The sequence below is a fragment of the Acomys russatus genome, chromosome 9 (genome assembly GCF_903995435.1).
Source record: "Acomys russatus chromosome 9, mAcoRus1.1, whole genome shotgun sequence".
In the NCBI taxonomy this organism is placed as follows: Eukaryota; Metazoa; Chordata; class Mammalia; order Rodentia; family Muridae; genus Acomys; species Acomys russatus.
The window spans coordinates 36,984,034-37,125,939 of NC_067145.1; the positions used below are offsets into that span (position 1 = coordinate 36,984,034).

General features: G+C 41.9%; 1 protein-coding gene, 1 non-coding gene and 1 pseudogene across 2 annotated transcripts; 2 read left to right on the plus strand and 1 right to left on the minus strand.

Moving 5' to 3' along the window:
• Positions 1 to 8,312: 8,312 nt before the first annotated feature.
• Positions 8,313 to 113,206, minus strand: Ccny (cyclin Y). Its single transcript, XM_051151148.1, has 10 exons — positions 112,936 to 113,206; positions 62,937 to 63,011; positions 52,824 to 52,858; positions 40,147 to 40,247; positions 35,227 to 35,262; positions 29,439 to 29,496; positions 29,226 to 29,345; positions 21,138 to 21,304; positions 12,139 to 12,301; positions 8,313 to 8,562 (listed from the first exon to the last, which is right to left on the minus strand). The coding sequence occupies exons 1-10, from the start codon at positions 113,087 to 113,089 to the stop codon at positions 8,446 to 8,448; spliced, it is 1,026 nt and encodes a 341-aa protein (XP_051007105.1). The 5' UTR covers positions 113,090 to 113,206; the 3' UTR covers positions 8,313 to 8,445.
• Positions 71,553 to 71,662, plus strand: LOC127194089 (small nucleolar RNA SNORA44). Its single transcript, XR_007831224.1, has one exon. It is a non-coding gene; the product is annotated as a small nucleolar RNA SNORA44 (small nucleolar RNA).
• On the plus strand, positions 99,493 to 100,037 carry LOC127193554 (mitochondrial import receptor subunit TOM20 homolog; annotated as a pseudogene).
• Positions 113,207 to 141,906: the final 28,700 nt, after the last annotated feature.

Sequence of the window (141,906 nt, forward strand, 5' to 3'; positions counted from 1 at the left end):
GGCAAACACAACATAAAGGAGAAAAGGTTTTATTTTGGCTCATATCTTCCATCATGCTGAGACATTGCAGAAGGGGCCTGAATCACATCATGTCTGCAGTCAAGAAGCGGAGAATGATTGCTCATGTTCACATCTTTTCTTCTTCATACAGCACAGGCAATGACGTCACCCGTAGAGGGTAAAGGGTAGGTCTTACCAATTCAACCAATCCAATCAAGATAATCACCCACAGGCAGCCTTAGAGACTCATTTTCCAAGTGATTATAGACCTCAAGTTGGCACTTGGGATTCACTATCACATCTATGTTGTCACAAATAATTTTCTAAAGGTTAGATAGGATTCATGTGTGCGTATGTGTAAACTTCCGTGGTGCTGGAGATCAAGCAGTGTCCTATGCATACCAGGCACACTATGACCTACTGCACAGTCACCATGCTTTAAGTATTTATCAATGGTGACATCTAGATATATACTGGCTATTATAGACAGTGCTATAGAGAACATATAAGGATTTCTTTGACATTATTGGTTCCCATTTCTTTAGCTATATACTCAGAAGAGGAATTGAGTTATATAATCTGTTGTGTTCTGAGGAACTTGTCCAGTTTCCCACAGTGGCTTTATCAATTTGTATTCCAACGAAAACGATGTTAAGGGTCTCATTTTCTCCACATTCTTACCAACACTTGTTTATCTTTGTAACTGTGACAGGACTGTGAGGTAGCATCTCATACCATAGTGCTTTAATTTCCTTGGTTTTATTTATGTATATAAATATATATAATCTCCAAATCCACCTGTTGGCTATTTGGGTATCTTGTGTGATGCCTCTGGCTTTACTTTACTCAACTACTTTGGCTGTGGCTCCAATTCTCTAGCTCTGTGAAGTGTGTATCACAATATATACTTTGTTCACCATAGAGGTATAGCTGGTGTGAGCCCTGTACAACAGGGAATGCATAGATGAAGACTCCACCTTATGTATCCCAGTGACATGAAGACCATAAACAAAAGAGCAAGGGAAACAGCTGCATATGGCCTGAAGGAGAACCAACTTCCTTTCTACAGGGTTGCTAAGTGGCATGAAATGATGTGTTCATGAAAGTGAGAAAACATGTGAGATGTGTTCAAACAAGTCAGAAATTAACAGCTCAAAGTCAAATCCTAAACATGGACAGCCTGGTGGACTGATAGCACAACGGTCAAAAAGGGAGTGGAGGAAAGGCATTTTGAACCACCATACCTTTCTATTCAGAAGCATGTTAGTAATGTCTCTTATCTTCAAGTCTTTTTGATGGCACTCATTTAACTTACTTAGGAATTATGTACATGCAAACATACAAGAGCTGTCATAACAAGCTTCTTCATATTGGGTGGTTCTTAATTTATGTTCATTGTGCTTAGAGGTGATGTCTCATGTAAAGACACCAGCATGACTGTTGTTCTCTCTTCCCCTTGTCACACATGACCAACTCTTTCAGAGCTGCAGGGGAAAGTCTGTCCATTCCTTCAAAGTTTCTGGTAGCATAGTGATACTGGAGTTCCTTGGTTTGTGGATTCAACACTTACTCTTCATTTCCACCTCCTTAAAAGGGCTGGTTGCTAGGTTTAGGGTTAAGCTTGATTCAGGATGGCTTCATTTCAACTATATCCACAAAGATCCCATTTCTTTAAAAAAAAAAAAAAAAAAAAAAAAAAAAAAAAGGTCAAATTTGTAGGTTTTGGCTTGGTGTAAAAGTGGAGCGGACTGTTCAGTTCCTTATTCATGTTTTCTGTTTTTGGTTTTTTTCTCACCAGTGAGGGTGAAAGACCATGTAAGAGAGGGATCACCAAGCTGTTGCCAAGTCTTCTAGGCTTTACCGTATCACTCACTCATCAGGGTTTGAACTTACATGTCCTCATCCATTCCAACAGCTGCTAGGTTTACTATGCGAGGCACACCATAAATACTTTATTTTTGTTCTAGGATTATGCTATAATTTTGAATGGCAACTTTTCTCCATCATGTTCAGCCACTGACTAGTGCTAGTGAATTATAAACTTGTCAAGTTTTGTATTGGGATCTTTCAACTGCCACCTTACTGAAAGTGTATTATGCCTTTCTGGTTGTTTCTCTTAGATTTTCTTGGTGGCAGCCACATGAATTCCGAGGTTCTCAAATTATGGTGATATATGATACTCAACAAAAGGCTGCAGAATGAAGATTATCTGTAGGAAGAAACAATGTCCAGGCAGCGGTTTACATGCATGTTACCAAGACAAGTCCAGATATTCTTTTCATGCCTACAGCAAGGAAATGGATCCACTTTCATTACTATCCCATTTGAACTGTTGATTAGCATCCACATATTAGTTCTGAAGGTGGAATGAAGGTTCAGTCACATTCTGCAGCAACGTGATAAAGGGTCAATTCTTCCCAGAAGTTATACTAACAACTTATCTCACAAACTGGCTAGTTGTTTGTTGCCAATGTTAACATAAACGAAGAGGGAAAGCTCCTCTCACTGTTGGCTTCTGCATACAAAGGCAGCAACTGTGCTTCTGATTGGTTAATCTCTGAGCACCAGAACCACACTTGGCAACGGGGTCTGGTGGAAAGAGCAAAACACTTCATAGTAACCCTCTTCCCCACATCTCTCCCACAAATACTTAAACTCAAAAGCTGTGACTTCCATCCCATTTTCTGCTCCTTACTACCACACCATCCAATTTCAGGACATACCTCAACGTGTACAGTTTGTTAATGAGCCCCCTAGCAAAGACCGTATCTGTGTACGTTGCACTGAGCCCAATACTATCAGTGTCTAGCACCATACATGGTCAAGACACAGTTGCTGCATGTAATATACAAGGATCATCTAAAAACCCACATTAAAATTAATTTATTAAGCAAATACACATTTTCTGGGTAATACTCTAAAATAGAAATGTTTCAGGCTTCGCCGTCTGGAGGAGATTACCATGCAGGCTCAAAACTACAAGTGACTGGACACATTGCTGCTTCCCTATTGCCCGTCTTCAATCTGAATTTTGTTGTTGCTGTGTTCTCCTTCCTTTCTCAAACATTAATTGGATAAGAACTTCTGTTATGACTCTCCAGAGGATCCTGAAAATCTCAGAAGTGGAAAGAATTTTAGGATTATCCAGAATAAAGACAAAGAAACCCAGAATTCTTGTTACTTGCCAGGATATGTATGTCACTTATCCACTGATATGAGGTCACTGAGGCCTCCCATACAGTATCCCACACTTAAGTTACCACTTAACCATGTTACTCCCAAATGTATCCCCAATTTTTAGGTACCCCCTAGACTGAAGGATTATTATTATTATTATTATTATTATTATTATTATTATTATTATTATTATTATTATTATTATTATTATTATTAATTCACATTTCATCCAGATTGTTATCTCTTCACTCTTACCTTCCTGTCTCCTTGGCCCCCCCCCACTTCTGATCCATTCCCCTTCCCTAGACCTCTGACAGGTGGGGTCCTCCTGCCCTACTGTCTGACCACAAATTTTACATAGACTCCAGTAGCTGATGCTCAGGCAGATGTGGGAAGCTTGGAGGGAGGGGCATGCCATGAGAAGGCAAAATACTTTTGTGCAAGATCAGGCTTCCACAATGAGTCTAGGCTTGCAAGCCTAGGAAGTAGCATTCTTTCTAGAACAGCTACACTCGGGGGTAAAGTCAAACATCCACCTCATTGTTCTGATATTTCCTAGTATCTACCAACCCAGACAAGAACACAATGGCTAGACCCAGTGGAATTCTACTTGAGGACAAGGTCAACAGTGACTACAACAGGATAGAATATAGATGACTGGAACAATCACAGCCTTTATGTGAAAACTGAATCAACCAATGGCCACCCTCTCTTGGAGTGGGCCTTGCAAAAACTGATTAACTCACCAGAGAGCGCAGGTGGGCTTATGCTTTTTAAAAATGCGTTCACATTTCCTAGCATGCCACAAGAAAACAGTTCATGTGTTCACCAACTAGCAAGAGCCTCTGACAGCCACCTTCACTGAAAGAATGGAGGGGAAGGCAGTTTGTCCAAGTACAGACTTGGACTAGAACTTCAAGTTCCATTATAACACAGGTCAACACCAACATCAACAAAATGTTACATATACGCTCAAGTCGTGGTTAACATTTTTGTCAAAACTGCATTTATTCTGAGATGACATTCTTTGATTGCACATTTGAATCTATTTATATAAACAAAAGCTCTCAAAGGGAATAAAGTCCCCTGCCCCCAAACAAATCACAAAAGGATACATGATGGTTTATTGGAACCTATAAAACTCAAATGCCATCAAGTCAGACATGTCAAAGGCGGCTCTTAATATAAACAGGTTCTTAGAGAACTCTCTGCAAAGCTTTTGGAACAACAAACCCTGCCATGGGCAGAGACCACCCTGCAGCAGTGCACACACAAAGCAGCTTCCAGGAACCCTTACACCATCAGTAAAAGTAATCATTTTTGGATTACTAGGATACGTTTCTAGTAAAAAGTTGCACCAGAGGACCTGTGGCCTTAACATGTACCAACTCAGTAGGAAGCTCTAACCAAGAGCCCAGCAGTATGGCTGGGACAAGTCATCAGCACTGGGGACACATGTTCCTCACTGACTCCGTTACCTGTAATGTAGCTGCCCGTAGCTTGCTTCTGGGAGGGCATTACTAGGGCTGCTCCATGCTCTGCATGCAGCGAGAGTGAGCGGTTATTTCCACAGGGGGCCTGGAGCTTCCCTTCTGTTCATGGAGGGGAGGCTTCAAGCCCTATGCTAAGCACTCCTCGCCCACCCCCCATAGCGCCGGCTACACTTCCTATTCTCCCCACTGTCAACAAGTATAGGCACTGTCTGTGGCTGGCTTTTCAGAAAACAATCCATGTTTCTAAGAACTACCCAGCTAAAGTCTTGAGATACTTGCTCCAGCAAAAGCCAGGAGATAGTGGTTTATAAGACAAAAACAGTATTTAAGGACAGCATGTGCTCTACCTGATTCTGCTGGGTAACTTATCTCCTCACCTGGTTGAAGTCCCAAGAGCATCTCACAACTTCTCAATCACTGGAGACACACACACTTTCTCCCACTGCTCTTAGAATTAGTTTACCCACCACCTATAAAACCTGCTCACTTTTATTTTTTTTAGGAAGTATCTTACTATATAGCCCAAGGCAGCCTCAAAATCATGATCCTCCTGCCTCAGCCATGTCCATTAGGATTACAGGCTGGTGCTACCACTATGAAAAAAATGTCCAATTTTATATCAACTAACTAAAAAAAAAAAAAAAACAGCAGGAAGGCAGACACTATTGGTTCTATGTACATATATATTTATTTAACTTATTAAATATCTACAGTGAACTAACAATATATAATTAAAAACTCAAAGCTTAAAATGTGGCTCCAGGTCACAGTCCCCAAAGCAGCAGGAATATGAAAAATCATGACTCATCAAATTATGCCTTGAAGCTCAGCTAAACAGCAAAATCCCTTGTACCAAGGGAAACAGCAAGCTGGAGACGGTCCAGGCAAAGACCATCAAGAAGGAGCACAGAAGAGCTAGCCCGCAGCTGCTCTCATCTGAGCATTAAGGCATGAGAGCACCTCTAAGACCTTCTGGATCTCATTACTTTTTACCTTCATTTAAACTTAACTACTTTCCTCTCCCAGTTGAAAAAGTTTAAAAAAAAAAATTATTCTCCAACATATTGTATTTGCTGCTTAAATCAAGTCTAAAGTCAAGAAACTGGCTTTCTGCATCATTTATCATTGACAACAAGCTCTGCTTTAAGGGCTACACCGAGAGAGCATTCCTTGTACAGCATCCAGTGTTATCTGTTGGACACCAAACTACTTTGCAAAGTTACAGTTATCATGATTTCTCACCACATACTATTAAGATTTGTTTTGTTTTGTTTTCTCCTTTTTCTTTTGGCAAACTTAGAACAAGCTAGAGAACAAAAAGTAAGTCTTCATTATTGTATAGGAAAATGCAATGATCCTCTACCCACATGCCTAGTAATTCAGACTGAAAGGTACAACTGAAATTATTAGTGCAAGAAACACACCAATCAATACACATTAACACTCACTGATGAGTAGGGAAAGGTTTCTTATTTAGAGGTAGAGTCCAGTGCACAAAGCTTGAATACAACAGTCAACAGTCTGAATAAAAGTGAGCCAGGCTGTATGGAGTCACTGCTGATGCCAGATACCAGACTGTGCGTACATACATACAACAAATAGACTGTACAATCTTTTAAAGCAGTTTAATAAACTCCACAAAATAGTTATCAGGTGCATTGAATTATTTACACAAGTCAATTTCCAAATCTCGCATTCAAATAAAAGGAATAAAAATAAGATTTCTGCTCTTAAGTCAGCAGCTCCTTCCTGAAATGGGTAGGTAAAATAAGGTATTTTACATGAGAGGAAGGAATCTATCTAAGAGGTATTCTTATTTGGCTAAGAAAATAGGTCCCTTTTAGAGTTATAGAGATGAGAGAATACAAAATGATACTTTCTAGATTTTTAGACCTCTGTTTAAAGTTATTGAAGAGAGAAGCTGATCCAGGTTCCCACTCAGAGCAAATCATCAAAGGTGTGATGGGAGGGTAGTTAATTTCTCACTTCCTGCACTTGGAAGATGAGGCCAGGATTTGCTCCTATTTCTGACTGAAAATACGACTGCACAAGACACACATCATTGAATCCTGACTAACACTTCTGGCTCCATGCTCTAGGGAATTTGACATTTTGTTCCTTCCATTTCCAAAGTGTGCTACATGGAGAGGGGTCTGTTGGGATCAGGCATACGATTTTAGGGTATTCAAAACTAACATACATTTCTAAACTTTTCCAAGCTCACCATTTAGTGTAACAAACCAAATGCTATCTCGCAAACTATGAAAAACTCACAAACCTCTGTCACTGCAACCTAAGAAGATGGCAGAAGCAAAGCACTTGTGTGTGTTTCAGATTCTTAGACTCATGTCAGATGTTTCTCTTTGAAAGGATCTTTAATCCTTTTATTTCACTCAATAAAAGATTCTAATCTAGCCCCAAGGCAAATCAGAAACAGTCAGAAAACATAAAAGGTGGTGGTAATAAAGGAAGCATGAACCTTCACAGTTTGTGTAGCTTCTCCAAGCACCCACAATGAAAATGCAAGTTGAGTTTGTTTGTTTGTTTGTTTTTTATTCAATCACTCTGTGAAAAATACCTCAGTAAATAGTAACATTTTTCCCTTTAGTGATCTCCCCACTGGAATACCCACCCACCCACTCCCCGTTTTCTAAATTTTAGATTTTTAAAAAAATTGTATACAAATAGACTAAATTTGATTTAAAGTAAACATATAAAAGTCAAGAAGAATATTGCTTGCAACAATGGACATGGAAGTAGAAGAATGACCAGGCAGGGAGCACATAGACACGGCTCCTTACAATGAGGTCAGGAAAACCTGGCTCCCAGATGCTTCTCTATCCAAGATGCCTGTGCTGAGAACCTTTGCTTTCAGCCACAAAATCTGAGTTTTATAATTACACCTTCATGTTAGCAGAAAAAGAGAACCTGGGAGGGAGAAGAGGTGGTAAAAACAAAAGCCAGGAACAACCAATTGCAAGAAAACTGAAAGGCACAAGCACCCATGTAATCTAGATAGAATGTTCCTGGAGGGAGGCAGGAGAGGGATACTTTTGGTTCAGCACAACAGTCAAGTTAATCTTGCTACCGCTGAAAGAGAATCATATAAAACAGGTGTGTAGAAACACAACAAGCACATCTTACTTTTGAGGAAGAAAGCTCAGAAGACAGCTAGAGAAAATGGTGCAGAGATACAATCAGTACTATTTATTTGGATGTCTGTGCCATGGTGGGTACAAACTATATTCTCTGCTCTATGGGATCAAAATTAAACCAGAATAAAAGTGAACAAACACCCCCCTCCCCGATCCCAAAAGAGCAGCAGGAAGGAATGCAGGAAACCTTACAGAGCATACTGATTTCAAAGGCGCAGTGTGCACTCCTGACTTGGATGTGCATTCAACTCTGCCACCTACCATGTGGCTCTGTCTAGTATCTATAACCAGACAGGAACCAGAAACAGGCAAGCTACCAAGTACTCTCTGCCTCAAAACAACTTCCCTTTCCTTCATTTCCTCCTCCCAGATAAGAGTCTGTTTCCTCCATGAAAGAAATGCTGTTCATGACGGCCGGGAAGGCTTGACACTGGATTTCCAGAACACTGATCTCACGTCCCTTAAAGCCTTTGTGTGCACAGAGGCGGGAGTGAAGGCAGCCTTGAGGGGGCTATATGTTAAAAACAGAAGGAAAGGAGAAAAACAAACCACCCAAGTTCATCTTTTCTCAAACAAAAGGAGAAACTGCAGGAGGGCATGGCCTCAGGAGGGTGCCCCACTTAGGAGATGATGGCCGGGGACCACCGTGGCAGAATCAGGTTGTCAGCACTTGCCGAACGCTTCCTCATGGGTTTTCTCAGGTCCTTGTACTTGTCCTCACAGAGACGAGAAATGGCCTGAGGGAGAAAGACAGCTGAAGGTCAGGGCACACATCAGGTCCCATGGGGACTCCCTTAGCCAGGGCCTCTGCAAGGCTGACGCCTCTGCTGGTTCAACAGGCCTTGCTGCCCAGCACAACTGTAACCCTGTTTGGCATGGAGTGGGGTTAGTGGGTGGGTGTCCTCATGATCATGGAAGCAGAAAAGAAGGAACACCCAAGACTACTGTGAGAGACATCAACGATGAGGATTGTAATGGTGAGAGACAGTCATAGTAAGGATGGCAGCAAATAAGGTATCCAGGGTAAAGTGACATGGTGGGTGGTCTTGAGACTAGACTGAGGGGTTTTGAGGGACAGAGAGGGCACATGGGACTAGGATGGAAAGTCAGTCTATAGCAGCACAAACCAATAATTTTAAGAGAACATGTTAAAATTCAAAATTGCATTTTAGGAAAATAACTCCAAGTAGCAGCAGAGAGACAGACTGGAGAAGAGAAACAACACAGGCATCCACGTTGAAGGCAAGCAGTCACCTGAGTGAGCAGAGAGAATACCAGGCTAAGCAGTCTCGCCTGAAGCATAATGCACACAGTACACATGGACACAGTAAAACACAAGTCAGATTCTTGAGGGGCATCTGAGCTCTTGGATCAAGTTCTTTTACTTAAATTTCCTAAGATTAGTAATTGCTATTTCTCATAAATAGTGTGTGTCTAAATTCATCATAGCAACAGATAGATAGCAGGATTCTCTCTTAACCAGATTGTATGTCGTGACAACAGCTTTCTCTGACATGTAGACAGAGTAAAAATACTGAGCCCAACTGAGAGTCATTTTCAAAAGACACCTGCCCAGCCTAAGAGTACTCTGCATGAGGCACAAATCTGAACAGGCGAGAGGACACTGAAACCTCCCTGCGTTCTGTTTTAATCCCAGTGCTCAGTACCCTACCCAGCCTCTTTCCTTGTTTGCTTTACTAAGGTCTCTTCTTAAGATAAATGGACTGTGGGGGGTGTGGTGGCACACACTGTTAATCCCAGCACGTGAGAGGCAGAGGCAGTAAGATTTCTGTGAGTTTGAAGACAACTTGCTCTCCATTATAGGTCCAGTGAGTTCAGTCAGGGTTGTATAGAAAGATCTTGTCTAAGAGAGAGAGACAGAGAAAAGAGATACACACATTGAGAGAGAGAGAGAGAGGAGAGAGAACACTACAGCAAAACAAACAAAACAGACTCTTTTACTTGTTTGCTCTCTTAACTGTAATTTTTAAGAGCTCTCAAGAAAAACTTAGAACCTTTGTGCCCAAATTGACAAGTTCAAGTACAATGAGCAGGAATAAGGAAGATATTCTATTACTAGAGAGAGAGAAAATCTCAATGAGGAGCTGTCTCTTGCTGCTCTCTGTCCACTTTCCCCTTGGGGTAGCCAGGCCTGCTGTACACCAAGCTGTACAAGAGGGAGTGACACTTAAGCAGGCAAGGGTGAGTGCAATGTAGAGTCTCGGCTAGCAGTGGGCACAACCACACTCAGGAACAGCTTTTGAGAACTGGTTTGGATTACTGGGGCAAGGGGGGAATTTATGCCTCTGGGGCAGGCTTTTGTGGCTGTGCACCACTGGCAGGGCAGGGACATTAGAAGGTGCTTTACCTGCATGCTCAAGAGGCTGTAGGGTGGGGGGTGGGGATGACACATTATAAGGTCAAACAAGGAATGAAGCCAGATTACTGTCAAGGTAATACATTCTTGTTAGGGTTGATGGTGGGGAAGGCACCTTGATGGTGCAGGTTGGAGGCAGCCAACCTTAAGGTATCACAATTCGAAGTTCCTTTGAGTCTTCCTTCATAACCCTGGGCCACTGCAGTCCCACAGTTGAGAGCAAAGTGGCTTTGTGGGCATGTCTATAGGGGACTGCCCTGATTGTCTTAATTGACGTAGGAAGATCTGTCCACTCTGGGTAGCCCATCCCTTGGTTTGGGTCCTTGACAGAGTAAGCTAGTTAAACACTAAGTGTGTACACCTTTATTCTCCCTCTGTTCGCAGATGTGATGTTTCTAGCTGCTCCGACTTCCATTGAAATAATGAACTAGAATGTTAGCCCTAACCCATTTCTCCTTCATGCTGTTATCAGGATATTGTATAACAGTATCAGCAAGAAAACTACAACAACCGTGTTCAAGAGAACAAATGTGAAGAAATTCAATCTAAATAAAACTTCCATAGAAGCTTCAAACAACAACAATAACACAAACCTCTTTCCACTTCTAGCTTGATTTTATTCAACTGCTGGTATTGTCAGATCACCATGCCATAGAGGGAGACAAACAGTGGAGCAGACACCACAAGTTTTAAAAAGGACTCTCCCATCTTCCACTGTGGTTTACGGCTCTGTTGCTGGTTTGTTGTTGTTGCTGTTGCTGTTGCTGGTGGTGGTGGTGGTGTGTGTGTGTGTGTGTGTGTGTGAGAGAGAGAGAGAGAGAGAGAGAGAGAGAGAGAGAGAGAGAGAGAGAGAGAGAGAGAGAGAGAGAGAGAGAGAACGAACTTGGCATAAGCTAGAATCATTAGGGAAGACAAAAACCTCAATTGAGAAAATGCCTCCATCAGACTGGACTATGGACAGTGCCACTCATAACAAAGCACAGTGAGCAAGCCACAAGAGCAAATTATTAAGTAGCACTCCTCCTTAGCCTTTGTGTCAGTGCCTGCCTTGCCTTCCCTCTCAACGATGGACTATGGCGGAGAACTATAATTCTTTCCTCCTCAAGAGTTATTAGCTGTTTTATCATAGCAGAGAAACCAAACCACAACAGGTCCTTTGGCTGGGATCACATTGCCTCGTGGCTGAAGGTCCTGAGGGAATGAACAGGGTCAGCATGCAATAGCACAGTGGTGCTACACAAGTGTTCCTTGCCACTCGCCTTTTCTGCCACCCATTATACCAGATGTGAAGAGTTGGTGGAAAGACATTTGCTGTGATAAATAGTCACATGTTACTAACAACAGCCTTCAATCCAGACCATACCAGTGAGGCAGGGCTTAGTTCCAACTACAAAAGAATCATTTAGGAAAAATAACACAATAATAATAGTGTTTCTGGACCGTCAATGGCTAAAGCCACTTGGCAACTTCCCCCCACTCTCTTTTTGGTTTAAATGCCCAGTGGGAAATACTTATTTTTGTGGGCTTAATCATAAAAACAAAACAAAGCAAAACAATAAACACAAGAATGTTTTTTTTTTAAATCTTTTATTTTAAAATAGAATTGATAGATATTGAGTAAAAGCTGCTTTATGGTTGTTAAAAAATGAAATATATGGGCTGGAGAGATAGCTCAGTCATTGAAGGGTAGGCTCACAACCAAAACTATAAAAAATGAAATGTATACATGTGTGCGTGCGCACACGCGTGCACACAGACACACACACTCCCCCCCCCCTCCCCCACTCCCTTCTCTCTCAGCTAATGAACTGGCCAGTAATCCATCTAGGGTCCTGTCCTTACTTCACAACACACACTGGGCAATAGTGAAAAGTGTGGGGAAGGGAGATGTAATGGGACAATGAATGTACCCCAGTGGGCTGTGAATCCACCTTACCTCAAGCTTGTGGGCGCGCTCCCTGCTTAGAGGCTCCAGGGGAAAGCTCAGGTTGTTTGCTTCTGCCAAAGAACGAAGATCAAAGTAATACTTGGCATACACACTGGAAGGAACATTGATGTTGAACTGTAGCAATTCAAGGAACTGTCGCTCCAGCTCATTCCTGCAAAACAACAGCAGCAGCTACACTTAGCAGCCTATGAGTAGGCATGACTACCAAACCACTGAAGACCAGAATCAGGAATCTGATTAACTGCCTGGCTGAATACCAGCTATGCAATATTACCACTAAACAGATATTAAAATGTGAATCCACATGAGCTGGAGCCCAGAAAGATGAAGTCTGACTGAAATGATGAACAGGAGCTGCTTTAGGGAGATTCATGTCTCTTAGGCCCAACGCAGGTAATACCTGTCCCTCACCAGTGATGAATTCATCAGGAGCTGTAAGGAACAAGCCAGAGTCTCAGGAAACACCGAGAGGTATGCTGCCCTAAGGAGCTGAAGTCTACACTTCCTCAATAGGAGAAAAGGGCAGTGTTTAGAGATTTCCTATATGAAACGACAATTCCAGCTCTAGCCCTCAAAGAAATACCAGAAGCCTGGACATTTCGCTGGGAGTAGTGGAACATGCTAAAGACGCTGACAGACTACTCCTACCCCAGCCTTAGATTAGCTTATCTGTAGACTAGTCCCATGTACGGTTGGCTGCTGGATGGGTCTCCACAATGAGAGGAGAGGTGTCTACGTCCATACAGACGTAGGGACAGCAACAGCTAGAGTTAAATTTCAAATTTCAATACTGAAAACATCTTTCCAAAATGGTATACTTTGTTACCATCTCAAAGTAGATGGAAGACAGGGGTTAAGATCTGGGTTCTAGCTATTAGGCAGCAAGCCCCCGCACGCACGCAGGCACATACACACACACACACACACACACACACACAAATACAGATGGACCAACTAAACAAACCAAGTAGCCTGGAGGTACCAGGGACAACCAGGTAGGACCCCACCAAGTCCTTACCCTCCAAGTCTCCTTAAAGCACACCCAACACTGGTAAACTGCACCCTGTCCTCTGCACTCCATTTTTCTGGCCCACAGCTCTGCCTGCTTCCAAGAGGCCTGCTGTCACCAGGCACACCAGGTTAAGTAAGTTCCCCTACCTCAATCCCCTGCATTCCAAGTACCCTCAAAACACACTTCACAGCCGTAAACTGCACCTTATCCCCTGGACTCTTGTTTTTGGACCCACAACTCTGCCTGTTTTCACAGAGGCCATGCTGGCACCAGGGACCAAAGGTCATGCTGAAAGTAGGAACCCCAGAGAAAAGGTTAGCAACCCAAACTACAAAGGCCACTCAGGCCACAAAAACCTCAGGGGGAGACACCCTAATGGACCTGAAGACTCAAGAGTCACCAGAACTCCAGACCACTTGGGCCAGAAAACAGAGAAGACATAGAAACCAAATAAAAAAATAAATTAAAAAAAAAAAAAAACCTACCCATCCAACAAAGATAAACTCAGAAAGCAGCATCTAAGCCTAGAATAACCACAAAATCTAGATGGCTAAAGGCCAGCTTAAGAACAGAATCAACAATAGCCAGGGTAATATGACACCACCAGGGCCAAGCTATCCTACTACAGCTGAAAGACAAGAAAATGACTTTAAATCCAATTTTATGAAGATGATAAAGGCCTTTAAGGGGAAAATTAATAAGTCCCTTAAAGAAATATAGGGAAATATAATAATATGGATGAAGGAAATAAATAAAACTGTTTAAGACTTGAAAATGAAAATGGAAGCAATCAAAACACACACACACACACACACAAATGTTGAATCTAAAAAGTTTCTGGGACTTCAACAACAAAAACAATGGAAAGCCTACAATGGAAAATGAGTAATTCTCTACTCAATGACCACTGGGTCAGGGAAGAAATAAAGAAATTAAATACTGTCTAGAATTAAATGAAAATGAAGGCACAACATACCCAAACTTACAGGACACAATGAAAAAATGAGTAAGAGGGAAGCTCATAGTACTAAGTGCCTTCATAAAGAAATTGGAGAGATCTCATACTAAAAATTTAGAAGTACAACTGAAAGTTCTAGAACCAAAAGAAACAAACACATTTAATAGGAGTAGAAGGCAGAAAATAATAAAAACAGGAGAAATCAATAAATTAAAAACCAAAAAGAAAAATACAAAGAATCAAGGAAACTAAGAGTTGGTTCTTTGAGAAAAATCAATCAAATATACAAACCCTTAGCCAAACTAACTAAAGAGCAGAGAGACAATATCCAAATCAACAAAATCAAAAATGAAAAGGGAAGCATAAAAACAAACACTGAGAAAATCCAAAGATTCATTGGGTCTTACTTCAAAATGCTATACTCCACAAAATTGGAAAATCTAAGCAAGATGGATGACTTTCTTGACAGATTCCAAAAACCAAAGTTAAATCAAGGTAAAAATTTTAAATAGTTCTATAAAACCTAAGGAAATGGAAAAAAATAATTAAAAGTCTCACAACCAAAAAAAGCCTAAGGTCAGATGGTTTTAGTGCAGACTTCTACGAGACTTTCAAAGAAGAGCTAATACTAATACTCCTAAAACTTCCACAACACAGAAACAGAAGGAACATTGCCAAACTTATTCTGAGGCCATAGACACCGTGATACCTGAACCACACAAAGAGTCAACAAAGAGTTTCAGACCAATTTCCTTTATGAACATTGATACAAAAACACTCAATTAAATACTTGCAAACTGAATCCAAGAAAGCATCAAAACATCTACCATGATCAAGTAAGCGTCATCTCAGGGATGCAGGGATGATTCAATATACAAAAATCCATCAAAATCTACCATATAAACAAACTGGGAAAAAAAAAAAACAAAAACAAAAAACCCAAACCCAAAAACCTACATGATCATCTCATTAGATGCTGAAAAGGTCTTTGACAAAATCCAACACTCCTTCATGTTAAAAGCACACACCTAAACATAAAAAAGGCAACATACAGTAAGTCAATAGCCAACATCAAATTAAATGAGGAGAGACTTAAAGCAATTCCAATAAAATCAGGGACAAGACAAGGCTGCCCAATATCTCCATATCTACTATTCAATACGGTACTTGAAGTTCTAGCTAGAGCAATAGGACCACTAAAGAAGATCAAGGGAATACAAACTGGAAAGGATGACGTCAGACTGTATGACAGTATACCAAAATAATTCCAAATTCTACCAGAGAACTTCTACAGCTGATAAACACCTTCAGACACAGTTCAAGTCTCTGAAGAAAGATACTCAAGAATATAATCAAAGATGGAAATATCTCTCATGCTCACAGATGGGTGGATTAACATAGTAAAAATGGCTATCTCACCAAAAGCAATCTCAAGATTCAATGCAATTCCCATCAAAATGCCAACACAATTATTTACAGACCTTGAAAGAGTAACTTCATATGGCAACATAAAAAACTCAGAATAGTTAAAACACTCCTGTACAAGGTGTCACCATCACTGACTTCAAGCTGTACTATAGAGCAATAGTAATAAAAAACACAATGTACTGGGATAAAAACATGCAGGTTGACAAAATGGAATTGAATCGAAGACACAGAAATAAACCCACACACCAACAGATTCTTGATTTTTGACAAAGAGGCCAAAACCATACAATGGCAAAAAGAAAGCATCTTTAACAAATGGTGCCGGTATAAATGGATGTCTGCATGTATAAGAATGCAAATAGATCCACATTTATCATTCTGCACAAAACTCAACGTCCAACAGAATCAAAGACTTCATCATAAAACCAGATATACTAAACCTAATGGAAGAGAAAATGGGACATAGTCTTGAATGCACTGGCATAGGAGACAACTTCCTGAACAGAACACCAATAGCTCAGGCGTTAAGATCAACATTTAATAATGGACCTCTTGAATTTGAAAGGCTTCTTTAAGGCAGAGGACACTGTCAATAGGACAAAATGCCAGCCTACAGAATAGAAAAAGATCTTTACCAATCCTTATCTGACAGAAAGCCAATATCCAAAATATGTAAAGAACTCAAGAAACTAGACCTCACCAAACCAAATAACCCAATTAAGAAATGGGGTATAGAGCTAAAGAGAGAATTATCAACAGAAGAATCTTTAATGGCACTTAAAGAAATGCTCAATATCCTTAGTCATCAGGGAAATGCAAAGCAAAACAACTCTCAGATTCTATCTTAGACTCATTAGAATGGCTAAGATAAAAACCTCAAGTGACAATATGTGCTGGTGAGGATGTGGAGCAAAGGGAATACTCCTCCATTGCTAGTGGGAGTGCAAGCTTGTCCATCCATTTTGGAAATCAATCTAGAGGTTTCTTAGAAAATTGGGAATAGTTCTACCTCAAGACCCAGCTAACCACTCCTGGGCATATACCCAAAAGATGCTCCACCATACTACAAGGACACTTGCCCAACTATGTTCATAGCAGCTTTTTTCATAATAGCCAGAAACAGGAAACAACCTAGATACCATTCAACTAATGAATAGATAAACTGCAGTAAATTTACACAATGGAATACTACTCAGCTATTAAGAACAATGGTATCATGCAATTTGCAGGCAAATGGATGAAACTAGAAAAGATCATCTTGAGTAAGATAACTGAGACCCAGAAAGATACGTATCACTTGTAAGTGGATACTAGCCATGAAGCACAGGATAACCCTGCTAAAATCCACAAATCCAAAGACACCAAGTAACAAGGAGGGTGCAAGGGAGGATTCTTGAATCTCACTCAGAAGCAGAAATGAAACAGACTTTGGAGGTGGATGAAGAAAGGGAACTGGGTGAGAGAGGAGGTGGGAAAGGGAACAGAGTTGGGGGAGGAAGTACAAATACACTAAGAGGGGGTTGCTGGGGGGCTGAGAATCCTATCAGAGGGGCCTCTCCTATGGCTAGGCAGGACTTCCAGTGGAGGCAAGGAGACACTAACCCACCCATAAAACCTTTAACCTCAAATTTTCCTGCCTACAAGATGTGCAGGGATAAAGATGGAACAGAGATGGAGTGAATGGCCAACCAATGATTAGCTGAACTTGAGACTCCTCCCTTGGGAGGAGGCACCGTGATGCTATTAATGATATTTTGCTATGTTTACAGAGAAGAGTCTGTCTTCTGAGAGGCTTCATCCAGCAGGCGATGGAATCAGATGCAGAGACCAACAGCCAAACACAAGGCGGAACTCTGGAAATCTAATAGAAGCATGAGAGAAAGACTGAGGGAGATGGAGGGGTCAAGGACACCACAAGAAGACCTATAGAGGCAACTAAGCTGGGCCAGTGGAGGCTCATAGAGACTGAATCACCAACCAAAGACCATGCATGGGCTGGACCTAGGGCCCCTACACATATGCAACATGTGTAGCTCAGTCTTCATATGCCTCCCCTAACAACTTGAGCTGAGACCATCTCTGACTCAGTTGCCTGTCTCTGGATCCCTTTCCTCTAGCTGGGCTGCCTTGTCTGGCATCAGTGGGAGGCCTGTGGCCAGTTCTGCTAGAACTTGATGGGCCAGGGCCAGTTGGTATCCATTGGAGTAAGGGTTGCCTCCCCTTCTCTGAGGACAAAGGGACGAAGAGATGGTCTGTGTGAGGGGGCACTGGGAGGAGGGAGGGTGGCTGTGATTGGAATGTAAACTGAATAAATAAATTAATTAATGGGAAAAAATAGACACCATAATGCTTAGCCAGCATAAGGCAAACAACTTAAGTTCACTAAATAGCCTGTCTTCTTGTCCAAGAATGTACTTTACAAAAGTCTGTTCTAGACTCATCTTTTTCAATTTTCCTTATAATATGCCCAGAGAAACAAGAGTCGCAACCAAAACAAGTTTGAAGAATGTGGAAAAGATGGCCCTATATTCTTTTATTTGTTTTTTTTTTTAACAGCTTTTTTTCTATTTTTTTATTTTCCTAAATGCAAGGTGGTGTTGGTAGCAAGTAAAATGATTAACTTCAACAACCACTGTTTTGTTAATTTCTCTGCCTAATGCCTTAAAACTTAAAAGCAGTGTTTGAGTTTGCTCAGCTAGCCACAAACTCATGAACAACCCATCTATCTCAAGTTCCAGAACACTAGGAATACAGAAATGTACCATCATAGGGGCGGAGACTAGCTCTCAAAATAATGAAGAGAGACTTTTTTCTTACAACAAGCCCATTCTTCACCAGGAAGGCAATCTGTACCCATAAGCTGCTGCCTCACATTCACTTGAGATTATTTTTACTAAATCTCACTTAAATAAAGCATAGTTACTTGAAGTTAAAAAATCTAAATAACACTAACAACTCCATTTGGAGCACTGGAATTATAGCTGTACACTGTGTTGTCCTGTTTTTACTTGGGTTCTAAGGATTCTAAGTCAGGTCATAGACACTTTGCCCACTGAGCTATGTTATGCATATTTTTGCCACAAGCTGAACAACAAAACCAGACACTAGACACCTACAGAGGGAACTATATCCTCAGTTGGCATGTGATACACAGAAAAAAAGCTTGGCTTCTGGTTATTGACGATTTCTCAGAATACATAAAAAAATGGCCCTTACTGGACTACTATAAACCAAAGCAAAGCATACAAACTGGATAACAGCCCTTTCTGGGACTACACACCCTATTAGGGTGAAGGAGAAGAATTCTGTCTCCAGAGATCTGTCCTGTAGAATCCGTAAAGTCTGGCAATCTTACTTTGTTTCGTCCCACGCCTGTGCCTTTTAGTTGAAACTGGTAACATGGCTGACTGAACCAAATTCACCTCTTTAGCACATTGTCCATTCACACTGCCGTGCTCACTCTAGAGCAGTGGCTACCTTTTACAATATGAAAAGCTAAGATTAGAAGAATGTAGGGGTTCCGGATGTTCACTTTCATTCTTTGCTAGTAATCCCCCTTTTCAGCTTACCTCCTCTACTGTCATATTTAACTCTGACAACGTAGTGAGAATCAAGCACACCTTGATTTGGTGGTGTTTAACTTCTGGAGTTCTTTATATATTTTGGATATTAGCCCTGTGTCGAATGTAGGGTTGGTGATGATCTTCTTGCAGTGTGTAGATTGGCATTTTGTGGTGCTGACAGTGTCATCTGCCTTACAGAAGCTTTTCAGTTTCATGAGGTCTCATTTATTAGCTGTTGATCCTACAGCCTGAGCTATTGGTGTTCTGTTTAATTTTCTAGTGTCTTGACTTCATCTCAAAGGGAGCAATAATAGTACTCATAGATAACAAGACATCAAATGACATGCAAAAGCTGTTTCTTTGGGTGTAGAAGGTGTTAAGTAAAAGAGCTTGGATATTACTACTGTTGTCGCCATCATATAGTCCGAGCAACTTTTCACACCATGGCTATTTTAATCTTCATATATCTGGGATTCTAAAGCATGGGTTGTCTTTACTCCCTCATCTTTTTTTCTTTCTTTCTTTCTTTCTTTCTTTCTTTCTTTCTTTCTTTTTAAACGTAGGGAGGGAGTGAATTAAGAAATGAGTATTCTAGACTTCTTCATAGCCTGGAGACTAATATACATCAATCTTCCCCACTGTCAGTCATTTTTTGTTAATAGATATTATCTCCTTTCCTTTTGTAAGCATCTGTTTTATAAATTATAACTGTATTCAGAAGCTATTCTCACTTTAGCAGCTGTTTTCTTTTAAGCTGATATAACCACACAGAGAATTCATTCACCAATACTTCACCAAGTCCCCAGTTACTATCCATCCACACAAACAGGAGGGGTCAAGTAGATGACATTTCTTGGCATGCCATGGAGGACAGAAGGGTATCAGAGAGCTAATAAAATTAGAATAATCCCTAATAAAAAGCATGGGCTAGAGTTCCACTAAATACTTGTTTCCCAAGAGTCAGAATGATGTTTTAGAAGCTTCTCCCGCCCTGAAATATGGTGAAGAACTTTGTTTCTCTTGTGAAATCATTCTAATAAAAACTTCCTGTTTTTCTTACTGTCCTGAAGCAGCAGACACAGAAAGAGCTTAAAAAAGCAGCAGCAGAGCCCTGAGTACACAAGGCTACACAGGGCGTGGAGAGGTTATCATAGCATAAAGTACCACTGAAGCAGGAGGCAGCAGCGGAGAGACTGATGAGGAGCTGAGACCAGCATGCCAAAATACCCACAGCTTGGCCAATTTCCCACAACTGCATGAACTACTGGGCACAAGAATGTGACTGGTATAGAGCTAGTAACCTGCTGTCAGAGACTTCCTCAAGGTTAACTGAAGAGCTAAGGCAAGCAAAGAGCACCAGAACTGACAACAAGCCACCAAAGACTCCAGGTGGCTAAGAGAGTTGAGTGCTTCTGTGACTCAGCCTTCCCTTCTCACTTCCCCTGAGACCTGCATGTAGGTCATCAGGTAGTAGTTCTCATACAATCTGAGGTCTGGTCCAGGTGGGAAATAAATCATACCACCAGGTGGACAGCTCTGGTCAAGTGGAGACTCCTCCACTGGGCTTGAAGAGAGGATGGCAGAATAGTGCTGGTATACATCAAGCTCCAGAATAAAGAGCTGATTTTCAGTATCTGGATTTGACAAATACGGGAAATCATGGTGTGTATTCTCTGAAGCAAAGTGGGAACATTTTAATTTATTTAGCTCCTGAGCTTCTGTGTTAGGCTTATTGCCCACAGAGGGCCATGGGCTTTATTACTGATCTGATGTGACAGAGTCCAAATATAAACCCCTCAAAGGAATTATTTACTTCTAAAAGAGTCTCAGCAAATATTTTCACAAAACCAGAAAGCACTGCCAGTACCTGTTCTCAATCACAGCAATGAGAAATATGGTTCACTACATTTCCACAGGCAGCTTACAACATTCAGCCAAATTCATTCATTCTCTCCAGTACAGACCACCCCAAAGAGGCATGGGCTCCCTCTCGCTCAATCCTGAAAGAAGTGATGCTAACACTTACATGTCCTCCACTGTGATGTCTTTCAGGATCTGGCAGTAATCCACATTCCACACAGCCTGGTCATCCCACACCTTAGAGGCCAGCAGGATTGCCCCGAGAACAATGCGCTTCCAGTTGGCTGGACAGATGTCAATTTCTGCATATGTCAAGAGCCTTTCAAGGTACACCTGAGGAGACATGAGAAAGCCAGTGCTAATGCCTTCAGTTGTCTCTTCTACCTAAGTAAACTGAGCATAAAGTCCACCTCCACAGTCTTTCAGCAGGGTTACCCGGATGCATTAATTTCTTTATAGGCTATAATCAGTAAAGAAAAAAAGTCTTGAAAATATTGTCATTTACGAGAGCAGGGGGAAAAAAGGTACACTAACTATATATAAGGAAATTTGTTAAAAACTTAAAAATACATAAGCTTAAGATATTATTTTTAACCTTTCCCCCCTTTTATTGCAAACAGATTTTCTCCTAACACACTATATTCTGACTAGCTTTCCCTCCCTTTCCTCCTCCCTCCCAACCTGATCCACTCTGTCTCTTATTAGGAAAAAAAAGAAAAACAAAACAAAACAAAAAACCAAGCTTCTAAGGGATAAGAAAATAAAATATAGTAAACCAAAACAAAAACTAACACAGAGGAAAAAACAAATGGAAAGAAAAGAGTTCCAGAGAAGGCACAAGAAACAGAGAACCACTCATTCGCACATTCAAGAATCCAATAAAAACACTAATCGAGAAGCCATAACTGCATCAGAACACACTTATTTTTAAAACGCTAAAAGGCCCAGTGAGTTTTACTAGAATGAGGCTGGAGGTCACAACTGCAGTAGTGAAAATGCAGCTGATATTGTAAAGACTGCACCTGGCATAAATCCCAAAAGCCAAGGATCAAAATACATTGTGACACAAAGAATGTAAATGCCATAAACCCAGTCATTTAAAAAAAAAAAAATCTATATTCTACACTTGCTCTTAGCCAGTGTCTAAGAAGCCACTGACCTACCGAGTCATTTTCTTTTTAAAAACTGCTGTTGTGTGTATGATGGGTGAGGACATGTGTCACACGGCCGTAAGTGGAAGTCAAGACGGTTTTATGTAATCAGCTCACTTCTTTTACTCTTTTTGTAGGCTACGGGGATAGAACTCAGGTCTCCAGACTTGTACAGCAAGTGCCTCTACTTCTTGAGTTATCTTTCTGGCCGCTACAGAGGGGTTTGTTTTTAAAGATGGGGCCTTACTAGTAGCTCACTGAGGTCCTCCTGACTCCCACTCCCCTAAGTGTAGTTTTCAAGAACTAACCTTCACTGTAATTGTAATCCACATGTGGCTGTTGATATTGCTATTCCTGTGGTAGAAGACACATCACACAGCATTACCCTAATTCCATCATTTCTAATAGATTCTACAGCACTAGGTATGCTCAACATTCTGTGACCATCTTCACCATCAACATGTAGCATTTTCACTGTCCCAAAATGAAACTCTATATTCCTTAAGGGACCCTTCTCTCCAGCCCCTGCAGTTCCTCCCAAGTCCTCCTTCTGTGAACCCAGTAAGCATTATATATTTACACCACTGCATTATGTAATATTGCTCTTCTTGGGCCTGGCTTATTTCGTGCAGCACTGTCTTTGTTTCATCAATCTGTAGCACAATCAGAATTTCCTTTCTTTTCAAGGATGAAAAATACCTTATTGCTCTATTCTGCTTACGGCCAATCTACCAGTAGCCACTTAAGCAGCTTCCTCTGTTGGCTACTGTGAATAGGGCTATCAACACTGCTAAGTCATGTTTTGATCCTTTTGAGTGTAGTTAAGTGGAACTGCCGAACCCTACAGTTATTCTGTTTAACTGATAGAGGAGACACGACACGTCAGTCATACTCCGCTGGGACTCCAATTGTTCTACTCTTGCTCAGCTTTTGTCTATTTTATGAGTTTACAGTAAGAATGGTCATCCTGATGGGTATGAGGTGGTACCTCACTGTGATTCCTATTTGATAAAATGACTTTAAAGTGTTTAAATAAACTTTCAGCTAGATTTTGAAAATGAAACTCAAAAAATACAGATTTTTCTTAAATCAACAGAATCCAGTTTAAGACAAACATAAAACAAACAAACAAACAGGAAGCCTGTGCTTAGGTGGTCATGGGTTGGAAAGATGGCTCAGAGAACCAAATACCCACATCAGGTGGTTTATAACTCCTTCTAACTCTTACCTCCAGGGGTTCCAATGCCTTTGGCTTTTACACACACACACACACACACACACACACACACACACACACACACACACACACACACACACACACACACATCCTAAGTTAGCTGCCTTTTAGCTTCCCAAGCTAAATTAGACTATTTCAAACTTCTCTTAATCATAAAGCTATTTTTGCAGTTTTTATAATATTCATTTATAAAATGGAACTCCCTATGAGAATAATTTAACTCAGATATTACAATACTCTTAAGAACTTGCTGTATAAAAAGATGAAATCTGCATTTATATATGTGTGTACATATATATTATGTAGAGTAACATATATGTGTGTGTGTGTGTGTGTGTGTGTGTGTATATATCTATCTTGCATACGGTATTTGTATAATCTTAAATATTTACAAAATGTAAAAAAGCCACATGTAGAAAAGAAAATGTTTAACACATGAAGTACAGATTATATTGTTTATATGGCAAGTCTCCTAAGTAGGATAGAGAATTTCTTAAAGGAAAACCCACACCAGATATGACACTGGGGCCCTTGGGAGAGGCTCCATCTTGGCAAGTCCTCAAGAATCAGGACAGTAGCATGGGCTGGCAGGTGTACTAGATGAAATGAAAGGGTAGGATGTCAGGCAGCACCTGACATAGACTGAATTGACACCAGACCACAGAAACCGGATAGTTGAATGAGGGAATTTACCCACCCATCAGTGTCTAGGTAGAGATCCCAGTGGAGGCACTATGCTAATCCTGGGCCTCCAAGTGGCAGCACTGACTGATAAAGACCAGAGAGGGGCTTGGGCAGTACCACTGACTAGAAGTAGCAACTGGAAGAAAAATTATGAATCAGGTTGAACAGAGAAGCAGTTTTAAGGGGGGGGGAGGTACCATCTAGATATAGTCCAGATACTGGCCCCACGTTGGGCACCAGATGTTGGCTCTGTTTCTTAACAATTAAACTTTATTATACAACCCAACTAGCTTACACAAGAACGAAAAAAGGTTAAAGGGACAAAAGTGTGAACCTTCCAGTATCCATTTCACGGGACGGGTCCTTAGGTGTCTCTCTGGCCCACGTGCTGGTCCAGCCTGTTCGCTGCTCCACACGTGCTCAAGCCCGGGCTGAACCTGTTGCTCTCTCCTCCCCACCTGCCTGAGTCACGTGGGAAGGGCGGTCTCCTTCTCCCATAGAGGGTCAATTAGAAAAACAATAGCCCAAGTGGGCTAAGTACCCAAGAAGAGAAGGGGATTTCCGTCTCTCATAGAGACCACCAAAAATTAAAGTCAACAGCTCAGTGTAAATGACAGGAAAGCGGTTAAAAGTGTAGGCTGAGGAGGAAGTGAGGGTAGAAAAGGGAAAAGGAGAAACTTCCTTCTGGAAGGAAAAGCTTGGCTGCTTGAGGAAATCACAAATCAGTGAGGCAGGGTGCCTGGACCAGCTCCTCCAATAGCATCTCCTGCCGGAGCCAGATACAAGATTGTTCTACTCCAAAGTGTTGAGAAATCGAGGGCTCGCCTCTCACTGAAACAAGCTTTGCAAGGTATGTACAGAGTAAGACAGAGCAACAGCTGCCCTGGTTCCAAAGACTGCTGCTCTATTTTCATTGATTCACTAATAAATACTAATTTTTAAGATCTTGTAGATGTAGATTCTAAAAGATACTGTCTGATACCATGTGTTGTGCAGGATGGACCAGGACACACACTGAATATAAAGGAAAAACTGTTAAGAAAACAAACTAGTATCTTTCTGTTTGTTCGAGACAGGGTTTCACTGTATAGTCCATAATGCCCTGGAATATACCACACAACGCAGGCCAAACTTGTGACCCTCACGTTTGCACTTCCTCAGTTCTGGAGTACAGGCACAGTGGTGTGCCACCACCCTCAGCAAGAACTAACATTTCAGATTGCAAAGATTCAGTTAATTGAGTTAAGAGACCCCAGACTTATTGAAGAGATAAAAATTTGGACATATCTCAGTATAACTTAAGTCTTTTCATTCTCTTTTCCTACAACAAATCCTAAATTCCTAATGACAGAGTGGTACTCCCAAAATGTCTGGCTTTTTTTGTGTTTGTGTGGTATGGTTTGGTTCGGTTTTTCAAGACAGGGTTTCTCTATGTAGCCCTACCTGTCACTTTGTAGACCAGGCTGGCCTCAAACTCACATGCCTCGGCCTCCCTGAGTGCTGGGATTACAGGTGTGCGCCACCATACCTGGAAAAATGTCTGTTTTTTAATATATTCTTTATCCTACATGACACATCCATGGACGGCATCCACTTAAAACTGTGAGCACCATCAGTGCCACAGCAATAATCCATGGACTTTAAGTGCAAAGAGACGGAGCAGGAAGCTAGTGGGGAAATTACCACATGCATGATGGCACTGAGGAAAGAACTGACGTAGAGAGGAAGCTGAAGCCGTGTGGTGTTGAGGGACAGCTCAAAGTGGCAAAGAACACATTCTTTTGCATTACCTTAAGAATCAAAGGCCAAGCACTCGGGAGGCAGAGGCAGGCGGATCGCTGTGAGTTCAAAGCCAGCCTGGTCTACAAAGTGAGTCCAGGATGGCCAAGGCTACACAGAGAAACCCTGTCTTGAAAAACCAAAAAAAAAAAAAAAAAAAAAAAAAAAAGAATCAAAGGCCATCTAGGGAAATCCGGAGGCAGGGCACAGACTGCTCTATGAAAATCTGTGTCTAACTCTGAGGGTTTGTCACAAGGATGAGAGCCTGCTGTTAACTGTACAAATGAAAGTTACTCAAGAGCTCAGTAACAACCTCTGGATAGCTCAGTTTTAAACCGCATTTATCATACTGGAGCATTAGCAGTGAGGTAATGCTTTAGACCATGATTTTTTTTTTTTTTTTTTTTTGTATAAAATAAATAAATGGGCAGGGCCAGGCTGACTTTCAGCTGGGCATACTAGGGAACTTCAGGTTGTATTTTCCCAAATCTTGACAACAGACTCTTCCCATTCTCTATAGGATAAGTCATTTGAAACTATAATGAAAGCAGAAAGCAACAACCTCCCACATCTCAGTAACAACTTCTGTACACATGAGCTGGGCACACCTCTGCAATGAAATAATTTCTATTGGCACAGACAGAAAAGTGGCTATGAAATTGTATTTTGAACTAAAATTACCTTAGTTGATGGACACTTATAGCACACTAGGTGTTGCCTGTTAAAAGAGCCAATATGATTTATCATATGCTATTGATATCCTCTTGAGGGCTTCCTGAAGGAAGGAGATATTGAAGCATGTTACATGGGAGGAAAGCAGCTGTTATCCCACAGGAGATAATTACAGTGAACACTTCTTACTGGCAGGTGATTCAGCAGAAGTTGACAGTAATACCATATTTTTTGGGGAGTTCCTATTGGTGTATTCTAATTCTATGCTAAATAACATCTAACTGATTTTCGTCATGTTATTTCTAGGCATCAGTGTACTAACAGGACACTGTTCAATTAAAATTTCACATTATATTCACATGAAAGACTGTCCTAAGGAATCTCTAGACAGCACAGGTTAGTGCCAATTGTAAATTTACAGAGTACTCGGTTGACTGCAGACAAAAAAAAAAAAAAAAAAAGATGTTCTCAAAGGCATTTGGGGGTAGGAGATTAAAGGCTAACTCACCAAAGGACATACATAAACAGGACTCCAACAATGATGAAATTATTCCAATCTGAATTTTTAAATTTTTATCAGGTCAGGGGTATGGCCTGAATCCAAACAATACACAATTTGTTTGTTTTTTCGAGACAGGGTTTTTCTGTGTAGCCTTGGCTGTCCTGGACTCGCTTTGTAGATCCGCCTGCCTCTGCCTCCCGAGTGCTGGGATTAAAGGCATGCACCACCACGCCCAACTTGGGTATTAATCTGTAGTCTTACAGCTATTTGATTTAGCCAATCAGAGATGACTCCAATATGACCTAGGGAAGAGTCTAAAATCAAGCCAGCAAACGGAGTTGACAGCTTCATTCCATTCCCAATTATATTTTTATTTCAGATGCTATCATGTGTCCTTTAGGGCATGAACATGATCATGCAAATACTGAGCACTCAACAATGCTCTACAGATTCTAACCTGTGGCCAATGAATTATTTTAAGGGAATAATTGTAGCTTCCTGTTTTAAATTTTCTGTAATTTTTCCATTTGGATTTTTAGTACTTGATGCCACAGAATTGTTCAACAGACATCCAGAGTGGCAGTAAGTCTTAGATTCAATCCTCATCACTGTAGCATTGTGTCTTCCCATCTCTCTCTTTTGCCCTTCCTTCCTAGGACTTCTGTGTTGCCTACACTAGCCTTGAACTCCAGGGCACAAGTGATTCGCCTGCCTCTGCCTCCCAAGTACCTGGAACTTTAGGTGCATGCCACCATATCGAGATAAATTTGTTTTTTAACGTTCATGGTACTTTATTATAATACAAAGTCCTTGAAGGTTTCCTACAGTAAAAATAGAAACTGGCTTTATTTGCCTTGGTGCTTCTACTAAAAACTGAGTGAGAAAGCACTCCTGTTAGTGAATTTGATTCCATCTGTGCTTTCAACACCAGAAAACCCCTCCCTACATTTCTGTGTAGCCAAGCATGACAGGGTGCAAGCCTGCGCACGCGCACACACACACACACACATCCCTACCTTAGTATCTGTAATCAGAGCAACACTATCTTTTGCTTTTTAAGAGTAGGTCTTTACAACCCTGGAGAAGGTCCCAATTTACTGTATATTGTGGTGTATAAAGTAAAGAGTGAACACAAACAGGCCTAAGGTTTGTCCTTAGAAGGGGACTGCGTCTACGACTAGCCGACAGTTGGCCTGGGTGAACTCAGAGCAGGCAGAGAACAGAAGGAGAAAGATAAAGAGGACTGAGATGATCAATTCACAACATTGGTATTTTTATGTCATAAACAGAAATGTCACAGTGAAACCCACTAATCTGTGTTATAACTGTTTACATTAATAACTCAAACTTTTCTTACAGCATACATTTTACCATTAATCTCATCAATGAGATTTTTCAGCCCTTCCAGAACCTATCAACCCTGCTGCACATTTTCCATTTTGTAAGACAAACTCTTGCTAGGAAACAGAATGTATATACTCCCCAGTTTGATGTTAGGCCCTATGGTCATTCTGGATCAGTAAGGATTACCTGAACAGGTCTCACGCTGTGGGCAGAAAGAAGGCAGTAAGGAACCATGAACCGACACACACGAGCAAATGGCTTACTACTGAGTCAGCCCAGGCCCTAAAGCCACAAAAGCTCATTGTGGAGAGAGCAGAACAGCCTTCTGTGGGTTTTCTGTTAGACAACAATCTCCCCAGAACTAGGGAGCAAGTCTGTTCTCCAGGAATGTGTGGTCACAGGCAAAGCTCACTTCTCATGTGAGTGACATGCAGTGTAAAGATCAGAGATAATGAGGTTACACTCTTAAAACTTCACAAACAACACAGATCTAGGCAGTTCATTAAGTTTTAAACTGGATGTCCTAAGACACTTATACAAAACAAATCAGAAGATAGTCACAGTCACACTTCCTGTATCTAGGTCATGGATGTACATACTTTATTGACATTTCACATGGCTTGGATGTATTTGTCAGTAAGATTGTAGTGGGAACAAATGGAACCCAGACTCTGGTCAAGGATGTTCTTGGTCCATGCTACCCTGCATTAGGCCTGCTGGATGCACCTGCATTGAAAGCTGCAGCACTCAGAGCACTCACTGGCTGTGAGTGGGACTTCACACATGACTCCACACTCTCTTGAGACTTTCATCCTCTACTCTCACAGAAACCCCCACAACGTTCCCCAGGGTTACCTAATAAAAGTCTCTGCTGCTCAAACTCACCAGGGTGACAATGGCACATTCAGCTGTCAACTGAGCAGCACTGAACAGTGTCCGAACAAACCGGTAAATCTGTTTCTGCTCTGGGTTATGTTTGTCATAATCTGGTGGCACTTCGGATTTCTAGGAAAAAAATAAGTTTTCAGATGACTACCACCTGACAGGAGCAAGTGACAGCTAACTAAAGCATCCCATGGAACACAAGGTGGTCATTACCGAAAGAGGGTGGAGGTTTTCATCAAAAATATCTAGGAGCATCCTTCCATCTGGGTCCCTGGTGAGGAAAGCAGTGGAAATGAAAGGTTAACTTTCTTCAGAATAAACGCTACACAAAAATGAAACAAACACATTTCAATTCAATTGTAGTTTACGAGACCGAAACTGCTAAATGTAGACACTGCTGGCTGTTTGTCAATAATAAGGCATTTTCCCTCAGGTACAGTATTTAATCATTTTTTGTTGAAGAGTCCACAAAGATTAATAACTCTAGGTGAATTAAGCAAAAATGTAGATTTTAAGTTTCTAACATTCTCATTACTTTATATGTTAACTACTTACAGAGTAATAGGTTTCATCTTGACATCATCACGCGGGCTTCTCTTCCACACTTCCCTTCCCCATGTCTCCTCTCCAACTCTGGCTGCTTGTCTTCCTACCTGAGCCAGTTCTTTATCGTTATTTTCCACTTTTCCTCTCATGCTTTTTAAATGAACCAAACCTAAAATGATCTAATGTTAACAACTTTTGTTTCTGATGTTTGGTAACCATACATTTGGTGACTGACAGGAAGCAGTCTGGAGGAAAGGGGACATGCAGCAGGCCATGGGGATCAGCCTTAAATTGTCACAATACACACTGACAATTCTAGCAACAAAAGCAGTGATTCTGAGACATTCTAGCAGCACTCACCTGAACTGAGTCATGTGACTGCACTTCAGCGTTTGTCCTACACACACACTACGCTCACTGTAACCTACCACGCCAAACTATCCCAAGGAAACTGCCCGAAAATCCCAAGCTGGGACTTGAGACCCCTGGATGTTATGAACTGCATGTTTTACTGTACAAAGGTATCTGGCCTTATAGAAGCAAAATGGTTTTATTATGAAAAATAAAGTAACTTTAGTAGTTTTCTCCTGTCATTTCTCACCACAGAAGCATCAAAACTAACATTTCTAAACTATATTGTTAGAATATTTGATCTTTAAAAAGGCAGCTGAGTTGCTGACTTCGGTTTTGTAAACTATCACTCAGTAAATTCTGTATGAGAAAGAACAGAATTTCCAGCAACTTCTAAAATGGCCCTAAACATACTTCTGCCATTTTGTATTAGTTATGTATAAGAAGCAGCATTAAAAATTATAAGTATCAAATATTTAGCTAAGACTTCTTTATGTAAAAATAAACAAGCACATACATCTCATCAGTATGCAAATTTGTTTTTCTTTTTAATAAATAGTAAAATTACACTTTACACTGTAGTAACTTCTGATATTAGCGTATGTTAGGTCTGTCTAATTTATAAACCAATACAGAAGTCTCATGAATGGAACAATGTTTAGAAGCACTGGGTCATACAGTAGGCAAGGCTGCCAGCCACGGGTTTAGCAAATAGGGATGTGGCCTCTGGTCCACACTGCACCTTAGACTGATGACATCAGTTCTATAGTACTTTGGGCTGCTAGCCTCAGGATAATACAATGCTTTCGGCTATTGGTGTGTAGTCCACACAGCATGTTGGGCTGTTTTCTGATCTTACAGTGCCTTGAGCTCTTGGTCTAAACAGTGTCTTAGGCTACTGGCCTGTGGTCCGCATAACACTTTGGATTACAATTGGCACGTTGTCTATATAGAAGCTTGAGCTGATGGCTTCAGGTGTATAGGACTTTGAGCTACTGGTTTCTGGTGTACAAAGTGCTTTGAGATGTTGGCTTTTCATCTGTATGGTGCTGACCTCTAGTCCACACAGACCCTTGAGCTGGAAACTTCTAGTCTTTTCAAAACTACAGGATACAGGTACTATGGTCTGCACATCATTTTGGGCTTTATGACTCTTACCTACACAGTGCTTTGAGATGTTAGACTCTGGTCTATTTGATGCTCTGGGCTGCTGGCCTCTACAGAGAGCATCTCACCTCATCAGTGACAGATCTACTTACATTCAACTGCTTAATGTAATTTGAACTTTGTCCACAAATTTAATTTAAAAGCCACAATTGTAAACAAATCCTACTTTGTTTTTTTACTGAAGTGATAAAACACTAAAAATGCTTTCAAGAGAAAAGGGTCCTTTGGCTTGCATGTACTGATCACTGAAAGAAGTTGAGGCAAAAATTCAAGGAACCTGGAGGCACAAGCTGAAGTAGAGACCATGGACGAATGCTGCTACTGGCTTGCTCCTAATGGCTTGCCTAATTTGACCTTTTTTTTTTTTTTTTTTAAATATAACCTATGACTACCTGCCCAGGGGTAGAAATGCCCACAGCCAGATGGGCTCTCCGAAATCAACCCTCAGTCAAGAAAATGCCCTCACAGACCTGCCAACAGGCTAATAATCTGATGGAGACATTTTCTCAGTTGAGATCCTGTCTTAGCAGATGACTCTAGTTATGTTAAAAGTTTACAAAACTGTCAAAGAAACAAACAACCCTAAAGTGATTTTCAGGTAATACAACATAATTTCTAGTTTGTGTTTAAGGTTTAGTCTTAGCTTGAGAACAGTAAGAACAAGCTTACTGACTTACACCTAAATAAAACTATCATATTAAACATTCCAATTTCTGCTTTATAAATTTAGCATCTCTGTAAAACAGGCCAGTGTCCATTTGAGCATGGGTCATAGGAACTGATCAAAAAATTCAGAGCATCTCTACCTGTGCCCTATGACTGTTCACAAAAGCCGATCAGCAAGGATATAGGCAAAGCCAGGCTGGGGGATGCTGGTGGTGGGCTCAGTCCTACCGTGGAACGTGAAAGCAGAAAGTTCCTCCTGTGTGCTCCTGGCTGCACTGCCTCTGACCATGTCCCTAGCTACTAAGAGTAGTCAGCAGATTCCTTCACCTTCCCTACAGCAAGACCCTCAAAAGCCTAACAAGCAATACACTTCCTCAGACTACCAAGAGTGCTGTTCAATTTTTCCTCATGAATGGGAACCCTTAAAAACCATATAGTATGCCAGAGAAACATTTACCACAGTAATGTAGGAAAATAGATTAAGAATATAAATGAAAAAAGGTGGGGAATGTAGCTCAGCTGGTAGCTTCTGCCTAATAAGAATGAAGTCTGAGGTTTGAGCCACAGCATGGCATAAGGCAGGTGTGGTGGTATAGCCCTGTAATCTACGTATCTGAGGATGGCCATAAGTTCAAGACCATCCTTGATTACACAGTAAGCTTGAGGCGAGCCTGAGATACCTAAGATCCAACACAAAAAAAAAGAGGCAGAGAACAGAAAATAAGGAAGGAAAAGATTAAGAACTTAAGCCAAGGTGACTGAGAACATTTAATGAATTCTCTTAAAATCGGACTGTTTCCTTCTCCATCATACCTCACTTTGTATCTCATGAGAACAGTACTCCATCTATCCAGTTGGCAGCTGCATGGCTAGTGCTAACTGGCTGTCTACAGTCTCTGACAAAGCCTTCAGACAAGATGCTTGCTCTGCACCGGCAGAGAGGTGCAGGCTTCCACCTCCAGACTAATCAGATTAAGCCTATCGTTTTTCCACTTCCACTTAGCTTTGTTTGGTTTATCAAGATTCATCTACAAGAGCAGAGGGATTAAAACATATGGGTAGTGGGCTGGATTTAACTCAAAATTTCCCAATTGATTAGTTGTACAGTCTTAAGGCATTACTGAATCTCTCTGTGGTATAGCACCCACAGACTAGTGCTTAGTCGTTAGGAAGTGGCACTCCTTGATAGGAATTAGGAAGTGTGGCCTTGTTGGAGGAAATGTGTTACTAGGAGTGGTCTACAGGCTTCAAATGCTCAACCCAGACCCAAAAACTCTTTATCTTCCTGCTGCTGCCAATCCTGATGTAGAACTCTCAATCTCCAGCACCTTGTCTGCCTGTGTGCCACCATACTTCCTGCAATGATGACAATGGACTAAACCTTTGAATGTAAGTAAGCCCCAATTAAATGCTTTCTTTTTAAAGAGCTGTTGTGGTCATGGCATCTTTTCACAGCAACAGATCACTGACTAAGAGAGTCTCTGTGCCTCAATTTCCTAATCTGTAAAATGTAGATGATAAATTAACACTTCTCAAATCTGTTATTAAAACTAAAAGTTCATGCAAAGACTGACAAGGGAAGCCTGAGCAAGTACTTAATAAAGCTGTCTGTTAACATTTATAACTAAACTGACTTTGGGGTGTACTTCGCTGGCAGAGGGCAGGCTCAATATCCATGGAACTCTTAGCCCAATTCTTGGCACCAAAACAAGAACCAAGAAATCTCTTAAAGAAGCTAGTAAAAAGTTGGCTTAAAAGCACATCCGTGCCTCACTATTGGTCTTACATGTAACTTTGGCTTTAGTGTTTTCAAATTTTGAACTTATACGACAGAAATGACAGGAAAAATCTGCACTACTGATGTTATCCTTGCTTAGGTGCAAAAGGTGTTCTACTTACAGTTCTTACACCTAAAACTCTTAGAAGCCACAATGCACAACAATCACAGTTATGGCACAGGAACAGTCCACTCCAGTGAACACCTTCCAGGTGCTTGCTGCTCCTAAGAAGCTGCCTGGCATTGCATGGCCTCACAACTCTCTCCTCATATATGAACAGCCTGAGTTGTTACAGCGGCCAATGGTGGAGAGCTGGCTTGCTGTTTGGAGGCCCTTCCTGTTCCCAGACTAGTTTTGTAAGTAGTATTATGTCTATAAACACACCACATTAATCACTGAAATATGCTGGTGCCTATAAGACCTTTGCACCTATGAAAATTAAGATGGTGTTTTGGAAAAGCCCAATAAAAGGAAATCATTGAAATGAAGTTTGGTACATATTGTAGTCAAAACCTGAAAGATTCTATATTCAGTGCTCTTAGGGATGGCTCGGAAGTGCTCACTAGTAGGGAAAACATGTTTGAAAACGATGAAATACTGATATGGCTTAATGCCCCAGAACTGAATCAGAAGTCTTGGTGCTCAACTGAATTAGCAAATAAATGAGTTATTAATCTTCTTTCAAAATTTATTTTTATTACTTTTCATTATGTGTCTGGCAAGTCTTTACATGTATATGTGCAAATAAGTACAGGCACGTCTGCAGAGGTCAAAGGCATCAGGTGTACTTGGAGCTGGAGTTAGGAGGTTGTGAGCTGTCTAATGTGATTATTGGGAACCAAACTCAGGTCCTCTGCAAGAGCAGTGCACACTCTTAACTACTCAATTTTCTCTCAAGCCCATTTCTTCCTCTTCTTAAAACTGTGTGTTACCTGTGTGAGAGTATGCCCAGATGTGGAGGTGCCCCACAGGGGCCAGAAGAGAGAGCATTGTATCCCTTCGAGCTGAAATTATAGGTATTTTTGAGCTGCACAATATAGGTGCTAGGAGCCAAACTCTGGTCTGAACAGCAAGAACTCATTTCTTTAACTTATCTCTACAGATCCCCCTTAAATACTTAAGGTAGATTTTTAAATCCAGTTTTACCCGACTTCAAATTAACAGAACCATTACAAGATGTACTTTAATCAGGAAGAGCTCCTACTAAGTTCTGTTTTGCATGTCAAAATTTCCAACTGAACTCAAACTAAATGTAACATTTTATAAAACACACGATGCTTAGTTAAGTCACACAGAAAATAAGCAGCAAAGAGCAATGAGGCTTTTCAAGAAGTCTGCTCCATGTGGTGTGCCTGGTCCAGATGTAGCGCAGCTCTCGCCTGGCACTCCGCTGCACTGACCTTTGCAAGGTCTATGGAAACGTGAGTTAAGAGTATAAAGCCAAAAGTTACAGCACAGAAAGAGCACAACAAGACAATGTGGTGTCCACATACCTGTTTTTGATGTGATAATATATCGCAAGAGCTACGCTGTAAAATAAAACACAGGAATTCAACGTTCTGTAGCACACTCAGCAGTTCATGTACTAGGCATTATCAGGAAGAGAGCACTAATCTCAATTAAATGCCCCACTTCATCCAGAGTGCTGATCAGATTATACTCCGCAGTAAGTCACTCTGGGAATCACTCCCAGGAATGTTAAGATTATTTTTGCAAACAATAGAGTAACAGGGGACTTACAGCTTTTCTCTCAGATTTTAAGCTGCTCCACTTTTAAAATGCAGGTACTACATAAAAGTGCTACAAATTAAGCATATTTAGGAATCTCTAATTCATGTCGTACTTTATTAGTAAATTACTAGTCACCCCCACCCCAAAACTATCAGAAAGAATAACGAGTAGCACAAACAGTGACTGCTGTTCCTCTCACACATCGTTTTGGCAAGCTGTGCCGCACAGCCACCCACTTCCCAAAATGATGCTGTGACTTACCAGAAGCACTATTTAAAAGCTGTCTAAACTTTTAAAATATCTGAATACAATGAACATTCATTCTCAATTTTCTTTTCTAATGTAAAATATAATACATTCACCACAGAAATTTTTTAAAACTTAGAAAGCATAAAGAATAATCTGAGTTGAGATGTAGTTCAGCGGCAGAGTGCTTGCCTCCCTGTGTTTGATTCCCAGTACTAGGGGGAAAACATTAAAATAAAATTATCTTTTAGCCAAGAACGGTGAGTAACAGTTATAATCCTATCACTCTGTGAGCAGGAGAATGGAGAGCTTGAGGGAAGGTACATAAAAAGAATATGTCACAGAACAATCAATCTCTTTGACCCCAGATACCTACCATCCGTTTGAAATATAGTTATTATTTCTACTTACACGTGTGTGAACAGAGGGGGTAGCATCCTATGCTTAGATAGCCATGTTATTGCTTTTTTTAACCTTAGGAAATATTCCTAATAAATATGATTTGAAAAGTTGCTAGCTATATTTCATAATTTAATTGTTGAAGAGTTACTCAATCAGTCTGTGACTTAATATTTAAATTATATGTAATATTCAGTAATTAATTTACACCATAATAAACAGTCTCACAAATATCTGTGCAATCTATGGTTATATTATTTCTATAGGAAAGCACACAACAATGGAATTAGTTGGTAGTTTGTGGCTCCCAACACAACAGCAAGTATCTCTGCAGGAGAATGAACACTGTGCTCCCTACCAGTGTCCTTTCACTTCAGATTCACTGACACTCACCTTGAAACTTTGATTAAAAACCTTTTCCTTCTGAAAAGAAAATGGCATAGCTTTGATCATGATCAAGCTGACCTTTAAAAAAAATTTTTTAATTGTCTTTATACTCTTTTTATCTTACTTTAAAATGTAGAAAAATGCCTTCAAATTATTTTCTTTGCCTTTAAAAACAATCAATGGCAGGATGGCAATGTGTTCTGGATCACAGAAAACAGAAACAGCTCTTCAGGAAACCACCAGAGGTAAAGATGATAGGAGGAGTAACAACAGAAACCAAAACCAGCTCTGAGACCAGCAAGAAGCTTGGCTGTGTACTGGATTCACTATGACTGAACCAGAACAGACTCTGGCACAGGCTCCTATTATGCCTCTTCGCAGACCCAGTGAATTACATGAGGGGTGAGGATCAGGACCAAGGGGTAAAACAGGGCCTTCCTCCTAAAATCTCTAAGGCAACAGAGCTGATGAGGGGGTCCTATGACTAAAGTAAAATGGCTTCAGAGCTCAGGTAATAGTAATGTTTTCAGAGTATCTTCCCATATATTCACAGAGCCTGTATTCTAAATGAGTTATTTCAGATTTGGACTGTAGATCAGGGTATCTAACCTGTACAAGATTTGTGTCCTTTTCCTCTACTGTATCATCTTTACAGAAAAAGGAAATACTGCTTATTTATCAGATTTGTGCCCGTTTCCTCCAGTATATCGTCTTTATAGAAAGGGGAAATACTGCTTATTCATCAAGTAGTTACAATGTGATAACATTCACCACATAAGGGTTTAGCGGAATCTAGCTAAAAGCTTGGACACTATGCTTCTCATGAGGGCACGTGGAACTAAAGACACAGGTCAAATAAAACAGATTTGTAACAGCAGCCACCATACCTGCCTTCTTAGCCAGAGCTGTTATGAGCAGAGCAGATGGCAATCCAACAGTCAATCAAAAAACATCTGTCCTAAGGGACCAGGAACAGTGGGGTACATGGACTCCCTAGGTTCCCCCTATTCCTCTTGAGCCACCACTTTTCCCTGTTCTAGGATGTAGTGCAGGGAGCTGGCTGTGGAAACTGGGGACTCTAGCTCTACCAGATTTGGCATTAAAAGCTAAGATAGGGATATTCCAAGTTTTCAAAGTAAGAACTGTATTCACTGGAAGCACCAGGTCACCTTTCACTCTTCCAACTGTCATATGCACCCTAATTCTCTATCTAGTTGATTCCCCAGCAGGGTTCATCTTTCTACTTCTCCCACTGTTGGTCTCATCCCCTAAACCTCTAGTCATCCTGTCTCTGGCACAATTTGTAAACCCTCTTGTCAACTTGAACAAGCCCCAATTTACAGAGGTATTGTCACTCCAAAATAGCTTATGAATCAGTGCTTTAGAACTCAAGTGTACTCTCTCATAGAAACAGCAGCTGCTTTAGAAAATACACATTCTGCCACAGATATTCAGAAATGTCTCCAACAGAACTCAGCTAATCTTAATGGTCTATCAATTTAATGACACTGATGAGGTAAGAGGGTCTTGGGCTTATGGAGATGGAGAATCAGAATAGGGAATAGGATGCTCCTTCCTGGCAGGTGAGGGTAAGGGTTAGAGCAGTGGTGGGTGGGGCTGGCGCCTGCTGCTTTGTCTGCCTACCCTCTTTGCTTCCCCTCTCCCCTCTGAGTGCCTCTCTTACAGTGCAGAATGACTGGCTGAAGAAATCATCAGGCCAACTACGTACTGCCTCTAGTTTTTTAGTACTTTGTACTAGGTCATATAAACAAGTGTGAGATGCTGGTTCCTGCAGAGGATTCTAACAGTTCAACTAGTTCCCAGCATCCATTTCAAATAAGGATAATAACCTCCAAGAAGTGGCTTCAAGGTTCAGTTTTATAAGCCCAGACAGATGCATCCAGAATGTACGTTTCACAACACAAAGCCTCCAGGTGCCTCCCAGGGGTGCTTTATGTGAGCCCACAACCATAACCAAGTATCTGCACCTCTCAGCCATGCCACCTGGTTTTTCCATCAGGTTCCTAGTATCATAACCAGTGGTTATATTAAGTCACCTAAGGGCTGAAGGGGGAGAACCTGGTCAGGTCTCTCTGTGAACTTGAAGAACTCCTGCGACCTTGGACATACTCCACCCTTCTCTCTCATCTCTACCCTGCTACTGGGAAGAAGATCAAGGTTTCAATGGAAGCTGGTAACTTTCACTCCAGGCTCTTCAGAGTTTGAGCAGCTGTCAAGGACCATAGGACACAAAGATCTTCAGGCCTTTTCACTTGGCTCCACAAGCACTACGTACTTGTAAAAGCTTCCGTACTGTCCATCTCCTAGCAGCAAGCTCCATCCTAAGAAGTGAATGGGTTAGGTGAGGTCACTCAGATAATTTCACTACGTGTATATGTGATGTACCTCTTCCCAGTTTCCCCATGCTGGGGCAATAAGGAAAAAGAACCTTGTGTGATAAAGCATATATACCTAAGTGGCCTCCGTTTGCCCCTTACAGGATGGGGACATTGACTGACCATGCAAGCTAGTTAGCATCCTCAATGCCTGAACTGAGGGAGTGATTATTACATATAATCCTAAACGGTACCTCCAAATCAGAAAACTTGGTCCATGAAAAAGGAACATTTCATAGGGAGCAATTTTAGTATTTCAGGCACTAATATGGGTTGTTATTAGATGTATACTTTCTAAAGCAAGCAGATATAAAATGTCCCAGATTTTCAGTCAAGATGTTGAATCCAGGCTGTAATATAAAAGTTCTCTGAGAGCCCTGCTAGAGGTGGCTGCTGTCACTGTGCTAAAGAGGACAGGAGAGTACAGAGAAAACCAGTGTTTTCTTTCTCTTTACATGAGAAAAGTGACCCTTAAGACTCCCTCTACTTCCCTCCTATCTCATTTACAAGTCAAAATACCATTGGCACTGTGCAGGGATGGCTTCAGTCAAAGCTCAAAGGGCAAAATTGTACACCACACATACAAATCAATGGACATATTTTAGGTCATCAATATTTAAAATAAAGTAAAATGCCAGTCTCTCTACTTAAGTAGAAACATGCACAAATACCCTGAATAGCTCACATCTTTGCTACCTCAGCCACTTTTAAAAGAGGAATCCTCAAGTGTCAGTGGCCTCCATTTTATTACTCCCCCAGGTCCTCTAAACAGCTTGGGGTGAAGTAAGAAGTCTGCATGCCCTGAAGCCTAGAGAGATGGCTCAGAGGTTAGATGCACAGCCCACTCTTCTAGAGGACCCAAAGTGCAATTCCAATCACCCCCATGGCAGTTCATTACACTCTATAACTCTAGTCCCAGGGGGCCCGGGGACCCTCTTCTGGCCTCCAAGGGCACTGTATTTACATGGTGCACAAACATACGCAAATACCCAAATATATAAATACCCAAATATATAAAACAAAAATAAATTAAAAAGATATCTTGCCAGACATAATGGCCAATGTTTTTAATTCCAGAACTTACGGGCAGAGAAAGGAAGATCTATGTGAGTTTGAGGCCAGCCTGGTCTACAGAGGGCGTTCCAGGACAGCTAAGTCCAGAGAGATGCTGTCACCAAACATTACCACAAAACAAACAAACAACCCCAAACAATCCCCAAAACTCAAAAACACAGAGGACATCTGCACACCCACCATTTGATGGTGTACTTGAGGTTTGGCTGACTGACTGTGCTGTCATCTAAGAAGATGGTGGAGCAGGAGCTATACTTCCTTGATGTCTGGCCTGGAGGATGCTAGAAAACAAGATGACAACAGTTATACAAGACATAGATTCTGCCAAGCATTATGTGCCAGCTCATTTTGTTAACCTGACATAAACTGGAGTCACTTGGAGAGTAGGAACCTCAGTTGAGGAAGTGCCCCCGCCAGACTGACCAGTAGGAATGTGTTTGGGCATTTTCTTGGTTGGTGATTGATGTTGGGAGGGTGCACCAAATTGTGGGCAGTGCTTGCTACCCTTGGGCTGGTGGTCTTGGGTGCTATAAGAAAGCACACTCAACAAGGCAAGAGAAGCAAGTCTGTAAGCAGCATTCCTCCATGGCCTCTGGTTCCTGCCCACCAGGAGGGACTATGATTAAGACATTTAGGCTGAAATAAACCCTTTCCTCCCCAAGCTACTTTTGGTCATGGTGTTTTATCGCAGTAACAGAAACTCAAACTAGGACTCAACACTGCTCCTGCATCTGAGATCAGACAACAAAGAAACCATATCATAGCAAGAGCTTGCCCATACTGCTAACAGAGCAGAGGACTGGACCACATTGAGAGGTGTCTTTTTCTTCCATGCTAAGTCACCAGCACTTCTAGTCCTCACTTTCTTTATGGGGACCACAGAAAACCTGAAGCATGCAGTGTACATTTGGTGAACACACGGAGAAGATGGCATCTTAGTCTTACACAGTAAATCAAGTTGAGAATCCACTGTACCCATTTCTCTGTTCAGTCCAGATCAATTAATAACCTCTTGGCTAACATGTTTAAACTCATAAATGGAAGTGTTCCTCTTTTAGACACATTGCACCCTGAAACAGGAGACTGTGGTTTTTTAGTGACTGCACAAGTTTTAGTTCTGTGGAGAACTTGAGCAAGCAAGCAGCTTCTGGACAGGTGACACAAACTTTACAACGATGACAGCTAACTGAGTACTAAAGAAAAATTGTTCAGATGTTTGGGAACTGGGGTTAGTAGATTTCCATCTGAATAATTCTGGGTTAGTAAGAAAAGAAAAAAAGAAAATGAAACCATGTAAACAAGATTCCTTATTGCCTGACACTATTTTGACAGGCAAGTACCACTTTCAGCAGCCTAAACCAAATCCCTTAATCCATCACAGAATCATCTGCCTGACTTGTCTACTTTCAGCAAAACCCCTGGGCTACAAAGTACCTGAACTAAGGCCCAGATGTCTGCTCAGCATGATCACATCTGCTTCCTAGATGTAGGTTCCTAAACAGTAAACTATTAAAAATCGTCAGCTTCCTGAGAAATACATAAAAAATGCTAAAGGCACAGATTTCTCAATGAGAACACTTACAACTTAGTATTTTAGGTGTCTGATTCCTTAAAATAGTACTAGAAGGCACCACTAGTTGCAGTACTACGGAGCATTTTTGCAAGCAGCTGCAAAGTTCAGTTTAGGATTCCAACATTATGTTTACCATGGCATTTCAGGTTGATCGGATAATCAACATCCTCCTTACGGCATCTTGGGATGATACTAAAAGCAATTGTCTTATACTAATAACATTGAAATCATATATTAAGAAATATGAAAAATGGAGAAAAGCCATCCTTATGACATTTCATGCTGTGGGTACAATCTACTGCCCCCACTGCATCAATAGAGTCTGACATAAACTCAGCAATCTATTACCATGATAATCAATGTTTTAGAGACAAGTTATAATGGCAGCAATTCAGACAAAGGACAGAGAGAACAGTATTTTACTTCTAAATCTTGTGGGGTTTCAACTATTTCCTCAGATAAATTCCTTGAAGACAAGGCATGATGCATGAACTGCGAAAGCCTGGAGATGAGGGTAGTGTGCGACACTGCCGCAATGAACACAGCCTGAAAGCCCCCCCCCCCCGCCCCGCGCACCCCTTTCCTCTATCAAGTCTGTGGGCAGACCAAGGAGGGGGATCAAAGGGCAGCTTAAGTCTTTCACAAAAGTATCAGTCCTGGCCTGGGGTGGCCCAGCTTAGGGCTGAAATACCTTCTTCTAAGGTGCCAACCCCATGCCGAAAGCCGTAATTTCTATGACTAGTCCCCCTCCACCTTCAAATTCCAGCTTTTGACCAGATATGAATTTTTCAGTGTCTCATCACTGTAGGTGCCTCAAGCCACTGGTTGAAATTCTCAGAGTGCTAGCTGTCTTTGACCTAAAACCTCATACCATTAAGATGCGGAAAGCAGAAACCTACTAGGAGAGCCTGTGCCAGGGACTGTGTACTGAGCTGTGCCTTTAAGATCACAGCAGGAGGGAAGAAATACCATGGGCCAACATCAAACCACAGTGCCAAAACATAGCCAGCTTTAACTTCCCAATGCCTATCATGGCACCAAAGCACTAGTTGTGTTTACAAGAGTCACAGAACACTCACTTGGGTTCACCAACATTTTAAATGTTATTCAGTATGTTAGATAGTTTTCCACTTCAGCCATGTTTTATTATTGCCCTATGACTCTGAAAACAAAACAGTACATATGCGTGACACAGACTCTCCCTGCAAGGTTCCAATCTGCTGATAAAAAGATGGCAGTAAGAGGCACAACAGACACAAGAATGACAAGCACAGCAAGATATATTCAAGGGTGCAAGAGTGGCAATTCTATCTCGAGGGTAGCCAACAGCAGGCACCTATTTGTACTCATAGCCCATTCAAAAGAAGGGAACTCATCCCGGGCACTATAACCTAACCAACTGCCCACAGTTGGTGAGGCACTGAGCACTAAACCAGTGTAATTTCCAACTCTAGTCTACATATTTATCCTTATATCCACAGATAAGTGTAGCTCTTGCTGATCATCAAAGAAACTTCTTTTCATAGCAGATAGGGCATAACAGAAATCTGGTCAAAACTCTGATATGCAGTGCCCATCTCCAGCTGATCCATCTGCAACATAATCCCTACACCTAAGGCTCAGGAGACATCATGGAAGATGTTCTAGGGAGCAAGACTGTACAAGCCAGAGGACCAAGACATCCGCTGAGGAACAGTGCTTTCTATATAAGACACAGAGTTGCACGCATGAAATCTCAGAAATATGGCCACTTAAACAAGACTTGAAAAATGATGTAACCAGCTGATATCGTAAGGCATAAAAGGAGAAATCTCACAAGTTTCTGCTACACACAATTGATGGATGCTCAGTGAGGGAGTCAATCTTTTCCAGGAATGAGTTCCATGATAGGTTACCTAATCTCAAGTGGCCATCCCTAAACACACACACAAATGAGCAACACTAAACAGATTCAGCAGGTTGCATTTATATGTAAGTGTGTGTGTGTTTCTGTGTCTTTCTCCCTCTTTCCCTATGTCTGTTGGGGGAGGGGAAAAAGGAGAAAGAAAAGAAGAGAAGAAAGAGAAGGAAAAAACGGAGAAAAGGGAGGAGGAGGAGTCACGAAGCTGAGAAGAGCAGCGGAAGGGGAACAAGGGAACTGATGTAAATACAGGAGCATGCAGGGTAGTCTCAGGAAACAGTGACAATACTAGAGGGACACAGAAATTTGCCACACGAGTCTGAGTCGCCCCAGATAGCTGTCCGCCTGCTAAGTTTCTCTATGTTTTCTTAGCTGAATTTACTTACCCATAGAACAGTGGGACTAGCAGAGCTGACCTCATAATGTCACTATGAAGCATGCTTGAGTTAGTCTGTAAGTGCTCGGCGAGAGCTGACACATGGAAGCCTCTGCTCCTGTGCATAGTTCTGTATTTTTAACAATGCCAGGAATGCCTTCAATGTGGGATGTCTACAACAATCTAGATAACAAAAGAAAATGCCCAACATAGTGCTTTACTTGAAAAGAGGCTTAATGTACAGATTGCTGAGAATTCTAGTGACAGGTGAGTCAGTAACAGAGAAGACAACCTCAAGCTAGCGGTGATTCTGCTTAGAAGAGGAGCCCAGGGTGAATCATTTCCAATGCAGCAAGAGCACTTTTCTTTCTGAAACAGATCAATCTTCCTACACAATGCCCATAGTACAAAATAATTTACTATTCACATTAAGATATACTAATATATAAAACCAGTTGGCCTGCATGCTGAAAAAAAACTAAATACTGTTATTACCTTGCATTTTAGATACTGAGGTTATCTGCTTAGTAATCCCAACACTGACGACTGTCAGATACAAGACACAAGTGTGCCTACACAAGCATGCATACAACAAGTAAATGTCTATGGGCTGGCCTCACTGCACCCTCCACGGTGACCCCAATCTTCATTCTACGTAGCTCACTACTCACATTTCTCAGGGGGAAGACATCAGGCAGAACCTGCTTACCCGGAGTTCACCTATCCAAACTGCACACATGTACCCTTGAAGGCATTTTCTTTCTCCCTGTGATAAGCCAACTGTGTGAGGGTAACACAGATCTTATGGAAAAGTCTATGACATCCTGAAGGCAAGGACAACATGTTCAGCAAACTGGTACAGGGAAGGTACTAGCAGACCCAAGGAGGTATAGGTACTAAGTTGAGATGCTCAAGTTCTGGGGGAGGAATGGCAGGGACCAGTGTAGAAAAGAGTACATTCTGCTTACACAGCCTATCACTGGAAGAAGTCAGAACAGGAACTTGAGCAGGGCTGGAATATGGAGGCAGGAGTTGATACAGAGGCCTTGGAGGAGTGCTGCTTACTGGCTTGCTTTTCATGGCTTGCTCAGCCTACTTTCTTATAGAAGCTAGGACCACCAGTCCAGGAATGGCACCATCCAGAATGGGCTGGGCCATCTCCATCAATCACTCATGGGAGACTCAGCCCATGGGAGAGAGCCAACTCCTGTCACTACTAATGATACTCTGCTATGACTACAGACAGACGCCTAGCATAACTGTCTTCTGAGAGGCTTCACCCAATCCCTAATGGAAACAGATACATAGTCCCACAGCCAAAGAATAGGCCTAGTTTCAGGAGTTTTGTGGAAGAGTGAGAAGAAGGATAAAGCGAGCTGGAAGGGTCAAAGACATCACAAGAAGACCTAGAGTCAACTGGCCATTCCATGCTTGGAATGGGCCTAGACCCCCTACACATATGTAGCACATATGCAGCGTGGTCAACATGTGGGAGTAGGGGCTGTCTCTGACTCTTGCCTGCCAATGGATGCCTTTACCCTAGCTGGGCTGCCTTATCAGGCCCCAGTGGGAGAGGATGCACTTACTCCTGTTTCAACTTCAAGTGCCAGGGTGGGTTGACACCCCTTGAGGGCTTCCCCTTCTCTGAGAAGAAGGAAAGGGGGAAATGGGAGGAGGAGGGCATAAGGGTAGGACTTGGAGGAGAAGAGGGAGGGGGCTGGGATCAGACTGTAAAGTGAATGAATGGATGGATGGGTGGATGGAAAAAAATAAGAAAAAAAGAAACAAAATACAACTGGATTTTATGGCGCCATTTTCTCAATTGAGGTTCTTTCCTTTCAGATGACTCTGGCCTATGTCAAGTTTACATCAAAGTAACCAGCACAAAGGAAGAGGTGGGACAGGAAACTTATCATTTTGTTGCGGAGGGGGTTAAGAGGAAAAAAGGGAGGAAGGGGGGAAGAGGAGAAGGAGGGAAGGGGGGAAGGGGGAAAGGGCGAAAGAAGGAAGAAGAAAGGGGAGGCGGAGGAAGGAAGGAAGAACAAGAGGAGGAGGAGGAGGAGGAGGAGGAGGAGGAGGAGGAGGAGGAGGAGGAGGAGGAGGAAAACAACAACAACCCTGCAGGACAAAGACATTCAATACAGTGAGAGTGAAGGGTATCATGGCTGTGTGGTATAAACTTTCTTCCCTATCAGTCTCTACCTGGAAATCCCTCCTTAGGCAACCTGAGGCACCTAAGAGCCAAAGATGAAGGAAGGAACATAGAACCTGAGTTGTCACTGTATAGCAGGTGACAAAGAGGCCAGTGTGAAGAGCAGATGGCCATCCTGTGCCTTCAACAAACTCTGACCATGCAGCACGTCAGATGTACAAAAGTTAAGGGCAGTACTACTCTCCCTCCCTACCCCAGGCCCTGAGCAGTGAGAAAAAGGTATAGGGCCCGATGCTCAGGAACTACCTTCCAACTCCATACAGAAGGCTGGGGCTTCAGTCACAGCACCTCTCACTGATGACAGTCATGGGTCTTTCCATTTTCTAGTACTTTAAATTTCTTTCATCAGTGTTTTACAATTTTCACTGTAGATATTGATTCAAATTTTTTGAACCATGAAAGGAATATAGGAAGGCTCTAGATTTTTAAACAGTAATTTTGTATACTACTATCCTGCTGAAAATGTTCATCTGCTTTAAGAATTTTCTGATTGCCTTTGAGGTCTCTTGTGTATAGATTTCTATCTATTTGCAAATAGGGGCATTCTTACTTTGCTTATTTCTATTCTGTTCATTTCCTTCTGTCTCAGTGCTATAGCTAAGACCTCAAGGACTATACTAAACAAAATACCTGGAGACAGTGGACAAGTGAACACCTTTTATCTTGATCCTGACTTTAGTGGATATACTTTGTTTTCCCCCTTTTAGCATAATGTTAGTCCTAGATTTGTGTATATGATTTTTAAAGTCACATTGAAATGTTTTTCTAGCCTTGTCCCTTTAGGCTTTTATCATGAAGGATGTTAAGTTAAGTTTTATAAAACCACCACCAAACAAACAAACAAAAAAAACCCTTTCTCCATCTATTGAGATGACCATGTATTATTTCTTGAGCACATTTATGTGATGTATTAATTTATTGATTTGTTTTATGTTGAACCATACCTGAATCTCTGGAATGAACCCAACTTGATCATGGTGTATGATTTTATGTGTTTGTGAATTCAGTTTTCAAGTATTTTATTGAGAATTCTTGCATGCATATATCCATCAAGCAGACTGTATAGTAATTTCTTGTGTCACTATCTGTGGTAAGGTAATTCTGAGTTGCAGATAGCTCTCCTTTCTTTTTTACTGTATAACTCTCCTATCAACTTCAAACTACTTCTAAGTAAGATAATTTCCTTCATCTTAGTGGATTCTAAAATCTTTACCTAACTGAAATTTTGCTGAGCCTTTTCTAGCGTTCTCCGAGAACACCGTATTGACAGCAGCGCTCTCCCTGTCTGACAGATTTCTCTTCCAATAAAAACAATTCTCTTAGGAGCAAAGTTCAGGATTACAGAAACATCACATTCCAAACCATCCTACTTCCTCCTTTACTTCCTTAAGATACAGATTGAAACTAGCAAAGATCCCATTTTATAAGGAATTCTTTTTTGTTCACTCTCAGCTCACAAGAAACAATCAATTCGGAACTGTATTACATAAAGAAAAACAAGTCACTGAAGACAGTGTTCCTAAAATGAGATAAACATAGTATATGGCCACTTGGGAATCCTGGTCTTGATAATTATATAACAAAGTCCTTTGAATTATACCCAAATACTATAAAAGATATCATCACTTGTTAATACAGGACTTGGAAAAATAAACCACACTTACCTCACCTCCCATGAGCAGTACTAGCCTGTCTGTATGCGCTGCAATCAGTTCGCAGATCACCTTCCCTACATTGCTTCCCATGAGTAAAATAGGACAGCCATGATGGCTCATTCAACAAGACAAGAAGACTAAGACTTCAAAACATTTCAAGAGTGCCAGAAGCTTCAAAGTTCTTTTGGCTTTAAGTCCAATAATAAGACTCTTGCTTAACTGACATACAAATTTCTACTTGTATTATTTTCTGAACTTTTCAGAACAGTCACCTATCTTAATGTCAAAGCATATCCTCTGAATTTCTTGCAGACATGACACTACAGAATACACCTTGCTCAGCTTCCTAGTTTCAGAACACATTTGCAGTGAACAGAGCCCGAGGAAGGTTGATCACCCACTACTCATCCTGTCTTGGAATGCCTTCTTTTCCAACGTCCCCAAACTTCAATAAATGCCTCAGAATGACTCACAGTATATGTGCTATTTCTAAGAGGCAGGAGGATGTAATAGAAAAATGAAGAAAATGAAGCTTTCCCTGTATTTTGGGAAGATTCCTAAATGCAATTATCTATAGTGTAATTTATAATCAGAGATTTTTCACATTTTAGAACATGTACTGAAGTATCTGACTTTCAAGAAAAGCAAAAGCAAATCCAAAACTTCAGCAAGATTATTAAAAAAAAAAAAAGACAAATCTTATATAAAGACCATTACACAAGGCTTTAAAATTGCTCATAACCTATCACATTTTTCTCTGTTCATTCTAATTATATCTAAAACAGGGGTGCTGATTAGAATATTAATTTTTCTAAGTTACTTGGTTTAGTTGCTATTAGGACTCCCAAGACTATTTTATTCCTATGTAATAAATCTTTAGAAGTAGGAACAATTTAATCCCTTAAACCCGTCTTGTTCCTTCTCCAGCCTACTTCTCACAGGAAGACACCCCAGGTCTGGGCTTCTCTCAATCTCCTGTGTGTGCAGCTGGGAGCCACAGGAACATATCCACATGGAGGGAGGCGCCACTTTCCCTGCCGTGAGATGTTCAAGATTGAGCTAACTGAAGTGGAAAGACACACTTTAAATGTGGGTGGTGCTGATTCATGGGATAGAGCCCCAGGCTACATTTAAAACACACACACACACACACACACACACACACACACACACACACGCACAGTGAGCTTACAATCCTTCATTCTTGTCTGCGTCCTAACTATAACTATAACCAGCTGGTTCAAACCTTGCCCATTTCTTTTTACAGGATCACAGAGAGCCATTGCTTTTATGTTTCTGGAATAAAATATCCTCTTTGCAGACTGCCTGAGCAATATACACTACACAGGTTCTTCAGAAGCTCAAAAGAGAAATCAAACAAAAGGAAAAAGTTATATTTAAAAAAAACAAAGGATACGAAATGTTCTAAAATTTAAGATCAAAGTTGGGCATGGTGGCGCATGCCATAATCCCAGCACTTGGGAGGCAGAGGCAGGCAGATCGCTATGAGCTGAAGGCCAGCCTGCTTGCTCTACAAAGCAAGTACAGGACAGCCAGGGTTACACAGAGAAACCCTGTCTCAAAAAACCAAAACACAAATTTAAGATCAATTTGAAATATTTTCTTAGGATCCATTTTCAGAACTGAATCCTACAGACTACACAGTCCTGTGGAAACATAACGTTAAGTCTAACTTCAAGTGAATCCCTCTGAGAAGCACAGGAGAAGTTCCAGTCCTGGCTCTACGGTTTCATTTATTTCTTTATGCCTTGGTTTTCTCATTAATATAAGGGTTGAGAATGGAGACTAACCAAGTCAGGTTATGGTCAGAGTATGGTCCAATTGTTAGTGTTTCTTCCCCTACTCTTCTTTTTTCGGGGTGTGTGTGTGTGCGCGCGCGTGCGCGTGTGTGTGTTCGCGCGCATGTGCACAAGCACGCGATGTTCCTGAAGAGGACAGAAGAGGGTGTCAGATCCCCTGGAGCTATAAGAGGTGGTAAGTCTCCCTACATAGGTGCTGGGAACTGAACTCAGGTTTCCTGAAAGCAAGTACTCCCAACTGTGGAGCCATTTCTCTAGCCCTTCTACTTTTCTAACTTTTGAGTGACAAGCTATGAAACTCACAATTGTTGTTCTGATCTAATCCAGGCTGCACATGCTTCCATTTTGACTCTACCTTATGAACAACACTGGCTTTTTCTAGCAGAGGCAGAACCCATGTGCTCATCTGCAGACAAGTCTGTGAATAATGTGCAACATTACACATTCCAGGGTCATCTGTTACAAAGAAACTTAGCACGCAGCTGTCTTTATTCAGGAACAGGTACATGTGAGAGATCAACATCTGTCTGATTTCATTGTAGGACACCTGGGCAAATCACACAGGAAGCATGAGTACACGGCCCAGCACCCATCTCCACATGCTGGCCCGGGCTACTGATTCAGTAGGAGACATATGCCAGGACGGCACAGGATGCAGGTAAGGTCACAGTGGAGAGTAAAACCAATACGGAGATTGGAGCTGTGAGATCACACCTGTCCCATTACCAATTATGAAAAGTAGCCTGGATATTCAAACCCCTTCTTTCCTCACATGCCCTCAAATTGGATTATGGGTCTGGTTGCAATTTCAGCTATTCCTTTATGAGCTCTTTAGCTTATTAGGTGTTAAGGTGGGGAAAGCAGCCAAGAACTCACCACAAGTGGGGAACTAGAAAAGGGAACTCAGCTTTAATCACTTACCCTTCTATATTCAGGAAGACACCTGACTCCTACCACACAAAAGGCATAGCCATTTTCATCATTGCTTCTCAGGCTACCCACTGTGATTCAGAAGATGCTTTTACAAACTCTATGCTAGAAAGCCAGGGAAGTGCTACCTGGGAAGACTTAAATGGACTCTACTGTTTTGACTCTCCCATTTCCAGAGCATCTCAAATTTTATTGTCTACTCTTCTAGATTTCCCTTGTTTTAAATATGTTGGGGTTTGCTGAAAGGGAGGTTGATGTAAAGTTCCAAGAGTGAAATTATAGTGTGTTCAGAGTGTGTTGGAAATTACTATTATTTTCCCTACAATGGATGCAAAACTGTAAAATTCGGTTTTCAACAAAAGACCCTTCTCCTAAAACATAGCTCCTTATTTCTTTCTTTTAAAAAATTTAAGGTAACTTTAACCAAGTAAAAGAATGATTGCTATGCCTTTCTACCTCAGCTTTGTTTTATGCTTGATTAATGTTGTTATCTGTGCTATAATTCATATGGGTGGTACCATTTCTGATGTGTAAAACTGTCTGTCTCCTAACTATCATACAAAGATATGTAAATAAACAATTTTGGCTGTTAAAAAATAAAACAAACAGCAACAACAATAACAAATCTTAGAAGGCTATGTGGGTGCTTTAGAAATCTGACAAAGGGCTGATGAGGGGGCTCAGGGATACAGGTCCTCTATACAGGCAGCTCTTATGACCCTAATTTCATCCCTATATCCCACAAGGTAGCTGGAGAACTGACTCTGGAGAATTGTCCTCTGACACACACATATATTCTCATTCTCTCTCTCTCTCTCTCTCTCTCTCTCTCTCTCTCTCTCTCTCTCTCTCTCTCTCTCTCTCACACACACACACACACACACACACACACACACACACGCACGCACGCGCTGGCATATAATGTCCCTTTACATAATACAAGCAAAACAAGGTTTTTTTTTAAAACCCATAGGAACTCGAGAGCATCAGATGTCTAGACAGTGATATACACATAGGAAATGTCATTGCTGCCAAGGAGTCACCAGTTTCTTATAACCCAGCATCCATCTTCTGATGGCCTAAGGAGTCTTTACTATAGATTTATCATTAAGTACATCAGGGTCTACACGTTCTAAAACACAGTATAAGAATCCTGAGCCAAGCCTTTGTAGGGCCAAATTTGTCACTGCAGTTTTCAGTGTGTGAGTTTATAGCACACTTACTTTGCAGTTTACCTAACTATATCATTCTTTACCTTGTAGAAGCAGTTTTCTTTCTCAAAGAACAAGGCACATGTTTAGAACTGGAAGGGGTGAAGGCAAGCTGGAGAAGGTAAGTGTACCTGTTAACTATCATATGCAGCCACAACTGGAGATACACTCATCAGAATGGCCAAGGCACTAGAGGAAAGTTTTGAAAAGGCTTTTTAAAAAAAAAAAAAAAAAAAAGCCAGACTCTTGGTTAAGAGCTGCGAGCTGCATGGAAGAGATGAGGGATGGAAGGACTGGGGGTGGGGTGGGGGAGCTGTTGTCAGAAGCCCCACAAAGAGACCATCAAGCCCAGCAGATCTGAACCCAGGGGACCTACAGAAACTGATGCCGCAACCAAGGACATTGCAAGCAGAGAACCTAGACCCTCTATTCAGATGTAGCCAATGGACAGCTCATTCTCCATGTGGGGAAGGGGGGAAGGTGAGGAGAACAGGGGACCACCCCTGACATGAACTCTGGTGCCCGTGATTTGATTGCTGCCCCTTGGCGGAAAGGCCCTGTGGGAACACAGAGGAAGGGATGCAGGCTACCCAGATGAGACCTGATAGGGAATAGGGCAGAAGAAGGAGGGAGGGTAGGAAGAGGGTTGAAGAGGGAGGGAGAGTGGGAAACAGGAAGATAAGAGTGGGGGAATTACAATCAAGATATAATATAAGTTATAATAAAAAAATTACATTGAAGGGCCAAGTTTAGTCTCCCCACACATACAAACTGTTTTTGAGTATACACACAAAAAATGTGAGGACATGTCCAACAAACAATCATTGTGTAGAAGAGAGAGGAGGCAGACAGCTGCTCTTGAAAAATAATTACATTTATTCAAAAAACATACAGAAAATCAGGAATTTGGGAGTGAGCAGAAATGAACATTCAAGGTTAAAAGCCTTTGCTTTTGTCTGTGGTGGAACTGTGGTCTTGCCCACAGACATGTCCCCTTCCACAGCAGTCCTAGACGATCTGGGGACACAGCAGTCGGGGTGAATCCCAGGTAACGCCTGGCAAATCAGCATTTCATCACCCCTCATATTCTAAGTACCACACGGCACTGAGGGGATCCTCACCTGACACACTACATAGGGCGCCATCATTATGGAAAGCATGAGGAGGCAATTTCACTTACATGGTTAATGAAGAGACTCTTGCGCTTTTCTCTCACTGTAAAAACAAAAGATAGGGCAAAAATGTTATAAGCTTACAATGTCAATCCCCTGCAGGTTGACTCTTTGCCACAGTCCTATCCTACCAACCAAGTTTCCCAGTTACTCAGTTACAAACTGAAATGTAAAGAAGCTACACAAATGCAGATCTAAGCTTGATTTACACAGCTAAATATTACCATAATATTTGAAGTCAACTGAAGAGTGAGAGATTTTCATTACCTGAATGAAGTACTGGTAAATCTCAGGAAAATTATATGCATACAATAGTTTAAGGTAATTAAAAGAATTGTTTACTTCTAGCAGGCATAGATACTTATAGATCCATATTATATGAATAAATTATCAGTAGCCACATGATATCCTTAATAGCAGGCCAAGCAATGTGGAACAAAAGTGCTCTGCAGTGGAAGATACTTGCTTCCCTTGCAGGTACTGTGAACAGGCCTGAGCTTCTGTTCAAGGGAGCACTCGCTGCTTCCACCCTCGGGGACGCAGGTGAGCACCCCCATACTGAATGATGCTTTGTCCAACCTTGCTGCCTACGTACGTCTGGAACAACCTGCATGGCTTTAGCCTCAGCTTTTGTCAGAACAGGTACCCTTCAGCCTCAGAACCCAGCAAGGTGCCATAGAACACAGAAAAACTTGTGATAAACTACTGTCACTAAATTTTGTGTTGTCCTTGCTAAAGAATAGCTCTTATGAGCACACACTAGTCCATCAACACACCAAATAGTTCCTTGTAGGGGATATGAAGGACAGGCTTCTGCAAGAAGGCACTTACTCAATGAAGTACAAATTCAGCTTGTCACTTAAGCAAGCATTTCTCCTGTAATCTGTACTCACAAAGTCCTCTAACTAGTAAGTTGGAGGGTGTTGGGAGTTTTCTATACTTGCAGTTCTAGAGTCATAAGAAAACACTCACTTTCCCCTAGAAATCTATCCTAGGTGCCTCGAACACAGCTGAGCCAGAGCCCTTGCCCTGCAAGCAAAGAGACCCCATTCTTAAACACTTGTAAATGAAAACTTTAAAGAAAGAAACTGAAGATACCAGAAGACAGAACAACCTCCAATTTTCATGGATTGGTAGAGTTCAATATTATGAAAATGGCCACCCTACTAAACGCAATTTATATATACAATACATTCCCCAGCAAAATTCCAATGCAGGGGATCAGGCATGGGTAGTGTATGCCTTTAATCATAGCACTCCAGAGTCAGAAGCAGGTAGATCTCTTAATTAGAGGCAGGCAGAGGTATACTGTGAAACTCTGCCTTAGAACAAGCAAACAAACATACCCATCGAACGCATTTTTCACATAAATTGAAACAGCAACGTTAAAATTAATATGGAAACACAAAGGTCTCAAAATTGGCAAAAGAATACTGAACAGCGAAAACACTGCTGGAAGTGTTACCATCTCAGATTTCATACAGAGCTATAGTAATAAAACCAGCATGGTACTGGCATAAAAACATAAATAATGATCCATTGAACAGAACTGGAGACCTACACATAAGCCCACACTTACATAGCTACCTGATTTTTGATAAGCAGGCCAAAACTATACACTGGAGAAAAGACGGCATCTTCAACAAATAGTGATGGTCAAAATATTTAGCTTCCTGTAGACTGTAACTTGGTCCACATTCCACACCTTGCACAGAACTCAACTTCAAATAGATCAAGGACCTGAACATAAGATCTGGTACACGATGGGGGCTGGAGAGAAGGCTCAGAGGTTAAGAGCATTAGCCGCTCTTTCAAAGGTCCTGAGTTCAATTCCCAGCAACCACATGGTGGCTCTCAACCATCTATAAGGAGATCTGCTGTCCTCTTCTAGCCTGCAGGTGTATACATAATAATAATAATTAAAAAAAAAAAAAAAGACTTAATACCCTGAATCTGTAAAAGGAGAAAGTAGGAAATATACTTCAACTTACAGGACTAGAAAAAACATTCTAAACAGTACTCTGGTGATGCCAGATGCAAGACCATCAACTGATAGATAAAACCTCATAAAACTGAAAAGCTTTGGTCCACAAAGTAAACTATAACTCAAGAGAATAGGCAAGTTTACAGAACAGGAAAAGATAGCAGCTATACATCTAAGGTTAATTTCTACAATATACAGAGAACTCAAAAAACTAAATGTCCAGAAAGGAATCCAATTAAAAAGTGGGGCATGGAACTGATCAGAATTCTCAAAAGATAAAATATAAAAGCCCGAGAAACATTTTATAAAATGTTCCAATACCTGTAGCCATCAAGAAAGTGCAAATTAAAATTTATTTGAAGGTCAAGCACCTTACCTTATCCTGATCAGAATGGCCAAGCCCAGAAGAACAAGTGACAGCAGGTGTTGGTCTAGATATGGGATAGGAATAGTCACTGCTGGTGGGAGAGCAGACTAGTACAGCAACTGTGGAAACCAGTGCAGAGGGTCCTCAAAAAGCTAAAGATAGATTACCACATGACCCAAAGGACTATATTCTACTACATAGATACCATCACCAATGTTCAATGTAGCTCTATTCATAGTAGCCACAAAATAGAAACAATCCAGATGTCCATCACCCAAAAAAGTGTTGTATTTTTACAAGGGAGTATCATTCAGCTATTAAGAAAAAGAAATTACAAAATTTGTAGGTAAACAGATGGATCTGGAATCATCTGACAGAGGTAACCCAGACCCAGAAAGATGAACACTGCATATTCTGTGTAATATGTAGTATCTAGTTTTGACTTTTTACATATGTGTATTTAAAGAGTCATAGAGATGGAGGATGTTTTAAGAGAGGGGTGCCGGGTGTGGTGGTGCACACCTTTAATCCCAGCACTTGAGAGGCAGAGGCAGGCGGATCGCTGTGAGTTTGAGGCCAGCCTGGTCGACAAAGTGAGTCCAGGACAGCCAAGGCCTCACAGAGAAACCATGTCTGGAAAAACTAAAAAATATGCGTAATACAAAGAGGAAATAGAAAATAATGGGGCAAGAAGGATTAAATGGGGTAGGAGTGGATAGTAGGGTAGAAGACTCTTGAAGTTACATGGAAACCTATTATTGTAGAAGCTTTCTAAAATAAATATAGACATAAAAGAATGTAAGTGGAATCACACAATAACAAGGGATGGGGGAGATGACGCCTCAACACCACAGGAACGGGTGTCTCTTTGAGAGCTGCTTGTCAGTGGGGTCTTTGGGGTCTAAACATTACAGGCTACTGTCAATGGGTGCTCATGGTTACCCACCAGATATGGATGGTAAGACCCCATCTGTGGCTAGGAACAGAAGCACGTTCCTAACCACAATGTCACAGAATGACTTTCTGGGAAAAAAAAATCCAGTATGGCTCTGTTATTCTAAAGTGCCAGGGTCTACAAGATGGCTCAGTAGGAAAAGGTGCTTGCCCTCAAGCTTGATGGCCTGAATTCCAACCCCCACACTAATATGGCAGAAGGAGAAAACCAACTGCTGCTACATTGTCCTCCAGCCTCCATGCGCATGCCAAGGTACACATGGGCTCTTGTACCTGCCCTGTTCCCTTCTTGTAATAACATAATTTCTGCTAACTTCTTCATGGGTAGTCATGGAAATGTGGTTTCTTCTTTCCGTTTATTCTGAGAGACCTTTTGATGCCAAGTGCTAGGCACTATTCAACCACAGAGTATTGGACCTATAGAGGTCTCAGACACCACTCAGTCCAGAAATTTTCTTTGGAAATCTAAAAGCAGCCCAGAGTGATGTGAGGTGATTAGTGGGAGAAGTGAGGGCACCACGCTGAGATGGGGATGATTTACAGCAGCAGCACCAGCAACCGTGACTGTAGAACCCAGGTAAAACTGAGTTCCACTGTAGCAGAATGATGGCACGGCTGTGGTAGCAAGAGCTAAGCTACTCTACAAGGAGCTATACTTGACATATTAGTTACTCCACATGAAGAACTGGTGGCCACTGAGTGGAAACCTTGGACTATGCACAGAATTACAGTATGTTGTTGAGAGAGGAAGAACTGAGTGTGGGGAACACATAGTTAATGTAGATTATAAAAATGTGGCAGAGGCAGGTAGATCTGTCTACATAGTATGTCGTAGGATACCCAGGGCTACATACTGAGTCCCTGTTTCAAACAAACAAACAAACAAACAAACAAAAACAAGCCAAGAGTGATGGTGCACACTTTTAATCCCAGTACTCTATCACAGGAGTTGAGGCCAACCTGGTTTACAAAGCAAGTTTCAGGATAGGCAAGGTAATCTCCAAAACAAAAGCCAGAACAGAACAAAAACATGTTGGGTCAAATAGAAAGTTTTGTTTCCCTGAGGATGGCATAAATCAGGCTTTAAATAACCTAATTAAAGTTTTTGTGTACCAGTCATAGAATAAATTGAGAGTATCACACAAGGTACAGGGTCAATCTTTAACTTACTGCAAAATACAACTAGTATTACCAGGAGTGGTGCTGCGAATGCTTTTAATCTCAGCACTTGGGGGAGGAGGGACAGAGGTAGGTAGATCCTTGTAAATTCAATGCCAGCTTTCTCTACATAGAGACATAGGACAGTGTGCCTGCCTTAGTTGGGAGTGCATACCAAACTTCCTCCTTGTCAAAACCTGACCAAAGGTCAAGAACACAATGTGTACTGCAGGAGGCTGTCAGCGCACACTTCCCATTCCCAGCCCTGGGCAAGGCATCCTGGTGAGGTCATTTCCACCAGCCTGCAGGAAGGGAACCTGAACTGTAAGCAGACAGCTCTTTGTTTCTAAACCTAGACTCTGAGAATTGGAACATTCTGTACGTTCAACCAGAAGTACCAACTAGCAAGGAGACAGCAGGGACAAGGAGGACAGCTTCACAGATGTGCACAGTCAGTCAGAGGAGAAAACTGCAAGACAGAACATGAGGGCAGCAGGGTACAGCACTTGTTTCTACAGAATGCCTAGGGCCAGATGATTTCTTCAGAAACATAGAAATGTCAACGAGCTGTAACCAGAAACTACTTCTCATTATAAAAGACATATTTATGTTGAAATTTTGGAAAAGGTAGAGCACTATGAGGAAGAAAGTTAAATATAGTAAAATAAAAATTACAGTTTCTGAAATACACAAAGAAAAAACATACCACAGCAATCCCAACATAATATTTTGGTCTCTTTTCTGTGAGCATTTACAGATATGTATTCTTTTGAAAATGAGTATTTTTCTCCATTAATGCAAATATACAGGCATAACCATACCAATAGAAACATGTCAATTTTTGTACAAGTATCAGCATTTTCACTTTTTAAAATGTCTTTCCTACTTGATTCTATTTTTAGGTAATTTTCGCCACTATTTTAATTTTTCAAACAGGGTGTCATTATGCAGACCAGGCTGACCTTGACTCACAATTCTCCTGCATCAGCAGCTCCTTGAGTTCAGGGATAACAGGCATGTATCACCATGCCCAGCCTCTCTACTGCTTTCATAAGTTCACAGGTTCACTTGTACCACAGGGGAATGCCCAGGATTTCATACATATACTCAAACAACTGAGCTAATCAAGTCACTAGAACACCATTCTGCACATGGTAGAGTTAAGGCTTTATCTTGATGCCTCAAGGGAGAGTCAAGGTGTTGGTTGTGTACATTACTGCAAAACACTGCTGATATTTTACTGCTTTGCTTCCAAGATGTTCAGAAGTAACTCTTAAATGCATGGTCCAAGACCAATTTATCTGTAGTAAGAAAACCTGAAGTAGAAAGATGAGCAAGAGAAAGAATCACCTTCCGCTCTCAGCTGAAGTCCATCCACTCCTCTCAGATTCTGTGTTCTCGTGTAGCGGCTGCCTCCCACAGGCTGAGAACCACTGCCCTAAAGAATGGCTGTGTCACTTTGTAATAAAGCTAGAGAAGGAGGGAGAAAGCGAATTGCTATGTGACGTCGCCTCACAGTGATGTGGCCTCTGAGGGTGAACCCAGACTGCTGCCTTCAGCCTTTAATTCCTCTTTCTTTATAAGCTTTCTATATTTGGTAGCAGCATACTTAGAGCAAACTGAGGAAAACAATATGTCTTCTTAAGCAACAGGTAACAGACGATAAATAGGCATGGCTTTTGGCTCAGTGGACATACTTTTAATCTTAGTACTGAGACTGAGGCAGGAAGACAGCTGAGTTGCATGCAGGCCAGGATGGGATATAAAACCAGACCTTGGCTCAAACACCCAAACCAAAAAGTTCGCGCTGAATAATAATGAAATCCATATGTGAAATAAAATCATTCATCATACAAAGACAAAGAGTGTGATCTCCTGACATATAGGATTTCAAAGGGCTATTCATGGAAATAGAACATAAAACAGGAATTACAGGCCTCGGAACCTAGGAGTTAGAACAGAGAGCAGCCAATTTTAAGTACAAAGTCACAGTTGGCTAGGAATTCTAGTCTGGTATTCTGTTATACAGAAGGGTGAATATGGTAAATAATTTTGTACTGCAAATTAAAAAGAGCCAAAAAGAAGGATTGGCAGTGTTCATGGGACAAAAGAAAAAAGAACAAGTGAGATGTCTGGCACCTACATCTCCTAAGCTGACCAGTACACGGCATAGAAGCAAATAAGCTGCTCCCTAAAAGAACATATTATTGGACACCAACAAAATGTTTTAAAGTTTTAATTAAAGAGGAAAGCTAAATAAAGCCAGGCATTTGCCTATAATTCCAGCTACTTAAGGGGCTTATAGGGAGATTCACCTGAGCCCAATATTTAGAGACCAGCCTGAACAATATGACAAAGATCTCTTCTTTAAAAAAACAAAGAAAAGAATGTGGCATGAGAAATATAACCTAAATGCATTGAGTGAGAGAGAGAGAGAGAGAGAGAGAGAGAGAGAGAGAGAGAGAGAGAGGGAGGGAGGGAGGGAGAGGGAGAGAGAGAGTAATTGCTCAGGAATACATTAATTGAAAAAATTGTAACACAGTAACTTAGGGCTGGAAGGGAGTAAAGGTCTTCAGCTCAGGTGTTCAGAGAGCTAAAATGGCTGTAGAGTAATGGTAGGACTGAGGGTTGAGGAGAGGCAGCCATTCTGTTGGGGTTTTGTTGTTTTCTGAGTTCCAAAGTTGCTTCTTTTTTTAACCACTTTACATCCCAATTGTAGCCCCCTCCTTTGTGTCCTCCTGAACCCGCCCTCCCTCCCTTTTCTCCTCTGCCCCCCTTCCTCTAGTCCTTCCCTATCCTCTGACCCCAACCTATCAAGTCTCATCTGGAGACTGCCTGTTCCCTCTTCCTCTGTGGCCTGGCAAGGATATTCCCTCCCCCCCACGCCCCACATGATCAATGAGTGGGACACAGGGTCCATGTCAGAAGCAGCCCCTAATTATGGGGCTCACATGGAGACTGAGCTGCCTATCGACTACATCTGAGCAGGGTGTCTAGGTCCTCTCTATCCCTTGGTTGGTGCATCAGTCTCTATAGGTCCCCCTGAGCCCAGATGTGTTGGCTCTGTCAGTCTTCATGTGGATCTCCTGTGCCCTTCAGGTCCTCTATCCCCCAACTCTTCCATAAGACTCTACATTCTGCCCTAAACTTTGGCTGTTGAGTCTCAGCATCTGTTTCAATCCCCTGCAGGGTGGAGTCTTTCAGAGGACCTCTATGGTAGGCTTCTGTCCTGTTCCCTCTCTTCCAGTCGCCCTTCTGAATGAGAAGTAAGCATCCTTTATAGGGTCTTCCTTGTTATTTAGCTTCTTTAGGTCTGTAGATTGTGGTTATCCTATACTAAATGGCTAATACCCACTTATAAGTGAGTATATACCATGTGTGTCTTTCTGGGTCTGTGTTACCTCACTCAGGATGATTTTTTCTAGTTCTATCCATTGAGGTAGCCTTGTTGAATACAGGTTACATAATCTGTCAGCCCTGTGCATTGGCTCTAATCCAGTGGTTCTCAACCTTCCTAATGCTGCAGAGTTCCTCATGTTGTGGTAATCCCCAACCATAAAATTATGTCATTGCTACTTCATAACTGTAATTTTGCTATTATTATAAATTATAATGTAATTATCTGATATGTGACACACACACATCCAAAAGGGGTCGTGACCCACAGGTTGAGAATCCCTGCTCTAGATGTATGAGGAGAACCAGGATGCAACAAAGCCCTCTGTCAGGATCATACACTCTGAGTCACTGAGAAATCCTGTCCAAGGAAGCAGTCCAAGGGAATGGGATGTGGAATTAAGAGGGGACAGATGAACAGAGACTCTGCAACCTGGCAGCATGTGAGGCAACTGTCCTAACTGGCCATTCATGAATACAAGAGCAATAGTAGCCTTAAATTTTCTACACTAAGTTGCTCAAAGTTAGTTCATAAAATAAGCAGGTGATTCTCAAAAATAAGTTATTAAAGTTGCCAAGATTATTATGTGTGTTTAAAAAAACCTACTTTTTAAAATCAGTGATAAATTGACTGTTCATTAGACAGACAGTAAGCGCCTCTGTCTATAAAAAGGAAGACGTTGTAGTATTAAGGGCCCCAAGAGTGAAAACTAGCCCCCCCCCCAAATCTCAGGCCCAGGCAGCATTCTGATTGGAAAGCAGAGAACATTCATTGGAAGAGGTTACTTTTCCTTTTGTTTGCAATATGAAACTCAATTGTGTCTGCATGTGGAGTGGAAAGCCCTAGTAGTTAGGAGAAAGTAATAAACAAAGACTGGAAAGAAGAAGGAAGATGGATTCTAAAATAAAGGAGAATGGCCCTAACCTATTTCTGGAATAATCCTTCCTCTGTTAGGTCATTTCCTTTTACCATAACAATCAAGGTGTGTCACCCACCCAGAACTCTGACAATCACAAGGGATTGTTGGGAAGATATCTGAGTTCACAGGAAGAACCCTAGCTGAAGCCAGACAGCTTTACACTATTTTTTCACCTCATTGTTCTCAAGTATTGGGGAAAGCCGGTTTTAATCTTCATTTTCACCAAAGCCCTATACCTACTTTTGCTTGTAATATCCTATCCTTCTCAGCAGCTTTCCATTTGTCAAGACAAAGTTGTGAGTTGACTTTTTTTTTTTTAACATAATAGATTGAAAGCTTCTTTTACAGGTGCTTACTGGGTTTTCTTTTCTTATTCTTGAAGAGTTTTTGTTTGTTTGTTTAACTGTGCCAAAGACTTCAAGTGGCCTGGCTTGAAAATCATGCATATTCCTTCAACACTGTACCCTGCCAAAGCTGGCACTCAACTACTATTGAGGCACTCTCAACTCTTATACATAAAATATTGTCTTAGATATGTTTGTCTTCTCTGTAGTCTCTTTAGGACCTAAACTAATAGAACCATTAATCTGTCCAGAGTCAAAGGCGGAATCTGCAGCTCTTCCCCTTCACCAAACACACCTTGGTTACCTTGTCAGTATGCCCTAGTTTTTTCTACAGGTGCCCATGAAGATTTGTGAAAACTGGATTTGTATTGATCTTCCCTCTCTTTGAAGCCAATTTTCCGACAACAGTGATGTATGCCAGGGGCTAAGGAGACATAAGCCAACACCACTGAAGACCAACACACAGCTGGGACAGACTGCAAGGCCTATAACATCTTTAGAATGAGCTAGTTACTCAAAGTTTGGCAAAAGAAAAAAAGGAGGAGGAAGAAAGGAAGGAAGGAGAGGCAAAAGAAGAGGGAGAGAGAGGCAGGCAGGCAGGCAGACACACACACACACAGAGACTACATCTCATGTGTAGGTAAAATTGAGCTGATGAGACAGTCACAGTTAATTGGCTTTCATTAAAAGGTTAGATTTTTGTTGTTACTTACTGACTAGTGAACATATCTGATCTTTGAGAACTTCATTAATTTCCACTATGGAATATATGCAGATGTAACCTTGCTAAATTGGCAAAATCAAGACAGTCACTTCAAATGAGAAAATCTAAAAATGTTAATTACTTACCAAGGAATAAATGAAGAGATTCCCCATTACACACTACACGTCACACATGGTCACTAAGGGGAACTCTATCATAAATGAAATATCAAATCCTAACAGTGTCTGCATGTAGGTTAGCTATATTTTTAAAAGCAGATGGATTAGTAACTTACCATCTGTCTGAGATTTGCTGAGGAATATTGTGCTGGCCCGAGGATGGTCTGAAGGATTGAATTCCATGTTCAAATCTTTAAAGAAAAAAAGAAAGAAAGAGAAATTAAGTAAATAACGAGTTTACAGTTTAGAATCATGATTATTTTCAACTCCTCGGTCTTATTAGTACATTCAATGACTGTGGTAGACAGTTTCTGTGGTAGTAGAGTCTTTTGGTTCCATTAAGAACACTGCTGTTGCAAACACTGGGAAAAAAACAAAAATCTAAAAACACATCTGAGATGCTCCACAGGGGACCTAGCAGCCTGAAATTCCACTGTCTTTTGAAAAGTCTGCTCTGCATTGAGTGGCCACTAAAGGGTGGAGCAGATTATCACACACAACTCTCTCTAAGTTCTATACTCATGAACATTTTCTAACTGTTCAACAAATTAAAGAAACAAACTCTAAGCAGACAGGTATCTCTGTGTTCAAAGTGCTTACTTGGCAAGCAAGAGGGCTACAGTTTGAACCCTCAGCACCCACCTAAATGCTGAATAGGCCTGGTGGCTGTAATTTCAGTCTCAGGAGGAGGAGATAGAGTTTATCAGTGAGCTACAGATTTGACTCAAAGATCCTGTCTCCAAGAACAAGGTGTAAAAGATCAAAGAAGGGGGCAACACATGCATGCACACCTTTGCTTCTGCCCAGACAATACACCCATGCACGTGCACACCTGCACACACAACTTTGCTCAAACATACACATACTACACACACAAATAAAAAACAAGTAAAATGAACCAGAATCCCTGACAGACACTAAAGCCCATGCTCATCAGTATCTGGTTACAATGCTCACTCTGTTACAGGTAACCAGCTAGGAATCCCCTCTACCTGGGTCCGTGAAGCAGCGCAATCCATTCAGAGGGAAGAGGAGACTTTAGAAAGGCTTAGGAGGGGTGGGGTGCACCGTGACAGTCACCGGAAAGGGGTGAGGATTAAGCATGGATGATGACCAGCTTGGGCCACAACTGCAGTTTCTTGCTGGAATTCCTGATATAAAGCTTCTTCCATGGCCTTTGCTAAGCCACAAGCCTTGACTCCCCTCAGAAGGCCTGGAGCCTGTGCCCAGAAGAGAATTCTACAGAAATTCTCAAACTTTACATTTTGAAGCATAAGTTCTAGAGGAAAATGTCCCCTGCTTCCGAACAGAGTACACTGTACTGCTAGTGAGGTAGCACCCTTCAATAAGTAGACATGTCAGGAAACATTTTCCTGAATTTTAGTAGATGGTTTTATTTTCATAAAGCATTTATATAAGTTTATATTTTCTTTCCTTTTTTTCCTTTTTTTTTTTAGTTCATATTTTCTTGAATCCTAACCCTAGGTAGTAGTCCCTAAAGATAAAAAGCAGCAAATTAAAATTCAACCCTGAGTGCAAACAACAAGTTGCTATGTCATAGCAGAGTGTGAAGAAGCAGCAGCTGAGTGCTCGCCCTGTAAAGGTAGGTGATGTCTACAGATGACTTCTGTGTGCCACCCTCTCAAAAAGCAAACAAAGCCCCAAACAAACCGAAGCACTCCTGTGTTGAGATTTAACACTTGCTGTAAGGTACAGATAGCTGAAAACTCAATCTAGCCCAGCAGTTAAAGATAAGTACTAATAGAGCATTTTAGGGAAACCCTGGGGTCAACTCTAGGTGGCTTTGTAAGCAGAAAGCACAATCAGGAGAGACAGAATACACGCCTGGTCTCTACCATATGGCCGTCACCAGAGGGAGCCTTTCAACCAGGGGCCACAGCTGTAAGCCAAAATTAATCTTTTGTTTAGACAGGATCTTGGCTCAGTTTTCCACAATAGAAGAAAAATTAATTAATAAGAACGGGGTAAAACCAACGTGCATAGTTTACTCATTTACTGAATCAGGTGCCATCAACCATCCTCCATGCTACAGCATTGACATATCATTGAGAAACAAAATGAAAGCCCCACTGAGAGTAAACTCAAGTTGAGGTGGGAAGACCTGCCCAGCCCTTCCATGACAGGGATCCTGTGACTGTGTAAGTGTCCACACAGAACACCTGATAAAAAAGAGCTGATAGACCCGCCTCCATGGGCTACTGGAAGGAAGTGGTGGGTGGTGTTCTTATAATCTGGAGTGGACTGCAGTCTGTAAATCATCACACTTCTATTGTGAAAACAGTTCTTTATCCCATACCCAGAGAAGCTGTCAGAAACCAAATGTAGCTCATATCTACAAACCAGGTGGCTGGCATCTCCAAAAGCAGCTTCCTTGTCAAAACAAGGCTCGTCTTGGTTCCAGCCTCAAGATAGCCCTGGTTTCCTGGTTTCCAGGGCTTCTCATAAAACTGTGTGTGTGTGTGTGTGTGTGTGTGTGTGTGTGTGTGTGTGTGTGTGTGTGTGTGTGTGTGTGTGTTTCACATCACTGCTGGCAAACCAGTTCAAACAACACAGCAGCATTCAAACCAGCTCCACAAAGAAAACTATTCAGAAAGAAACACTGTCTCTGTGGATGTAAAGGTATTATGGTATTTTTTTTTTTAATTGGAGGAAAACCCACCACTTAATTACATTATGATCCCATTCAGTCACTGGAAGTTATAGCTGAAAGGTACAGATGATTTTCTAGAGTACAATGAAATCTCCGTGCTAAGTTCCTTAGAGTTGACACCTGTTAGGCAAACAATGAACCTAGGAAGGAATTTTGGAATAAAGTGAGCACTGTGGGCTGTGGGTATGTTGTGGAGAAGAGGAACAACAGGAGGAGGGGAAGGAGTCTACAGAAAAGTTTTCTTATGCACTTATTTTTAGACAACTAACTACCCCAGGAATAATATACTTGGATATACTACACGTGGATAAGCAGATATCTGAATAACAAATCACGTGTTTCTACTTGAAAACCTTAGAAAGCCCATTCTCCAGAAAGAGCGCAATAGAGGTGGCATGGTGATTAAGTGCCCCCTACGGTACTGACTGATGACTCTTAAAAGGTGCTAAGTTGGCTAGCAACCAGCCAAGCTTCTCTGCCTCTGAACATTCTCACAGGCCCATTTGTGTTCCTCCTTGTAGAAATCCAACTGTAACAGAGCTGGAAGTCAGCTTTTAAGGTATGCCCCACATCTGATCTCCTTCCGGTCTCCTAGCGATTCCTGTTCACTCAGTTGTCTTAGAGAGCCCTGCAGTGGAAAAGGATGGGCACTGACTGGGTCCACCAACATCTCTCCCTGTCCCAGAGACTAACTGGGTGGTCAGGGACAAGCCCACAAAAATTTCCTAGGAAAACACCTAATGCTGTTTCCCTTCTAAGGGAAGAAAGTGGTATTACTTGCAAATTTCCCTTCAACAAAGACCACATATGGAACAACTCCTGCTCACTGTATTGTCCTCAAACCAAAAGAAAAAAGGAAATGAAAAAAACTTAAATAGTTAAATTAACAGGCATTAAGAATTTCAGAAAATAAAAATCTAACTCCCATTTCTACACTTAGAATATTCTTAGCTTTATTTGGGAGCAGCCTGACACTGAATTTTAATTCATAATTTTAGCATGTGTTCTGGATAGTTTTATGTAAATTTGACAAAAGCTGAAGTCATATAAAAGAAGAGAACCTCTACTTAAAACGTGCTTCATAAGATCTGCTGTACAAAGCCTGTAGGACACAGCCCATTGTGGATGGTGTCATCCCTAGGCTGGTTCTTGTTTCTGTAAGAAAGCAAGCTGAACATGTCAGTAAGCAGCACCTCTCCGTGGTCCTGGCCTGTTTGAGTTCCTAACCTTACTTCCTTTGACATGAACAATGATCTGGCTGTGCAAGCCAAATAAACACTTTCCTCCTCAAGTTGCTCTTGGTCACAGTGTTTCATCAAAGCAAAAGAAACCTTAACTAGGATAGAACACATCTCATATAACTGAGCCTTTTATAAGGAGTTTTATAAAGGCCAGTGAAATGGCTCAGTATGTTAAGTCAAGTTCCTCAAATCTAGCAATGAGAGTTTGATTCCGATAATCCTGGAAGTTTTCCAGTTCTCTACATGAGCACCACAGCACAATCATGTATACGTACACACACACACACACACACACACAGAGAGAGAGAGAGAGAGAGAGAGAGAGAGAGAGAGAGAGAGACAGACAGACAGACAGACAGACAGACAGACAGACAGATGGGGGGGAGAATAAGTAAATGTAATAATGAAAAGTAAAAGTCTGAGTTTGTATGAAAGTATGATAAATGTGCAGGATTCAAAATAATGATGAAGTAAGAGGTACAGCCCAGTTACATGCAATTTCCAGGCACATTAGAAAGACCTGAAGCAAGGCCTTCCTAGGTTGAGTTCCAGCATCTAGGACTACAGGAAGCAGGGAAGATGTCCACCAAGGCATGTGGACAGATGACCAGAATCATTAACATCAAGGGACAAAGACACACTGGACACAAAGGACACACCGTCACCTGAGATGTTAAGGAGTCTAGAATCAAAGCACATGGAGTTGGAGGGGGCAGAGAACTGAAGTCACAGCTGTGGAACAGTAACTCATCTCTGAGAATGCAAGAGGGAACACCTATAGATACCCGAGATTATCAACAGTTATCACATCAAACACCAGGAAAAACACGTAACAATTCAGGACAAGCAGTGGAGCCAAGTGCAAGGAACCTTGGCAGAACAGCTAACAGGAAGTCTAAGCTTGACACTGACGCACTTCTCCCAGGATTTTCAGAGGAAAACGAAATGCTTTCTCTCAGAATCAGAGGCACAATATTAATAGGTGACAAGGCAGACAGAACATACTCTGTTCCTACAGCCATTCTAAAAGCAAGAACCTGAAGATTATTTTCATACAGCCCTGTCAGTTATGGCCCTTCTAAGATTTCTGACAGTCAAATCTAAACATATGAGCAAGTCAGGTAATCACCTACCAGAATTTCATTCACTTTCAGACCAAATAAATACTTTAATTCTATATTTTATTTTCTCTTTCTAAATTTTAACTTCCTATTTCATTCTGTAACTGCAAACCTGCCCCACACACATTCTGGTTCTGGAGAAAGTGACAATAAAGAGAAAATACAACCAAAGACAGTCACTTCAAACAGGAAGAAATGAGAAGCAAGGTTCATAATGAAGTAAGATGTGACCACCAAGGCAGAACTGTTCAAAATTCAATCAAGTCTGTCACACTCTACAGGGAAAGGGGCTAGGCAGACAGATGGACAAGATTTGCATCAGAAAAGCTTCATTGAAGGCCAAAGGAATGTATGTCAGCATCATGCTATGAAAGATTTAAAGGGAGACTGGAGAGATGGCTCAGAGGTTAAGAGCACTGGCTGCTCTTCCAAACACTTGTGGAGCTGAACCAATGCTAAGGCAATTAGTGCAGCACTACAGAAGCCTCACGGTAAATATTTTTGTTCTATCCAAGCACACAAGCGAGCACACACCAGGTTCTAGTCCAGGATGAGCAGAGACATGAGACAAGAGATGTCTTACTCTTTGTAACAGCACCTTGCCCAGCCCCTTTAATGACAACTGGATGCCTTCCTTTTCTAATTCTCGGGTCAGTTTCAGGTGCCATACTATGGAACCAAGGCCAATATAACGTGACTTGTGCTGCTTGTGACACAGTGCCTCAGGGGTGTCCACAGTCCAGTCAAGGTCTTGGCAAACCTACACTTAGAAGGCTCAGTGCTCGACAACACTGGCTCTGCCCTGGCTGTCTCTACTCTCTGAGAAAACATCAGCTGGAATGGTTTCTCTTCTACCAAAGGTGAAGACTCTGGGTGCTGAAAGACTAGGGGAGGCCCTTTGTGCAAAGGACCCCACTTCCTCAGTTCTCAGGCTAGTCTCACCAGCCACAGAAAAACCAAAATCTACCAGGGCAGGGGAAAGGGAGAAAATTCACATTTTCCACACAACTGTCTACTGGCTGTATATGATTTACATGATTGTGACTAATGAGAAACACAGTAGGCAATACAAAGTGCAGAAATACTGCTCTCATGTGATTATCGTTATGAAAGGCAGGCTTAGAGTCATGTGTCAATACATTTTCTTGTTCCAGGTTCCAGTCATCCCCTTTCTGAGTAGTGGAAAGCCAAAAGAAAGGAGCAGGATCCCTGCAGTCGCCGGAGAGGCTTCCTGTGGCACAACCTTAACCTTTCTTTTTGTGGGGAGAGGGGTGACAGAATTTCTTTACATAGCCTTAGCTGTCCTGGAACTCACTAAGTAGACCAGGCTGGCCTAAAACTCAGAGATCTAACCACCTTGCCTAAAACTATGGACGAACACAGACATTTAAATCACAATTGATAATAGCTGCAAGATTAGTTACGAAATAGCAACAAAAATAAGTTTATGGTTGGGGTATCACCACATGACGAACTGTATTAAACAGTCTCAGCATTAGGAAGGTTAAGAACCACTGAATCAGAAAGAATGAAAGAAGGGGGCACTAATCAGAACAATAAAATTAAACAGCTGAACAAGAACACTTCCACCTTATAAACAGGATTATGCTTTGTTTTAAAACACCAAACAAGTATTACCACTGACCTAGCAGAAATAGGAAAAGTGGCCTAACATGTGAGTAGGAAGGACGTCTCCATTTCTCACTTTTGCAGCATACTAAATGATCTAAAACTTTAAATACAGACCAACAAAGTCCCAGCTACAGAACAAACTAGCTAGAGAATTGCACCATTCTTCTGGGCCTGAGCAGGAAGGCAGCAAATGTGAAGGAGGACACTTGCAACCTTGCAGCCAACTGCTACATCTCCAACACACAGCCACACTACAGTTAATTCACGTAGAAACAAGAAAAAACTTAGTGCACTAGCAATAAGACCATGTTATCATATATTATTATTATTCAAACTTTTAAAGAATGAAAAAGAAAATGTTGTGTCGTCAAATACTCCTTAGTATGTAAGACTGAACTAAACTGTGAAAGAGATGAGTAGAGAATACAACTAGTCCCCATATCACTGCTACTCTGGTCTTAGACAAATATAAGCCAAGTACTGCCACAAGTCACACCACAGGCTGGCTGCTGAGGAGGACACCTAGCCCACTTCTGCTTATCTAGTTAGTTCCTTGGGACATGAAGTCACTACTTAGACTTACATTGTTTGTGGGTGAAAACCAAGAGTCCTCCCTACCTGCTGCTGTAACCAGGTCCTGACAGGGTGCCTGAGTCCCCCTGAGTCTCCCCATGCATCCCCTAACACCGCTCACCCTACCATAAACCATTTCTTAGGGCATTCTGCAGCTTAGGAGCCAAGTGATTGACACTCCTTGCCACGTCTAGTGCTTCTGAAATTTCCTAAGACACCCACATCTGACTCCTCCCCTCCTCAGGCCCTTGTCCTTCACCCGACCACATGCACTAGGTCACATTTTTCACTTCCCTCTGCCTGCCTCCTTAAATTGCCCTCTGTTTTGTGACTTTGGCCTCACCCAACACTAGTCTCACATTCCAAGGGCAGATATCCCAGAATCCAATCGCAAGGTTGAGCAACACTCTGCAACTCTGCCATCAACTATCATTTTCAACCCAGCCCCACTGTTCTTCAGCCCAGGAAGATGCTATCTGGATTGAGCATCTATAATTTGAGATTTTAAAGCACTCCTTACCAGTCATTTCCATAGCTGAACCATTCTGGTAGCAAGCACCTCAAGAAGACCATCAAAGCATAGATCCTACTTTGCTGCCACAACTCACCTTGTTATGTACTTGCCTACCTACCTCTTCATCCAATTCAGAGCTGAGAGCTCACTAGAACAGCGTTTTGAGGCACCCATTCACCCCATGCTCCACCCTTTCTCCCATGAACTTTCTGGCAAACCTCAAAGAAGGGTAAATGGAACTTGTTTGGGACTCTCTATTTTTCACCCACCTCACAGCGTAAACACCAATGTGATACTTCCTGCTGTTTGTATTTCTCCTTAAAGCTCACTAACACATTCATAGCTACCTCCACAGAGTCCAAGTTCTTCTGTCTGAGAACTCTGCTACATCTGCCCCAAGCAGTTTTGTATAGCTTTTAAAACACAACAACAACAACAAAACTCAAAACAACAACAACAAAAAAACAACCACCACCACCCATCACTCCTGCACACACACCTGGATGCTTCCAGCCTCCTCACTTTGGACTACAAGTCTCTCCTACCATACCCTTCTTACTTGCTTGCCAATCTCCTCAAAGTCAACCCCTTCTAAACTCTGACACTGCTTACTCAGCTATCCCAGCTACCTAATAAACACACCAAAATTTCAAAAAGCAATAGCTCCATGGGTCTGAGTATATAGCTCAGTAGATAAAAGTGCTAGCTGGGAAAACACAAGGTGATTCAGATCCCAAAGGCCAGTGTAAAAGCTAGAGAATGTGGCATGTATGTCACTCTAGCTGAGGATAGACAGGTAGACCCTAGGCATTCATAGGACAGCTAGCCTACCCCAATCAGAAAATGCCAGGCTCCATGAGCGCTCTTACCTCAAAAAATAAAAAGGATAGAGGAAAGCACCCCAATCCTGACTCAGGCATCCACATGAGAGAACACATGCGCACATACACAGATCAATAGTCAATACTACTCCTCTAAGTCTGCACTAGTAATAACTACAAATGTTTGTCACATGCCAGAGTAACTGGAGAGACTTTGACAGCCCAGGCCAGCACAGTGCCTGCAGCTGCCACTCAGCTTTCCTATACACATGGGGAAAAAAAAAGGAAAAAAAAAAAAAAATGTTTGTCACATGTTATATCAAATACAGAGGATTAAATAAGAAAGAAAATCAGATCAGGATCATATGGCTAGTAGATTTTAATGCAGTGGTTCTCAACCTTCCTAATGTTGTGACCCTTTAATACAATTCTTCATGTAGTGGTGGCCCACACCCATAAAATGATTTTCGTTACTTCAAAACTGTAATCTTGCTATTGTTATGAATTATAATGTAAATATCCATGTTTTCTGATAGTCTTAAGCAACCCTTGTGAAAGGGTGGTTTGACTCCCAAGGGTCACAGATTGAGAGCCACTGTTTGTTTTAATGGCTTTTTCTGCTACCTCCTTTCCTCTAAAGAGTGTTCTTCTACTCACTGCTTAGCCTCATCTATATCAGATCCTAATAATAAAGTAGAACATTAAAATAGTTAACATATAGTATGTGGCCTCCACGTGCACAAAACATTACACCTACTCAGCAGAGGGAACTGTGAACAAAGTTCTCAGAAAGCAGCTGCACCTTCTGCTGAACTTCCTGTAAGGCTGACCAAATTATTAAACTTGAGTGACGAGAGAAACTGGAATGCTATAGGTCCAGAGCCCAAACGCATTTGATCTATTTTAGCCCCACAAATAGCCATTTCTTGCCCCCCTGTAGCCAAATATCCTGTGATTAACAGATAAAACCTTTTTAAAGTATTAAATTAAAAACAAACAAACAAAAAACACCCTAGTTTCAGCCCAGCAGTGGTGACATTCCCTTAATGCAGGAGGCAGAGGGAAGCAGATATCTGTAAGATCAAGGTTAGACTGGTTTACCAAGCAAGTTCCAGGACAACCAGGGCTACACAAGAAAACCTTGTCTCGAAAAACAAAACAAAACAAAACAAACAAAAGATGAAAAAAACAAAACAAAAATATTCCCAGCTTCCGCCAACCAAAGACTAAAAACACAAGCAGACAGCATTTGAGGCCTATAGCTGAAATCTCCCCACTTATTCTTACTTAATCAGCCTACTAAAGTTTCCACCAAGTATTTGAAAAGTGTCTTAATTTATGACTATTTCTCCTGTTGCTATAAAACTGCATCAGACTCTTACCATGTTGGGAGACATAATTGGAGGTAACCTCAGTCTGTGCTCCCTGGTCATGGCAACTCCTACTTGGTCAGGATAAGCTATTCCCTTTAAGGTGAGACTATGCTTGTTGCATCAACACTATAAATAATAATACCTAATGCATAGTGGTTATAAGCCACACACTGATCTAAGAACTTTATGTATACACATTATCTCCATTTGGACTAGGAATGCATACCAGTGGCTGTGGTTGCTTAGCATGTGTAAGGGCCAAGTTGGATGCCTATGTTTTCAAAACACATATTTAAAATGCAGGTAAAGAAAGAAGATCCAAGACGGCTGCACCAACACATAGTGTCTGATCAGGAGGACGGAGCCTAGAGACCAGGCTGGGAATTACAGACCACAAGACCTGGAAAGCCCTAGGTGAGAGGGCTCCACAACGTGCAGAGCACAGGGTGGGTCTGATCTTAGGCCACCCAAGTGGTACATGGAGGACTGGTGCCCAATCCCCAGAGACTGGATGCATACTGTCTGTTCTGAGAGCTGCAGCTACTCTGTATCTTGGACTCTGTATCTGGGACTGAACTGTGGGCAGTGAGGCATCAGCATCTGGATCTACTGGCCCAGGGGAGAACCCAGGAGATGAATGGATTTTACCTTAGACCACCTTGCCAGTCCACAGAAGGCCCCAGGGGCCGGTGGACACAAGGGCAGGGTCTCCAAAGCCCAGTACCTGTACCTGCACCTGCACGCGCGCTCTCTCTCTCTCTCTCCCTTCCTCCCTCTCCCCCTCCTTCTTCCCTCCTCCCCTCCCCCTGCTTCCCTCTCCCCCTCCCTCTCTCTCTGACTCATCTGTGGGTTACAGAGCACCAACCTAAATGACCCTCCTTTAAAGAATGGATAAAGAAACTGTGGTAATTTACCTTATCAAATATTACTCAGCCATTAAAAACAAGGAAATCTTGAAATTTGAAGGCAAATGGATGCACTAGAAATGATCATCCTGACTGAGTCAACCCAGACCCAGAAAGATACACATGATATATACTCACTTATAATTGGATACTAGCCCAACATGAATGTCCTCTGAGAATCTTCACTCAGCGGGACAGTGGGACAGATGGTGGGACTTGGTATTGGGACTCCTGGTAAGAGAGGTATGGGAAGATAGAAGGACTCAGAGGGTCCTGGAACTCTACAAGAAACCACCAAGGCTGGAAGATGTGGATCCAGGGGGCCTGCACAAACTGCTGCACCAACCAAGCACAATGTATGCAGTAAACCTAGACCCCCTATTCAGATCTAGCTAAGGGACAGCTCATTCTCCACAGCTGTGTGGAGAGCGGGGAATGACTCTGACATGAACTCTGGTGCCCCCTATTTGACCACTTTTCCTTGGTGGGGAGGCCTGGTGGCACTCAGAGGAAGGGGAAGCAGGCTACAGGGATGAGACCTGATAGGTTGTGGTCATATGGTGGAGGAAGAGGCCCCCTTCTGTCACAGGCCGAGGGGAGAGGAACAGAATGAAAGGGGGAGGGAGGGGGGAATGGGAAGATACAAGTGAGGGGATAAGAATCGGGATGTGATCTAAATAAAATTTTTTTAAATAAAAAACAGAATTCAGATAAATTAATAGATAAGTAGGTAGAGTTTCATTTTGCCAATAAGGAAACGATTCAAAGTTACAGAGTTTACCCAAAGTCACACAAATAGAAAGAGGCACAAAAACAACTCGATGCCATTTTTGTAGACTTTTTTTTTTTCATCATATTGCTTTATTTAGAGTTTAAAAAAAAAAAAAACTGGTCTTTTGCCTGTATATTATGGTTTTCAATTTTGTGCTTTTATGGGTTTCCTGTGCTTTTTTTCTTTTTTTTAACTTGCCTGCTCATTTCCTAAATAAGGAGAGAAAAAAGAGCATGAAGTTGGGTGGTTAGGAAGGATCTGAGAGGAGATGGAGGAGCATGATTAGAATATACTGTATGAATTTTCAATATAAAATTAGAAAGTAATAAAATTTTTAAAAATTCATTCTAGGAAAACCCTGACTAATCCTCAAATTGTCCCTGACTTTTCCAGGATTCCCACCCACCCTCAATACTATATGTTCTTTAAGTTTCCTCCTTTCCTCACTACTGTCTTTTTAGAACTACTCAATAGTCAGTAGACTTCCCTAAGTACATAAGCTAAGTATGTCCACAAAAGGAACATCACTGCCCTCCTTGTCCCCCATTATTGTTGACTATTGAGCCAGATGAAACAACGCAAATGATGTCAGTAGGCATCACATGTGAATGGCGGGCTTACAAGCTTTACAGATAGGAAACATCCTTTAATGATCCACATAACACCTTTACTTATGACATCACAATCTGTCTCTGTCTCTCTCACACATAGACATACAGAAACAAACACAGATATGGGGGTGGGGGCACACTACTTATTCACAGATAACCAGCAACATTTCTCCACAGAGGGTCAGGCCTTGTGGAACATATAACCCTCACTGTAACTATTCAATCTGTGCTTCAGAACAAAAGTAACCCATAAATGCACAAGTGTGGATTTATTCTAATAAAACTTTATTCATAAAAGCAGACACCCAGCAGTACTATTTTCCATGTTCTATACTAGGCCCCTACAGTGTGTCCACACTAGCTAGGTCTATAGAGAAAGAGCTTCCACTTTCTGCACTCTGCTTGCTAAGTTCCTTTATGATCCATTGAGTTATATCCTAGTACTTTGTATGCCTTCCCCAAACTTCTAAACTATTACTTAACAATAGGTCCACCAGCCCTTTAACACTTCTTCACCTTCCCTAACCTGTAAATGGAAATATTGTTTTGTTTCGCTGTTGGTCTCATAAGGAAAATCGTCTTAAATCACAAGGCTTTCTTTCCAGAAAACACATTTTATGCTGAAGGGGGGGGGGGTGTAAACAGTTTACCAAACTAAGACACTCTGGCCTTTTCACTGGAAGTCCAATGCTACTCTAAGGCCAAATTCAAGCAGCACTGAAATTAAGAAAACAAGAAATGCACTCAGTGTAGACAGACAGAAGAAACTGTGTTGCCCAGTGAGGCCACAAATACCCAACATCTGGGAAAGCTCTTGTCAGTCTTGTCACTGTTCCTTCCAAATTGAAAGTATTTTCAAAGAAGGCTGCTTCTGCTTGGCTAACAACAGTGTGAAAGCCAACTTGTTCCTGGCTTACAATGGCTTCATTCTACAATGTGGTGAAACAAGGCTGTATTCACAGCAAGCAGCCCAGACACCTGTCAACACCACAAAGACACCCGGAAGCACTCTAGCTTCTTAAAGGACCCTGCATGATCAGAAACACTAATATACAGAGCGATCTCTCCATCTGCAACTGCAGCACTCACTGCTGAGGAAGAAAGCATCGTACGGAAAGCCACAAGCCTAGGTAGCTTTGAAACACAACAGCAATAAAAGCACCACCCTGAGTTGCTGCACAGGAAACACTGTTACAGAGAGGTGGGAAGGAGATGCCTTAAAATAGCACTGTCACATGAACTCACATGTATGTCTCAGCAGAAATGACCTGTCAGATGAGGAACACTCATGGCATAATTAAAAAGCATTAGACAGACAGACAGACAGACAGACACACACACACACACACACACACACACACACACACACACACACACACACACACAGCATCAGCCACAAAGAGAGGCAATGTGATCAAGAGTGAAGAAATCAGGGGACTATAGTCCCTAGGTTATGTGTTGGAATCTACTCCAGACTCCATTATTTGTGCCATGGTTGTATGAAGTCTCACTTCTCCCCACCAACAATGACTGTTCCAACATCTATATATTTAAAAGGCTCTGTATCACTACTGTAGCCTGTGTTACAGAAATCTCAAAGCTTGTTGTGTTGTAAGGTCAGAGGTAGGTAAAGTAGCAAGGTCTGGAGCAAGAGATAAATGCAGACCCCACTGGTTTTGTGAACAAACAGGAACACAAGCAGTCAGGCCCCTTCCTGTCCCTCTCTCTATGACTGCTGCTAACAATTGTAGAGTGGAGCGACTAAAATAGACTCCGTAATCCTTTCCAGAAAGTCTGACTTGGGTCTGGAGGTAAGGACAAAGTCAAGACAGCACATGTATGTACAAGAACATCTGGGATACATAGAGTACAGATGTCATTCCCCAGGAAAAACTCTGCAGGAAATTCATGTTTAAGCAACGGAACGCGGACACTGAGACCAGACCAAGCCCATTTCAGAATGGACCCGCCCTTCCACAGCAGCTTTGTTAACTATCAGCTCTTCTAATAGTTGGTAAGAAATACCATGGGAAACAGGAAGTAACTGTACTTGGGCTTTTCAAAAGTGGTTTAAGACAACACAAAGGAATTCCATTGCGCTTATTCTATGAAGGGCACGCTATTTATTTAAGAGTCTCTTACTGGCAATTACTGAATAATCCTAAATTTCTAAACTCTCAAAAGGCTATTTTATAAATCCAAATGCCTGTTTAAAAACGAAAGAGGGAGGGACGGATGGAAGGAGGGAGGCAGCCGCTTTGCTCTTCTGAGAACTCTTATCTTACTACCATTTAATTTTCCTTTGTACAAAATTTTAAAAGCAAGATATGTGTAACAAACAACAACTAAAAAACACAGTATTTTTGTAACTGTTACAAGTGAAGGTGGAGACAAGGAGAAGAGCGCATGGTCATCGGTTACAATGTATGAATCCAAATGTGCACACGTATCTGCTAATATGATTGTTTGATAGTCACAAGTGCACACATATCTGCTAATATGATTGTTTGATAGTCACAAGAAGGCCTCAAGTGAACAAATAATAAAATCCATAAGAAAATTTCAAATATCTATATGAACAAGAAATATGCTGGAAGAAGATACACAAATTGCTAAGATTATCTGAGGGGCAAGGTTCAAAGTAGATAGCTGTTTTCGTCTTGTGTTTATATGCCATTTTCTAAATTCTTTTAGTGAACATGTCACTACGATGAACAGAAGCAAATACAATTTTTACAAGGAATGTTTTTAGAGGAATACCCTGTCAGGCAAATGAAAATAAGAACAAATGGCTCAAAGCAGCTCAACCAAGACAGATTAGTCTGTACTTTAGCACTAAGAAACTGATGAGTTATCAAGAAAGTGCACAGAAAAACAAGGCGCTTACCATGCACAATGGCAGATACCTGAAATTCTAGCACTTAGAGAGCAAAGGCAGGAGGATCCCAAATTCAAGACTGAAATTCTAGCACTTAGAGAGCAAAGGCAGGAGGATCCCAAATCCAAGACTGAAATTCTAGCACTTAAGAGAGCAAAGGCAGGAGGATCCCAAATCCAAGACTGTCCTTCTTGCTTGGACTTTGAGACTAGACACAAGGTAGAGATAGCTGGGAAAAGGACTCAATTCATCCAGCTGCCTGAAGGCAAGTCTCTAGGGCATTTTCTTAACTAATGATTGATATGGGAGAACCCAGATCATTGTGCATAGCGCCATCCCTGGGCTGGTGCTCCAGGGTTGTATAAGAAAGCAAACTGATCAAAAAACCAAAAAAGAAGGAAAAGAAAGAAGTAAAACTGAGCAAGCCTTGATGAATAAGCCAGCAAGCACCATTCCTTCTTGGCCCTGCTTTAGTTTTCTGCCTTGACCTTAGATAAAGTGTGACCAGAAAAGTTCTAAGAAATAAACCCTTTCCTCCCCAAGCTGCTTTTGGTCATGGAGATTATCACAGCAAGAGAAAGTAAACAAGCATTAACCCACTTGCTGCAGTGAAGAGCCACAGGGCTGTAGACACTGAATGGTAATGTATGCATGAGAAAGACTCACAGCGCAGTCCCATTCCAACTACTAGCAGTATGTTTTATCATACTTCAGATAAATTAAGGATTAGATAATAGATATACAGACAAAAAAAGAAAAAAAATCAAGTGACCAGTATGCTTACACACACGTGACATCTGCTACTGGGCTGAGGCAGAGGGATTGTGTGAGTCCAATAATTCAAGACCACAATACTGCAAACTATCATTTCAAATGAAAGCAAATGGACACATTAGCCTAAGCACCTCTGTCTATCAGCACTCATAGGAATCTACAGAGGCCAGGCCACATCTCAGCTGTGACCTACCTGAAACGCGCTTCTCTTACCTGTGAAATTTAGAGAAAAATATATGTTCTTTTAAAGTAAGATTTATTCCTATTCTAAAATTACACCTGGTAGAGTGCTAAAGAAGACACAGAGACAAAAGGAAATGTATTGGAGTTCATGCAGTTTCTTACCCTTTACTTGTTTTCACACTTTAATATTGGATTTTCTTCCTAACAAATTACTCTCAGAAAACATTTTCATTTTTAAATTTGAACAGTTACATTTATGAAACCCAAATGTGACTTTGTTTCTGTTTCCATACTAAGAACTTCATCTGGTGATACTTAGATCTCAGTGGAGTAACTCAGAATAAGAAGGGGAAGTTACACGGACACGGAAAGGGAAAAGAGTCGTTTTCTTCCCATCGTCTTGTTGAAGCATCTTGTCAGGTAAGAGGTAAGAATTCCAACACAGGGGCTGGCTAGACAGCCCAGTCATCAAGACCACTTACTATTCTTGTAGAGGACCACAGTTTGATTCCTAGCACCGAATTACACCTTACAACCATCTTAACTCCAGTTTCAGGGAGATTTTAAAGCTCTTTTACTTCTATGGGAACCAGGCACTCATGTGGCACACATACATACATGAAAGTAAAATATTCATATACATACAATTAATTGAAAAATAAAATTTTAAAATTCTACACAAAATAATATTTGCTTAAGGCCTTTGTCCTTCATCAGTTATAAATCTACAGTTTCTTAGAATCTGAGCAGAAAACACAATTGGTCCTGATATTATCAGAGTGCAACCATATCTATGGTACCTCCAAAGCCACCCTATAGTCTCCATGATTTAAAAAAAAAAAAAAAAAAACACAAGGTGGTGCACAGTTTTAATTCCAGCACTCGCCGAGGCAGAACTTTGTGAGTTCAAGGCCAGCATGATCTACAAAGCCAAGTCCAGTACAGCCAAGGCTACACAAAGAAACCCTGTCTCAAAAAAGAAAAAAACAAACAAGCAACGTTTCCAAATCCCATCTATGTTCAAGGATGACTCTCCTTTGGGAACCTACACTGGGGCACTGAAGTGTGCCTTATCTTTTCCCCAAGAGCTCCTCTTTCCATTCATTCATTCATTCATTCATTCATTCATTGTATGTGGGTGTTCTGCTGCCATGTGTGTCTGTGTGCCACTTGTGTGCTTGGTCCCCTTGGAACTGGAGTTATATAGATGGTGTTGAGTGACTATGTCAGTGCCAGGAATCAAGTCTGGGTCCTCCAAAAGAGCAAAAAGTGTCCATAACTGCTGTACCATCTCTTGAGCCCTTTCCTTCTATTTGTAATAAATGCCAACACTACTTCATGCTGGCTTGTCTTGAAATATTTCCTGTAGTGTGGCCAAGTACCTGTTTTTTCCTAAATGGTAAATGGAGGTCTCTGACAGTTCTTGGCCAAAGCAGATCATTCATCTCAGTGACGTGACGCATCAATATGTAATCTCTACCAGCTCTTAAGAGAAGCAAATAAGGAAGACATACTGAAATATTACAAGCACGCAAGCAAAAATATCACAACCCTGTGCACAATGTGTCTGTTCAGTTATCCTTAAGTTAGTGACATGGAAACTATGGAAAAGGTCAAGGAAATATTGAAGTCTGAGGGAAAGCAGCGTTAGGGAATTTCCACACATTAAGGCTTATGATGCATCAGTCACATTTTTTCTGTTCCAGAAAGTCTGCTAATCCTCCCAACAGTCTTCGGGAGATGCTATTACTCTTCTCATTATATAAATTAGAAAACTGAAGCTGACAACAAACAAGACACTTTTCTGAGATAAAACAGCAAGTACTAGAGCTCAGCCTTCAAGCCAAGATTGTGACTCAAGCGTGATCTTCTCTCCTAGGCGCCAGTCAGCATTTGCTTATATTCAGAGCTTTAATGGGAATGTGGAAGAACCAGAACGCTGGAAAAATGAGGAAACTGGGGGCCCAGCTCATGAGGATCCAAAGGACAGCACAGATGCTATTAGGAATAGGGTAGATGCCGTGCACAGTACACTCTGGCAAAAGATCTGGTTGCATTCTACCCTTATCTGTAGCTGAATTCAAAAGCAACTGCCAGACCCCACAGTCTGGAGGAGTGGGACTGCGCAGTTCTTCTGAGGTGCTGGAAATAGAGCACCGCCACTTGGTGTTTACCTTGCTAGGTTTGTCTTTGCTATGCTCCTTCAGTGGCTTTTGGAATGGCCATGTTTACACGACTGAATAATTAGAAGCATTCTTCAAAAAAAAGAGAGAGAGAACAGAGACTGACAACTAAAGTTTGAAGTCTGAAAGATTTTGGACTTGTGAAATTGTACTGAATGCAACAACTAGATGTCAAAGAGTAGAAGGTTATGGTTTAGAGGTGGTGTGTTGTGTGTCACACTAACAAGGTGTACTTATGACACTTAATACTGTTACCTTGGCATGACCTAGAATCACAAAGATGACAAATCTCTGAGCATGGCATTTCTGAGAGAGAGAGTTTCTACACTCAATTAACTGAAGTAAGTGGATCCACCCAAAATGTGGGATACTGTTCCACAGGCTGGGATCTTGGATTAAATGAAAAAGAGAGAGTGAGCTGAGCAGCAGCAGCATTCACCCTGCTTCCTGACTAGGATGTCACGTGACTAACTCCTCAGGCTCCTCACACTATGGAGAGTACAATATTTTTCCCTGGCTACTTAACAGAGAAGAACTGAAGGTCGAATTGTTTGGCGTTTTGTTTTTTGAAATACACTTAATGCTGAACTTTCTCCTCTAAGTGTGACTAGAAAGCAGGATGAAAAATATGTGCCATTCAAAAACAATGAAGCCTTTCTACATAAATTTAAACATACAACAATTAATTTGTTCAGTAATGAAATCACAACCTTAACTGTCACTCAATTCTATCCTACTCAAAAGAGAACAAAATACTGTGAACTTTTCTTGACACCTGCCCCAGTCATGTGACTAGTTCAGCATTAGTATAAATTTGGGACTAGAAGAACAGAACAGCACTGCCTGAATTCCTGTAACATCTACAGGAATGGGTAGGGATGTACCTGTGTCTAGTTGCAAGCACACTGAGAGTGCACCACTTGTTTAATCCAGCTGGAGTCCTATCCTTTCCCAGGTAGATGCTTCTCTCACAGCTTTGGAAACCTGAACAAGCAAACTCTCTGTCCTGCACTCATAATGTCTTCTCCCCAATACGGAAACATTTTCAAGTTTTTGCTATTTAAAGGGGAGGGAAGAAGCTTTCCTTTGATCCCAGGTACAGCTCCCAACTACACTCCAGCCAAAGCTCTGCACAGTTCTGCACACAGCCCTCTCCACTTCCAGCCTCCTCCTCTTCCTCTTCCTCCTCTTCCTCACTTGTAATCAATTCCATTGTCTTCCTCTCTGTACCTTTTGGCAGTTGCCCTGTCTCTTCTACAGCCAGGAAGAGTTTTGCTGAATTTTCCTGTTATAAAGAAAGAGCATTAATTTTAAGTCATGCTTCTGTAGGTACAAAGTCAAGGATCTGTAACTACTGATAGCCTTCTTTGTTGTCGACACACTGGCCAGCAGGTCATGAGGGAACAGAAGCCACACTTGTGAGTAGTGAAGTCTCTTCACTTGCTGGCAGCCTGCATCTTAGCTGTACTCCCTCCTCAGCCAGCAGACTCCTTGCTGGCCAGGTTTCTTCACACCTTCAGTTTCCCTTAAATCTTCTTAAACTTGGCTGGCAAATAAATGCTACTTCCTTGTTTGTTCTTATCCTTCTCGCCCCAAGGCAACATGGAAAGACAGGGAGCCTTAAGAAGACATGAAAAGGACCACTAACCTCAATTCAACTGAGAGGACTTTCTTTGTACCTCCCCCCTACCTCCTGCCAAACAGGAGAGTGGATGGGGAAAAGGAAGGGAAGGGGAGGGAAGCGGGGAGAGGGGAAGAGGGGGAGAGAGAATTGATTTCCAACCAAAATGCTCAAACTACTAATGAGCCAGACTTGAAAGGCCAAATCTTTCGGTTCCGGTTTACCAAGTAGCATTTTCTGAGGCGATTGTAACTGCAGTCATATGTCTTGGCATATGTATAGAGAATAACACTGATCTTTTCTAGGCCATGTTTTTATCTTAACAGTCTGTAAAACTATAAAGTACCCCCATAAACCATCTTAGAAACTTGTTTATTAAAGAAAAGTTCTTAAAATAGAACTTAAGTATACCAAGCTAGGCATGTGGCTTGTAATCCCAACTCTAAAAGCTGAAAAAAGCATCTTGAGTTGGAGGCTAGCCAATTAAAAAAAAAAAAAAAAAAAAAACTTGCTTAAAAAAAAAAAAAAAAAAAAACCTTATTCCCCCCCCCCCCAAAAAAAAACAATCCTACGAAGATGTTTCTATAGAGAAGGACACTTGAGTTAGATGCCTGGATCTCGAATGGAGGAATGATGAAAGCACAAGTGTTCCTCAGGCTTCCATGTGCATGCTGTAATATGTGTCCAGCCCTTATAAATAGCTTTAAAACTACAATAAATAAGCCAAAATATTTTTTGGTAACCTTCTGATCCCTCTGAACAAAGTAATTTCAAAATCATAGACATAACTATTGTGAAGACATTTAAATGCAAATCTTTAGAGACCCACACTTCTCTTCTTAATGTCCATACTTAAATCTACCTAGAATATTTAAGTAATAATTAAGTTATAAAACATTAAATAATAATAAGCTCCAATTTCAGTCATTATTCAACCCTCTTCTGCAGCCTACATCAAGATCCTAAGGCTGCACCTGAGCTCTCAGACTGTCCAACTGTACAGCTGACAGCCTTGAGCTGGTCCACCAGCTACCATTAGCCGGGAACTTTGTCTCCATTCTGGAACTCTCTTCTAAGGTCTAGACCAGGAACTCTGCTCAACATCCATTTGGAGATCTCTCTCAAATAGGAGAGATCCTGCTCATCCAACTATATCTCCTCTGCCATTCACTGGAGTACATAAAACTCCTCTCTCTGTCACTGTCACTGCACACAACACAGCTCTACGGCAGCACTGCCACTCGAACCTCTGTCAAACACAATCCCTTCTCTTTATTCCCATTATTACATGCTTGCTACAAGCCTCCCACCAAGAGCTGCTATTAAGCCTTTCTAAGGATTGCAATCCAAGGCAGAGTTTATTATAGGGTGTGTTCCTCCCCACAGTTTATAGCAGTAAAACTCAGAAGAGGGACCCTCTGAGGCTTGATTCAGCCTGTTCTACCAAGATTTCTGAGATACATCTGCATGTGTATCTCCAGACTGCAACAAATTTTCCTTTTATCTGTATATAATACAAACCTGTATTTGTAAATATGCATTCTAATGAACATGAGTCTAACATGTACTATCCCATCTATCCATCCATCCCCCCACACACATAATATATCCATTAAAATTTGTGGCCACACTTTGTGCCTGCATCGTACTAAAGGTTTTGCATACATTATTTTGTTTCAGACCTACGATGGGTTATTAGGGAAATTCTACCATAGACTGATTTTTCTGTGTGGTACAAGCACCTGTGTGTGCAAGTGTGATAACCTGTGCAACAGATGTGGAGGCTAGGGCAGAACACCTAGTATCTTTATGACTTCCCACGCTGTACTGCCTTGAGGTAGAGTTCCTCAGTGAATCAGAAGGAGCTGTCTTCCTTAGAAGTTTCCTGCCTGCATTCTTCAGTGAGTTTTGATGTGCGTGCTGAGGAGTTGAACTGAACTCTTGTAGAACAAACTCTTTCACACACTGAGCCATCTCTCCAAATCCTGCATGTGTTTCAAGTGGGCCATTGAGGGCTACCACAAATATGTAACCTGCCCAAAGTGGCAAGTTAGCACTCAAACTTGCTAAGTCACCAAGTCACATGGGACTTAAAAGGTTAAGCATTCCCAGAACTGGAAGGCTCAGTTATGACAGCCATCCAGGAAATAGAGAAACTGCTTGTCATACTACTGGGAAAAACCAACATGCCAAAGTCTCTCACAGTTCTTTACTGCAGCACTTTGCTGCCTCAGTCTACTTGTGTCCTACTTGTCACAAGCATTTCAATCAGAACCCTGGGGCAACCAGTGCTACAACTGAATTGGATAATTTCATGGTAGGATCTGCTATACTTAATTACCAACTGAAAGTTGCCAAATAGTAAAATAATGTTACTTTAACTTGGCCAAAACACAAATATAGTTTTGAAGTGCACGCTAGTGTGTTACACGTGGTTTCTATGACTGGTTCCATCTGTAGAGATCAAGACAGGACACCCCACAGGCACAGGACTTCTCATTCCTGTGCAATCTAATACTGAATGAGCTCACGTGTGAAAGGGTGGTTGTCTCCTCCACAGCAGCATCTGCCTCTGTGTACAGGTGAACTCAGAACACTGTACCAGAAAGGAAGGATTCACAGAAGAAACTGGGCCTTGTGTTAGCACTGCAAATTACAGCAATTCCACAAATGAACACTGATACAGGATTGTTCTGGTTCTTGATCCCCCTTCCCAAAGTGTAAGAGCTCTTCATAACCAGCTGCCAGCTGGGAAAAGCGAGTCCGAAGAGGGTCCCACCTGGCCTCTGTACACAAAGAAGTCTGTCTATGGAAGAAAAGGCGGTATGGCTGTGTATACAGAGAGAAGGGGTATGTGACTGTGCAGATGGGTCTGAGTACATGAAAATAGGTATGTACGTGTCAAGATGCTAAAAACCAGGAGACAGAGCCTCTTGTGAACTAAGACCATACAGTGCCAAGACAAAGGGGTTCTTGGTGTCAGCTAGGTGTCCCTAAGGCCAACAGGAAATTCCAGGCCCATTCTGAAACACCTTCACAGCTTAAAAATGAAGAGTCCCCCATATCCTCCCAGGAACCTATCCTGTCACAGATCTCCAGCTTGTCATAGAGATGCCACCACCCACGAGTTCCCGTCTCTCTGCAAGCCCACTGTCCTCCCACTCCTGCTCTCTCTCCCCAGGTCTGATCTCCACCCTCATTTCTCTCCGAGCTCCCTCTCCTACCCTGTTATCTGTCTTCAAATACTTCCACTCTATTCTATTTCCCCTTCTGAGTGAGATTTAAGCATCCTCCCTTAACTCTAGATGAGACTCCTATTAGCAGGAATCAGGAATGCTGAGAAGACCACCCAGAATGCCTAGTGAAAAGAGGGGTAATATTCCATAGTGTAAATGTACCACAGTTTCTTTATCCATTCTTCTACTGAGGGACACTTAGGCTATTTCCATGTTCTGGCTATTATGAATAAGGCTGCTATGAACATGGTTGAGCATATGTCCCTGTTGTGTGGTGGAGCATTTTCTGGGTATATTCCAAGGAGTGAAATAGCTGGGTCTTGAGGAAGCCCTATTCCCATTTTTCTGCGATAGCGCCAGATAGATTTCCAAAGTGGTTGTACTAGTTTGCATTCCCACCAGCAATGAAGGAATGTTCCTCTTTCTCCACGTCCTCACCAGCATGTGGTGTCACTTGAATTTTTGATTTAGCCATTCTGGTGGAATACTACTCAGCTATTAAAAACAAAGAATTCCCAAAATTTGTGGACAAATGGATTGAACTAGAAATTATCATAATGAGTGAGTTAACCCAGAAGCAGAAAGAGTCAAATGGTATATACTCACTTATATCTGGACACTAGCCCAAGGGGCACGTCCATGAAAGTCTTCACTTACCAGGAAAGTGGAACAGAGGGGAGGATATCCTGTTGGGACTTTAGGTGAGAGAAGCATGGGAGAATGTGGAAACAGAAGGATCCAGAGGGTCCTAGAAACCTACAAGAACATTATGATGGGCGGATGTAGGCCCAGGGATCCTGCTCAAACTACGGCACCAGCCAAAGACAATGCGTGCAGTAAACTTCGAACCCCTGCCCAGATCTAGCCAATGGACAGGACATTTTCCACAGTTGAGTGGAGAGTGGGGACTGACTTTCACACGAACTCTGGTGACCCATATTTGACCATGTCCCCTGGAAGGGGAGGCCTGGTGGCACTCAGGGGAAGGATAGCAGGCTACCAAGAAGAGACCTGATACCCTATGAGCATATACAGGGGGAGGAGGTCCCCCTCAGTCACAGTCATAGGGGAGGGGAGTAAGGGGAAAATGGGAGAGAGGAAGGAATGGGAGGATACAAGGGATGGGATAACAATTGAGATGTAATATGAATAAATTAATAAAATATTTTTAAAAAGAAAAAGAAAAGAAGGGAACACCAACCCACCTACAAGAACTTCTTCACAAAATTTACCCTGCCCTCAAGATGTGCAAGGATAAAAATAGAGCATAGATTAAGGGAATGTCCAGCCAGTGCCTGGCCCAATCTCAGACCCAAGGCTAACTGTTGTCAGCTAGCAACTTAGTCTTTACAGCAGAGCTACTCCCATTGTGTGTTGTTTGTGTGTGTGTGTGTGTGTGTGTGTGTGTGTGTGTGTGTGTGTACACTTTCATCAGTCAGATGATACCCAACCCTGTTAGTATTTCCAATAAACTTCCTAATTTTCTCTAAGCTCTATGATCCCTAAGCCCAGTACTGCTAGACACCAGCAGACTCTTCAGATCAACAAAGCTATGTCACCTGGACTTTGGAGGAGCGTAAACTTGTGCCTCAGAAAAAGAGTCTACACAAAGCCCCAGATGGAGAGGCAGATCAGAACAGTTTGCAGCTATCCTTTCTGCCAATCCTCTCAAAACTGAGTGTAAGTACCTGTTACAACTTCTTCCACAGACACGACAGCAGCTTTCAGGAAGTCCAAGTTCCTGAACCCTCATGCACTGAGGCTTACACAGAGGCAGTCTACAAGGCTCCCAGAATTCTGTCTTCTCTTGCCTTCTGGCATTTCTTCCCCATCTGTAATGGTTTGAATATAAACTGACCCCCATAGACTGATGCATTTCAAGACCGTCTCCGGCTGGCAGCACTGTTTTAGGAACTATTTAGACAAGAAGCCTGGCTGGCTGGCACTGGGACACAGAGAACTGAGCTAGAGGTCACTAGCATGTGGTTGTGGACTGGGCTCTCTGTGTCCTGCCTGCCAAACTAAGCGCCTTCTAGCTCCTACTGCATAGCTGCAAGCACTTCCAGACGCCAGGCTTTCTCTCACAACCATGTATTTCCCACCATATTATCTATAACCTCTCAAACTGAGCCAAAATAAATCATTTTTTCCAGTAACAAATACACTATTGCTGACAATTTCTCAGTTTGTCTGCGATGTTTCTATGATCACATGTCTTCTCCCTTCTCTTAGCATCTGAGACAGAAGGAACTGTAAGAGCAGCTTTCCCCCTATCTGGGTTCCAGCTGGTATGTAAACTGAGCAAGGTGCAGAAGTGTCTGCCAGACAACTAAGTGGCTGTGCACCTGTGCATGGCTTGGTGCTAGCCTCTTCTCCAGCCAATGTTTCTCATGTACCTCTCCAGCTCCCTCCTCCTAAAGGACAGGAAAGGGAGCAGATTCCTTCCTTTGCTGTTCTGTACAATTTGCAATGCTTAAAAGTCACAGACTCACACACGCAGACAAAATAGTACATTCTTTTACCTTCTAATTTATTGTGATCTCTTCAACCTTTTTTCTGTATTTCCTCTTTTTTAAACTTAAGAATCATTCATATGAAATATAAGTTAAAATTCAGGAATTAAGAAAAACTATAATTACGTTTTTCTGTTCCTCAGCCTCTCATTATTCCACTGAAACCTTTTCTTTGTTTACAGTTGTTCTTCCAGCTTCCTGTAGTCCCTTCACACTGCCTCAAGACTACCTGTCTTTAGCCTGGCACCTCGTATGTGGCTGCTTGTTCATACAAGCAGACAAAAGCTGTGGTGTCACCAGGGTGGCAACGATAGCGTGCCTACACCCCCAAATCAGCATAGGAGATAAAAAGCACCCTGAGTGCCTTCACACCTACCTCTAGCAACCTGGGGGCTATAAGCCTCAGATCAGGGGCCAGGTACACAGCTGGCAAAAAGTGCTCCAGAACTCCAATGGGAGTGGGCTTGTCAAGCTGCCAGCACAACTCCCCCATGGGTGTTGTTACTCAGATGAGTATTGAGGTTATGACAGCTGCTAGCAGGACCTAGCCTTCAAGTGTGTTCTTTTACTTAACAAGAAGCTTTACACTCAGGAAATTTGACTTGTGTATTCACCTCAGAGTCTGAGTCAAGGTAAAAAAAAAATAATAATAATAATTGATTTTGTTTTATTCAAAAGTGGGAGAGGTGTGTATGCCTTTAATCCTGTAAGCACCTGAGAGACAGACACAGGCAGAGTCAGAAGGCACCTCGGTCTATATAATGAGCTGCAGGTGAGTCGGGGCTATGCTGTGAGAACACTGTTATCAAAACATCTGGAGAGAAGGGACTAGAATTAGCTTCTGCCTGTTCCATCATCTACAGTCTTCAGCAGCTCTATAAGGGTTTTAATTCTCTACTCAAGGAAACAAATCTGCCTCAACTTTGCCTTAGTTACTTTTCTGTTGCCGCAAAGAGACACCATGACTAAGGTAACTTATAAAAGAAAGTATTTAATTGGGCTCTTGTTTCCAGTTTCACAGGGTGAGCCCATGACCATCATGGCAGGGAGGATGGCAGCAGGTAGACAGGGATGGTGCTGTGGCCCGCAGATGAGAGCTGATGTCTGATCCACAAACCATAAATGGAGAGGGACTTGGGACAAAACTCTTTCCCAGTGAAACACATCCCCAAACAAGGCCTCATCTCCTAATGCTTCCCAAAAGGATTTCACCAGCTAAGGACCAAGCATTTAAATCTATGCAGGCCATTCTCCTTTAAACCACAAAAATTAATTCCCTGGTCCCCATAAGCATGTCACTAACAAAACACAAGATGCATTCAGCCCAATTTCAAAAGCCCCCCATAGTCCCTCATCTCAATACTGTTTAATGTCCGAAGTCCAAAGTTTCTCCTGAGAGTGAAGACAATCTCTTAATTATATTCCCCAGTAAAATCAAAAAAATAAATTACAAATTTCTGACATACAATAGCACAAAATATACATTACCATTACTATTCCAAAAGGGACGAAGCAGGGCATAGTGTGAAAATACTTAATCAAAGCAAGAACCAAAACTCAGCAGGGCAAACTCCAAATCCTGTTAACTCTATGTCTAAGGTCAGAGGGCTTGCTTAGATGGCCCTTTGGAGCTCTCACTCCTTCCAGCTTTGCTGACTGTAACAAATCTCTATCTCTTGGGCTGGTTCATCGACTGAATGCAGGTCTCCTCAACTCTGATATCTCCAGCACCCTGGGGCCTCCAATACATTTCAGGCTTTACTTTCCCATCTTCATACAATGGCCTCTGGCATCTCGCCACAAGCCTCGCCTTAGTGGCCTTCATTAACCACAGAGAGGATTCTGGAACCCCTTAATTCCTGTATCTTTATTGACTCTAAATCCAGAAGGGATACAGCAGCTTCTGCCAATTTCTGCTTGCTTGGGCTAGAACCTGGGACCCCTCCTCTTTGCATAGGCTTTCAAGTGTTAATGATTTTCTTTGCTGAATAAACTTTCCTTAACTTCAGAAGATTACTTAGGCATTTCCTTTTCACAAGTTTGAAGCTTAGCTGAATGGGTACTTTCCCTGGGAGTACCACTTCCTGTATTCCATTTCCAATCAGGCTTTTCTTTAAAATTCACATCTCTATGCATAAGAACTGGGCCCCAATATTAAATTTCATGGGGACCTTTTTCTTCTAAAACACTTCATTTTGGCTTTGGCTTTTTGCTTGTTTTTGCCATTCTTGCTCTTTTTCACTGAGTAAGAGTGATCACCAATAACAATACAACAGAATCAACAGTAGGCTATCTTGAAGACTCTTCCACTTAAGGGCATTAGACCAAAACTCTTTACTTTAACCTAAGGCAAATTCTTAGGACAAGGGCAAAAAGCAGCATACTCTTTGCTAAAATATCACCAAAATGGCCTTTAGTCAAGTTGCTAATATTGCTCCCCTCAGAGACCTCTTGAGTCGGGGCTCTACAATTCACACTGCTTTCAACAAATACTTCCAAGCTCCTACTACGATGGCCCATTGAGCCTCGCTTACAGCATTCATTCAACCACTTTCCTAATCCAAACTCACAGCATTTTGCATGATTTCCCCAAAGAGAATGGTCAGGCCTGTCATAGCAATATTCCACTCCTGGTACCAACTCCTGTCTTACTTTTCTTTTGCTATGAAGAGACACCATGACCAGGCACCTTATAAAACAAAGCATTTAATTGGGTGCTTGCTACACAATTTCAATGGGTGAGTCCATGACATGGAAAGGGAAAATGGCAGCAGGCAAGCAGGCACATAACTACAGCAACAACTAATAGCTTACATCTGGTAGAGTGGTGGAGAAGGGGAGGGATGGGGGAAGGGAGGGAATTGGAGGGAGAGGGGGCGAGGGAGGGAGGGAGTGTATATGAGTCCAGGAGGATGAGAGGACGGTGGGCTTTTGCAACTCCAAAGCCCAATCCCAGTGGCATACCTCCTCCAACAAGGCCTCATCCACTAATCCTTTCCAAAGCAGTTTCACCAACTAAAGACCAAGCCTTTAATCCCAGCACTCGGGAGGCAGAGGCAGGCAGATCACTGTGAGTTGGAGGCCAGCCTGGTCTACAAAGCGAGTCTAGGACAGCCAAGGCTACACAGAGAAACCTTGTCTCAAAAAAAAAAAAAAAAAAAAGACCAAGCAATAAAATGCATGAATTGTAAGGGCCATCCTCATATAGCTCAGACTGGCCTCAAATTCATGGGTACCCTCTTGCTTCAGGCTCCCAAATGATAAGACTGAAAACTTCCCAGGGGGAGAAATCCTACTTTATAATGCAATGAAATATCCACAGAGCTGATTATCTCAATAGCACTTCAAGGATTATGGAGTGGTTACCATAAAAGTGCAGGTGCAGAGCCTAATTACAACATTAATGTACTAACTTCACAGCCCATTAGCTTCTACCAATCAAAAGGATAAGGATGTATTTAGATAGCATCTGAGGCTACAACAAAGATGTCCAGACTTTAGTTGATCTTGCCTCCTGCTACTATTAAAAATCAGGCATCTGCACACCTGCCCCAGAGACTCAGGGACATCAGTATATGTTATCACTAGCTGCCAAGATGTGACACATTCCCTCTGTAGCCACAAGTCACATATCTTCCGCCTGCATATGTATCCCTTTATAAAAGGCCAGTCCCTCCTTTCTTCTTCCCTCACCCTTGCCCAGAGGCAGCCTCTGTATACCCTCTCCCAAATAAACCTCCCTGTAGGCATAAGGTTATTTTGTAGCTTAAATTCTGATTTCTTTTCTAAATGCTGTGTAAACTCTGCTCCCCAACTGTTCCCCTGTTATGTCAATAAAGCAATTTACAGCCAATCGGTAAGCAGGGGAGAGGATAGGGCTGGACTTACTGCCGTGGGGGGGGGGGGGGGGGGGGGGGGGGAGCAGGAGAGGAAACAGGATTGCAGCCATGGGTAGAGATCCAAAGAAGATAGGAGGAAGGAGCTGGAGCCCAGGAAAGCTACAAAGTGCACGTTTAGCTGGGATATTTGCTGGGAGTAAGGCAAAGTAGCATAGAGGTTAAGAACAGACTTAAACTGCTCAGATTGTGTTGTGAGGCTTTGTATTATAAAGGAGTCTCAATTGTTTGTGTGATACCCAGGTTAAAAAATAAAGATACACTGTTTTGCAAAAATAACTTCAACACCTCCCACATAAGATTTGTTGCATCCTGCCGGGTTTGGTGGCACATGCCTTTAATCCCAGCACTCGGGAGGCAGAGGCAGGTGGATCGCTGTGAGTTTGAGGCCAGGACAGCCAAGGCTAACATGGAGACCTTGTCGTGGCGGGGGGGGGGGTGAGGGGGGATTATTTTGCATTTATAGACTGTAATATTTGGCGCCATCACTTGGTAAGACTCTCCTGGTGTTTGTGCTCCCCGTCAAGGGTCAAAGCCACACACCAGGACCCTCTTTCCAGTCCACCTACAACAGGCTCACTTTCTGGCCAACAGACACTGAATGCTCCATCTAATGCCAATGAGACTATTAAGTTCCCCCATCCTGGTCAGAGTAAACATTTCCCTGGATGTGAGGAACTGACCTTGTCTGGCACCCCTCTGGTATTCTTGGAGATGAAGGTACCCTTAGCCATGGTCTTGAAGGCTACATTTGATCCTCTTTGCCAACCCACATTGCTGACTTTGAGGCTTCCTTTTTCTACCAACACAATTCCCTCTCTCCCTGTCTCCCTCTCCCCCCTCACAAATCCTAGTACTAGGTGGACCATGTCTATTTGAGCGTTTAGCTCTGGTCCCAATGCAATGCTGTAACAACTCACTGATGAGGTTGTTACCATCTCATTCCAGTCCTCCCTGTGTTCTCGGGATGCACTGGGATCACGCCTGATCCTCACTCATGGGAACTGTGTCTTCTACTATACTTCCAAGCTCCCAGTTGGGATGCCTCTTGTAGAACCCTGGACTCCTACACCTAGTGCCTGACGTAAGGGCTTCTAAACTTAGACACCTTTGGAGCCAAACTTTGTTTCAATACCTCTTAGACAATGACTCCAAATGGCCTCCTAACATCACCTTAGATGGATATTACACAGGACCTTTAAAACTGCTGCCAGCGATCCAGTAAATGGGAGGAGGTCCCCAATATACAAGCTTTCTCTATCTTCACCCCAAATCTTCCTACTGTTCTTCTGTCCCCCTTCTCAGCTCCTTCTAGCTATGCAGTCTCACCCAGAAGAAACCTCCACTACCCTTGATCCTGCTAACAAGCACCCTCCTTACCAGCCTCAGCCCACAGCTCCCTCTCCTCTGGCTTCTTCAGCCTCCTTATCTCCCTCTCCTGGAACAGGTCACTCTTAATAGCTCTACTCTGGCACCTATTTTCACCCCACCAGTGTCCTCTGACTACTTGCTCCCACTCTGCAGTGGAACCCACTCCATCTCTCCCCACCCAGCCTGAACCAGCCTCAGTTCTTTTGCAGGTTGCCTGGTCAAGATACATGTCCCCTTTTCATTAAGTGAACTCTCTCAAATAGGAAAAAACAAAAACATAACTGGAGTCCTATACCTCCCACTGGGCATGTGCTATATCCCTTATAAAAGGCCAGTCCATGCTTCCTTTTGCTCTCTTCTTCCCTCCACCCGAGCCCAGAGACAGTCGCTGTATACCCTCTCCATAATAAACCTCCCATGTGAGATCTGTTGCATAGCGTAATTTTATGGCCTCATTGCTATCTAGATCATAACAGTTACCATCAACATATTTAAAGATGCCTTGATTTACAACTTCCTCTATTCTGTTACAGTAAAATCTCATCAAACCACATTGGAACATGGAAACCAAAGTGCCCTGAATGGTTTTAGTCTGGTGATACTCAGATCAGACTTCCAAACTGCAGTAGTTAGAGATAACACATTTGTTTTGTGTTGGACTACAAAGAACACAGTAATATAAAATCAACTTACAGCCCTTTCCCTGGCCAAAGCCATTTACAGCAAGCATCTTCCCAGAAGAGATCAAAGGCATCAAACAGGTGATACAGATATACGCATCCCCTAGTTAGTGTCCCCCAATAGGAAAACCCACAGCCTAGGCTCCACAGAACTTCTGGCTCCAGAAAGCATGATTAACTCACAGCTGCCAGTCTACACTCTAAAATTTCAGAGGATCATTAAAAAGCACATGGGCTGTGTGGCCCTGGACAACAGTCAGGTATTATTTACTGGCTTAAGATGACTCAGGTCCACAACCTTGGCAGGATTGAAGACAAGGGATGGAAGAGTCACACCTGATCTGTCTTGTTTCCAGAAAGCTCTAATTGGGCATAGAATTCTACAGCTGCGTCCAAATGCTATCATGCATCTAAGGCTTTAATTGTTACCTTGGGGATCCTAGCAGCCAGTACACTCTGAATATAGAATTCAGTTTTATGTTACTTTTAACCACAGTAAGTTTTAAGCAATGGGTAAATGTCTGTACAGAACTGTTTTTAGGAACATGAGAACATTTACCTGCTCCTAGACACAGACTGTTCTTGTTTTCTTTCTGGATTCACTCCAGCTTGAAAGTATCACAATTACCACTGTGAAAAACTATTGTGTTGTCATTTGTCCCCATCACATCTGTATGAAATAGAACCAGGAACAGAGAGGGTCCTATTACTCTGGCTCTTCTGGTCCCTGTCTCCACACCACCCATCCTACTAATGCCTTCTTGTGATGAGGGGTCAGTGTGTTGGGAACAAGTCTGCACTTCCATTTTCATTGAGGCATTATTCACAACAGCCAAGATGTGAAATCAACCTAGCTGTCTATCACACCACTCCCCAGCAGCAAAATCTCCCCAACTGAATAACATGGCAAAGACAAACAAGAGGGTGTTGAGAACTCAGAGCTGTCAGGCCTAGCATGGTGGTGGACCACATGTGTAATCCCAGCGACTCTCCTGAGCTCTCCAAGTGGATTAGCAGCATGTTCCAGCCAGACTGAAGGGCCTCCTTCATTCAGTGTGTTAGACAAACAAAAAAAATACTATATCTAAACACACAGCAACCCTCTCTAACTTGGCAGTTCTAATCTTAAACGTTTTCGTAAACAACAAAGATGTAGCACCCAAGTATATGTACACAAACAATCAATTTTGACTTCAAATCACACCCCATTTACCTAACAGTACATTTCAAATGACAATTTTAATGTCTACAAAGACAACAGGAAAACAAAAGTCACACGCAGTTAAGTAACTGTGGAGCAGCAGGCAGTCCTGAAGTGGCAACATAGCTCTGTAGTTTTTATTTTTAATGATCAGCATTGCTTCACTTGGTAGCAAACCACAAAATATCTATATGGATTTGACAAAATATAGACTCTAGGAATCTCAGTTTTGACTTTTGACTATATGTTAAAGCTTCACATAAAATAAGGCAAGTGTTTTTTTTTTAATATGAAATGCAGAAGTCTGGATATGACTCACATCTAGAATCCCAGTAGCTAGAAGACTGAGGTAAGCTTGAAATACATAGTTATTTTCAAGTAAACCTAGGGACAGAGTTTGTTCTTTCAAAATAAGAAAAGGAAAACAAAAAAGGGGAAAGAAAGTCTTCCGGTCATGGACATTTAAGTGCAAAACGCTGCAATCATTCTCATCTGACTGACAGTGAAGTTCATTATTCTCCTTGGTGCTCAACTTCTAACGCCCTCCAGAAACAATCTATGTACTTCATAAAATTCACCTGCTCGGTGGCACTGCCCGGTACACTTGACACAGTGCTGACTGTTAGGAAAAAAGCCCACTGATAGAGTTCTCTCACTTGTAGTTATATTTTCCACCTTGCAAAGTCCTAATGTCTAGAGTTCAACAATGATGCAAATTCATTTACTTAAGCCTACTGATAATCAGACACCCCCTGAGTAGCTTAAAAAGCACGCTCAAGGAGGTCTGAAACTAAAACAAGCACTGAGTCCAGGTCATATTTCAAGTCCTAACACAGGAACATTCCCCAGAAAAGATTTATACTACCTTTACTCTGGCAAAATCCTCAGCTGGGGTGCTTATGTGAACTGGTTATCGCCTTCCACAGTGTGGGTCTCTAACTTCTCACTGGCCCAAAAATCTAAGTTGTTTGTCTGTTTAGAATTATTTATTTATTTTAATGTGTATGGCTGTCTTTCCTGAATGTATGTATGTGCACCATATGTGTGCCCAGTATCAAGAGGTCAGAAGGAGGAATTGGATCCCCTGAACCTGGATTATGGATAGTTGTGGGTCACCATGTGGTGTGGACGCTGGGAACTGAGCCCAGGTCCTCTGTAAGAGCAAACAAGTGCTCTTGGCCACTGAGTTATCTATCTCTCTAGCCTCAAACCTCAGTGTTTAAAAGAAGATGGTTTCTTTAAACTGCAATAATTTAAGAGTTACAAGGTCTAATTTAGTAACAACTCAAAACTTTTGAGATAACACTGAAACTGTAGTTAGAAAAAATAAAATACTAAATCATATTTCATGGGCAGCATTTGAAACCCAAAATACGTGTTTCTCTTTCTCTCTCCCCTTCTCACAAAACAACAAAAAATATCCCTCAGAACATATTTTACAGAACTGAAATGCCTGACAACCATAATACTATACATTATGTGATTAAAGCTAACTACCCAGTCTGACACTACAGCTGGGGCACACACCTGTGATTCCAGCATTTGCAAGTTGCAGGTAGAAAGATTTCAATTTTGAAGACAGTACTTTGTCCCATGGAGGTGGTAATGGTGGTAGATGCTGTGATACAAGGACTCCAAATACTTTATAAGTGTGTCATTTCTTATTAAGTTGTCTGAACTTTGAGAATCCTGATGGTGTACCTGTAGTCTACATGAAAGTAGGTTGGTCGTTTTTTTTTGGGGGGGGGGGGGTTGGTTGGTTGGTTGGTTGGTTTTGGTTTTTCGAGACAGGGTTTTTCTCTGTGTAGCCTTGGCTGTCCTGGACTCGCTTTGTAGACCAGTCTGGCCTTGAACTCACAGCAATCCACCTGCCTCTGCCTCCCAAGTGCTGGGATTAAAGGTGTTTTAAATTAAATATAACATAATTAGTTTATTTATTTGTTTTTGAGACATGCTCTATGCGGCCCTGACAGTTCTGGAACTCACGGTGTACATGAGGTCGCCATCAAACTCACAGAGACCTACCTGCTTATGTCTCCAGAGAGCCTGGATTAAAGGTCTGGTCATAACATTATTTTTAACTATTTCAAAAGCATCGCTCAAGGCTAGAAAACAAGGAACTGATGCATGTAGTGACCTCTGTGACAGACTGTATGCTCACTCAGTTCACTTGAAGATAGAAAAACAAAAAAGAAATTTCAGATAAATCAGAACACTTGGATTTCATTCTGCTAGCCTCTTCCATCATAGAGATGACGAGTGATGAGTCATCAAAGGACCCTGAAGTGGCTGAAGCTCCTGTCCATACACTCTCAAGTAAATACAGTTTAAAGTCTACCGTCTCTGACACCAATTTGGGAGGATCAATTGGGAGTTATTTTTGAATCACTAGAATAAAAAGAGAAAATTACCTTCAGAACACAAAGGTATTAAAATCAATTTTGGAAAGCGTATTCCTTGACAACAGTTATGTGAATTCCCAAACCCAATTCTCACCTTCTTCTTTCCCTTCTCAAAGCCTCCCTTCTTCCTCTTCCCTCCTCCAGTTGCTCTCCACTAAAACAGCTTTGGTTTGACCAATCACCAGGCTTCATAAGATTTTATGAACTCTGGATCCCTTTCCTTTTTTTTCGGTTGTTCGAAGCAGTGTAGCCTTGGCTGTCCTGGACTCATTTTGTAGTCTAGGACGGCCTTGAACTCGGAGATCCGCCTTTCCAAGTGCTGCCATTACAGGTGGACACCACTGTCTGGCTAGGATCCCCTTTCTAACAGCTTCAAGCACAAACTTACACTGCTGTTCCACACAGTTTCAACGGTGATTTCTCACCTGATCAGTGCCAGTCAGATAAACCCTGGTTCTACTGACAGGCTTGGCACAATCTATGTCTGAGTGGACAACGGCAAAGTTGTTTCTTGTAACTTTCGTTACCACCACAGTGTGCTCAGCTCCTGGGCTTCTTCAGGGAAGCAGGGAAACTAGTCTCACTGCCATTTCCCACTCCCAGGGAGAGGTTCTTCTCTAAGTTGCCTTGGCCATGGTGTCTGACTACAGTGATGGAAAGGTAACTAAGACAACATAGTAAAACCATATCCACATTGGGAGCGTAGCTGTTTGGCCACAATGTAGTTTCAGCGGAATGCACCCTGACTCACGCCTCATCTTGTCCTGCTCCGCACCTACTAGCATCCCACTTGCATTAACCACGTTATCTACAGAGAGAATTCCAAACAGAAGAACTCAGGATTTTTCAATTCTGACAAAAAGATTTAAAAATACAGTTTTGCAACCTGTTTTGTAGGAATAGCCAGTTCACCCACGCTCTCAATGTTAGTATTATCAGTCATTTTCAAGTAAAAGAATAATAGCAAGAAATGGATATTCTGAACAAACATTTAATGAAATAAAACAAAGAAACTGGGAGCTAAATACCATATGTCAAGCATTTAAAGCAATACAGGAATACTAGACCTATCTCTTATACACTAAGAGAAACAAAAACATGGCCACCTTAGGTAACAATGACTGCTCCTAACACAGAATGGCTAAACTGCACCACCTAAGTGTGTAGTAAAATGGCTTCACTGCACTGGCTTTTCTTAGGACGATAGGATTTCAAGTTCATTATAAGTATCCTTAATATTTAATAACTTAGTTATTCGTTATTAAACCTGTTCACCTAGAGGTCCTGGAAGGTACTGCGATGGTTAGCCTTGTTTGAAGGAAAGGCCAGGTCCCCTTGAGGAAAAAAAAAAAAGTTTGTTATAATATCAAAAAGGGAACCAATGTGGGTATTGGCTAAAAAGCTTTACGGTTGGACTAGCGGCTGATGTCTGTGGACGGTCAGAGTTAGCAGCTGCTTGGCAGGCTCCTGCAGCACAGCACACGACCCAGTGGGGCAAATATGACAGGCTGGAACAGTGCCATGGCCCTAGGAGTGTGTAGTGCCCTCTTCACAGGATACCACATCTACTCTGACCACAAAAGGCCAACTTATAGAAGACGCTTGGAGAACAAAGAAAGAAACAGAAGCTTGCTAAGGAGAGAGGTAGGCTTTCCAAGTTACCTGACTTAAAAGATGCTGAAGCTGTTTAGAAATTCTTCCCTGAAGAGATCATGCTTGGTGAAGTGTTGTTAGCACAATGTGAGGGATGTAGACCACCTGACAAATGGTGTGTGTGTGTGTGTGTGTGTGTGTGTGTGTGTGTGTGCACGGACAAATGGTGTGTGTGTGTGTGTGTGTGTGTGTGTGCGCGCGCGCGCTCGCACCTGTAGACAACCTCAGCAGTTGCTGCCAGAGTTCAGACTCTTCCACAACCAGTGTTCAAAATGCTTCTGACCAAACTTCCAACCACTAGTCAGACATTTTTAAGTACTCGGAGCTTGGCTGAAGATGATGTGGAACAAGCCAGATATCAACATGAATATCCTCAGTTAAAAATAATTTAACAATCAGCTTGGAAGCTGATTGGCTCTGGGGAATAAATGCCCTTATATGCTTGTTATGAAATGTCCCATACTGAAGTCTACAAAAGTGAAATGTGTTCTTTGAGTAGATCCATTGTCTCTTCTATTTATGTTTTTAAATGAAAGGTATATTTGATAGAGCTTTTCATTTTATAAATACACTGACCTTTCTCCCATCTTTTCCTAAAGGAAATTGTACACTGGGGGAAAACGAAACAAGACTTTACAGGGTTTACATGACAAGGTTTCTGAGTTGACAGAGATTTTAGGAGACCTCTCAAAAGCACTGCGACCCTCTAGTTAAGAAGGTGCTGATATGTGAGGTGAACTACAGAGTTTTGGCTGAAATCTTAACTTATAGTGGGATCCTATGATTATTTCCCCAATCTCAGAATGCAGAATGGAGATTAATTTACTTTGAAGTGGCCAGAATTTCCACACTTGTTCCCTAACCTATAGAGTGAGGGCTATTCTGGTTTAAAAGGCAAATGGAAACCACTGGTGTTTTCTCTACCAGAGAAAACAGTGAATGCAAAACAGCATTTTGTCCCTGAAGGAAATATAGGAATTAATGGCACCATCAAGGATTTGAAAACAATTCCAAACATATTCCCTTCAACTCTCTTATCTGGTCTGCAGAGAAGGCACATTGATACTGGAAAATGACAGTAACTACCATAAACTTAATCAAGTAATGACTCTAATTATAGCTGCTATGTCAGATATGGTGTTCTTACTTGAGCAGATTAACACATCCCCTAATACCCGGTTCTTAACTATTGATGTAGTAAACGCTTTTTCTCTAATCCTGTTCATAAGGACCACCAGAAGCAACCTGATTTCACCCACAAGTCCAGCAGTGCATTTTTATCATTCTACTTCAAGTGTGTATTTGTTCTCCAGAACTGTGCCATAGCATGGTTCACAGGGCTCTTGACAGTCTGTCTCTTCCCCGAAGTATCATACTGGTCCACTATGCTGATATTACGTGGCTGGACCAAGTAGCAACTGCTAAATTTTTCAAGGACTAACTAAGGGGTTAGCTTGGCAGTAAACCACTTGCCCAGTATGCATAAGATCTGGGTTCCATCCCCAGTACAACAACCAAAAAATTTTTTAAGTTAAGGCCAAGGGAAGGTGGGCAGTGACTGTTATTTTAGCACTAAGGGAGAGAAAGCTATCAGAAAGGGGAGGTCAGGTCTAGGCTCATGGATTAACAGGATTAATAGTAAGAAAATGGCCATACTAACAAAAAATGTTTACAGACTCAATGCAATTCCCACCAAAATTTCAATGCAATTCTTCACAGAAAATGAAAAAAACTATTTTAAATTTACATAGAAATACAAAACAAAAAACAAAAACCCAGGATAGCCAAAACAATTCCAAACAATAAAAGCACTGCTCAAAGTATCAAAATTCCTCATTTTAAGAGCTAGTAATAAAAACAAAACAAAAAACAAGTATCAATGAAATGGTGTTAAGGGACCCAGATTGAAGTCTAACATACTTATGGTAACTTAGTTTTTGACAAAAACACCAAAAATACATTAGAAAATATACTGCATTTTCAACAAATGGTGCTGGCCAAACTGGATGGCTAATGTAGAAAAATGAAACTAAATCTTTCAGTTTTCACAAAATTCAACTACAAATGAATCAAGAACCTCAACATAAGATCTGATTCCCTAAATCCAACAGAAGAGAAAGTAGGAAATACACTTCAACTTATCAACATAGGAAAGGGCTTTCTAAACAGGACCGTGGTAGCACAGGCAGGAAGATCAATAATTAACAAATAGGAAAACAAAAGGCTTCTGTACAGCGGTTACCATCAGTCCAGTGGACACCCCATCTACAGAGCGGGGAAATCCTTACTGGCTACACTTCTGACAAAGAGTTAGTATCTAAAATATACAAAAACTCAAAAAAACTAAACATCAAGAAATTAAACAACCCAATTTAAAAATGGGACATAGTCGGGGCATGGTCACACAAGCCTTGAGTGCCAGCATTTGGGGTAGAGGTCTGTGTGTATTCCAAGTCAGCCAGGGATACATGAGACCCTGGAACAAAGCTGGGTGTCAACAAAAGATAAAATACAAATAACTGAGAAATACGTATTTTTTAATGTTCCCACCCTAACCCTTAAGGGAAATGCAAATCAAAACTACATTAAGATTTCATCCTACTATCCTCAGAACGGCCACGGTCAAAAAAAAACAGTGTGCAGCAGACACCAGTGAGGATTCAGAGAAAAGGGAACACTTACTCAGTACTAATGAGGGTGCAAACTGGTGCCACCTGAATGGAAACTGGTGCGGAGGGTCCTCAGAAAGCTGGAAATACACACACCGTATGGTTCAGCTATTCCTCTCATTGGCATATAACCAAAGCATTCTATATCCCACTAGAGATACTTGCTCACCCATGTTCACTGTTGCTCTATTCACAGTAGCCAGGAGGCACAAACAGCCCAAGTGTCCATTTATTGATGGACAACAAAAAATGTAACACATGTAAACAATGGGATATTATTTAGCTGTTTAAAAAGTAAATTATGAAATTAGCATGTAAATAGATGGAAGTAGAAAAAAAAAATCATTCTTAGTAGAGGCAACCCAGACCCAGAAAGACAATCACTGAGTGTTTTCTCTCATGTGGATGTTAGCTTTGAATACATAGTTAGGAAACTATTAAGAGTCTATAGGGAACCTACATAATGTAATGATAAAGGGAAAGGGGGAACAATGGAACAGGATTCATTGGAGTAGGGGATGAAAAATGGCAAGTTAAAGGAGGGATTATAAGCAGGGATAACATTAAAGGCCTTTTGAAAAAGCAATATGAAAACGTATTACTCTAAAAATGTCCTAAAGTATATACATATATAGAATTTAAGTGGAACGACGCTGTAACAGAGGCAGCAATGCTCCTAGACACCTGATGTTAGCACACAGAAAGTACCAGGAATGGCCCTGTCGGCCAAGGGGGTCCCGGAGACCCCAACACTGTAGGTGGTTGTTGTTGTTGTTGTTGTTGTTGTTATTATTATTATTATTATTCCTATTATTATTATTATTATTATTATTATTATTATTATTATTATTCCTCTTAGTTACCCTACAAAACTTGACTCTAAGACCCCTGAATATAGAACATGGAGAACCCAAGCTGGCTAGCTTTCAAAGTGCTGCGAGTGGCAAACACACGACTGGAGGAAAACATCAGCGATCTTACCTAGCTATCGACTTACTGAGCTACAATAATGACTGGCTTACTAAAATATGTCTGCTGGTGCAATAGTAGCACCAATGTTCCAGGAGTTTCCGAATGGATTTAAGGCTCACCCTACAAGATGAAACCCATACCTGGCATCATTACATAGCCAATTAACCTGTGGCTAGAGAGGTCATAGATTCTAAGTAAGAATCTTCTACTATTATTCTGCTACGTGGACAGAGTGTTAAACCATCTACTTAGATTGCAGCATAAGGCATGTTCAAGCTCATGTCAGAAAAAATTCCAGCATGAAAGGTGGAAGGTGGACAGGAACTTCCATGATAGCTGAGAAACTAGCCCTTGACAGCTGCTGGGAAAAGAAGAATTTTCTTTAGGAGTATAACTCCTGGCAGGCCAATGCTCCAGGGTAGGCCCCATATCAAAGAAGAGTATTTGGTTGCCCAAATTGGACTAACGGGGTTGAGAAAGAGGGGCGGAAGTATGCAGCTGGATGGATATGAAGGTGGACTAGGAGGAGATGAAAGACAGTGAGCTTTGACCAGTCTTTGAAAAGCCCACCCCATGCACTGAATGTGTCTCAACTTTCCTCGTGTTTGCCTCTTTCTCTTAATCCTCATGCTTAAATGCTATAAAATATCTTTAATAAGACCTCCATCCTGCTTCTGGGCTAGTCCTAAAATTCTTTCACAAATTCCAGTTTAGCCTGAGTTGAGGGCCCTAACGAATTAAGGGAACTCCTCAGACTTCTACAGGGAATCTAACGGTGCTGTGACTCTCACTGTCGCCCTTGATATATACCTAGATCGACTCTGGTTCTGGGTTTCTAGCTCCACTGCCTAGAGGCAGCTCAAACACAGCTGGTTGTAGCTCTTTAAGCATTTTACATTCCGTAGAAGAAATCAGATACTGGTACCATGCTCATTTTCATGAAGCACTTTCAGTTTATTAAGCATTTTGGCCTCGTTTTGATCCTTACCTCCTTTACTGGCTTTAAGCAAAATATTTTCAGTTATCAGAGCATGATGTGAACTAAAAAGCAACTATTGCTAACTTAGTACATTTTATAGCAAACAAAGATCTTTCACTCTCATACAGAAGTCATATAGTTGATCTTCACTAAAAAAGTTCTTTTTCCTTTCTACCCCATAGTTTAACAATTTCAAAACAAACTCAACGCAACACAATGTTCTGAAAAATGCATAGCTAGGTTTTCTATTTCTTTTTATTTTTAATAAAAAGTACTTTATTGTAAAGAACTAAGCAAACAAACCAACAAACCAAGGAGCTAGACTAATGCACCCGCTCAAGCAAGCGCACTTACCCAGACCCAAAGTCTTTATGTTTCACTGAAATTCTATGCAATTAAAATAGCCATTTTGAAGCTGTGGGACTTTGCTTTACATTTTATACTTGTATTATCAACTGTATTTTTATATACTTACCCACCACGTGCATGTGTGCGTGGGGTGGGGGGCCTTTGGGGGGGGGGGCAGGATTCAAGACAGTTAAAACTAGAAAAATTAGCTTTATATCCTGTCATGACTCATGTGTTCTTTACCTGCATCTAGCCTTCCTAGTCTATTATCTTTTCTTATTCACCTTTGTAACTAACTGTTAGACTACATCCACCCTTACATTTATACTCTGAAGAGTGTTGGGTACACAATTATGGTAGAACAGCTGTAATTTTTACTATCAGTGGTAAGTAGTCTTGTTACTTGACCTCTAAATGACTTTATGAGAAGTAACTTCTAGGGAGTGGGTTAAACTATCCACTTTCAAAAACCACAAAAAATCTAACATTAGTACAAAGGGCTAGCAAGCTCCCACTGAGCATAGACACCTACCTACCTTAATGCAAGTAACCAACATACCAGGGACAAACATTGCCCCTTTCTATGTTTAGAGTGTGGTGGGCAAACGCATGTATCTACCATTTAAAGAAACACAGATATTCTCAAGTCATGAACAAACTATCAACCTTCAGTATTACTAGTTGCCTGGGAGGGTTTTCAAGTAAGAAAGACCACTATGGCATACTCAAAAATCTTGACACGTAATTTTTAGAATTTACTAATAATTTAACAATATACATTTTTCCCTCAGTAGCTTCAGGTGATTGTTCCAAAATCCTGTTAAGATACCAGAATCTGCAGGTAGTAATTCCCTCCTAGAAATGCCCAAGTGTTTACACACAGCTGACAGACATCCTCCTGTACACACAGATCCTCTCTAGATCACTTACAATACTGAATATAACTGCTATTTAAATAGTTATTAGCATGTGTGGAGAACAGATATAAAAACAACTTTACATGTATTCAGTGCAGATACAACTGTTTAAAAGTGGTCTGAAGTTAAATAAATCCATGAATGGAACACAAGGCTACCAAAGACCAACTGTAACAGAGAAATTGAAATATCCAGACATAGGTAAGTAAAGACATACAGTGTATCTATACACATTTTTACTTAAATCTGCTGCCATTACATGACTCGATACCAAAATAAGCCTACAACAGCAGTTTGCACCGCCAACCATCCCAGCTGCATCTTAGAGTTACTTAGAAAGCTTTAAATAAACCTATTCATACTAATGAATAGGCCTAGATTTCAGCTCTAAATGATACCAATACTGAAGACTTCTGATTAAATAAATCCTGGATCCGTATGTTGAATTTGGGAGGCAGAATACTATTTATATGACAAATTAGTTCTTAGAAGTCTAACCTAGGATGGCCATAAAAGATGGGCTGAAGAAAACACTACAGCCTCCATGAGAAACCCTACTAACAGCTCTATGCTCTAGATTATCCTAAACATGCAGAACAAGTTTATGATCATCCAGAGAGTTTACTAAAAAACTGACTCACAAATGACACGTAGACACCTTTCAAACAAAAGACCATGTCCTAAAGAGTCTCTACTGCTGTGATTAAACACCATGACCAAAAAGCACGTCAGGGAGGAAAGGGCTTCTCTGGCTTACTCTCCAGATCATAGTTCATGACTGAAGAAGTCAGGACAGGAACTCATGCAGGCATTGAGCCTGGAGGCAGGAGCTGATGCAGAGGCCATGGGGGAGCTGCTTACTGTCTACTGCTTCACATACATTGCTCGGCCTGCTTTTTTATGGAACCCAGGACTACCAGCCCAGGGAGCTCGATCCTCCCCACACTGATGATTAATTGAGAAGAAAATCCCTTTCAGCTGGATTTCATGGCGCCACCTTCTCGGCTGAGGCTAATTCCCCTATGAGGGATGACTCTAGCTTCTGTTAAACTGACACAAAGGCAGCCAGTACAGAACACACCAGACTGTCCTACACTTCAACAGCAAAACTCTTCTATAAGCCTGTGCTGTGCAGGCTGTTTTCTACACACAAGCTAGAGTTATCCGAGAGGACAGAATCTCAATTGAGAAAATTCCTCCATAAATCAAGCTTGCTGGGCATTTCTTCTTCTTCTTTTTTTTTTTTTTTTTTTAACTTAATTCATTCATTTTACATCTCAATAGCTATCCCATTCCTCTCTCCCTCCCCCTTTCCCCCTACTGCCCTCCCCTATGACTGTGACTGAGGGCCGCCACCCCACCCCACCAGGTATATGCTCATAGGGTATCAAGTCTCTTCTTGGTAGCCTGCTATCCTTCCTCTGAGTGCCACCAGGCCTCCCCATCCAGGAGATGTGGTCAAATATGGGGCACCAGGGTTTGTGTGAAAGTCAGTCCCCACTCTCCACTCAACTGTGAAGAATGCCCTGTCCATTGGCTAGATCTGGGTCAAGGATCAATGTTTACTGCACATGTTGTCTTTGGCTAGTGCCATAGTTTGAGCGGGATCCCTGGGCCCAGATCCACCAGTCATAATGTTGTTCTTGTAGGTTTCTAGGACCCTCTGGATCCTTCTATTTCCTCATTCTCCCATGCTTCTCTCACCTGAAGTACCAACAGGATGTCCTCCCCTCTGTCCCACTTTCCTGGTAAGTGAAGACTACCATGGGACATGACCCTTGGGCTAGTGTCCAGATATAAGTAAGTATATACCATTTGACTCTTCCTGCTTCTGGGTTATCTCATTATGATCATATCATTTCTAGATCAATCCATTTGTCCACAAATTTTGGGAATTCCTTGTTTGTAATAGCTGCGTAGTATTTCATAGTGTAAATGTACCACAGTTTCTTTATCCATTCTTCTACTGAGGGACACTTAGGCTGTTTCCATGTTCTGGCTATTATGAATAAGGCCACTATGAACATGGGAGAACATATGTCCCTGTTGTGTGCTGGAACTTTTTCTGGGTATATTCCAAGGAGTGGAATAGCTGGGTCTTGAGGAAGCTCTGCATCTGACAAAGGTCTAATATCCAAACTATACAAAGAACTCAAAAAAGTAAACACCACCAAACCAAATAATCCAATTGAGAAATGGGGCTCAGAACTAAACAAAGACTTCGCAACAGAGGAATATCAAATGGCCGAGAAACACTTAAAGAAATGTTCAACATCATTAGTCATCAGAGAAATGCACATCAAAACAACTTTGAGATTCCATCTTACACCCATCAGAATGGCTAAGATCAAAAACTCAAGTGACACTGCATGTTGGCGAGGATGTGGAGAGAGAGGAACACTCCTTCATTGCAGGTGGGAATGCAAACTAGTACAACCACTTTGGAAATCTAGCTGGGCATTTCTTAATTATTGACTGATGTAGGAGGATCCAGCCCATTGTGAGTGGGAGCCACCTCTGGACTGCTGGGCCTGGGAGATACATATATGAAAGCAGGCTAAGCAAGCCATGAGTAGCAAGACAGTAAGCAGGGCATCTCTATGGCATCTGCATCAGCTCCTCACTTGGTTTCCCTCAATGGACTAAGATTCAAGATAATCTGTAAACCAAACAAATTCTTTTTATGTTGCTTTAGGTCTTGGTGTCTCATCACAGCAACAGTAACCACAGCTAAGACAAAGGCCTCGTGACAAACAGCTGATTACAGTCATTTTATATCCATTTCTCTGCTACAGTGCACAGTAATATTCAACTTGGTTCTCTGAAATGTAAGTCTTTTTGTTTGTTTTGTTTGTCTTAGTTTTGGGTTGTTTCTAATCTCTCATTTAAAAAAAAAAAAAAAACCCACCTCCACCAAGTATTAGTGTACAACAAAAAGGAAAACTCAAGAACATATCCAAAAAAAAAAAAAAAAAAAAAAGTCATTCATGGTTTTAAAAAGTGGTTTCTGCAATACATCACATAAATTGGTCTATGGACACAAATCACATGATTATCTCAAATCACATGATTGTCCCAATATTCAAGAGCATATCAAGAAAAGGTCATTCATGGTTTTAAAAAGTGGTTTCTGCAATGCATCACATAAACTGGTCTGTGGACACAAATCACATGATTATCTCAAATCACCTGATTGTCTCAATAGACTTGGCAAAATGGGCCCTTCATAATTAAAGTTTTAGAGAAATTAGAAAAACAAAGAATGTACCAGCATAATACAAGCCATATAAAACAAATCTCTATACCTAAACCTAATGGGGGGAGAGGTTTGAAAGCATTTCCAATAAAATAAGAATAAGACAAAAGTGTCTGTTTCCACTCTTTACTCAATATTATGCCTTTAATTTTAGGAAGGACAATATGATGAAAGAATAAAAGAGATACAAGTGAGGAAGAAATAAATCAGAGAAACCTTATTGGAAGATAATATAATCTATACATAAGAGATTCTAAAGACCACCAGAAAACTACTAGAGCTAAAAAAAAAAAACTTTCAGCAAAGAGACAGGACACAAAAATTAAAATACAAAAAATAAATAAATAAAATACAAAAGTTTGTAGCTTTCCTAGATACCAATAATGAAAATGTGGTGCAAGATAAAAGAAAAATAATTCCATTCACAGAACCTAAAAATCAAACAAAAAACAAAAGCCTTGCAATAAAGCTAGTGAAGAAAGTAAATAACTTCTACAAAGAAAACTTTAAAACACTAAAAAAAAAAAAAAAAAATTAATCTAAGATACTATAAGATGGAAAACCATCCCATGCTCATAAAGTGTACAATAAATATTATGAAAATAGCTATACTACCAAAAAAAATTTACAGATTGGATGCAATTCCCCTCAAAATTCCAACACCATTCTTCGATTAAAAAAAAAAAAAAAACTTAAAATTCACATAGAAACACAAACAGTAAAGCAATCCAGTGCAAAAGAATAATGCCAGAGATTATCACCACACCTGATTTCAAGTTGAACTACAAAGAAATTGTAATAAAAAAATGTCACTGGTTAATCCAGTACTCAGGAGGCATACAGGCAGATCTCTTTGAGTCTGAGGCCAGCCTGGTCTACTTAGTGAGTTCCAAGCCAGCCATAGCTACAAAGTAAGACCCTGGCTCAAAATGAAGAAAATAAAAAGCACTATATTACTAGTACAAAAACAGAATCATAAATCAATGGAAAAGCACAGGAGACCAAGCCATATATACACAAAAAAATTATTTCCAAAATCAGAAAACTACACATGTTTGATCAGACAGCCTCTTCAACAATATTTCTAGCAAAACTGGCTATCTACACATGGAAGAAAAAAAACTAGACCCATGTCTCAGCACATACAAAAACCAACTCTAAACAGATCAAAGATTTTAATTCAAGACCTGAAACTCTTAAAACTAATAAATAAGGACAAAGTAGAAAAAAACATAAGATACCAGCATAGGCAAATACTTCTAAGCAGGACTCCAGACAGTCAAAAAAAAATAGCACCAACAACTAAGTGGATTTTTCTCTCTTTTTTAAAAGATTTACTTATTACATATACAGTGTTCTGCCCACATGTGTGCCTGTCCCCCAGAAAAGGGTACCAGATCTCATTATAGATGGTTGTGAGCCACCATGTGGTTGCTGGGAATTGAACTCAGGACCTTTGGAAGAATAGACAGTGCTCTTAACCTCTGTGCCATCTCTCCAGCCCCTCTGATAAATGGATTTTCATGAAGGTAAAATAATCATCATCATCAATAAATGCTCAAGAAAATAACTGCATGAAGAGACAGCTTATAGAATGTGAGAAATCTTTGCCAGCTGTAATCTGACACAGGGTTAAAAGCTACAACACTCAAAACTCTGATGACCGGTGATCAAAAAACTAAACCTCCTGTTCAAAACTAGTCTGATGATTTAAACAGGCAATTCTGAAAGGTGCAAACTGGCAGTAAGGGAATGAACCAAGCACGTTAATGCACAACTGTAACCCCAGCGTTCGGAGCAGAAGCAATCTGAAGCAGAAGGTGGCAGAGCTCTGCAAGTGTGAGGCCAGCCTGGTACACACAGAGTTCTACATTTAACGTCACCTGCCATTAAAGACACACACATCAAAAACTACAGTGACATTTTCAATCTCACCTTAGTAACAATGGCATTTATTAAGAAAACAAGTAACAAACGCTGGTGAGGAAGCAGACAGAAAGGAAGGCCCTTAGACACTGATGGTGAAGATGCACCCTAGCCCAGACTATGTTAGGCAGTAGGAAGATCCCTAAAGAACAGATCTACCTATGACTCAGCTATACCACTCTTGGGTATTTGTCCAAAAGTTTAAACACACACACGGACGGACAGACAGACAGACAGACAGAGACAGCGAGAAATACTTGCACATTGCACTACTGCCCACCAACTGAGGAACGGAGAATTATTTATGTTGCAATAGAATTCATTCCCGCCACAGAGATAAAATTGTGTCACTTGAAGTAATATGGGAACAACTGGAGAGAACGGTACTAAACAAATTAAGGCGATCTCAGACGCGCAAACAGTGTGTGCTTCACCTCACTCATGGGTCCCAGACTTAATGGATGCATAAAATGCTGTACGTGAAATGGTACGAAAATAGAAACAAAACCGTTTGGGAACAAAGGAGATTAAGGGAAAAGGGGAGGTTTGAAAATGGAGGAGTAGTGAAAGGCGGAGGGGATAAGCTCAAAGTACACCACATACTTGCATGAAACCGGCCTAATGTAAACCCGTATAACAAAATTAATTATTAAAGTACCCCATCTGTTTTTGCTTGCCAACACTGTACAGGACTGGTTACCAGCCCTCTACAACGAATCTGTTCATTTTCTTCATTCCTCTCTTTAAAATACAGCTTCACTATGCTGTTTAGAAGAAGTTCTCACTTTAACATTCTTCTGCATGTTTTTAAATAGGTAAATTGTGGCGGCAGGTCAAAATCATCTAAAGAGAAGACCAAGCTAGTTAATGGCTGACACTAGAGGGGCTGGGAAAGCGGCTCGGTGATTAAGAGTGTCCTTCTTGATCTTCCCGGGAACCTGACACAGGCTCCCAGCAACCACGGCTCACAGCCACCTGGAGCTCCAGATCACCGTACACCACCTTCCTTGGACCTCAAGTGCCACACGCAGCTAACACATTCGTACACATAAATAAAAGCAAACCTTAAGTAACACTAGACAAATTATGTACCAGAATTTACTATAAACTGTGTGAGTATAATTCTGATACTTATTTAATAAAGCTGCTGCCCTAAAGTGACATTCTTTAGACTAGGCACAAGGGCAAAACTCTTTCCTTTAACGTTTAAATGTAGCTTCTCACATTGCAAGGAGTGCTCCATCCCAATGAAAACAAGAGTAAATAATAATACCAGTTGTAAATTCATTCACATAAGGAAAACTTCAAGTGAATTTAACCAGATTACATGTATGAGGATTTTCACAAATATAAGAAAGAATAAAAAAAAGAAAAAGAAAAGGCCTAAAGATATATTTCCACCTTCTAATCTATTGAGTTGGAAATCATAAATGTATTTTATGCTCAGCGTGCAATCTACTTATAGAGTTTGATTACAAAACAGTAGAGAAATAAACTGCGAAATCTGTACGATGACACATTACTAAGTATAATAATGACCCCTTTAACTTTTTTCAAATGTACAAGTGACCCAGATGAATCTGAAATTCATAGAATTGTAGTTCTAGCCCAAACAAAAACTAGATCGCCTGGTAATACTTGTGTTTAAAAAACATTCTGAGCTGAGCCTTTACTTCAACCCTGTAACCATCCCCATAAAGTATTTGCGTGTGGCGGAGTGTATGTACACGTTTCATACATATGTATATGTGCATATACAGTCACAAGTATTATCCTTTGGGCCTGGTTTGGTTTTTAATGAAAATAAGGGTGGAGTAGAGTTGACTGGGTGGCCGCAGGCCAAATCTAGATAAAGACCTCCAGGTTAAAAAAATAAATAAAAAAATAAAAAACTCACCTTCAGGCAATCCCCTTCTTTTTGGAAAGGGCAAATACCACCGCCACCCAAAACATAACGACTCCCGCAACATCCCCAAAAAGCACCCTTCCCGGGGCCTCCCCTGTCACCTCCGAGAGGCACACGTACACGCCTGCAGACGCAGCCCTGCAGACGCACCCGTACACACGCATACCACACGACAGGTACTGGACCTCAGGGCCTGGGCTAGTCAAGTTTCCACTGCTCCCTACAGGCCTAGCCCGGGGCAGCAGAGCCGCAAGGCCCCAAGTCGCGCAGGGGAGGGAAGGGGAAGGGGAAGGGAGGGAGAAGCCGGCGCAGCTCACCATCGATGTTTTCCCGGTCGCTGATGTGCTGCAAATTGCAGCCCGTGTCCTCGCGGCTGAGGTCCGTGTCCGGCCGGTAGGACTCCAGCCGCGAGTGCGCATTCCTCCGGAGCTTGGGGCTAGACGAGACGCAGCACGAGGTTGTGTTCCCCATCGTCGACCGCCCGGCTGGTAGCCCTTACCAGCCCCGGGGCGCGGGCGCAGGCTCCGGCGCAAAGACAGGCCGCCCGCGCCCCGTGGAGGGCGGAAGCCGCGCCGGCCCCGGGTCAGCAGCGACGGCGGCGACGGGGCCTCGCCATGGACGGTGGCGACTAGCGGGGCGGCTACAGCGGCGACCGCAGCAGGCAGCGGCCCTGGCTGCTACAAGCCTCGGCCCCTGGTTCGCGGCGGAGGAGCCTGAGTCCGCGATTGCGGCCCCACGCAGAGCTCACCCCGCCGCGGCCATGGCGGGCGGCGCCGCGCAGGCCGCCTCCCACCGCGTTCTCGGTCAGCGCCCGGCTCGCAGCGGCGACTTCCGCAAGCGGTTCCGGTTCACGCCGGAGACCACGCGGGCTAGGGCGCGCGGAATACGCCGAGTGAACCGCCGGAGTGGGAGCGTCCTCCGGCGTGGCGTGGCGTGGCGTGGCGTGGCGTGGCGCGGCGAAGCGCGGCGCACAGATGCTGCTCACGCGAGGCCCCGCCCCACGCCTGCCTGCGTTCGCCCCGCCCCCTCCTCGCGGCCCCGCCCCGAGCCGGCTGCCTTCCTTTTTCCGCTACTGTGCTAAGCCCCGCCGGGCTCCTTCTCCCAGCTTTGAAAGCAGATTTCTTCTCGCTGGAGGGTGCGCTCTTGGGAGCTGCGGGCAAGAACTTCTTCGCCGCGACGCCAAAGCGGCTCTCAGCTCTTCCGCTCCCAAGTCGCAGGGGCAGGAAGTATTTCTTCCCGTAGCCTCGGGTGGCCGCCCATTGCAGCGGTCCTGTCGCTGCTGCCTCTTATGTGAGGCAGGCTGGTGACTTCTGAGTGTCGCTGATGTTAGAAGCTCCCGGTGGGGTTGGGAGCGTACCTTGTTCTGTCAAAGCTCCGTGGAGGACTTGAGAATGAGCCTGGAGCATAGGGCTGAACCCTTGGCCAACTAGTTGCAGTGTTGTGAGTTTGGACTGTACTTGTTTTATGTTTCAAATGCCATAGATTTTGTGCTTGGGTCAGCTCGTGAACCAAGATAAACATTGGAAAGGTGAGGAAAGCAACCTTAGTCCTTTACAAATAGTGAAGGGTGCTGGGGCTCTTCTACCATTCCCAACCCTGCATGAACCAGAAATGGTTAACTTACGACTGTAATCCCAGTATGCAGTGACGACAGGAGGATCAGGAGTTCAAGGTCTTAGAGGAGTCATACAGCTTCCAATACGTCATTATTCAAGAATTTGATCATTTTTTAAAAGTAAGCCCAGAACTTGATGAACTAAGTCAATTCTCTTCAGTGTGTATTGGTTTGGTTCTCTTTAGCCCAAAAAAAAAAAATTTAACGTTTTAATTAATTCTTTGTGAATTTCACATCGTGCGCCCCAATCCTGTTTATCTCCCGGTCCCTTAGTGTCTGCCGTCTGCTCTTGCAACCTCCTCACCAAAAGACAATAAAGTAAGATAAAATTATTTTTTAAAAAAATCATGCCCTGAAAGCTGTATTGTGTCACACAGTATACTCTTTGGCCCACACATCTTTACTTGTAAATGTTTATTGCAATGAGTTATTCGTCTGATGTGAGACCTCTGGTTCCTGCTACTGGAGCCTCATGGAACTCCTCTCAGATAGCCTGCTGTTGCCCTGTGTGATGGAGAGCCTGCAGCTTTAGATCTGCAGGACTGGCCCTTTCACATGCTCCAGAAGGTCATAGATGGGGTAGTTGTTGGGGTGAGCCAACTCAAAGCCCTGGACCTGGGAGGTGATACAGTTGATCTGCCCTCCAGCTGTCGTGGACCTGCAACAGGAGGGTAAAATCTCAAGCACTACCCTGGCCAGCTCACTGAATGCTTCAGCCATCAAGAGGCAGGGGCAGCTCTCCTGCTCTCATGTTCTCAGGACCAGCTCATCTGTACTCTTGACCCAGAGCCAGCTCTACTCTGCTTCCCAGGTGAGCGAGCACTCTCCCAAGTGCTGCAGCTGGTGAGGTGCAGGGCTAGGTGCCTGCTTCAAGCAGGGAGGTCGGAGTGGAGGATGGGGGAACGAGGCGGGGGACATGAGGGCATCTCTCCCTCACTCAAGCCATCCCACTGCAGGCAAGGGTGAGGGCCAGCTTCCTCGTGCTCACCCACTCCCTCACCATCAGGGTAGGCTCTATTGTGTTACGGAGGTGAAGGGCAGGGCTAGTTTAGCACAGTGCCTCCGGTGGCGGTCCAGACAAGGGCCACCTGCTGGTCCTTTGGTAGTACTACAGACCTGAGACATTAACACAGACCCAGACATCCATCCCCGGCCCCCACCACCAAGCAGCAGCCAGTGCCTGGATGTTCCCAGGGCCTTAGGTAGCATCACAGGCCACTCAGACAGCACAGCCCTCAGACTCCCCGCGTGGTCTCCAGTGGAGCCCAGATCACACACATCCACTTACTTGGTCTTTGGTGGTAACGTGGGTCATAGACATTGACAGAATCCCCAGGTGCAGCAGGACCATGGACCTAGAAATTGGCTTCGATGGCAGCCTGGGCCAGGACCTCACCATGGCCTCCTATCTCCCTGGTCTTCCCTGCCATTGAGTCTCCACTTCCACCTTTTTCCACAGTGTACAAACCTCTTGGCTTCACCTTCTCTTCTGTCTGTCTACCACATACTCCATGTCTCCTATCGTTCCATTACACATTTGTTCATCACAGTGGCCCGCAGCAGGTGCTTGGGTGTCTTTCTTCCAGCCTCTGAGGGACAGCGATCCAGGGGCAGGCAATTGTTTGTATTTTTAACAAATGTTGTGGAACCATATCTTTAAGCCATAGTCAGTATTAACATTAATTTATACAGTAAAATCTAATTTTAAAAGAAAACCAGAAGTTGAGATTGTAGTTTAATAGTAACATTCCTTACTAGCATATGTAAAGACATGGGCTCAATCTCTAGCACCTCAAAAAGAAAAAATGTCAACAAGAATAAGCCATCTTAATTGAACCAAGAGAACATAACACAACCTTACATCAACCATATAGGCATCCATAAAATATGCAACAGTCCTTTGGACAACTCCTAAATTGTCCCACAGCACAGAAGAGATTGAGCCACATAACATCTGGGACCTAACCTGGTGTTCAAAAGAGAGGAAATGCAGAGTTGGAGTGAAAGAGAGATATTCAATATAAATATATAGCTGCCCTTTTCATGTCGCCTGAAAAGCTAGCTTCTGTGCCAGTTACTCAGACATATCCAAGGCAGTTGTCGACACAAAAGTGTAACTTGTCACCTTTTTACCTTCCAGAGTCAGTCCTTTTCTTCAGATAAGGACTCTGGTGAGGAGCTGTCTGGGATGTAAACTGGTATATCAGACGTGCTGGCTTGACTTGACTCTGATCACTTCAGGTATTCTATTTGTAAACAAAACATTTCTTGACAGTATACTGACCTAGGAACTTTACAGATACAAAAGTAGTTACAATGTAGTGCCTGGCCTTGAGAAATTACAATCCAGTAAATTTAAAGTGTTTCCAGTAATGAGAGTGATTATATAGCCAACTAATGATAAGATCTGAAAAATGTCAACCTGCTACCTTTAAATATATACATTTACCCACGTGAATGTACCAAATGTTCTCCTGTGTAGTAGAACTTCCACAAGTGTCAAAATGCTCAGAAAGTCTCTTTCAAATGAAATCTCCACAAGAAAATATTGAGTAGATTCATACACTTGTGCCAAATCTTATGAAACCTCATAATTGCTAAAAACACAGTGTTCCAGATTCTGGAGCCAGGCTCCCCCTTATCAAGGAAAAAGAGCTGATATGCAGGACAGATTTGGGAAGTGACACTTATCCATACTCTCGGTGCATGACCAAAACTTTTGTTTAGGGGATACATGAGGATGCTGGGACAGCTATGGTTTCTGAATATGTAGAAGGCCCCCTTGGAAACTGATTCAACTACCTCAGACTTAAAAGTCATCGTCAGTTTTGAGACTATATGACTTTAATCCTAGTCTGTCCCTCTATTCATCCTTCCATGCTCATTATAAATAAAAATAATAAATATATGTGGGCTCACGAAGGTTGAGAGTATAATTTTAATAAGGAAGCCTCGCATCTGGCAAGGAGGGTCAAGGAATCAGTCACACGTGCAGTGTCTTTTCAGTGTCTTCCTTAATTACAGGGCACGTCATGTTGTGAGGAACATCATTTTTCCTAGCCCAACGAGGAAAACTGGCCATGTGACTGTGTCTGTCTGATGAAATGTGAGTTGACGCTTCTAGGAAAGCTCCCTAGAGAGGGTTCCTCTTCACTGATTGGAATATGGGCATGACCCTAGCATCCACTTTAGAGTATCAGGTGACCTTGGGGAAGAAAGCCATGTACAAAATAATGCCCTGCTAAGTTTGTATAGGGCGTTAATAAACTGTTGCTTTTACCTCCCAAGTTGTGCTCAGCAAAACCTTATCCTGGTGCAGTCAGGAATTGACACTGGTTCTAAAATCACAGCTTTCATGTTTTCAGTTCCCACTGGTCGGTCTGCAGATGGTAGGTATTCTGACCATGAATGCATGGCTCCGATAGCAGAACTCAAGGTGGACTGAAAGCTCTGGAATACAGGCAGATTAGTCCTCATGATCACAAGTAACTGAAGGAAGAAGGAGTCTTTCTTTATTTGGAGGGTCCAGAAGGGAGAGTCTATAATGGTGGGAAAGCATGGTGGCTAGCTAGATCAGGAAACTGAAAGATCACATTTCAAGCATAATATAAAGCAAAGAGTTAACTGGAAGTGAGGTAAAGCTAATGGATCAAGGCTATAAACTCCCTAAGCCTACCCCCCCATGACGTAGTTCCTCTAGTCACCACATCATAGTTTCCACAGCCTCCCCAAACAGCACCAACAGCCAGCAACAAAATGTTCAAATACATGAGCCCTTGGAGGAGGGGCACATTTACCATTCAGGCCACCGTATTTTACTCACTGGCTTCAAGAGGTTCACGGCCATATCAGAGCAACTTTTTGTTTGTTTGTTTGTTTGTTTGTTTGTTTTTCTGTGTAGTTCTGGCTGTTCTGGAATCCCTCTATAGACCAGGCTGGCTTCTGACTCACAGAGATCTGCCTACCTCTGCCTCCCAAGTGCTGGGATTAACGCCTTGCGCCACCACGCCCGGCTCTTATGGGACTTTCTCTGAAAATTGGGAATATTTCTACCTAAAGACCTGCAATTCCACTCTTGGGTATATACTCGAAAGACATTTCACCATACAACAAGGACATTTGCTCAACTATGTTCATAGAAGCTTTATTTGTAATAGCCAGAATCCAGAAACAACCTAAATGTCCCTCAGCTGAAGAATGGAATACTATTCAGCTATCAAAAACAAGGAAATCTTGAAATTTGCAGGCAAATGAATAAAACTAGAAATGATCATACTGTGTGAGGTAATAAGACCCAGAAAGGCACAAATGATATATACTCAGTTATAAGTGGATATTAGCCCAACATAAATGTCCTCTGAGAGATTCCACCCAATGGGGCATCGGGACATATACAGGGACATGCAGTTTAGACTCTTGGTAAAGATCTGAAAATTGTATGGAAGAGTTGCCGGATGAAAAGATGGGGGGTTGTCAGGAACCCCACAAGGAGACTATTAAGGCTGGCAGATCTAGACCCAAAGTGGCCTGCACAGGCTGATGCACCAATCCAGGACATGGCAAGCAGGAAACCTGTGCCCCTGTTCAGATGTAGCCAATGACAGCTCATTCTCCACAGGGGGAGGGGAGAGCAAGGAACTGCCTCTGATAGGAACTCTGGTGCCCTTGATTTGGTCACTGCCCATTAGGGGAGAGGCCCCATGGGAGCACTGAAACTATAAGAACTCAGAATATAGATGAGAGGCCCCTAAAATAAAAGGTAGGAAAAAGATTAAATTATTTCTGTGTGAGATTTCCTCATGAGACAGAACACACATCTATTCATGCCACGTAAAAGACCAGAAACAGACTATGATGGCAGGCAGTTCCTTGTGGAACCAGGAAGTTTGTCAGGGTTATTTACAGGCACTAGGATGATTCAAATATTGCTAGATCGTCAGAAAGTACACAGCAGTGTGAATGATAACTCGTGAGAGCTGTAGGCTTCGCGCTCCCTGGAAGAATTGCAGGCCGCTCTTCAGGTCAGAAAACCTCCCTTAGGCCACTCAGCTGGTTAGAAACTTCTCTAGCCAGTATTGCTTTTATTTACATAACTGTGAGGACAGGCCATCATGAATCTTGATTCAGCTCCCTAGGACTTGTAAAGTTGATTACCTACTGAGTCTCATGAGCCCCTTCAGTGGGAGACCGTTTCTGTTCAGGTGAACCGCTACACTCCCTCCCTTCCATGGATCTTATATTCTGTCTCCCCACTCTTGTATATTGTATGAGCCTTAGAGACAGTGACATAGAGGTCTAACTAAGCATTGGGTAACTTTGCCCAGCATCAGTCTCCAGTTTTCAGCGGCTATGCCAATGGTGATGAATGTCTGAAGCATAACCATCCATTCCAAAATGTAGGCCTCCTTCCGTTATCAATGGCAGCTGACAGCAACAGTGATCTGTGAGCCCAAGCACACATCCATCCTTAGAAAGCCACTTGACAGGCAACACAGCACATCCATTTCATCAAACCAGTGACATTGAACACCTCACTGGAGTCTAAACCATCCCAAACAACAGATTTTTGTCCTGAATTGCAGAACCAGATGTGAATTCGCTCCTGTAGAGTGGCCTTGCATCTAATAACATAGCTATTGGTGGTGCTCGCTACAGCTGTGTGACTTTTGAACCAGCAGCATATCCTGTATGGAGGTGTAGCACAGGATCCACAGAGAAGCAGGACTGCTGATGATAACTAGCCCCTAGCAAGCCACGTAACAGCACCTGGTATTATGAATGCTGCCTAGTACAGATAGAGTATGGCACCCAATCCAGCTGTGTTTCTCCATGTCCTACAATCAAATTATGTGTGTCATCATCCGTAAAGTGTTACTTTCAGCTTTTGAAGTGCAACAAAGGTAGTATCCTTTATCCTTTAGGGGGCCTTAGAGAATCCTCTAACCAATAGCATCCAGGCACTAGTATTTTCATTCAAAAACCCAATTAAGCCGTGAGATGGGGCTATGTGTGGAGCCTTCCTAGCCCGTTCTCGTAATGGAAAAAAGTAATGTCAAAGCCAAGGGATCTGAGTCCCTCCGTCATCGTCTCTGCCCTATATTCAAAGAGCCCTAGATCCAGAGGACAGACCAGCCAGCCTCAGCCTACCACATGCAGCTTAGGTGGCCCTGGCCTCAGTTTCATTTGAGACACTGATCAGCACCCTTAGCTGTAGTGCTTGCTTCCTCCACTAGAGGGCGGGTCCGTCCCGTTCCTGTTCATCTTTGACGACTACCCATGCCTCCGCTTCATAGCCCTCATCCGTGGTTTCCTTAGAGTGGCTCTAGGAGGTAGGACAACACTGGCTGCCTCAGGCCCTTCAAGAATTCTCAACAGAGGAATATCAAATGGCCGAGAAATGCTCATCCTCGTTAGTCATCAGAGAAATGCAAATCAAAACGACACTGAGATTCCATCTTACACCCATCAGAATGGCTAAGATCAAAAGCTCAAATGACACCACATGCTGGCGAGGATGTGGAGAGAGAGGAACACTCCTTCATTGCTGGTGGGAATGCAAACTAGCACAACCACTTTGGAAAGCTATCTGGCGCTTTCTCAGAAAAATGGGAATAGGGCTTCCTTAAGTCCCAGCCATCCCACTCCTTGGAATATACCCAGAAAATGCCCCACCACACAACAGGGACATATGCTCAACCATGTTCATAGCTGCTTTATACATAATAGCCAGAACATGGAAACAGCCTAAGTGTCCCTCAGTAGAAGAATGGACTAAGAAACTGTGGTATATTTACACGATGGAATACTACTCAGCTATTAAAAACGAGGAATTCCCGAAATTTGTGGACAAATGGATTGATCTAGAAATTATCATAATGAGTGAGTTCACCCAGAAGCAAAAAGAGACAAACGGTATATACTCACTTATATCAAGACACTAGTCCAAGGGATATGTACCATGAAAATCTTTACTTACCAAGAAAGTGGGTCAGAGGAGAGGACATAAGATTGAGACTTTAGGCAAGAGTAGCATGGAAGAATGGGGAAATAGTAGGACCCATAGGGTCCTGGAAACCTACAAGAAGAACTTTATGACAGGCAGATCTGGATCCTGGGGTCCTCCTCAAACTAAGGCACCAGCCAAGGAGAATATAGGCAGTAAGCTTCGAACCCCTACCAAGACCTAGCCGACGAACATGATACTCTCCACCGTTGAGTGGAGAGTGAGATCTGACTCTCACACGAACTCTGGTGCCCCCTTTTCTGACCATGTCACCCGGATGGGGAGACCTGGTGGCACTCAGAGGAAGGATAGCTAGTTACCAAGAAGAGACTTGATATTCTGAGAGCATATATAGGGGGAGGAGGTCTCCCTCGGTCACGGGCATAGGGGAGGGGAGAAGGGGAGAAATGGGAGGGAGGGAAGAATGGGAGGAAACAGGGGAAGGGCTAACAATCGAGATGTAATATGACTAAATTAATTAAAAAAAAAAAAAGTATGTGGCACTTTTCTTTAAGAGCGCTGCGTGAGGTATCAGTTGCTTCTAACCCTGTTGCGCTCCTGGAGGACTAACAGGGCTTTGCTTTGGGATCCTGGAGGACATATTACCTCTTTATTTCAGTTCTCTGCATCTGTTTCCTCACCTGCCAGGAGGGGGTAAACCTTCCCCATAGCTTATAGTTACAGAGAGCTTTGTGGGGCCCAGGAACACAGAGGCACGGATTTATCCTCACTCCCACCCCCTGAAGTGACGGCTGCTATTACATCCATTTTCCAGAGAGGAAAACTGAGGCCAAAATGAATTACTTATGAGTTACTTATCTATAACCAGATAGTTTAGGAAGTGGCCAGTAGGGGACTTAGATTCAGGTCATCATTTCAAAGCCCACACTTCACTTCCTCTTTAGGGCTCATTGTAGAAATAGTACCCAAGTGGGGCCTTGCGGTGGCTGTGCCATTTGACAGGTTAAGAAAATTTACCTTATTTGATCATGCATATAAGTTATTTTCAAATTGCTATTGCCAGACTGTATACTGTTAAATAAGGCTCACATTATGCCACTTAAAAATCTAAAAATTCAAGGCGGAAAACAAAAAGAAAAACAAACAAACCAGAAACAAAACCCAATTGTCTCTTGGAGTGCCCTTTTCCACATATGAAGTGTTTCCTCTGTACATAATCATTTTTGCATCACTTTGTTGTCAAAGATAAATTTTTAAGTTTGTAATCATATGAATGTGTTCCTGATTCTATTGCTGTGACAAGACGTCATGACGCAGGCCACTCTTACAAGGGAAAGCATTTACCTGGGTGCTGGCTTACGGCTTCAGAGGTTTCATCCTTTATGATGACGGTGAGGAGCAGGTGCTGGCATGCTACTGACGAAGGCGCTGAGAGCTACGACCCAAGCCAAGGGGGTAGGGGCTGACCCTGGCCTTAGATCGTGCTTTTGCAACCTCAAAGCCCCAGTGATGCGTCCTCAAACAAGGCCGCATGTCCTAATTCTTCTCAGAAAGTGCTACTCCCTGATGACTAAGCATTCACATATACCAGCCCATGGTGGAGAGTCTTATAAAACTACCATAGTATTTGAGTGTGGGTCTGTGCATAGGAGCATAGAGGCCTGTGGAGGATGGGAAAGGGTTTTCAATACCCTGGAGCTGGAATTACAAGCATCTGTGATCCATACAGCTTGAGTTCTTGGAACCAAACTTGAATAACCAAAAAATAAATAAATAAATAAAGCAGTGGCCACAACATTTCTTCAGCCCTTTAGCCAATGATTTAATAACCCGTTTTTGCTTTCTGCTAACACAGTCCCTTTAGGGTTATAAAGGCGGGAAAATATCTTTGAATCGCTTGTCTTCAGCCCCGACATGCACATCTGTGTTTGTGTAAATGACAGCACCGTCACAGGCAATTCTCCATTGATACACTATTTAACATTTAGGTGGGCAAGAGCCTGGATTGTGTCTCCTCTTCTGATGCTTCCTCTACAGCAAGCTAATCTACACTGTGATACAAGCTTATGGCCCTTATCACTTCTGAGTTGTAAACCTTTTTTTTTTTAAGATTTATTTATTTATTATTATGTATACAGTGCTCTGGCTGCATATACACCTGTAGGCTGGAAGAGGGCACCATATCATATTACAGATGGTTGTGAACCACAATGTGGTTGCTGGGAATTGAACTCAGGACCTTTGGAAGAGCAGGCTGTGCTCTTAACCACTGAGCCATCTCTCCAGCCCCTGAGTTGTAAACCTTAGTGAGACTATTTCTCATGCATTTTTACTATATTCTCTTGATATCCACTTCTGAACTTCTAAAAACCTCTTTGTTTCTTCAGACTGTAATTTACAACATTTCTCCCTTGAATTTTTGATTTCCATACCTTTCCATATACTCGCCCCTAATGTGCTTCAAATTCTCTCTTTATTACACACACACACACACACACACACACACACACACACACACACACACACACGTAGGCTCTCAATTTTCTTAACAATTATATTTTATTATGAACTTATTAAATGAGCCTACCTCCCTAACAACCCGACTAACCCAAACAATAGGAAAAGGGTATTAAAGAACACCATAATGAAGCCTTAAGGATATCAGTTCCGAGGAATGATTCTCCTGGCGTTGTCAGCATGATTCCACAAAGTTGCTGCTGGAACCTGGAGCAACTGGAACCTGAAGCCTCAGATGGATTCCAAAGCCTTGAAGCCTTCCCTGGAGCAGTTCTCTCTAGGAGCCTCTTGAAGTGCAGGGATGAACAGCCAAAAATCAAGTCCCAACAAAAAGCCTCCTCCCCTTTTTTGGGGAATATGTATACACACACACATCCTCTCAGTCTGTTCAAGGATGTTTTACACCAAGCTCTCCCATGAAGTTAGTTCGACTTCTAAGTGGAAAAACATGCTGCTTTCTCACATCTAAATGGTAAACATTTTGCCCTCTTTCCCATCCTACACTTAGGATCAAAACAGAAATGGGTTTATCTCCCCTTCACCCCCCCATTCTAGTAAATATAATAAACTATATACAATGAAATTAATTATGAGAATTATCCAGTAAAAGTCACATTTACAAGAACCAGTCCATTTGTATTTGACATTCTTGGAGAAGTTATTTCACTTTCTATTCTATCCTACTGAGTCTTATCCTAGTGTAGAGGTTTTCAAAAATAACAACACTGTGGCTATCTAGTCTTCAACCCCATCAGAGATCCCAGAAAGAAATACTACCTAACATGAAGGAAGTACAGGCAAACAACTTCCAAAAGTATAGACAGAACAGAGAGAGCTGACTGCCTGGACAGTCACAGGTTCCTCTCCATCGTCAGGGCATCCAGTCTTCAGCCCGCTGGCCCAAAACCATCTGACAGACTGCTCTGAAGCAGGAATCCTGAAGGACTGACAGACCTGGTCTCTGCAAGGCTGAACAGCCAGTTTCTCAGTATCAGGCTTGATCATTGTGGACGGTGAGTCTGTCATCAGTAGAGATAAGCACAATCCCTCAGTGCAGTGGCTAGCTGCCACTATCATTTCTTGATGCCGTCATAATTAGACTGGAGTTGCTGCCAGGAGCAGATGTGTCTCTCTGTCATAAAAGCCCTTTATTATTAAATGCCATTTTCTGTGGATCTCTGAAGTGTTTGAAGACCATCTATCTAACTATGCTATCCATCATCTATCTATTCCTTTTAAAAATATATGCAAGAAACTAAATAAAGCTTATTCTATAATTAAGGAATTTAATATCTAATAAGATTTATCAGTGACCAGCTACCAATTTCTATTTCCAACCATCCTGAACAAGTTATAACAGTTAGCTTTCATAAGACTAGAACTGTACATCACCTTTTCAAATGAGTTGCACATGTATAATACCTTAAGTAAACATTGAACAAAATGATCTTAAGTTTTAACCAACATACAATATACAGTTTTAAGTTTCTACCAATATGCAATATACAAACATAAAGCAAAAGTTGGATTAAAAAAAGCCTTAAATTTCCATCAATCTACAATACCAATGTAAAATATTTGAATACCAATGTCAAATATTTGAGGCTAGTAGATTTAATAATCTACTTTTTATTCTATAAATCTATATCCTCTCTTATATCCTTCCCTTCTTTCCCCCTTTTTTTCCCTGACATTAGATAAGATAGAAAAATAAGAGCTCTTTTCCTCTCCAGGTCTTTTTAAGTTTACTTGGTTCTGATTATCTTGTTCCTGAGTAAGTCCCGGTGCAGCTGTTCCAAGAATATCTTGGAGTCCCCGCCTCATTAGGTGGTCTCTGGCATCTCTAAGTCACGGCTTCCAGGGCACAGGGAAGACCTTCAACTGGGCCAGAAAGACATCTCCCTAAAAGCAGAGCATTAGCATACTCAGGACTTTACTGGGGAAGCTTAGAAGCAGTGCTCCTGGGAGAAGGCATAAATGAGACGTGAGAGGTTTCCATCAATCCAATATCTCAAGTTGTACAGACACTGAAACCTCCCCCTAGCATGTAACATGTAGAGATCATGGCCCAATGGCAGTTGCATCATATAGCTCAGCTTTACTGGGTCTTTGTCAAGCAGCTGTGCCCATTAGAAACATCAGATACAGCTGTGCCAGATGGACGACGCTTCCTTATTGATGACCAGCTTCATCCTTCTATAATGCAGATGGGAAGATAAGGAAACGATGCTCTTACTCAGCTGTGAAACCTTGGATCTACCGTACCAACCTGCCTAACAAAGTATGGCCATGAATCAAATATTTGCGTGTCATTCTTACACAGGGAATTTGTAAAGTGTTCCATATTTTTGGAAATCTTAAAATTTGCAGGAAAATGGATAGAAGTGTAAACAATCATCTTGAGTGAGGTAACCAAGACCCAGAAAGACATGCATGGTATATACTCACTTATAAGTGGATATTAGCCCAACATAGATGTCCTCTGAGAGACTCCACCCAGTGGGGGATCAGGACAGATACAGAAATATGCAGCCAGACCCTGGGGGAAAGACCTGTAAGTTGTATGGAAGAGATGGGGCATGGAAGGACAGGGTGGGGTGGGGCTTGTCAGGAGCTCCACAAGGAGACCATCAAGACTGACGGATCTGGACCCAGGGGTCCTGCATGGACTAATACACCAACCAAGGACAGGGCAAACAGAGGCCCTGGACCTCATGGTTCAGGTGTAACCAATTGACAGCTCATTCTCCACACGGGGAAGGGTGGGGGAGGCGGAGGACTGCCTCTGACAAGATCTCTGGTGCTTGGGATTTGATCACTCCCCGTGGGAACACAGAGGAGAGGGATGCAGACTGTCCAGATGAGACATGATATTTACGTCCATGAGTTCAATAGTGGCTCAAGTGTTGTGTGTGTAACCAACACATTGAAATTGAGGCCTGTCCCACACGACAAAAAATGAATATGCTAACGGAAATTCAAAAATGGGTAACAGGGAGGAGTCCCAGGCTCAAGGCAATGATTTGTGTTTGTTGTTTAGTCAAAGTACCATGGCACCGAACAGAAATCTAAATAGTGATGTTTAAACCCATTGACAAATACCACTCTCATTCTTAATCAGTTTCTCTTCGCAGTGACTGGTGGGGAGTGTGGTCAATGTTGAGCCTAAAGATATTTACACTCTCCCACATAAGGTTTGGGAACACCATACAAGAGGAAATAGAAGGAATTTCAGTGCGCTGAGATGGGAGAAGGGCTGCAAAGTGCTATCTGCAGAGCGTGACAGACATGCCAAACATGGTATCAGTGCATTCACCTAGATGGACCTGTCCACAACAGGGCCCACTGACAGCGAATCGTGGACCTGGTAGTTGCTCATGGACCCCTAGGACTCATCGCTGAACTAGAGACAGATGCTGGGGGAGGGAAGTCATTGACTTAAGTTGTGTACCTCATGACGAGCTCCTTAGGCTCCACTGGATATTCCCCCCATGGCCAAACAGACAATCTTGATTACAACTAGTGAATTGGAAAACAAAACAAAACAACACAAACAGTGGAAAGGGCCCTGTAACAAAGAGTAGAGGTTACAGGCGTGAGAGAGGTAAGGCAGCATGGACCTAAGGAAATAGGATTCATTTTACTTTACAAATGAAACTGTCAAAGAGGAAACTGAGTCAGCAGGTCCCATGGCCAGGAGTAATTGCCCAACATAAAACAAACTCAGTGGTATTCTTCTCTCCACTTTTTCTCCCGTTTTGTTTGGGGGTAGGGGTGGTTTATTTTGTTTTATCAGTCTTATGTTTGTTTTTATTTTCGTTTTTTGTGGGGTTTGTGAGTTAGTGTTTTGTTTTCATTGTTTGTTTTAAAGGAGGAGAAAAAGTGCATAAAGTTGGATAGGTAGGGAGGTGAAGGTGGATTTGTGAGGAACTGAGGCATGGGGAAACATGATCAAAGTATGTTGTGTGAAAAAAAAAAAAAAACCTAATAAAGGGAAATTTAATCACCAGAAAAAAGATGCCCTGTGTTTAAACACTGGTTCAGCTGCTGACCCGCTGTACACATTTTCCACAGGATTCCCAGAGTAGCTACATCAACCTGCAATCACCCCACCGACAGGGAATAAGGGCTCCTTTTCTCCCACATTCCTCCCCAGCGGTTGCTGTTTTCTTCCTCTTGTCTTTGCCCTTTTCAGTGGGGTGAGATGCAATCTCAAAGTGGTTTGATTTGCATCTCCTTTATTTCTAAGGATTATAAACATTTTGAAATATTTCTTAAATTCTTTCTTCTTTTGAGAATTTGCTATTCAAATCCATAGCCCACTTTTCCTATGGGTCTTTTGCTGTTTTGAGGGGTTTTTTTTTGTTTGATTTTTGGTTTGGTTTGGCTTTTTGCCTTCTCCATTTTTTGATTGTGTGTTGAGAAATCAAAGCCTCTGTGCTATATAATGCAGCATGCTTATCTGCAGGTTCAGCTAAACAAGCTCTCAACCCGTACCATGAATATGTTGGTTTCTGTCCTTCATAGACTAATATGTCTCCTAATTCATTATTTAAACTATAATTTGTTGTGGTTAATTTAGCAGTATGGCCTAATACTGTTTATTGTCAGGCCTATAATTATTATGGTGGTATTTTCTAACCAATCATGACACAGACTCCTGCTATATTTTAAAACAGTCTTAGTTAACCTGGGGCAGGGCAGATATTAATACCCTAATCTACCACCCATATGGGGGCAGGTATCCCACACCCTGCCCTAATCCCATATAATCCCCTTCTGATAATTTCTCTTGAGCTGCCTCCCATCCATAATCCCAAATACTTGCTAATGCTCTTCTTCTGGGCCAAATCTCTATCCACACAATCCATGCGCTTCCTCCTGCACCTAACCCATGGTGCCGGCTTCCTTCCTTCTCTACCTCCGGTCTTTCCTCCTCTTCTGGTTTTGCTTTCAGAAGTCCATGAACCTTAGCCACACCTGTCCCATTTGGTCTGCCCAGATGTGATGGCTTTTTATTGGTCAAACAAGAATAAGCTCTTAGGCAAGGTACAAACCATCTGGGGTATGTGAGGCTGCTCATCTGGGCAGAGCAGACCAACCTCCAACAATAATTGCGTAAGATAGCTTAACTGTCATATCGACTACACAGTTATTGCTTATATAAATCAACCTAGAAATAAGCATAGTAGCAATTACCCTTCAACAATATCGACGGATAGAAGCCAAAATCTATGGAAACAGCGTCTAATACTAGCATTAACAAGAGCCTGCATGAGTCTGATAAAGCCATTGTAACCAATCTCTTTATCCCAGGAACATGAACCCAAAACAACAGATATGAGTTAGTACACCCCCATAATACTATACCAGCGTTGGCAAGAGTCTTACCTGTGAGGACTGGCCATGCTATCCCCGAACATTCCTGTGCTCCAGCAAAGGCAGCAGGACTTGGAGAAGGGTCCATAAGATAGGTGGGCAAAGGGAAGGGTCTGGAAGGCTGCCAGATTTGAGGAATATTCTTGAATGGGGCCAGCTGGACATCAAACTGACCCTCAGCTATGTCTTATTCTTCACCTGTGTGGCCAAGGTGAGCTGTCCCCAGGCTGTTCCCAACATCCATTCACTCCTGCGAGCTGCTGAGACAGCAGCATGGCCACCACCTCTCTGGGCTCCATCATTAGCCCTAGTAGCCTCCCTGTGCAGCTAGACTCAGGGACTGCCAGGCCCCAGCTCCAGGGATGCTGACACATCACTCTGCATCACCAAGACACACTGCCCTGGGGATGACAATCAGGAGAAGGAGAGAAAAACAACACCCTGAATTATCAGTACCCTTGGTCATCACTGAAGGGAAAGCCAAGCTTACCAATAGGGCCAGTGCTACACAGGCTCAGGTGCTGCACCACCTTCCATCTGGTGCCCTAGCCTGATACAGGAGCCCTCTCCTAAATGTGTGCACAGCAATCCGCTCACAGACAGACCTCCAGCAATCTCAAACACAGACAAGCCCCCAGGAAATCCTCTCATAGACATACCCTCAGCAATCCCCACACAGATGCGTTTTCCCACAGTGGGCACATAGACTTTCTCTGAACTTGACTCAAAAGACCTGGGATCCCATGGCAACAGCAGCACTAAAGACAGAAGCTGGTGGGGTGGGGGCATGAGCAGCTTACATGGGTGAAATCAAGAGCAGTGGAGAAAGCAGGGCCGCCATCCACTGCAACCATGGGCCCCGGGAGAGCAGACCCGGTCCTCTAGAGCAGGAATCTCGCACAAACCAGAAACATGAAGCAGGCTCTGGCTTGGCTGACCCTGAGCCCTGCTGGTCTCAGTTTCCCAACCACTCCACCAAGAGGATCTCAGGTGAAAGTGAAAACATGTCCAGTGACACTGACCAATGATACATTCAACACATTTCTGAGCTCTGGTTTTCTTTTAATGACTGAGGGATGTTGATGTCATTAAATAATCTAGAATTAAATGCATTTAATAGATTTGTGTCAATATAAGATTATTGTATGTACTATCCCCCTTTTTAAAAGGACAATACTTTTTGAGCATAAATAGAATCAGGTAACATTTCTCATAGTTCTACTCTTGGTATTCTTATGCCAGATACTGAAGGCGAAGAAAGCTCCCATCGAAAAGATAAATTTTTAATACCAAGTATAAATTGCACTAATTTTTTCTTAATGTCTTTCTTAGTAGTTAAGGGCCAGCATTAAGAAATTATTTATATGCGGCCTTTTATATCTAAAAGAGCACTGTCTCAGAAAAAAAATTTTTTTACTTTGGTCTTTGAAATCTTTTCTAGGAATATATTTTTATTCTTTAAGAGTTTCATATGTACATAATGTGTCTTGGTCATATTCATCTTGAACTCAACCCTCCAATTCTCTCCCGGACTCTAACCACTTCCTACTCTCACTTTCATGTGTATGTGAAATATACATATAATTTACTGACACTCTCATACACACGGATGTGGAGCCATCTACTGGAGCATAGACAACCTAACAGCAGCCACATTCCAAAGAAAAATGATTCCCTTTTGCCCAGCAGCCACCACCTGATAGCAGCTCCTTAGCTATGAGCAAAGCTTCATAGACCCTCCCAGCTCCAAGCTAGAATGTTGACCCCCTGGATCTGAAGCCAAATAACCCTGTCTGCTGTGGTTCATGAGTGCAGTGACCATGTCAAATCCAGAAGATAACCATGTCAAAAAATCCTGCCATCCTATAGCTTTGGCTTTTTTTTTTTTCCTCCACTCTCTCCTCTATGATGTTCTGTGAGTTTGGGAGTGGGAGAGTGATATGGGTGTCCCATTTAATAATTAACAGACCAGCTAATAATAAGACTTATCACTTACCACTTGCTGAAATCTATATCATTTGAATATTAGGTCCTATGAAGTTAAAAGATTGAATTTCTCTTGTTTTATTAAGATATAATCATTTTCTTACCTTTTCCCTTTCCTCCATCCTAACCTCCAATGGCACATCTCTTTTCCTTTAGTATTGTGTGTGTGTGTGTGTGTGTGTGTGTGTGTGTGTACACACACACACACACACACATCCTTCTGAGTCTGTTTTGATATTTGTCTATATGCTTTTTGTGCATTCATCTGGGGAGTTCTTCCCTGGGAGAGACTAATTCTCCAAACTGCAACCTAAATTTTTATGTTTATTAAAATAAATGACTACTACTGCCATTTTAATCACTGAAGCTTCTCTGTACAGCAAATGGCATGGAACATAAAGACTAGAAGTTACTCGTGATATTTAGAAAAAAAAAATTACAGTTGAGTGCTCACCCCTAAACATTTATACCATGACCTCTTGGGTTTAGAAAACATTCCAAAGGAGTGAAATGACTAGAAAAACTGGAACACAGAAATAAGGGATGTAAAATGCAATGAGTGACCCAGATTACCTGACATTAGCATTGCACACATTCTCTCAAAGTATCTATGGCTGTTTATACATCTTGAGCAAGATCTCAAGGGTCTTGCTAGGATAAGGAGGGACTCCAGATGATGACGTGCAATATCAGAAAACCGTGACCCATGACTCTACCCACTTGCACATCTTGAGGCTCATGCTGGGATCCGCACAGGCTCTGGTTCTATGTTTCATCACATCCCCATGGCATGCAACCCTACTGCCCATGCCCAGTCTACACACCACCCAGGTGAATGATTCGGGCTACTCCAGTCAGAAGCTGCATAAAACTGTGCTCCCAGCAACCAAATACTCAATGAAATCCTTTCCAGAAGTCAGAGGCTGCACTCCCCTTGGAAGGTGAGGATCACTTCAGCTGCACCACTCATGAGTTAGCACTGGGCACATTCGTGGCCAAACCCCAAACACCATGTAGCCAGGTCAAGAACAGCTATGCTGAGAGAACATCAACCATTGACCCTGCCATTCAGGACATACCCTGAAAATAACTCTAATGTACAAGTCCCAGTGCAGACCACAGGGAACAAAAAGAAACAAGCAAGTTCGCCTCCTCCAAACTTACCAAAATCCTTAGTAGTAGGATCTACTTAGACAAATAATCCGAAAGGGCATTTATAAATATGTTCAAAGCATTTCAAAGGAAAGTCAGTAAAATGGCTCAGTGGGGAAAACCATTTACCATGCATGCTCATGACTGAGTTTTATCTCTAGACCCACTCTGGAAGAAGAGAACTGACTCCCAAATGTCCTCTGACCTCCACATGACCATGCATACGCATCACACACACACACACACACACACACACACACACGGGCATAAAGAGAGAGAGAGGGGCGTGCAGAAACATACAAATAAATAATTTAAAAAATAATGACACAAAAAGGAATTTAAAGTTGGCAGGAATGCACTGCTGAATGAATTCTTAGAGCACATAAACAAACAGGTGAATGGAATAAAGAAGTCAAGATACAAAGACAGAATTCAATAAATGATAAAAAAAAAAGTGAAGCATTCTGAAACAGAACTTGAAATGAATAATTCAATACATCAAGTAAATAGCTCAGCATAAAGCTGTATTAATGGAAAAGCTTGAAGATAAGGTAGAGGTATATTGGATTTGTCAGTAGAAAAGAAAATATTTCAAAATGCATGAAGAGAACATAGGCAAATCTATGAAATATAGGCACAGAAGGAGAAGAACTTCATGACAAAGGCATAGAAAACATTTTCAAGCCAGGCAGTGGTGGCGCATGCCTTTAATCCCAGCACTTGGGAGGCAGAGGCTGGCAGATCTCTATGAGTTCGAGGCCAGCCTGGTCTATAGAGTGAGTTCTAGGACACCCAGAGCCAGAGGTGTTACACAGAGAAATCCTGTCTCAAACAAACAAACAAACAAACAAACAAACAAAAAAAACCTTTCAATAAAATCATAAAAGAAAAGTGTACACATTGGAGGAAATATGCCTATCTAAATATCAGAGACATGCAGAACACCAAACAGACATGATAACAAATTCCCCATGCCAAAAAATATTGACAATATAGAAAAAAGAAAGCAAAGTAAAATCTGCAGTGGAGAAGGACTAAGTAACATACAAAGGCAGGCCTATCAAATTAATAGTTGAGTGTTCAATGAAAACTCCAAAACTTAGAAGGACTTGGAAGATGCATTACAAGTTCGGCCAGCCCGGACTATTAAATACTGCAAAAGCATCGACCATATACTGAAAGAGATAGTAAAACCTTTAGTGACAAAAACTCCCAAAGGAATTTCTGACTAATAAGCAAGCACTACGAATGGTACATGAGACTGAAGAAACACACACACACACACACACACCAAAAAGATACAAGTGAAAAAACATTGCCAACTGCCAAGACAACTGTTAAGCAAAATCTTACTCAGGCCAAAACACTGCAAAGTCAACAAATGACAGGAAGTAATAGGTATCTTTCAATAATCCCTCTCAATATTAATGAACTCTAATCCCCAGCTGAAAACACAACCCATTAGGTTGAAATAAAAACATAAATTAAAAAAAAAAAAACATAAATAAAGAAACAAGATCCCCTGGGCCAATATTGTAATAGCCGTGTAACAGAAAACAGTACCCCTCTTGTTGCTCCCAGGAAACACATCTCACTATCAAAAATGGTACCTTAAGTTCAAAGGATGGACAAAGGTATTCCAAGCAAATGGAACCAAAAAAGAAACAGGTGCCATTATCCCAATATCTGGCAAAATGGACTATACACTAAAACTTGTCAAATCAGACAAAGGTGGCCACTTCATGACTAAGGCAACAATCCATCAAGCGGGCCTTATAAATCTAAACACATGTGATCCTAACTTAATACAAATTAACAGCAAGAAGTCAGAAGTCAAGTCATGCATGGTGGCACACGCCTTTAATCCCAGCACTCAGGAGGCAGAGGCAGATGGATCGCTGTGAGGCCAACATGGTCTACAAAAATGAATTCAGGACAGCCAAGGCCACACAGAGAAACCCTGTCTCCAGAAAAAAAAAAAAAAGTCAGAAGTCAACAGCAAGAGAAACTACAAAAGCATAGACTGATGGAAGCTCTTTAGCTTCATTACAAAACGATGAATGGCTCATTGAAGAAATCTAGGAGGAAACAAAAAGTTTAGAATTCAGCGTAAAACATGACATACTCAACCTAAGGGATACAATGAAGGACATTCTAAGAAGGAAGCTTAAAGGTGTAAATGCTTAAAATTAAAAAAAAAAAAAAAACAGAGATTTAAGTAAACATCTTAAAGATACATCTCAAGATTTTATTTTTAAAACCCTAAGAGTGAATAGAAATGATTGAGCTCAGGGCATAAGAGCGGAATCTTAGAAAACAAACAAATGATAATCAAGATGGGCACACCCTTAATCTAATTAAGCAAGAGACAGAAAATCAAAATGTATTGGAGATTAAAGGAAGACCACAGGTACCAGTGAAACCCAGGTAATCATAACACACCTTAAAAACCATAACTCTACCTAAATGGGAATTCTGATAGAAATGGATATATTTCTATGTGTATGTAATATATGAAGCTTAAATCAAAATGAGATAAATAATTTAAACAAACCTATAACAAGCAAAGAATAGTGGTGTTCTCCTAAATAAAAAACACTCCAGATACAGATGAAGTCATTGCAGAATTCTACCAATTAAAGAACTAGAACCAATGTATTTTTAAAATTATTCTATATAACATGAAAGGAAGAAGTGCTTTTCATCTTTTCCTCCACAGACAACATTACAGTGGCATCAAAATCAGATAAAGTAAAATGAGTGACCAATCAAACAGATGAACATAGATGTTAAAATTGTCAAATAAAGTGCTTGAAAGTTATTTAAGAGCACATCACAAAGCTCACTCACCATGAGCATGATAATGCTGGTTTTATTCTAATGATCCTGACATGGATCATCACACACAAATGAAAATAAGTGAAAGAAATCATAGAAATGGACTTAGAGTCACTAATCACATGATTATCTCAATAGATCCAGAAAAGGCCTTTGGGAAAACTCAACGATTTCCCTTCATAATCTTGGGTTGTTTGAATCCACTGGGAAAGACCAAACACTTAGGCTCAATTCAAATATAGATTAAATGAATTTATTACAATTGCTAGAGGAGGGGCAGCAGCCTTAGAGTCAAACAGCATACAATACCTAGTGGGGCTAAAGGAAATGTTTATGATAGCAGTTTCTTTAAAGGACTGGAACTGGACATAGCATTTTTAAGAATTACATAGGTACAGGGTACAACACCTTAAAAGAGTTGATGCTGTAATCAAAATATAACCTTAATTTTGTGTCAATATACAAAGATTTGATCAATCAAAAAACATCCACCCCACCTTGGGAACGGGGCATCATTCTCTTAGAATTGTTTCACTAACTATCAGGCAACTGATAGCCTGATATAGCTGACCATCAGCTGCATCCATTATTAGTATAACTTTAAATATATTTCTGAAGTAGTATCAAAGCAAAACTTTTAATCATATGTCGCAGACATGAGGATAAGTAATAGAAGCTTTGCTTAACAGAGTTCCGGAGACCTCTGACTATCCAGCGTGGTCACTAGACATCCAGAGCAGCTGTTGAGGCTTTGCTTGGCCAAGTTCCAAAGAGCTCCAGCTGATCACCACTGCCCCACAAAAATGTATGGTCCAGGTGCAATGTTTAGAAATCTGCTATTTCTCCTAAAACTGTTTTTGTCTCTTTATTTCTCAGCCTTAAGGAAATTCATACAGGGAATTTTTTTTCCCACAGAGAATGTTGAAAGACGGAATCTGGCCAAAGGCTTGAGATACTGATATCAAGTTTTTTGTTCTGACTGTGAGCACCCAAGCAGAAACTGCATGTAAGAAAGTTAAGACCTTGACATAGCAGTACCGGGTTAGATACTGTTAGCTGTAGAAAAGTTTCCTTAGAGTCTGCTTTGAGAGCTTTACAGATATTTTACAATAGAGGACCCCGCAGTAGTTAGCCTGGGCTTGGATAGCATACCTGATGGCCTGGAACTGGAAGTTAGGTCAAGTTCTTTCTTCAGAGAATGTCTAGCTCAAGCTATGTTGCTATGACTATCTTGTAAACACATTGGCTATAGCCCAGGGAAATTTGTGATTAAACTTCCCTGAGTATTGTTTAAGAAGTAATAAGCAGGTTATGCTGGCAGCTGTTTGTAAAATAATTGATTTTTGTTGTATATTACAACATTTTTTTGTGTTTCCTTATTACTCTGTTGATTTTTGATTGCCCTAGTGATTGTAACAATTAAAAAAAAGTCATGATGTAACCTATAATGAAAAAAATTTGAACTTCATTTCAATAAAATACTGGGGTTGGCCCATGGAGGCAGTTAGTTGGACAAACAGACAGCAAGCAAGCAAGAAGTTAGTTAGTTAGATAGAAGGAACAAACAAGAAACAGATGTGTGAGAGAACTAGCGTGAGATAGGAAACAGCAGAAAGAGAAAGAGACAGACGGGAACAAGCAAAGAAGGACATAGAAAGATGGGTAACAACAAGCAAAGAGATAGAAAGATAGGTAACAGGAAGATAGATAGATAGATAGATAGATAGATAGGCAGGTAGACAGGAAGCTATTAAGCAGGTAAGAGAGGAAGGAGCAAGGATTCAGACAGACAGCAAACAAGATAGACACAGAATCAGAAGAAAAGTTCTGGGCTTTAAGACCTTCAGCTTGCACCACATATGCCTGAGTCTCCAAGTATTTCTTTTTCCTCCATTCCTCAACCTCTCCTCAACAACTAGATCCACTAGCTAGTTGTTCAACCAACATTTGGTTTCCCTTAGCCAGCTGTTCATCGCTTGCTCAATTTTTCCTACTGCAGACCCACCTCTCTCCTCTCCTGTTTGCTGTTCCTGGAGCGGGACTTGGGAAGTGGCAATCACAGATACAGTCCATTGAGGGACTGGCAATCTTGCCTATTCTGCCACATTTCATCAAGACTAAACAGCAAAAGCCAGCTTAAAGGACAGAAGTTGCCCTTGGTGCTGAGCAAGGCAACTGAATGCTGTTGGTAGCCTTCAGTAGAGAGGCTTGAGTATCCCACAACCAAGATGGCTGCTAGTCATGTGACTGCCCTTAGCCAAGACCGCAGAGAAACTATGGCTCCACCCTTTTTATCCCAAAATCAATATGACGACCAGGTGTGCGTTGTTAAAGGCCACGGCAGGCAATTTAATTTAAAAACATAGTCAAATTCATAAAATAAGGCCAAACATATTTCTGAAATTCTTAAGCTTTTTGAGAGTGAAGATAGAACATAACAGCCATACATTTTAGAAGACAAAACACAATTTCAACAGTGTAAACAATTTAATATCTCTCAAGTTAATATATCTCAACTTAAAAGTATCTTTAGAATTACCCATTTCCAAAGTCTGCAATATATCAGTCTGTTAATTTGAATCAACCTTTATAAAAAGCAGAGCGCTCATTAGAACCAAGAGGCTCTAAGATGGTGGCCATCTCAAGATGGTGGAGTCACATGGCAGGCTGCAGATCATGTGGTCCACATGGTTCCTTATTTTAAAACATCTGTGTTACAAACACATATATGCACATATATGTTCTAAACAAGAGTTTGGACTTAAATTTTAAATATCATACCCAAAGAGCAAATTACAAATCCTTGCCAAAGAGTTCACAGTATAATCTTAAGATATATAGGCTGGAGATGCAGCTTTAACACCTTATTAAAGAAACATTGTTTTAAATCTTATATTTTCTATGTCTAGGTTTTAATACAGGAACAAGAATTACATAAAAATCTTAATTTAAAAGCACTTTCGGAGACTTGTTGGCTTATGCCACTTGCTATTAGAATGGCTCCAACTCTAAATTACAAGTTTAAGCTAACCTTTTGTTACAGATGTTAAGGAACGTTAACCATCTCCAATAAGCAGTAATTTATAACCAAGGTGTACAGAACACAATAAATTCATAGATTTAAATAAAACAAGTCAAATCAAGCATACAGCGACCACATACATTATACATTTAAGATAGACAAAACTTTTTTTTAACTTTCTCTCAGCTACAATTTCAAGGGGAAAGTACTTTGTCATCTGCTAACTCTACTTGAAGAATGTCTAGCAGTCCTTGGGGGAAATTCCAGGTTCTTCCAGTAAGCAGGACCTGGTCACCAAGCACCTCGGATTCCTGAAATGCTACCCCATGTAGATGAGGCTCCTTTGTAACTTAGCCCTTCAGCCAATGACATCCACCCACCCTGGATATCCCCTACCCAAAGTCCTACATGTCTCTCATCTGCCCAAATAAAGTTGCTCTGTCTCTCTGCAGCTGGACCCAAAAAGTTATTACCATTTGTGCTCATGGACCACTCCCAGTTCGTCGCTGCTACTCTTGTCTCTGAGGACCTGGTGGCCAACGACCGCAGGAACAAGGGGCAGCCACAAAAGGAGAATATAAATACTGCAACAGAAAACTCCCTAGAAGTGACAAACATTCAGTAAAGTGGGAAGATAAAAGTTAATACATATAAAGCAGATGTCCTGCACTCTCAAGGACTTATAAAAACAAGAACAGCAACAAAAACCCAAATGGCAGGCAGAAACGATTCAAAACAGGTCATAAATTAATCAAATAAAACTGAAGAAAACAGAATGAATGAAGACTAGCATTTGGGGGGGGGAGGTGAGGGTGGGGAGGAAGGATAACAAAGATTGGCAAGTCCTTCGTCTACTTAATCAAAGCTAGCCAGGAAGACAGAAAAACCAAATTAGAGATTAAAGGAAGATGACAGGTACCAGTGAATTGTGTACAAGTTTCTCAATGACAAACATGAGGCAGAGGTTGTGGAAAGGTACACAAAACTCAGGACATATAGAAATAGAACTGTATAAATCGAAAGTACAATTTAAAAAGTTTGAACAGAGGTTTACAATCATAGCAGAAACCATGCCTTTAAATGAAAACTCCATTTCAAAGTAAGGTATACCTCTCTATGTGTTGCTTGTCCGTGAGTCCTGAGGGGCTTCTAATACAGTACAGAATATTTTTATTGTTTTGGTGATTCCAAAAATGAGAGTAAGATCCTATTGCTGGAGACACAGTCCCTTTGGATATAGGTTGTGGAGTAATCAAGCTGGAACTGAACTGGACGCTTTCTCCCTAATGATTGGCATACATTATTGCGGGAAGGTGTTACCCAGGCTGCTGGGGTTGGAGGGAGGGAGACATTGAGTTCTTTCCTAACAGTAGATAGACCCTGAGTGCTTCTCAACTCCAGCCTCACCGGTGCAGTCAAGGGAAGACTGTTTAGTGGCAAATCAACAACTTTCTAATTGAATCTGAGGCCTGCTCTATGGGAGGGAATATATTCCTCACACAGTAAGCTTGTCAAAAGCCTGCATGAGGAAGGTCATGGAAGCTCTACGGATACTATTAATGATGATTAGCTGAATGGCTATGTAAGCTGATCTAACAGTACTTAGGTTTATACCTACAGACTGGTCTAACTCTCAGCCTTAGATAGAGAATCTTTTACAGCAGTGTGGACTGGTCAACCCAAGACTCAAAACTAAGTGCTTAGAAAAAGGAATTGCTGAGTGCTCAGCCTCAAATAGGATATCTACACCCTATTTAGAATTATGGTTTTTATTTTATTTATTTTTGTTTTTGTTTTTTTGTTTTGTTTTGTTTTTCGAGACAGGGTTTCTCCGTGTAGCCTTGGCTGTCCTGGACTCGCTTTGTAGACCAGGCTGGCCTCGAACTCACAGTGATCTGCCTACCTCTACCTCCCGAGTGCTGGGATTAAAGGTGTGCGCCACCACGCCCGGCTGAATTATGGTTTTTAAAGGGAAAGACCAAACACTACAGGACAAAGAAGATATTGCATGCCCATAACAACTATGAGCACAACAGCTTTCACAGGACTGGGACACACATAGATGAGGAAAGAGCTGGATTAGTCTGGCAAAGAAAGGGGTCAATAGGTGTGGAGCAGGGATAAGAGAAGGCAATAGGGGGAGGAGTGTGATTACAACATACTGCATAAAAGTAAGAAACTCTCGAGGACTGGAGAGATGGCTCAGCGGTTAAGAGCACTGTCTGTTCTTCCAGAGGTCCTGAGTTCAATTCCCAGCAACCACATGGTGGCTCACGACCATCTATAATGTGATCTAATGTGCACTGTATATGTAATAAATAAATAAATCTTTAAAAAAAAAAAAAGAAAAGAAAAGAAACTCTCCAGAAGGAAAAAGTGAGGAGCCATCAAGATGGCTCAGTAGGTAAAGGGACTGGCTGGCCGCCAAGCCTGGGAACCTGGGTTGGATTGCTAGGACCCATGTAGAGGGGGAGAACACACTCCCCTTATTTGCCCTCTGACCACCACACACATAGAAATACACATAGATGTAGTGAGACTTTAGAATAAAAAATGCTATTAAACTTAACTGGCACTAAATTTTAAAAATAAAAATAAATTAGTCAAATTAGGGATATTTTTTCCTCTGTACTAGTAGAGGCTGGGGTTTGAACTGCAGGCTATTTGCCGATTTTTAGGCTTAAAAAGTAGAGGGTCAAAGGATATGATCCAAAGAAAGGGTAAAGGTGTTAGCAGCCCAAGTCTGATGACCTGAGTTCAAACCCTGGAGCCCACATAGAGAACCAACACAATGGTATCCTCCACATATGTGCATGCACATATGGCACATGCATACCCATATGCAACTAGTAAATAGAAATTTAAAAGGAATAATTAGGAATGGTGAGATGGCTCAGCCATTAAAGGCTCGGCTCACAAGCAAAACTAGAGTTAATTATAAGAAAAAGGACAGTTCTTGGTTTTTGTTGTTTTGTTTGCGTGTGCATGTGCGTGTGTTGGAGGTATGAAATACATAAGCAGAAGTGGTAACTATCAGGAGTAATGGGGAAAAATGAATGGGCAGGGAAGTGGGGAATGTCATGAAATCCTCCCTTATGCTGTTAAAACAGAGCAAAACACATTTTAAAAACAAATCTCTTCCCTTCTGGTGTTGCAGGAAATGCAACAGTGCTTCCGCCTAAGGTCTGCCAATGTAGGCATTGAGGGCAGGTGCAGGATAGAATTCCGCCTGCTTCAGCTGGCACTGTGGTTAGTGGCTTTTAGCCTCGTGTGCTACTTGCCCACAGGCCCAGCTTCCTATCAGTTCCTTTGCAATCCCCCATTTAGCCCATGGGACTGACTCATGGTGACTAGAAAACGTGCTTACTGGCACACATATGCTCTACATTCAAGATGGCTACCATTTCTTGGACTTGAGGAGGGTGTGGTGCTTATTGTCTTGTGGGGGCGTGTTCTGCCTTTTAAAAATCTGAGGCAACCTTATGTAATTTCAACATCAATTCATAAGTTATTTCACATAAGACCTTTGGAAACCCTTTTAGAAAAAAGATTTCATGCAAATAAGTGCTCTATCTGCATGTGCACCTGCACGCCAGAAGAGGGCATCAGATCCCTGTATAGATGATCGTGAGCCACCTTGTGGTTGCTGGGAAATGAACTCATGATCTCTGGAAGACCAGTGTCTTAACCTCTCAGCCATCTCTCAGGCACTGGAAACCCTCTGATACTAACTCCCTGCATTGGAGGCAGCATTTGGCAGTTGAGTGCTCTTCCAACATGTTTTCTGTTCACAACATATACTATATCCAAACGAA

Excerpts from the sequence above, each read along its gene's own strand:
- Ccny (XM_051151148.1), bottom strand. The coding sequence starts at position 113,089 with ATGGGGAACACAACCTCGTGCTGCGTCTCGTCTAGCCCCAAGCTCCGG. Across the intron at positions 35,263-40,146 it reads CTCAAGTACACCATCAAATG|CGTAGCTCTTGCGATATATT; the intron begins GTGGGTGTGCAG and ends TTTATTTTACAG. Across the intron at positions 12,302-21,137 it reads GACATCACAGTGGAGGACAT|GAATGAGCTGGAGCGACAGT; the intron begins GTAAGTGTTAGC and ends GTTGTTTTGCAG.